Here is a 144,179-nt window from a genome sequence, read left to right on the forward strand (position 1 = left end):
CTTCATGTTGTACCGTTGATGAGAAGGAAGCGAAAAACGTGACCTCGTCATGTCGATCATCAGAAGACTCTGCAAAGTCATCTCCTGAAGTCATAGATGCGTGCATGGCCAAAAATCACATTCACCGATGATGACCTTCTACTCGGCGACATACCTCATAATCGCCCTTTATTAATGATTGGGTTTGCACGTGAGCAAAAGGTGAATAGAATCCTAACGATGGTGGATCTGGAGTTAACATCCTTTCTATTCACACAATGAAGGAGCTTGGAATCGCAATGGAGGATCTTTCCGCAAGTCGTTTGATGATCCAAGGATTCAACCAAGGGGGACAAAGAGCCATAGGAGCTGTCAAAGTAGACCTCACCATCGGCGAGCTGCAATCTAGCGCATGGTTGCATGTGATCGATGCAAGGACTTCGTATAACATCTTACTCGGTAGGCCTTGGGTACATGAGAACAAGGTGATCCCTTCTACCTACCACCGGTGTTTGAAGTATCATGAAGATGGAGTTGAAAAGAAGATTATGGCCGATGATAATCCCTTCACTGAAGCTGAAGCGCACTTCGCCGATGCCAAGTTCTACTTAAAGAAATGTGCCGCAAAAGTTGATGAAGTTGCGATAATCGATAATTCTGAGTTTATGAACAAAAATGCAAAGGTGGTTGCTTGTAAGGAGAAGGCGGCAGTTAAGGAAGATCAAAGGTCCTTCGATGTCAGTAAGTTTCCCAACACAAATGGCACTTCTTCGAGTAAGAAAGTGACTTCTGTTCTTCGTTATGTTCCAAAGGCCAAAAGGGACGAGGGAAACATGTTGGGAGGTCTAACCCTTCTTATCAAGCAGATTGACACAATAATGTCATCCATAAAATTACTTGAAATATTTGTGGCTAGCAGCTCGCCACAAAATGAAGAACTCCCTACGAAGCGTACAGGTGAAGGTTTCGATCCAAATGCTTACAAACTACTCGCAAAGGCTGGATACAATCCTAGCGAACCATCAAAATTGGGGAAGCTTCCGATGGAACCTGCGGCGAAGCAAAAAAGTGAAGGTTTGGGGTATAAACAACCCCCACTGGTTCGCATCTCCATAATAAGGGCAAGTAACTACTGCATCACTGCGGAAGAGAAACCTCTTGCTTCTAACAAAAAGCCATCTGTCTTTAACCGACTGGGAAAGTCGACCGCGAGAGTTTTTGTATTTGAGAGGTTAGGACCAATGAAGAATGGAATCAAGATTCGGAGAAACCACAAGCGTATGAAATCATCAGTTTTTCCTAAATCTCAAAATATCTCCAAAGACTTCCGAAGTCTGATCCCTTCTAGGATGAGGCGGCAAACGGATCTTGTGGTCTCATGTGGAGAAGTGCTAAAAGCAAAGTCGCATGTTGTGGTCTACACCAAGGAGCGGGATGAAGATGAAGAAAGTGTTGGCTCTTCATATCACGTTACTGTACAAGATGAAAGGGATACTTTATCTCCAATAAGGGTTGATGAAGAATTGGAGGATTTTTCTTGGTGTTATCATATATCTGTCGATGATGGCGAACCTCAAGAAGATGAAGACGCTAAGGATGCTCCGCTCGAATTTGAAGACGGGGTAAAAACGACAGTCGATGCATTGAAAGAAGCCAACCTTGGCACTGATGAAGATCCAAGGCCCACTTATGTAAATTCTTTACTTGCAGTCGATGAAGAGAGTGCTTATGTTGAATTACTTAAAGAGTATAAGGATGTATTTGCCTGGAGTTACAAAGAGATGCATGGCCTAGACCCTAAAGTTGCGGTCCATCATCTCGCTGTCAAGAATGGCACACGTCCTATCAAACAAGCACAACGACGTTTCAGGCCCGAATTGGTTCCCTTGATCGAAAATGAAGTTAACAAGCTTATTGAGGTTGGTTTCATTTGCGAAGTTAAGTTCCCCACATGGATTTCGAGCATTGTCCCTGTGAGAAAGAATAATGGAAAAATTCGAGTATGTGTTGACTTTAGGGATCTCAAAAATGCATGCCCTAAGGATGAATTTCCACTTCCCATTGCTGAGCTTATGATTGATGCCACTACTAGATACAAGGCGATGTCCTTCATGGACGGCTCATCTGGTTATAACCAGATCCACATGTCACCTAAGGATGAAGAGCTTACCGCATTCTGCACTCCTAAAGGTATTTATTGCAAAAAAGTAATGCCTTTTGGCTTAAAGAATGCTGGAGAAACATACCAAAGAGCTATGCAAAATATCTTCGACAACATGCTTCACAAAAATGTCGAATGTTATGTTGACGATCTGGTGGTAAAATCAAGAAAAAAGAGTGATCACTTGCAAGACCTGAGAATGGTGTTTGACCTACTACGAAGGCACCAACTTAAAATGAATCCTTTGAAGTGTGCATTTGGGGTTACATCCGGAAAATTCCTTGGCTTTGTCGTTCGACATCGGGGGATAGAAATTGATCAAGCCAAAGTAGATTCAATCGTGAAGATGGCCGAGCCAAGAAACATTCATGAGTTTAAAAGTCTGCAAGGGAAGTTGGCATATCTTAGGAGATTCATCTCAAATCTAGCAGGGAAGTGTCAACCGTTCAGTCGTCTCATGAAGAAAGGTGCTCCTTTCGAATGGGACCAAGTTTGTGCCAACGCCTTTGAGAGCATCAAAACTTACTTGACCAAACCTCCAGTTCTAGCGGCTCCTGTGCCTGGAAAGCCATTGATACTATACATATCGGCACAAGAAAGTTCAGTTGGAGCACTCTTAGCCCAAGAGAATAGCAAAGGGAAAGAAAATGCCCTTTACTACTTGAGTAGGATGATGACGCCAAATGAGTTGAAGTATTTGCCGATTGAAAAGTTGTGTCTGGCCTTAGTCTTCTCGATTCAGAAGATGAAACACTACTTTCAAGCCCATGTAGTTCGTCTTATTTCCAAATCAAACCCCATCAAATTTGTGATGTCGAAACCTGTCCTTAGTGACCGACTAGCAAGGTGGTATCTCCAATTTCAACAATTTGAGATTGTGTACGTTCCTCAAAAAGCTGTGAAAGGGCAAGCATTGGCGGATTTTCTAGCAGACCATCCAATACCCAATGACTGGGAATTAACTGATGAACTACCCGATGAGGATGCGATGGTCATTGAGATTCAACGGCCATGGAAGATGTATTTTGATGGTGCTGCACATCGCGAAGGAGCTGGCGCTGGTGTGATATTTGTCACTTCTCAGGGGGAGGTCTTACCGTATTCCTTCACTTTAACACAATGTTGCTCTAACAATGTTGCAGAATATCAGGCACTCATACTTGGGCTTGAAATGGCTGTTGATATGAAGCAGTTACAATTACAAGTCTTTGGAGATTCTGAATTGGTAATCAATCAATTGTTGGGTACCTACGAGGTCAAAAAGCCAGAATTGCGTCCCTATCATCACTATGCACAAAAATTAATTGGGTGGCTCGGCAACGTAACTCTCCAACACGTGCCAAGAAAGGAAAATAAGAAAGCTGATGCTTTGGCTACTTTGGCTTCAACATTGACTTTGCCTGACCAAGCGCAATTCACTATCTGCCAGAAATGGATAGTACCGCCGGAGGACGATGAGGATGAAGAAAGCAAACTCGAGCTTCTTGTGGCCGTTACTGAAGCTGAGAAAGTTGATTGGCGACAAACCATGATCGATTACTTGTGTTATAGCACTCTTCCAGAAGATCCAAAAAGAAAGACCGAAATTCGTCGTCGTGCCCCTCGCTTCCTTTACTACAAAGATACTTTGTACCGTAGATCGTTCGAGGGAGTTCTCTTGCGTTGTCTGGGGGAAGAAGAAGCGACTCAAGCTATGCAAGAAGCCCACTCTAGAGTTTGTGGATCACATCAATCTGGGCCAAAACTGCACTTTCATATAAAAAGGATGGGGTATTATTGGCCAACAATGGTGAAAGATTGTTTGGACTATGCGCGAAGTTGCAAAGCATGCCAATTTCATGCAAATTTTATACACCAACCTCCTGAGGTGTCACATCCAACTGTTGCATCTTGGCCATTTGACTCTTGGGGGCTAGACGTGGTTGGACCGCTACCGAAATCTTCTAGTGGCCACTTGTACATCTTAGCTGCAACGGATTACTTCTCAAAATGGGCTGAGGTTGTCGCCCTCAAAGAAGTAAAAAAGGAGAATGTGGCAAACTTCATTCTAGTAAACATCATCTATCGTTTTGGCATTCCTAGTTATATCATAACAGATAATGGCAAGCCGTTCTCCAACAAATTGATAACTAAGATTTGCGAGCTTTTTGGCTTCAAGCAACGAAACTCGTCTATGTATTATGCTGCTGCAAATGGACTAGCTGAAGCATTTAACTTGACCTTGTGCAACTTGTTAAAGAAGGTCGTCTCCAAGTCTAAAAGAGATTGGCATGATAGAATGGAAGAAGCTCTTTGGGCATACCGAACGACTCATCGCACACCAACTCAAGCAACTCCTTATTCTCTTGTTTACGGAGCTGAAGCGGTCCTTCCACTTGAACGCCAAATACCTTCATTGCGGCTCGCTATCCAAGAAGGGCTCACTGAAGAAGAAAATGCTCGTCTACACCTTGAAGAGTTAGAGGCCCTTGATGAGAAAAGGCTGGAAGCTCAGCAAAGCCTTGAATGTTATCAAGCTCGTCTTTCCCGTGCTTTCAATAAAAAGGTTCGCCTGAGGTCCTTCCAAGTTGGTGATCAAGTCCTGGCGGTAAGAAGACCTATTATCATATCTCATAAATCTGGAAGCAAGTTCACTTCAAAGTGGGATGGGCCATATGTTGTCCAAGAAGCCTATACAAGTGGTGCTTACAAGCTTATAGATGCAGATGGCTTGCGGATTGGTCCCATCAACGGGAAATTCTTGAAGATGTACTATCCTTGAAGCAAGATGATACTCCTGGCCCGCATGAGTTTAAACTGTGTACGGCCCAAAAAAAAAAAAAAGTCTGCTAGGTTGAAAACCTCGAAAGAGGCGGCCTAGGCAAAATTTAGGACAAACAAAAAATGTCCGCTAGGTTGAAAACCTCGAAAGGGGCGGCCTAGGAAAAAAAAATCTTGTTCGGAACTACGAAATGACTTGATACTCTTCACCGAGGTACGTAGGCGCTTAGAGTTTCATTCTAAGTTCAGTCGCACCAAAAAAAAATCCTTCTTTCTTGTTCGGAACTACGAAATGACTTGATCCTCTTCACCGAGGTACGTAGGCGCTTAGAGTTTCATTCTAAGTTTAGTCGCACCAAAAAAAATCCTTCTTTCTTGTTCGGAACTATGAAATGATTTGATCCTCTTTACCGAGCGAGGAGACAAACATAACTGGAAAGAATAAGACAATTCACAGCAAGTGAGAACATTTTATAGGTTCATGCTTGAAAGAATTTGATACATCAATGATTTGAAAGAAAGGATGGAAATATCTATACAACATCCCATACAAAGTATCTAAGCTATTCATGATGGCAGTTGAAGCCGAAGATGATTGCAGTTTGTTTTAAACGCTTCTGTCAAGTCGGCACCATTTCTTCAAGAATGATGCCACTAAAACATCTGATGGATGCTTCAAGTAGTCGCTCGCCAAAGCTAGAATGTCGCTCCTATGACGAGTTGAGATTTCTTTTACCACAAATGCGCAAAGCTGAAGGGTCGAACAAGATAGATTCTAAGCTGAGCTTGGAGAATTATCTGTACAGATGTATAAAGCAGTTGGCCGTCAATTTTATAAATATTGTATTTCAATGAGTCGTATTTCCAACAAAATTGGAATCTCGTCATTTTGGCACTCGTACCCCAAGTTATGAATTTTCTCCCACCGAAGCGCAAAGCTGAAAAAAAACAATAGAACAAGGCAACATCGGAGTTGAAATTTGGAGAACTATCTGTACAATTATAAAAGGAATTTGGCCGTGGTTTTTATATATATTGTATATCAATGAGTCCTCTTTCCATAGAAATTGGAATCTCGTCATTTCGGCACTCGTACCCCGAGTTATGAATTTTCTCCCACCGAAGCGCAAAGCTGAAAAATAGAACAAGGCAGCATCAGAGTTGAAATTTGGAGAATTATCTGTACCAATCTAAAAGAAATTTGGCCGTGATTTTTATATATATTGTATATCAATGAGTCCTCTTTCCATAGAAATTGGAATCTTGTGATTCCAACGCTCGTACTCCAAGTTATGAATTTTCTCCCACCGAAGCGCAAAGCTGAAAAGTCGAACGAAGGCTTATGATAGTATCGTTCCATGAATCTGAGAGATCACCAGTATCGGTGAAGTATAATTCCCTACCTTGTAGCAACACCAAATGATGGAGGTGGCGGGCATCATCTTGTTGAAATAACTTTCGGGCGTCAAAAAAAAAATTGAAGTATTTGGCCATCTTCTTGCCAAAAATCTTGCATAAAGGTATACTCCGATATGAGTGATTGACACAATGATGGGTCTTAAAATATCCTCCTAGCCAGCCATATACATAGTGTATGGGGAAAGTTATATTCCCCTGCTTCAAGTCTGGAGAAGTAGAGATCTCTCTCAAGCCACGATATATGCTCGCAAGGACTGGGACTGCCAAAGAGAATTTCTCTCCATGAGCCATCAAGCTCGCCACTTTAAGAACGCTAGCACGCACGTAGTCAATTTTCTTGTGGGGGAGAACAAACTTGCAGAGCCAACATGTTAGGAAAGCCAACAAATTTGTCTCATCTCTAAGTGAATCTTCCACTCCTAGCTCGACAAAGGGGGCATGCTCCTCATCGGTTCGTGGTAAGTAATTCATGTCAATATGCCCGGAAGGATTGTGATTCAATCTTGGCTTCGTTGCACGACCCTTTGATGCCCTTTGTGGAGGCTCTGCGTACCTTCTTGGTCCTCTAAATCAAAATTTCACCCAATCATGGATGGATACCTCGTGACGGCCACCTTCGGCAAGTTTGTAAAAGGCTGAAAACAAGTATAGACAGCTCTTGGGGAGCCATAGTTTCCCCTGATTGTCCATTTGCGTCAATTCTTTCGCCGAAGGAACAACTTCATCATAAAAAGATTCGTGAATTGGAAGTCCTGCAATTGTTCGTAAGTCCCAAAGTGAGATAGAAATCTCCCCGACGAAAGTGGAAAGCATATTGGTAGACGGACGCCAAAGCTCACAAAAAGCATGCGGTATGTTGTCATCATAATCATATGTAAACAAAGAAGCATAGATGGCATCGTAAACTTTGACACGCTCCAAGACTTCCTTATAGCGAGGAAGCACATCTTCCACACACTCCCAGTAGCCGGGTGTGTAGCAAACTTTGCCGAAACCAGAAGGCGGGACACTCCAGTTGTTGAAACATCCATTGGGATGAGAAGATTCGGTGGGCGCGACTTCTCAATGAATTGCGGACTTCAACAGAGGGATGTCCATAACAGTGGCCTTGGCTGAGAAGTTGCACATGACGTCTTTGGTCTCCTTTTTAGACCATTCAGCAAGATGAAGCGTAGAAAACTCTCCGTCAAGTGAGAAGGCACCGATCGATGGAGGTTGAACTTCCAAGGCAAGGACTTTGGCGTTCGAATTTCGTTTGTCGCTCACTATCTCTAGATGAGGACGTGGCGTATCGCGGTCACGAAAGTGCATCATCTTTGTTTAAAGTTAAAGCCGTACAGATGCGCCCAAGACCTGCAAAAGAAATAAAAAAAAAAGGGGACAGGTAAGTTTCGTAGAGCATGTCCAAAGCCAAGAAAGCAAAATCAGATTCTGTGGCTGATTAAAAAGATATACCTGAGCCAATATAGAAGCAATTTGATTGTGGTTTTCGTATATGACGTAGCTCTATGAGTCTTCTTTCCGACGCCGCAAACCGTTCGTGATTGTGATGTTCCTAAGTCAAGATATAAGATTTGTCATCAGGACGCGCAAGACTAATAAACTAGCGAACCAGAACTCAAAGTCTGATTCTCGATCAATATCTGAGCAAATATAGATGCAATTGGGTCGTGGTTTCCGCGTGTGGCGTATCTCTACGAGTCTAGTTTCCGAAAAATCAAGCGGATCATGATTTCGACGTTCCTACATTGAGATATGAATTTTCTACCGCAGACATGCAGAGCTGTGAAGAAAGTGACGAAAATACATATGGAAGAAGAAAATTACCTGATAGAGATGGGTCGAACCAGCTCGACGATGCTTCAAATTGACGCTCAAACACCAAGAGAAGGGGGTGTATTTATAGATGTCAAAATCTGGTTCCTACATAGATGTTACACCCCGTAAGAGTCTGTGCTATTTTAATTAAGACAAGAAAAAAATGAGTTAAGAAAGTTCAAGGAAAGTTAATCGAGTTAGTAAGAATATCGTTATATATATATGGTTGCCTTAAGTATCCCGAGGTGACATCGTAACCTAAAGGATTTGAAATCGCGTTATGAGCGTATATGAGGTAATGTGAGTGCCCTTTTAAAGTATTTGAGATTATTAGTAATGTTATAGAAGATGGATAAAAGATATGAATATATTTTTGCGATTGGAGTTTCGTCGAAGCTTCGTAAGTTTTCCAGTTACGTTTAAGGTTATTGTGATTCTCCGGACCCTTCGAGATGTGTATGGATTGTTATGTATGTGTATGACTATGTATATGCATGTATAAGAGGTTACACGAGGGTCGGAAGAGGATTAGAAGTTAAACGAATCTGAACGAAATGAATCCGAACAACTTCAGAAAAATCTCGGACCAGATTTTTAGCCCATATTGTTGGAGGCATATCTCCTAGTATATGAGGAGTTTTAAGGTGTTTTAAAAGCCTAATATTAAGTTCATCGAGTCTAGTTTCCAACTCAACAAACCGCTCGTCAAAAAGATATCTGGATAAGCAAATATGGACGATGCAAGTTGGGCTGGCGGGGCAGAAAATGGTGACCCGATCCAACATTCACATTCGGCCCATGAGGCCCATTAACGTCATAAATATAAGGAAAAATTATGTGAGGGCTGATCATTTTCAGATAATATCTTCCAAGAACATTATAGAGAGAGAAAGAAAACTTCAAGGCTAAGGAAGCCATTTTGATCAAAATCCGAGCTCCGAATCCCGAAGCTCATGAAGAGAAAAACGTTGTACGTTGCGTTGCCTTCAATTTGAGATAAATATTGGTCTTGGGGGATGAAATTTTCGTGGTGGATCTTCTGATAAGGTATTTATAAAATTCCTTTTATGTTATTAAAGTGTTTATTTAGAGTTTTAACGAATTAGAACGGAGAAAACAGCATTATAAACCCGTTTGTTGTTTTGTTGAAATTTATGGGTGAGGGGCTGTTTTAATTGAAATTGATGGACTGATTTGAATTAATATTTTGGTTGTGTTAATCATGGATTATGTGAGGAGAGTGAAGGAACTTAATGGTTATTAAGTTGTTGTAGGAAAACATACAACTTTGTTATGGTTTATGTAAAAATGGAGATGAAAGTATCAAGAGGAAAATTATGATTTTGATGGATGATGAATATGATAATGTTGATGTTGGTTTGACCTTGTAAAGTTTGTATGAAAATTTTCATTTTATGTAGAAAGAAGATCATTGATGTTAAAACCTATTTCGTTGTGAACTTTGACGTCGTTTGGTGTTGTTGGGTTGTTGTTGTTGAATGTTTTGAGCCGAGCTAAGTCTCGGGGGTGTTAGATTTATAGGGGAAATGCTGCCGAAATTTCGGTAGCCAAGTATAACCCCAAAGATTAGGATGTTAACTTTCATGAATAGTAACTGGTAAAAGTGACCATTTGCAGTTTTTGGACGAAACGGGAATTGAGATTTGATGAGCGTAAGGCGCAATCCAGGTATGTAAAGCCTATCTATCCTTCTTTTGGCATGTCCTAGTTACGCTAGGTTAAGATCGGACCCTCGGGGATAACTCTGCTCTTGGAAATCTAGGTTCAAGTTTAGGCACTATTCATTCAGCATAATTGAAACCTAATCTTTACATTTGGTTGAAAGAATGTTCGAACCTTCATAACTTTTGTTGTTGTGTCCGAATCCCTCCGAAACTTTTGTAGACGGCTTTATGGAGCCGAAAGTTTGTGATTTGTGTCCGCCGCCTCAATTTGACTCGAGGTGGACCCGCAAGCCCTGAGGCTTCCCTTATTTGGTTCGTTTGGCTCATTTTCGTCCGATATGAAAGGCAATCGTTTGTTTATGACTTAAGGGTCCGTTTGAAATTCCCTATGCTGTTATTGAACGTTTTGCACTTTAAATGATGTTAGATTTTCGGAGGATGACCTGTGAATCGTTTTTCAAAGGTTTTGCAGTTTGGAACTTCGTAACTTTTATACATTAATTTTGATTGACCTGACTTCTACTCCGAGCCTTCTGGCGTCGGTATATTCCTATATGTAACTATATGTCGAGCCCGGTAACTTACTTATAATATGCATATGGTTTCTGCACTACTCCATTCGTGCCATTCACTATGATTTCGTTCGTCGGTACCCGGGCCGGCTTTGTGATCGTGCGCGCTATACCATATTCAGAAGTTATGATGTGTTACAGTTTCCGAGGCCTCGCCATAGGGCCGGTTACCGTTTATGGAGTTATAATGTGATATGGCATTTGATATGTTCTGATGATGTGATATATGTGTGATATGATGTGTCTGGAGACTGTACAGAGATTTGAAAACTTCTAGAGTTATGATGTGTTGTGGCACCAGCGTCGGGGGTGACCACGTTCCTAAACCCTATACATGATTTGATTTGCATTTGTACATTTTCCTTCCGCACAGGTTTGCTTTGCTACCTTGACGTTTGTGTTTGTTCCATTCTGACTTCAGTTGTGTTGGTGATTTCTGTACCTTCTGCTTTACATACTCAGTACTTCTCCCGTACTGACCCCCGGTTCTTCGGGGGCTGCGTTTCATGCCCGCAGGTACAGAAGCTCGTTTGGGTGATCCTCTGGTTTAGGCTACTCATTCTGATGTGTTGGAGAGCTCCCCTTGATCCGGAGCCTAACTTTTGGTACATACCTTCAGTTGTGTGTGTATTCTGTACATTTGTGGCAGTGTGGGTACGGCGGGGCCCTGTCCCGTCATATGTTCGTATGTTCTGTTTTGTTTTAGAGGTCTGTAGTCATATTTGTGGGTCGTGGGTCCGGTGTGTTTGTATGTGGATCTGTTTTGCGTTCTTAAGCGGCCAGTATGCTACTATGGCCAGGACGGCCCATGAGTTTGTACGTGTGTTTGTGCATTTGGGCGATGTATATTCCGCCACCTTTCTGATTTTGATTTGACTGTTCTGCACGGGCGACCGCTTAAGATAAGTGTTCGATAAATGTTTGTGTGACGTCTGTTGTTAATTTTCAATTCGAACAATGTACGTTAAGTCTGAATGAGTCTGAATACGATGATCCGGTTGTGAGTCTGTTTGGGGTGCCTAAGTAGGGCATCAGTCGCGGCCCACGGGGTTGGGTCGTGACAATAGACTACACAAAGAAATCCTTGTTCCAGTTGGAATCTAATCATGGAAAGTTTAAGCTTATGGAAAGTTTAGGCTTTATATATGGAAAGTCTAGGCTTATGGAAAGTCAATGTTTCCCTAATAAATAATAAGGAAATACCATGCAAATTATGAAAAGTTTAGGCTTATTTATGGAAAGTCTAGGCTTATGGAAAGTAAATAACTTGGTGAAGGGGAATTACAACCGGATGCCACGCATATTTGAAGCATATTGTTTTCGAAATTACAATCGGCATCAAAAAGCTATGAAAACATTAGCCACTTTCTACTTTCAAAGTGTACTCCGCTGGTACAGCAAAATGTTAGTTTGATCTACGTGGACACAATTTAATAACTCTTGGCTTTCCTTGTTTCAAGCAAATTATTTTGATTCCTAAGGGTGGCAAGCTGGATGTCTTAGTGGATAAAGACTACAAAGATTGTAATACCAAGTGCCCAAATGTGGCCATGTATCTACCCAAGAAAACGAAGGGGTTATCGGTACTTCAAGCCTAGTCTCTCGAGTTCGACAAGTCGGACACTTCAACAAGCCTTGAAGCAGGGGGCATTTGTAGATGACGAAATTTTATCAAAAGTAAACTCACAAGAAATGCGAATTATATTAAATCCAAGATATATTCGTCCGAACAAATATTATGGGCTAATATAATTTGATTAATTGCTTAAGTCCAATTGGTATGGATTTAATTGAAAGACCAATTCAATTGGGCTAGTTTATCTTGTCGGACTTCACATGATAAGCCCACTTTGTTAGCCCAAGGTCCATGCCACGTGTCAAATGACGTGGCGCGCCAAGTCAAGTCAAGGACCAATAAAATCATGCCACGTGCATAAGTGACGCAGCATGTCAAGTCAATAGAAGAACCGATTAAATGTCGCCAAGTGTTCAAATGACATGGTTCAACCAATCATATACAAACCCTAGCTCTCCCCTGCAACTATAAATAGGGGTCTTCACAAAGCCAAAAGGGATGAAAAAAGAAAAGAAGAAGAAAAATAGACATAGAGAAGCTCTCAGCCGCAAGTCTTCCACATACTAAGAAGTCTTCGCTCCAAGTGGTGAGCCGCAAGTTTCCATACCTCTACGTTTGTGATTAAAGTTCGGCTCCGCATTCGTAGTGAAATATCAACAACAAGTGATTCGTCCATTCAAGAACAAGCAAAAGCCCTTGATTGACGGCCGTATCGTGAGGAGAAGAATCAGAGGATTACATCTTTTTATTTAAGATTTCATAAAGATTGTAACCCCCGCGCAAATTCTTGAAATCAAATATTATTCTTTGTCGCTATTTTTCTTGTCTTGATTATTATTTTCAGGAACGAAAGATTAGTCGTTACAGCAACTATGACCCTTTGTTAACTAATTGTGGTCGTAATGTAACAATTACTAATTAAAACCAATTTGTAATAATGACCCTCTAATTGATTATTTAATCTAATTAAGCCTCGAAATAATTTATTAATTTCAACCAATTATGCAAACACACAAAATTAGGGATTGGGGGGTAAGATGGTAAATTCCTTTAATTACTCTAATTCCATGGATTAAAGAGAACAAATCATTTGTTAATTATTCAAAAAATTGTTTTGCCTTTGACTAATCCCAACAAAATATTTCATAAATGTCATAAAATGCCAATTAATTCCTAAATAATTTATAATGTCATAAAAATCACTTTATCAATTTAAAGGAGCAAAATATTGGCCTAAACAATTTTATAAAAATTATTTAACCCTTTTTAAGATGCATGGTTTGTTTCATTTATTATCCAAGGTCTCTGAGTAATTAAAATAAATTGTGGGAGGTCAAAAATTAGGTGTCAACAAGATATAGCCGAGTTTATGGCCCAATGCCCTAATTAACAGCAAGTGAAGGTTGAACACCAGAAGCCTGGTGACTTGTTGTAGGATATAGAGATTCCGACAAACTGGGTTCACTAAAGAGATACAAAGGATATTCCCCACTCTCTCTCCAAAGAAGTAGCACACTCATTCATCAAACGACTATTTATAGTTTTTTTTTAAGCAAAATATTTATAGTACCTACTAGGTTATTACATAAATGACCAAAGAACCTTGATTGTGGCCTACATTCTTGACCTCTTATAGAAACCTTTTACCTTGATATCATTTTGTGTTAGACCAGGATATATCAATGAATTTCTTCATCTTCTCAGACTCTACAGTTATCAAGAAAGTGGGAAAATGAGACAACTATGTGAACATCAGCTCATGCCTAGTCATAATGCCATGTCTAAGCTACTCAAGCTACCTACATATCTCATCCCTCTTGATGGCTATGATAAACCTCTCAAGGAACAACTGCACAAATCATGCCCAAGTGATAGGGAGTGGAAGGCTCCATGGATAAGATCTCCATCAAAGTCTAGCAAGACAACTGAGATGAAAGACAGTAAACTCAACCCCGTGAGACACAATTAACCCTAAAATAGACGAAATCTCCTTATACCAATCCAAGAAGTCATGTAGATCATCAGATATATCACCTCTAAAGGAAGGAGGCTACAATTTTCGAAACTTGTTCATCTTCTCATGCTCATCATCACTCATGGTAGCACGACCAACTAACTCTGGTACCATAACAAGCTGTGGTGCAATACTAGAGTGTACTGCTGGAGTGTGAGTCTGCATTCCCCCAACTTCACTAGAGAATGTTTCTAAGTTTGATGTCACAATATCCCAATTTTCATCTATTAAATTCCATGTTCAAAGAGTGAATCTAAAGGCAAATTCATGATATAGATCCTAAAACTTGTAGATGAAATCCTTTCCAAACTCCCCCAAAATTGAACTCCCCAAGTCTCAAAATATTGAAAAATAAAATAAAATCGCGAAAGTGGACTATTTAGCAGAATTTTGCCCTTGTGCTACGGGTTGTACGACGCATGGTCAAAGCGCGAGGTAACCATTGCACGATGACTGTGTGACACATGCTCATCACCTGAGGCAGGCCTCACATGATGGTCGTGCGACACACACACCAAAAAACGTGTCACGACCCAACCCCGTGGGCCGTGACTAGTGCCCTAACTGGACACCCATACTCATTTACTTACCAAATCGACATATCAAAGACTTATTCATATTTAACATACGTTATTTTGCACAGATACTGAGAACAGACGTCATCTTAAGCGGTCACCTGTAACAGAAATATCATACAAAAGCCGGCAGGCTGGCGGAATGCACATCGCCCGAATATACATACATACACAAACATATGGGCCGTTTCGGCCATAATAGCAAACGGGACCGCTTAAGGCACAAGTCACAGACATAACCAAACAAACACGACCCATGACCCACATATATGTCTACAGGCCTCTACGAACCATAACAGAAACATATGACGGGACAGGGCCCCGCCGTACCCCGAATAGTCATATATATATATATATATATACAGAAATATGTACCATGAAAGATATGTACAAAAAATATGGGCTCCGGATCAAAGGAGTACTCCAAAATAGCGGAATATGGATCCTACACTGGCGGGTCACCAGAACGTACGTCTGTACCTGCGGGCATGAAACGCAACCCCCCGAAGAAAAAGGGGTCAGTACGAAATATGTACTGAGTATGTAAAGCATGAAATACAGTAATCCAAATCATAACTGAAATAAGGAGTATGGAAAATGGATACAGAGGTAGTATATCAAAACCTTTTCTGAAAACATAAATCATGCAAATAAAAATCATGCATAGGGCTCAGGAACGTGGTCGCCACTCCGACGCTGGCGCCACAACACATCATACTCCAGAAGGTTTCAAATCTCCGTACAATCCCCGAACATATCATATCATCATAACATATCACAACATCAGAACACATTGTATGCCATAACACATCATAACTCCGTATATAAGCGGTATCCGGCCCTATGGCGAGGGTCTCGGGAACCGTAACACATCATACTGCCGAATATAACATAGTGCGCACGAAGACAAAACCTGCCTGGGACCCGGTGAACGATGTAGTAGTAATATGCACGAGCGGAGTAGTGAGAAGACCATATGCATATAAGTAAATAGATTCCAAGACTCGATGAATAAATATATATATACCGATATCAGAAAGCTCAGAAACAAGTATCGAGTCAATCGGAATTAGTATACGAAAGGTACGAGCTTTTGAAGTACAGAACCTTTTAAAAAAAACATTTCATAAGCCATATTTGGAAATTCAAGTATCATTCATATTAGGTAACTTTCGAATAACATTATGGATCGAATCAAATGGAGGCTTTAGGACCATATTTACGTATCAAAATAGTCATCAAAGACTTTAGTCATCTCGATTTTCTTTCAAACAACATTCGGAACCATAACAACTAGAATCTTCGAACATCATAAATACGTATCAAGCCATATGGAATAGCTTATGGAAGTCAAAGATATTAGCCATCCTAGTGGCTCTAAGAATAGGATTTTCTTTAGAAACATACATATACGTTATTTGTTCATTTCATAAAGGTCATGCCAAAAGAAGGAAAGGTAGGCTTTACATACCTCGTTCGCCTCCTAAGCTAATCGCAACTCAAGTCCCGGGCTCCCCACGATCTACAATAACGCCATTAATTACCAAACATTAGCTACAAGTACTTAGAAATTCAATTCTAACTAGTACTTGTCTACAAAAATTTCGGCAACATCTCCCCTGTAAATTTAACATCCCCGAGAATTTAACTCGGCCAAATTTATCAACAACCATACCAACAATACCGACAACCATACTAATAACATCAAGAATCAATTTAAAGCGCATTCTAACATTAGTAACCTTCTTCTCTACGTAGCTTATCACATTTAATTCAACTACGTACATTCAAGCCAATATCAATGCTCACATATTCATTACTAATCCAAGATCATTCAAACACAATTCAAGAGAATTTCAAACAATCTACAAAATATTCAAACCGTTCCCCCAACAACATACTCCACCCGAAACTTTTACAAATGCAACGAAACTACAACGACGCATTTTCTTCTTTCAAATTCATAAACTACAACAACAATGCACACTTTAGCAACTCCATTTCCACAATTACTTAAAACCATATTAAAATCACATTAATTTTCCTACAACAACCCACAACAAATTTCAATGCCGACTTGAACCATTAAACCTTCATTTACATCATAAAGGCCACAACAACACAACTAACATGCTAAATAAAATTAACTCATCTTCCCTTCACTATCAACATCACACGGCCACACACACTCACACACACCAACACGGCCACACCCACAACACACTATTTTCATGCTTTTCATTCATTTCTACATACTATAACATACATAAACCTTCTATAATATATGAAAGAAGAGAAATTCTTACCTTTTCTTCAATTTCCCACTTGTCACCAAGAGTGGTTTTCTTGCTTAAATAATTATACCACGTTGAAGAGGGCCTTTGAATTAGTAGGAATACTAGAAGAATCAATTTTTTTGAATCAAGGTTGAAGGCTCCAAATTTTTTCTTTTCTTTCTCTCTTTGGCCGAACCCTTCTTTTTTTTGTGCTCTCAATTTTTGTCTTGAATGTTCTTGAAGAATAAGATGATAATGATATGGCCACTCTCTTTTATTACTTGGATTTAATTTTTTTCACATGGGCTTGGCCCATGCCCCTATGACCGGCCACACATTGGGCCTTTTTTTTTCCAAGCCCAATTACTTTTGGTTAATATTTTGTAATTCATGAAACTAATTTTTAAAATTTCAATTTTGCCCTTAGCCTTCCTCAATATTTCCGCATCAATATTTTTCATGAACAACATATATATTAAATAAAGTCAAAATATTGCCCTATCTCTTACTAGCCACAATTATTTCGATTTATCCAAATGTGCGACATACGGGATATAACAAAACGCCTCTGCAATTTTCCCATGAACCCTCTCGTGCATCGACCAAAACCATACCAATAAGTTCCAAAACACAATATCAACCTATCCAAAGCCTCAAAGCATGAAATGGGGAACAAATACTAAACACGACAGTTTGGATTGTATGACAGTGGTGGTGGATTTTGCTGATGGAGATTTGACGGTGGTTCTGGTAATGGTGGTGGTGAGTGAAAGTTAAAGAACATGGAAGATGAATGAGGAGGAAGGTAGAGTGTGGAAAGATAAAATGAGTTAAATTTGAGATTTGTATGAGAAGTGGTATGTGTAAAACTTAAAGATGTTGTGACATATTTTTATTTGACATGGATACTTGCATAATCACAATTGAGAGATATATAGCGTTACAAGGGTTCAAAAGAGTGATATTGAGCATTTTAGGTGCCCCGATGGAATTTAGTGAAGATGAATTTTATACATAAAATATTATATTATGTATCTTTTTATATTCTCACGCACACGCACACCCATAAAAAGATACATATATATATATATATATATATATATATATATATATATATATATATATATATATATATATATAATATGAATTTTTCAACGAAGTATTATCCCCGGTCACTTTAATTTGAAGTATTATCCCCGGTAACTTTAATTTGTACCTATTAAGATTTTTAATTTGTAATTATTGAAATTCAATTATTTGATTTGATATAATATAGGTGTGAATCAATTTTTATGGAAGTACTGGTAATCCTAACACTCCATAAAGACGTACTAGCCGTCGTTGTTAAGTGTATTTACACCACAAAAATGCAATATTCTAATCTTATCAACAACTTTTCTATACTCTATTTTTTTTCTTTATTTTTTATAAGTCTATCTCCATCCAAAAACACAGTAGAAGTGGGAAAAGAGGAAATAAAAAAAAGTAGTATTTGTTGATTGTCACTGATTCACCGGTGAGTCGAACCTCTTCCATTTTATTTATGTGGTTCAAAATTTCTGCTCAATCTTGGAAAACCGCAAAAAAGAAACACCACTTTTGAAATCATCATTATCGCATAAACTGCCATCAAACTGACCTTTGGTCTCAGCCAACAATCACCTTCACACAAAAATACTCGGAAATTTTCTACTCAGTAAGAAAGAAGAAAAAGAAGAGTGTGGCTCCAAAACTCTCTTCTTTTTATCTTCCAATCCTTCCCATTCTCCACACATTCTCTACCATTTACACACTTTCTATCTCTCTCTCTAAACCATTGACTTTTTCTCTCTCTACCTATACTCTGCATATACTGACCGTGCAGTCACCGATGGCTGTGAACTCGGTGGCAAACGTTCCGCAGTTACTGTACGCGAACGGGCAGTCACCGAAGATTGTTGCAGGGAGTAAAGACTCTGTTTTTGTTGATTTTGTTGGTTTGTACTCTAAATCCACCAAGCGGAATCGTCGAAGTATTGGGTATGCCCCAGCTAATAGGAGAAGCTTCCTAAAAACCAAGTGGAATGCTGTTCTTGACCTTGAACGTGTTCCCACTAATGCATCTCACCAATCCTCTGATATTGTGCCTAAGGTGTGTTTTCTCATTCTTATTCGATGGAGTAGGTGTTACCATATATGTGAAGAAACATACCGTAACATTTGCATGTCTGTTTGATCACCTAGCTGTTGAAAAATTGGCAAACTAGTTGGACTAAAAGTTGATTTTATGCTGAATTTAGGAAGACGGTGGTATGTTGGAAAACTTTTGCTTAACAAAAAGCCTTGACCTTTTATCAGTTTGAAGGGAGACTCCTCTTTTTTTTTTTTTTTAATTACTATAACTAGTATAGAGTGGGTCCAGTGTTAATCTCTATGTATTAAATTGAACATGGACAGAGTCCCTTCATATGAGATAGGAAGAGAATTCATATATGGAGCATCTTTTTGGAAAATTACGTCTTGGAATATGTGGTCTGCTCACTTTCCATGTGTTAAATTCTTAAGGTTTCTAGGTGGAAAAAGTTCATTGAGTTATTTGGTTGAATTATATAAAGGTGAAGTAGAATTGACAAAATTAGTTAGCATCTGCTTGCTTATCACCCCGAGGCTATTGTTTACTTACCATTTCATAAGTACATTGCAGCTCTTGACTTTGTAAATATTGGATATACAGATTTATTCCATGTGATATCTAAGGTGTTTGTTTTATTTGGTTGAATTATATAAAGGTGAAGTAGAATTGACAAAATTAGTTAGCATCTGCTTGCTTATCACCCCGAGGCTATTGTTTACTTACCATTTCATAAGTACATTGCAGCTCTTGACTTTGAAAATATTGGATATACAGATTTATTCCATGTGATATCTAAGGTGTTTGTTGAACAGTTGAAGTCTTGCTAATGGTTGAGAGGTAGTTGGTATTGATCAGCTTCATTGGGCTTTTCTTCACGGGTTGTTTCCCAAGTTGACAGTTGTTTATTGTTGAATTTGTTCTTGAAAATAGGATTGGTGCATACTCCTGTGTATTCTATGAATGAAAATGTGATGCTTTTCCGTGGTAAGAACTTTGCCTTCACTTTTAAGTTAAAAATTTAGAATACTTGAAATTAATTGACAGAGAAAAAGTTTGAATATTTATCAAAAAAAAAAAAAAAAAACGTTTGAATACTTAAATATGTGAATATATATATATATATATATATATATATATATTTTAATTCGTCTTTTTAATAAACATGAAAGAAATAGGATTCTGACGGGTATGATAGAGCTTGAACTTAGAAGGACACATAAAAAGCTTTTCGGTTTGACCTGCAGTATGGGGTGCTGCTTGATATGTTTCTCAGCTGGTATTTCATGTTTGAAGTTGAATCTATCATAAGCTATGAATTCTAAATCATAATAGTTTAGTGATGTTAAAAACTTTGCTTTTACACCAGAATTTAGTCAATTTATCTTTTCATCACCCTTTAGTACGCTTTTTCTCATTATGACATGCTCAATTTCTTAAGGTTTAATTTTCTGCTTCCTAGTGGTATTTTCTGTGATTTAGTAGACGTTTCCAAATCTTTATTCCACTTCTGATGGAATATTGACTTATTTTTTGGACAATAATATTGAATTTTTCTTAAACTTTCAAGCTACCAAAAGTTACAAGGAACCTCCATTTACCCAATTCCTTCACATTCTTAAAAAAATTAACAAAGTGATATGTGGATCCATATGATGTTGTCTGATAGGTCATATGGCCCATATGTTCTCCTTATTGAACACTGAAAAGCTATATTTCAATTTTTCTCTTAGTAGTTTTGCAAACTTAAATTTGGACATTCAAGTTGAATTGGAGAAACTCTTAAAGACAGAGGCATGTTTGATTCCTAACAACTAATCAGAGATCGAAGTGGACAGATGCTTTTATGTGGCATATTTAAGTTATGTGTGGATCAAGTTTTTGCCATAAAACTTTCTGAAATGCTCCTCTCCTGGGGCTTTACTATCTCTTTTCTCTTTGTGTCTTGTTCTCAGCTTCAATAAAACACAGATAGATATATTGCATTGTGATACCTTCCTTTCTGATCCCCCATGTTTTACTAGGCATCTTACCTTCTTTTTGACCCTTTTATCCAAACCAAATGACTATGAGAACTCAAAAGACTACTATCCTCTTGCAATATTTTTTCCACTATGTTTGCTTTGAAATACGGCTAATGAAATGAGTGATACAGTCGGGTGTCACTTTTACCTGTGAGACATATTGCCGAAATTCTTAAATGTGAATCAACAGAAGCCAGAATAACACTGCTGGTTTCTTGAGATGCTGCTGCTCATATGTGTGCACAATCTTCTTGTTAAGTAATAAATCTGATGCTTTTTTGGTAAAAGTTACTATCCAATAACATCTGGCAAAATTTCTTTATTCTCAATTATGCATAGTTAGTTATCCACCTGGAAACAATGAAAGCTTCTGTAAATGCCATATTTGGTTTTAGGGCTGAAATATCTGAAGTGTCAGATATGGGACTGTTGCCTTCTGCCACTGCGCAGCTATTACAGCTTTGTTCTCTTTTACCTGTAAGGATATTTCCAGTAATTATCCTTCTTTATCACCACTGAGTGTTGCAAGGATAAATCCTCTCAGGAATAGTACTTGTTTATGAGATTTTTACCTTCTATATCACTTGGCCCAAACCTATAACCAAAATAAGCCCATATTTTCAGATCCTATCTTATTTAGCCCATTTTGTATATAATTTGAATTATTTAGGGAAAATGCAATAATTCTTTAATTTGTGATTATGATTTTCATTTTTTGATGCTTAGAAACTGATTGAGAGTAATATTCATGTGTATCATACCGATTTAAATATTGTTGGGTGAATTAAATTGAAAAAATAAGAAACTCCATCGTCGAGGTTTTTAAAAGCTTGAAAACTCACAAATGGGTTTTGTGATTAATTGAAATTTTTCACAAATTGATGATTGAGGTTCGTTGGGATGTCAGTTTAAAGTTGTGGTTAAAATTTGAAGCTATCCGATGAAGATTCGAACTATTTGGTGATGTTTTTGACCTATTTCATATGGAGTTTCGTGGTTGAAGTTTGAGGGAGACAAAACTCAGTTTTTGTATAATATTGTATAATTTTGTATAGCAGTGTAAAAGTGTGTATAAACACCCTTTAAACATTACAACATACAACATCATACCCAGTTGAATCCCACAGTGTGGGGTCTGGGGAGGGTTAAATGTACGCAGACCTTACCCCCACCTTGGTAGGGAGGCTGTTTCCGAAAGACCCTCGGCTCAAAAGGTTGATACCCTTTAAACATTATTATACAATTTTATACAAGGTTGATACATTGTTTACAGTAAGTATATAATATTGTATACCGCATGTATAAACACTGTTGCAAAAAACAAGTTGGCTATGTGGGTGTAAATTGAAAATGTGGTTATGTTGGTGCAATATGTTGTGTTGGACTGAATATTTTTGAAAAATTCCCTAGTTTATTTACTTAAAGAGAATTATGCTTTTGTAAAATTAAGCCTCTTTTCAAGGTTTTTGAGCTTGGGGATGGTAGATTTTTGGAGTATTGTTTTTTTGGGTGTAATCTGGAGCATGATTCCAGCTTGTATTTTCTGTATTGTTGGATTGGAAGGAATCACAGGCGCTTTGATGGAATGGAATATTAACTTTCTGGTTTTCATCGATTCCCTAGCAGTCTAGGCGTATGTATCGGAGCTGATCCTTTTGTTGCAGTCCTCATCTTTTGTAACTCATGCTTTTCTTGATGCCACTAATGAAACTATTTACTTGATCAACAAAAATCTTTAAACATTTTTTCATAACCATGTTAAATTACTCCACGTGGTTAGCTTATCTTTTGTGGTTTTACTTTTTCAGGTTGCCGACTTGGATGATATATTATCCGAAAGAGGCGCATGTGGGGTTGGTTTTATTGCAAATTTGGACAATAAAGCGTCACATGGGATCGTCAAGGATGCTATTGTAGCTCTTGGCTGCATGGAACATCGTGGAGGTTGTGGAGCTGACAATGATTCCGGTGATGGTTCTGGACTGATGACTTCGATTCCTTGGGATCTTTTCAATGATTGGGCTGAGAAAGAAGGGATTGCAGTCTTTGACAAGCTTCATACCGGCGTCGGAATGATTTTTCTTCCTAAGGATTGTAATCAGATGAATGAAGCCAAGAAAGGTCAGTCTTTAAAATATAATTGAGGATCTGCTAACACATACTTCCCATTACAACATTGTGACCTATACTCATTACTTGGTTATTGAGAATTCTTGCTGTATCAATATAGAGTCTGTCTTTCGCTTTTTTTTATCCACGATTAGCTTTCTCAGTCTGTGTCTTTGCTTCCTTGTAGTGTGGAAAAGTTTGAACGCTCTATAAGTGACTTTAGAACCACACATCGTACTTCCTCATTTTAGATAATTAAGTTGGTTTTTGTTTTTCCCTCCCAAACAATCGTGTAAATTTTTTCCAAAAGAGGCTTACTTCCCATGTAGAAGAATTCAATGCAGCTAAAATAGTTATTGAAGGTAATGTCAATAACATCATATTCTACAGGGCAAATGGTCAAATTTTCTCCTGAACTTAAAAATAGTTTAACTTTGCCCTCCGTTAATAGTTGGGATCATCCGTGTCCTCGCCGCTACAAAATTGGGCTACATATGCCTTTATTTACTAATGGCGGAAGCTTTGAGAATATTATGTCTCTAATTAGCCTGGCTAGTGCAATATTTTGCCACGTATCCCCCAATTAAACCTAAACCCATTTAGCCCCTCTCTGCCTTTACAACCCTGCTTACCCAAACCCCTCTCCTTCTCTCCATTTCCCTCACTGCCCCATTCCTTCCCTTTCCTTCTCCTCCGCGGTACCAAAATCATTTACTCAGATTTCGATTTTGGTTATGAGCAGATTACCATATAGTCTCCCTTAAATCTTCCCGTTTACTTTCTTTCCCTTGATCTGACTCTGAACAAAGTAGAGCACATGGTACAAATACCCAAGTATATAACCAAGTAAAGAATGATTTTCCAAAAGCTTGGATGCAGTTTATATCTGTCATGACCCAAACCGGAGGGCTGCAACGGATATCCGGGCCTTACTTGCCAGGTACCATTATGACATACATTCGTAAACATACATGCGTACATAAGTGGGTCAGGAGGGCCGCCATGAGACAATCTGAACAAAGTATAAAGGATGCTCGACAAAGAACGACCCTACCCTGATATACATATGATAGACTGGCCTATAAGGCCGACATGGACATTCGCATTTCAAACTATAGACCGACAAACATCTATATACATGACATTTGTCTACAAGCCTCTAAGGAATACATAACATTATAACCCATAAATATGCATACGTATCCATACTGACTCACAAGGCAACTCCGGAACAAGTGGAGTGCGACAACACTGTCTACTGAGCTGGTATCCTACTAAGAGGGCTGTCAACCTGTATATCAAGACCTGCGGGCATGAGACGCAGCGTCTTCAGGCAAAGAGATGTCAGTACGAATAACGTACTGAGTATGTAAGGCATGAACATAACATGAAAGAGACATAAGAATAACATGAGACAAGGAGGAGTCAACCTGTGTATCTGAATGCCTCTGAGGGCCATGATATGCATAATTATTGTACATGTGCGTATATAACGCCTGGTCATACATATATATGGCGTATATAACGCCATCAAGCCTCAATGGGCATCCCATCGTATCATATCGGCCTCTGTGGGCACAATCATCATCATATACCAGCTGATCAGGCGGTGGTTCGTATATAACACCATAACCTTTCCCATAACCCATATAGATATCATATAGTATATGCGTATATAATTCCTCTGGTCATGGTATATATATATATATATATATACACACACACACACACACACACACACACACACACACACACACATAATGCATGAATGATAAGAAGACAATCTGAATTTATCGGAGTGACACACACGCATAATGCATGAATGATAAGAAGACAATCTGAATTTATCGAAGTGACGTAATATATATATATATATATATATATATATATATATATATATACACACACACACACACACACATAATGCATGAATGATAAGAAGACAATCTGAATCTATCGGTGTGACGTAAGGTCGTTGCACCTCCGATTAACATTATGGAACTAACATCATCCACATAACTTACTTCTAAGGATCAATAAGCCATTAGACAAGATCCATATTATCACATAGAGGTCAAGAAACATAAGCTTCTAACATTTCTAAGAATAGAGCCGTTATGGATATCGTTCGTTTACGTTTCGTTTCATTCTGGTCATGCGAAAAGAAGGAAGAGTAGCCTTAACATACCTTATTCCGCTGAGTCGTCAATACCTCACAAGTAATCCTCCAAACAATTTCAACTCAATCTACAATACAAGGAGATCCACAATTAATGCTTAAGTAAAAGCTAAGTCTGTAACTTAAGCTAGTAGCTGGTTTACGTAAATTTGGACAGCATCTTCCCTAAAACAAGGACCTTCTCCAAAATCATATGTCAACAACAACCACCATAGAAATCCAGCAAACATAAATGCATTAACAAGTTCAACAACAACAAGTCATTACCACTTCACGACGAGCGGCAAGCTCGGATTGGAACCCATATATCCCATATCAGTCTTTATCAACTTGTTACTTTAACTTAACAATGTCCTCAACATGATAACAAAGTCATTCACTAGCAAATCCAGCCTTAAATCATACATACATGTCAAGAAAACAGTTCTTGTATCCAACTATCCTCAATTAACAGCTTCATGCACTAGTTCATGTATAATCCATCCCTTTAGCTTAGCCAATATCTATATAACCTTAAGCACAAGTTAAAGACATTTGTTTCTTACATATCAATCTCTTCTCCTATTTCTATTTACTTTCACATGGTATCAAATTTTAGGGTAGAAATTTCTTTCTATGCATTAACGACAACATCTGGGAAAATGAGATATCTTCATATTTGTCAAACTTGCTGGGACGCTTTGTCTTTGGTGAGTGCTGCGCATAGAACAATACCACCACAAGAATCGGGACAATCGTGTAACCAAACCTTAAAAGTCATGTCTTTGTCGGAGCCACCACGTGATGCCGCACATGATACAATAACGGATATGGAAAAACAAGGAATTTTGACAAGAAAGTAAAGATAAATAGGATGACACAAAGAGAGACACTAATTGGCAACCAAAGTTCTATACTAACTAAGACCTCCGATTAGCATACAAACAAGCACCAATCCTCTTAGGATGACCTCAAGGGAATCTAAGTTCCCAAGCAAAGAGTCCTCTCAACACACAATCAATGGCTTCAATAAGCACTCAACTCTCCAAGAGTATAATTTCATCAATATTCAAAATAGTCTAACCCTAAGGAAATGTTTAAGACTACTACTTATACTAGGGAAATAAGGAAGACAAGGTAGCTATTACAATTATACCCTTAAAGTAAGAGCCTTGTTTGGTTGGTCTTCCTTGGGAATGAAACTTGAAAAGGCATGCATTTAAGGATTAGCCTCTTTGCATGCATAGCCATCAAAATCACTCACAACATTAAAGTCGAACTCAAGTATTGGCATAGGGCTACTCAAAGATGACAAATACTCATATCACGAAGATAACTATCCTTACTAGTATTTTCTTCAAAGAATGGATTAGATCTGAAGAGGTCACTTGAATTAAGCCATGCATGAATATCATTATTATATATAGGTGGAGAATCATGCAAAGACTCACAATTAAGATCAATAGAGGACTAGTAATCACTAGTTGGGTTTCTCAAATAATCAAGTAAGGTAATTTCCTCCTCAAGTAGAGATGCCTTCTCACTTGACACCTTAAGACTACTATCTTCAATACAAACATGCCTCTCATCATATACAAACAAATAGTAAAGAAAGGTGTCACACAAAACAACTTCATCTATGGTGTCCTCACATGTAGCCTCACTATTAGGTTCAAGAACAAGATCAAATATGCTACTAAGATTTGGAAAGCACAAGGAAGAAGTAGCAATATGGAAACAAGCATCACCTTCCTTTTTCAAGCACTTCTCCCCCACAAGTGTAGCTAATCCCCCAAGGGAATATCTCTATCGTAGGGAAGAGTGTCATTATTCGATATTAGATTTTCAAATACCTTGTAGGCCCCAAAAGTGGCTACGCTTTCAACATTACAATACATTCCACTAGGCACTTCACTTTCAATAGTCATGTTAACATCAAATAAGACATTATCTTTAAAGAGAGAGTAATCCAGGAACAATGAGGGGTCAAAGCATGTTATTTCATTCTCAAAAAGACAAATGTCATCTTTCAAAGCACTTTTATTTACATGACTATCCACATGCATTCCATAGTGGATTTCAAATACCTTGTAGCCCCCAAAAGTGGCGACGCTTTCAACATTACAATACATTCCACTAGGCACTTCACTTTCAATAGTCATGTTAACATCAAATAAGACATTATCTTTAAAGAGAGAGTAATCCAGGACCAATGAGGGGTCAAAGCATGTTATTTCATTCTAAAAAAGACAAATGTCATCTTTCAAAGCACTTTTATTTACATGACTATCCACATGCATTCCATAGTGGATTTTCAATACCTTGTAGCCCCCAAAAGTGGCTACGCTTTCAACGTTACAATACATTCCACTAGGCACTTCACTTTCAATAGTCATGTTAACATCAAATTAGAGTATAAGACATTATCTTTAAAGAGAGTAATCCAGGAACAATAAGGGGTCAAAGCATGTTATTTCATTCTCAAAAAGACAAATGTCATCTTTCAAAGCACTTTTATTTACATGACTATCCACATGACACACATCACCATCACAATCTTGAGTCTTATCCCATGACACTAAGCAAGATCGAGAGACTCATTTTGATTTGAAGTAAAACAAGGGTGGGGTATCACATTCACTCAAATGACAACTACATCAACATCATCACTAGTTGGAGGCTCATTAAGCACATGTGGATTATCATTACAAGCAAGTTGATCATCACAAATATCGACACTAGTTTGGGGGGTAGGTTGACTCTCATTAACTCTGTCCTTGACGCCCTTCCAACATACATGATGTCTCTGTTCCCAATTCCAGCAGGGATTATCAAGAGGCCGGATAGCATCAGAAGGAATTTCCTATGGCAGGGGAATAAAGAAAGGAAAGGATACCACTTGGTAAAATGGAAATCACTGTTAGTTGGAAAGAGATATGGGGGACTGGGAATCAAGAACCTGGAGATACATAGCAAGGCCCTTAGAATGAAATGGCTATGGAAGTACAACAATGAAAATCAATATTTATGGATGAATGTCATTAGAGCTAAGTATGAGAAGGAGAACAATTGGATGACAAAGACTGTTACTACACCATATGGTGTAAACTTGTGGAGGTCCATAAGAGTTTTATGAGATGAATTCAAGCTTGAAACTAAAATTAAAGTGTGCAATGGGGAGAAGACTGACTTTTGGAAAGATGATTGGCATGAAGCAGACAACATGGGAGTACTCTTTCCAGACATTCATAATCTAGTCCTACATCAGCAGAGGACTATAGCAGAACTTTGGACACCTCAAGGATGGAGTTTTATTTTTAGAAGACAACTAAATGATTGGGAAATTTCACGAGTGGTTGAATTTTTCAGCACAATAGAACAATTTAGTGGATTGGAAGTAGGTCAAGATGTGTTATGGTGGCAGAATAGTAGCAAGGGATCTTTCAAGGTGAGTTTAGCTTATAGAAGAATGAATCAGTTCAATCTATAGCTACACAATTGGCATCTTTCAAGGTGAGTTTAGCCTACAGAAGAATGAATCAGTCCAATCCATAGCTACACAATTGGCCTTGGAAACAAATCTGGAAAACAAAAATCCCACACAAAGTTGCTTGCTTTGTATGGTTGCTGGCTAAGGAGGCAATACTGACACAAGACAATTTGATGAGAAGGGGGATGCCTTTATGTTCCAGATGTTTCTTTTGTGGTGAAGGTGCAGCGACAGTTAACCATCTATTTCTACACTGCAAGATTACAGGACAACTTTGGAGACTATTCTTAAATCTCAAAGGCATTTCATGGACTATGCCTGGAAAGATTACAGAAGCACTTAAGAGTTGGGAGGAAGCAGGTTTGCAGGCAAAGAACAAAGGTAGATGGAGAATTGTCCCAACAAGTATTTGGTGGACTATTTGGAAGGAGAGGAATTCTAGATGTTTTGAGAATGTAGAGAATAGTATGCAAAAGATCAAGCTGAATTGTCTTTTGATCTTATGCTTTTGGTGTGAGACTGTTTCCATCATTGATGTTTTAGATTCAATATAGGAATAGGACTGTAGAGTAACGGAGTTCTTACGTAAATATGGTTTCAATACAACAACCCATGTACTGTTTTGCTCAGATGAAATATAGATACAGTTACCAGTTTTAAAAAAAATAAAAATAAATATCAACACTAGTTGGTAGCATGTCAATCTCACCCGATTTACTAACATGATTACCATATGACAATGTATTACTATTCAAAGCACAAGTGTCAACACTAGGTGGACACAAATCGATCTTCCAAGATGAATCAATTCGGTCATCAGAAGGATCAACTAGTGTATAAGCACTCTTATCACATAACAATGCACTATCACCTTTATCACAAGTGTCAACACTAGATGGACACAAATTGACCTCATAAGAAGAATCAATTCGGTCATCAAAAGGATCAACTAGTGTATGAGCACTTTTAACAATGACATTATCAACACATGGTAAAAAATCATTAAGCTCAATGCAAGGTAAACTATCTCTCAATGCAAGGTAAACTATCTCTCATACTCAAATTGACATTAAGATCATTCAAAGGGGTAAGAGTATTAGGACGAGTTATTTTACCTCGATGTACATTCAAAAGATCTTCTTTACCTTGAGCTTGAGAAGAAGTTCTCCTAAGACTTTCCTTAATATTGACCAAGCTCATGCTAGCCGCATCCACCTGGCTTAGTCAAGGAATCTATCATGCTCTTCACATCATCAAGTGTAAGTTTCTTGGTATACATTAGTGCTCCCGTCTATCGATTTCGTACCTACACATGAGTCCTTACAAAGAGAAGAAAAAGAGGTAAGAAGGTTAGGTTGTTCTTGTGGCAACTCCCTCACTTCACTCCACACATCCTCTCGTTTTTCCACTCTTGAGTTGCCACTTCGCACTCCCTTGCTCCTCTCCATCTTTTGTCTCTCAAAGGGTACGGTAATCTCCCTTTCTTGTGGAAAGGCCCAATTGGTTTCACAAGGAGCATTTTTCTTTCCGAGCTTCACTCTAAGCTTCAATATAGCTTCACGAGAGGTATCATCTTTCTTTCCTTTGGTTGACAAGGTTTCCATGGAAGGAGATTCTTGTATTGCATTCATTGTCTCTTGTTGAAGAGGTAGGTGGAAAGAGAGATCTTCCGTACTTGTCCACTACATACATGTGCCACTCTCTTTCATAGGCTAACCTATGACTTTCAAACCAATCAAGCCCCAAAAACAAGTCACAACCTTCCAAAGAATCACATCACACCAAACTTCCTCTTTATAGTCTCCACACGAGAATGGTACCTTCATCCCTTTATCAACCCAATTTCCCTTTTGATCATAATAGGGGTGTTGCCTCTTCGAGCAAGGTAAGCCCAACCAATTAGCCATACTAGAGGCAATGAAGTTATGGTGATAGGAAGCATCAATCACAAGACGAAATCCCATAATACCACTTACCCCCACTAACGTATGGCTACATCTCCTTTTTAGCCCTTTTTTTTTTTCCGGAAAACGGTAATTTGTATTCTTTAGCATTATGGAGATGCTAGGGACCTTCAAAAGAAAAACAAAGAGAAATACTTACAGAGATCCTAATAATTCTACCAACTGTTCTGTTTCCTCTATATCTTTTTCTTTACACCAAAAATAAAAAGATACAATACAATTCCACTTAATCTTCTGAATGGAATTGGACCTATCTTCAAAATTTCTACTATTCCTTTCTTTCCACACTTTCCACCATATGCAGTGTGGGATTATCCTCCACCATGCCTTCTGGCTCTTACTTCCCCCTCTTCTAATCCAACAACTTAGCAGATCTGTAGTATGTTCAGGCATGGTCCACTTTGTTTCTGTGAGACTAAGGAAGATGGCCCAAATCTGTGTTGTGAAGCTACAATGCAAAAATAAATGGTTGTTGGTCTCTTCTATAACACCAAGATACTATAGTCATTCCTTTTTTCTTTAGAACTTCATGTGTCAAGCAAGCCCTTCTAGCAACCAACCATGTAAAGCATTTTACTTTGGTTGATGCTAAGTTTCTCAATTGTCTCTGCTTTTCAAAGTAATCTCTCATTTAACCAGATTATAACCTTTAATCTCTTTGCAACCATGCCAAAGGAAATCCCTCCTTAGTTTGTCCAGTTTCTTCAAAACTTCGGAAGGTATTGGAAATAGTGACATTACATAAGTAGGAAGGGAATCTAACACTAAATTTATAAGGAGATGTCTACCCCCTAAAAACAAGTATTGAGCCTTCCATCTTGCCAATCTCCTTTCTCTTCTCCACAATGCCATCCCATATCTCAGTATCCTTGTGTTTATTACCTAATCCCATGCCCAAATAGACTGTAGGCATATTATCCACTTTACATCTCTTTGTTGTACCTTTTTATCCATCCAACTATTAAAGGATGCTAACATATTCATCACATCAACAAGTGTAGGTTCCCCGGTGGGAACTTGAGATTCATCTCCCGTTGCCATGGTACCTATTAAAGACACCCACCAAAACAAGCAAACACGTTAATGTTAGTGAAAATCAACTCACGAACTCTCAAGTATGCGCACCTTTGATTTGCCTCACAAATTGCTTCGGCCAATGATTGTGTTCTTGTTAATGCCGATTAGTCACAAGGGATTTAAGTTCTACTCTTGGTCGGAATACATTCTTGTTTAACTTAGAAGAACGGACGACTCAATTCAAACTAGCAGACTTGAATCAAGAAGTTATCGACGAAGTTAAACGAGAAAAGAACGAAAAGAATTGGTACGAAAAGAAATGGGACTCAAGAGCTAATTAACAGTCAAGTAAGAACACTTACTAGTTGTTAATTAGCTTAGAGAATCAAAGAAAGTAGATAAGAAGTAGACAAACCTTGGCCAAACACTTAGAAAAAAGTTGGAGAAGTTTTGGACACTTAGAAAAATTTTGGGGTAGTTTTTGGTCCAACACTTAGAAAATTGGGAGATGCTTGTAGCGTTTTATTAAAACGCACGTAACTTTTTGTACAGAGCTCCGATTGACGAACGGTTTGTTGCTTTGGAAAGTAGGTTATGCATCCCATAACTCCTGATATACACAAAGATATACCCTCATAAAGTTGGGCCAAAATCTGCCAACACTTGGAAATTTTTTTCCAAGTGTTAGATTTCACCTCTCTGAAACTGGGCCCCACGCACCTGCAAGCGTGCGTCAGATCGATGACGTCAGCGCTGACATGACACTTTTATTTTTTTAAACCATTTTTTTTTGGATCAAAACTACCAAGCAGATTGCCTGATAGTGCTTTATTAAAAAATCAAAGTTCTATACAAAAGCTAAAAATGCACAAAATAAAAGAAATAAAATACATGAATCCAAACTAAAGGAAATCTAAAATCTTGTCTATTGCAAATCCTTTGGCCTTGACTTGATACCATGTTCATCTCAAGCTCTCACCTGGTGCTATGGATCCACAGTCCATTGAATTAAAATTCAGGCTTCAAGATAGAATTCTTTCAGTAAATTCCTCATGTTCAATTGTTTCTGTGCTTGATCCAGATCTATGTAATGTTGACCTTTTCCTTCAAGAATGATTGTATAAAAAGATCCTTTGGATATGTGACAACAGAATGAGCATGTAATCACACTAATACCACTGTTGTAACCTGTCCAAAAGTCCTTCTATTCAATTTGCTGAATCTGTTCTAGGCCCGATTACTGCAGTTTTGAAATCTTGCAGAATCCTTACTCCATGTGTTAATCTCCTGGAATCTGATGATCTTTGGCTTGCCTGATTCTGATGTATGGCATCTGCGCTTTTTCAGTATTCAAAATCTGTCTTGCTTTCCTTGGAAATGATTGGTAACTATTGAATTGATGTTCACCTGCAAAATCAAAAAACAAAGTTAGTCAAAAAATTCGCCAATCCATTCCCTTCCCTCAGTACATGTTCCACTCTCACTTCCTTATCCCTCCTCAACTTTGTAATATCCTTTATGATCAAAGAGATACTCTTTGGTACTTCCCATTGTCCTGTCAAGATCATTTTAAGAGTCATTGAATCAGTCTCCAAGATTACAAGCAAAAGATCATTTGTCGCACAATATTTAATCCCCTCCTGTAAAGCCATTGCTTCAGCAACTAAGTTTGATCCATCTGATATTCTTCTAGCTGTAGAATGCACCAGATCTTCCTCAGAGTCCCTAATACAAAATGCCACTGAGCTTGGCCCAGGATTGCCTCTAGAAGCACCATCTGAGTTACACTTAAACCACCCTGGCATAGGGAAATTCCATCTCACTATCTTGCTCACTATGTGTGGTCTGTATGTGTCACTCATCTGCATAATCTGAGGAAGAGACTTTGGTACTTGCATTCTTGGATTTCTAACTCTGCACATCTGATGTATGGTCAAATTTATTTCATATATCACCTTATTGATTGTCATCTTCCCTCCATGCACCACAGTGTTTCTCCACTTCCATATTTGTGACATTGTGATCACTGGTATGGCTCTAATAATAGATTTGAACTTAGATGAAAAATCAGTATTCCACCAGACCTGTATCACTTGTTTCACCTGAAGCAAAGTTGTTGTGATTCCTACAGCAGCTTTAACATATCTCCAAACCTGTGAAGCTATTTTTCCTGTGACAAACAGATGATCTACAGTTTCACATTGTTTAGGATCACAACAATAGCATTTTCCTTCTGTATCAATCCCAATCCTTCTCACTATATCCCCTACTGGCAGTTTGCATTTCCACAATCTCCAGAAAAAAAATGAAATTTTGAAAGGCAAACCTGGTATCCACATGCTTTTGTATATAACAGACTTCACAGATTTCCTTCTTAAGAGCTCCCATGCACTTCCAACTGTAAATTTACCAGATGCTGTCATTATCCACCTTGGTTTATCCCATTCTTCTGTAGATTCATGAAAGTTTAATTCTTCCAGTATATGATGAACAATATTAGTAGGAAAAAGCTGTTGTAGTTTACTCATGTTCCACCCTTCCTGATTTCTCAATTCCTTCACATCTTGTACTGTTTCATCCACAACAAACTCATCAGGAACTAAGTAGTATAGAGCTCCAAGTTTTGTCCAATTGTCAAATCAGATGTTAGCAGTTCCACTTCTCGGCTCCCACTATATTTCATGCTTCATGTTGTCTCTAGCTTCTAACATTATCTTCCAGACCTGAGAACCTCCTTTCCAAGGCACATACTGAGGATAGTGCCTTTTACAATATTTGTTCCACATATAATTTGATCATAGAGTATTTGTAGTTCTGAGTTTAGCACATAATGCTTTAGAAACAACAAACAAGGATCTGAAGCCAACTCTACCTTCCTCCTTTGGCAAGCACAGATTCAACCATGAAGACCAATGTCTTCTTCTTCCTTCTTCACTATTATTCCAGAAAAATCTTGCAAACACCCTATGCAGGTCATATATAACACCCTTTGGAGGTCTGATAGCTGAGAGTAGGTGAATTGGCATACTCAATAAAGCACTGTTGATCAAAACAACTTTTCCTCCAAAAGATAAAAGTCTTCCTTTCCAAGCTGCCAGTTTGTCCTTCACTTTTTTGATCAAGTCATTATAATCAGCCTCTCTCTTTCTTGCATGTGTGATTGGGCAACCTAAGTATGTAAAAGGGAAAGATCCCCTAGTAAAACCTATAATAGCCTCCACCTGTTGTACCATCACATTTGCAACTTTACTACGCATGTAGAAAGAACTTTTTCCTTTGTTGAGAAGCAGCCCTGACATCTGTTCATACTCCTGTAATATTCCCATGATCAGCTGCAATGAAGTATCATCTGCAGATGAGAAGATAATGGTATCATCTGCATAGGCAAGATGATTCAACTTAGCACTCCATTTAGGCATTCCATAGCTTCTAAAGCCATTGTCCTCAAATAAAGAGTTCAATGCTCTAGTCAGCACTTCTGCAGATAATATAAACAAAGCAAGAGAAAGTGGATCTTCTTGCTTAACACCTCTTGTTGAGTGGAAAAAACCAGAAGCCTGTCCATTCAGTAGAACTGAGTACCAATTGTTTGCTATCAATCTCCATATTATATCTATAAATACTTCTGCAAATCCCATCTTCCTCAGAAATCTTGCCAAAAAATCCCAAGACAGTCTATCACAGGCCTTAGCCATATCCAGTTTAAGCACCACATTAGCTGGTTTTCCCCTAAGTCTTATATTTGATATCACCTCTTGAGTTAACAGTACATTCTTAGTGATACATCTTCCCTTTACAAAACCAGACTGATTAGCAGATATCAAAGAAGGCAAAACATTTTCAAGCTTATTCTGCACCACTCTAGAGATCACTTTGTTAATAAAATTACTCAGGCTTATGGGCCTCATATCTGCAAAGGTCTCAACATTATTCTTCTTTGAGATCAGAACCAGATTTTTATGAGTTATGGACTTTGGCGAAGTCTGTCCTTCAAAGAAGACTTTCACTACATTATACACATCAGCCCCCACAATATCCCAGCATACTTGATAAAATGCTCCTATCATACCATCTGGACCACCTGAGCTATCTCCTGACAGATCAAAAACTGCCTTCTTAACATCTTCTAGAGTTGGCATGCTAGTAAGTATCTGATTATTCTCATGAGTAACCATATTAGGAACATGTTGCAGCAATGAGAAATCTGAAGAGATATCCTCCTGTGTAAACTGATGATGATAAAATTGAGTTGCTTCCTCAGCTAGAGCATCTTCCCCCTCAATCCAACTTCCATCTTGCTTTTTCATCCTTTTGACCTGCAATCTCTTCCTCCCACCGTTTACCATATTGTGGAACAACCTTGTATCCTATCCCCTTAAGAAAAACAAGTAAAATGAGTTTCTGTCTCCAGAACTCCTCCTCATAATGCATATAATTCTTCAATTCTGCTTGTGCTAATTGGAGTACCATCCTGTTTGTTGGAGAGGGATCATCTTCAAAAAGTTGTTCTTTAACTCTCACAATATCTTCCCTTACTACCAGCTGCTTGAAAATATCCCCAAAAGTAGCTTTACTCCATTCTGATAGAACAGACTTAAATTATTTAAGCTTCAGTTTAAAAGTAATGATCTCATCTGCTTCAAAATCAGCATTCCACCCTTGATTCACCACCTCTAAAAAAGACTCATGTTCTATCCAAAACTTTAGAAATTTGAAAGCTTTCCTTACATGTTGAGATGAATCTCCACAAGTAAGTAGAAAAGTAGCATGAGCAGAACCAGTTCTAGATAGATGTTCAACTTTCATGTGACCAAACCAATCCTGTAGTTTTGAGTTAGTGAGCATTCTATCCAATCTTTTAAAAATACAGTCCCTACCAGTTCTACCATTCCACCATGTGAATAAACTCCCTTTAAAAGCAACTTCAAAGAGTTCACATGAATTCACACAGAATGCAAAATCTTCATACTCATCTGGATAAACTGGCAGACCCCCTATTTTCTCATCTTCATTCATAATGACATTGAAATCCCCTCCCACAAGCCAGGGCACTTCCATTTGATCAGCCAGGTTATACAAGTCATCCCAAAGATTAATTCTTTCCAATGCTTCACACTTTGCATAAATCATAGTAGTCATAAGAATCTTATTATCCTCCTGAAAAATTAGCTTAATTGTGATTTGTTGATCTGTATCCTGAATTACCTTTACATCTATGTTATCATTTATAAAGAACCAAATTTTACCATTGCAGTTGTGATGTGCATATCTCATGCCCAATCTCCTTCTAAATCTTTGAATGTGTCTAAAATGCTGAAATGGTTCCATCAATGCAATGATGGAGAATTTATGATGCCTATGTAACATTTGCACTCTATGAAAGGCTTGCTGTGAATTCACAGACCTGATATTCCAAAATAAAGTCTTCATAAAGATTTATTGACATTCTTCACAGCTCTATTTGGCAATATTCTTATAGGCTGAATATCCACTACACTTTGTTGTTTGCCCTTCTTACTCCCTAAACACCTGCTCTATGGCTTCCTCATCTACCACATCTTTAACACTGCTGCCTACTTCAATTTGCTCAGATAATGCCATATCTGTTAGATTATGGGACACTACATCATGCAGTTCCTTCAAAGGAGAAGGTTTCTTCAGGGATAGAATTTGTTGATCTTGACCTTTTTCCACCAGTTCCTCATGTTAATCATCAGGCTCCTCCCTTTCAGGTGGAAAGGTTCCCACTCCATCATGATTTATAGAAAAAGTCAACTGATCCTCCTGTCTGAGCACAATTGGAAGAGGAAATTCCTTCTGAATCTGCTCCTGATTAAATACTGTGATACTTAGCTCACTCCTGAACATCCTGAGCTAAATTGTCCACACAATCATTTACTTTTTGCTTCTCTCCATCTTCTATATGTTCTTGCCTATCTGCTACTTTGTCTCCTCCATCAGTAACTTGAGGATCATCTACATTGTTAATCTTTTCTTCAGGACCCTTATAAATAACTATCTCAGTGCCTGCACTTGCCTTCCCATTCTCATCCTCCAGTCCAATATGACCTTCTTCACTAGTTACATTCAAGCTTTCATCGGATTTATCAACATCATCTGCCTTCTTGGTTAAAACATCTGGTTTTTTGGATGTCCCTTCTGAATCAGTAGGAACCAAATCCTTTGTGTTGTCATTATCCACCCCCTTCTTCAACATTGTCATTAAATACTTCAAAATTATTTTGAAGTGTAACTCCTTCTGGTTGCTTGTCTTTCCCTACATGACCATCCTCCTTCCTCTTATTTCCCATGCTAGTAGCATTTGGATAAGTAACCACTTTCCCACTAGACAACACCTTTGGCAAATATTGCTGCACTGGATATCTCCATCTATTATACCTTCTATGCCTTACTGGATATTGAAATCCCTTAGATGTTGCTACTGCTTGTTTCTCAGTTGTCACTTCCTTACTCTTCTTCACATCGACCTCTCCTTCATTGACATCCTCTTTCTTTTCTACCTTCAACTCAGGATGTAACACTCTACACTCTTCCTTTGCATGGCCTTGTAACTTACATTCAGTACAATACTTAGGCAAATGATCATACTGAATCTTCACTTTCATAACATTCACTTCCTTGGTTTGGTCATCTTCAATCTCCATCATAACAAACTTAGGAAGATCTGAGAACAAAACCAGTTTTACCTTTACCCTAGCACAATTAGGCTTGGTTTTATTAATAGTAGCCATGTGTATTAACGAAGGTTTCCCAACTGTCGATGCTAAGTTAAACAAAGATTCCTCAACAAAGTAAGTAGGCAGTAAATAAGGAAAAAATATCCATGCCATTGCAATTGAGGTCTCTTCTTCAACCCTAAAATGGGAATCATATATGAGAGGTCTCATCTGATAAGACTTACCATCCTTAGACTTCAACCAAAAGACACTCTTAGAAGAGATGTTTATGAAATCTTCCATTGAAGAACATCTAATCAAAAGATGTCGATCTCTTAGGAATCTAACTTGACACTTTCCCTTAGCACCATATTGACTTGGAATAATATCTCTCAACTCATCCATTTCTGGCCAGCCATATGAGAACTTACCTACAATAGCATGCTTTAAATTCTTCATTTGCTCCATTCTTGAGATTTCTGATGTAGTCCAACGCACCACTGGGATACCATCAACTTATTGAACCTTCTTGATAGGTATAGGATCAACAATGGGGTCGATAGTAGGGGTACATTCATGCACAAGAGTCTACATGTAGTTTGTAGGGTTTGTTTCCTTAACTGAGAGAAGCGGGACAATTGGCTGAAAAGCGGGTATTTTTGTGTTGGTAACGGGAGGGTAGTGATCTAGGTTGGAAGTTGATGGAGGCTGGCCAGCCCCCGTTGACGGCTGACCAGTGGCCGGAGAGGCCATAGTTTGAAAATAGGTTTAGTTTAGGGTTTGCATGGGAATAAGAGGATAGAGAAGAGAGCTTTTAAACCAAAAAATTGGGCTGAATTTTATGATTTTTTTTTTTGTTTTGCATGGGCCACAAACACTTTTCAACCTTTTAACTTGAAGATTTTTGGATCAAACACCCTCTTTTGCCTTCTTCGTCAAGATGAAGGTACGAAGGTATGAAGATCCTTATGAACTTCAAGAACATTCAAAATCCCAAGTACCTTAATTCCAACTTGTTTTTGCCTCAAATTTCGGATCTCGGCTCTATTCAACTAGGATAACAAAGCCCAATACAAACTAACCTCAGTTTACCCCCAAAACAACGTCCCACTTTGAGTTCTTCAAAAGCTTGAAGGTCTTCAATGGTGAATTGCTCAAAACACCTTCAAATCACTTGAAACTTTGGATTTAGAGGTTTTCAATATCAAGGAAGAATCCAACCTCAAATCCACCATACAACTAAAGATTTTTGGGTTTTTTTTTTTTTTTTTTTTCTAGAACCAAGGATGAAGTTCTACCAAGCTCTGATACCAATTGATACAGTAACGGATATGGAAAAACGAGGAATTTGACAAGAAAGTAAAGATAAATAGGTGACACAAAGAGAGACACTAAATGGCAACCAAAGTTCTATAATAACTAAGACCTCCAATTAGCATACAAACAAGCACCAATCCTCTGATACCAATTGATACAATAACGAATATGGAAAAACAAGGAATTTGACAAGAAAGTAAAGATAAATAGGATGACACAAAGATAGTAATTGGCAACCAAAGTTCTATAATAGCTAAGACCTCCAATTAGCATACAAACAAGAACCAACCCTCTTAGGATGGCCTCAAGGGAATCTAAGTTCACAAGCAACGAATCCTCTCAACACACAATCAATGGCTTCAACAAGCACTCAACTCTCAAAGAGTATAATTTCATCAATATTCAAAATAGTCTAACCCTAAGAAAATGTTTAAGTCCACTACTTATACTAGGAAAATAAGGAAGACAAGCTAGCTATTACAATTATACCCTTAATGAAGTAAGAGCCTTGTTTGGTTGGTCTTTCTTGGAAATGAAACTTGAAAAGGCTTGCATTTAAGGATTAGCCTCTTTGCATGCATAGCCATGTTTATCACTCTTCTCTATTCCGTCCTCCCATGCTTTCTTCCACACTTGGGATCCTCGGTATGGTGCCAATGCATGCTCACGAGCGCCTATCTTCATGTTCAACCCTTGTGATGTATGGAGCTCCTTAACTTGATTCCACGTTGACGACCTTTCGGCAACTAGGATTGCATCAGCACACAACAACAACATACCCAGTGTAATGCCACTAGTGGGGTCTGAGCCATGTCTTGGTTAGAGCCACCATGTGACGCCACACACTAATCAGAGGAAAAAGCTTTTAGGGAACCTAGATGAGTTATCCCCTCTACCTTAGTGTTAGGTATTTTAACAAGGGATAAGTTGGTAATATGCATGATATGAAGTTCAGAAATGGTGATAACTCAAGAAATTATAAGCATGATAAGTGTTGTGTGTGATTCTAATACCACAAGGAGCAGTATGAAGACAACTTCATTTGAGTAAGTGTTCGATTGAAGCAGGGATATTGTGGAGTAGCCAATGAGCCACTCCACAGACTTTGTGTACCTATATTGTGAACAAAAATATCAACAGGATTAGCTTGCAGAGGATTTGGTCAAGGTCCTCTAAACTCTAGAGTAGAGTAGAAGAGGAGTAGAAGTGCTTGGACTCAAAAAAGTTCAAATGGACAGAATCATAGCAATGATGTTTTATATAAATTAATTCTTTCATGAACCACACTTTAAAAGTTAGCGGCGATGACAATCGACGGTAGTAGTAGTTGGCGGTGATGATTGTAAGGTGGTGGTGGAAAATAATGATGGTGGTTGTGTAGTGGTGGCCGGTGCGTTGGTGGCTAGGGGGGATAGATTTGTTGTGGTGGCTGGCGGTAGACGTGGTTAGTAGTGGCCGCGGCTAGTGGTCGGGGGTGGATGTGGTTGGTATTGTAAGTAGTTGGTTATGGCGACTTATCATGTAAGTGGTTGGTTGTGGTGCTGACTAATGGTTGAGGTGTTGGAAGTGGGGGCTAGTGGTTGTGGTAATCGGTGGTTGAGGTGGTTGGTCGTGGAAGTAATCGGTGGTGGTGGCTTATTGCGGAGGTCGGTGAGGGAAAGTTTTTGGTGGTAGAGGTGGTGTTAATGGTGACAGGTTGTAGAGATGGCTGGTGGTGGGGGAAGTTGGTGGTTGGCGGTGGTCATATATATAATTGTGAGAAAATATTATTATTGAATTGTGTATCTACATTATTACATTGAGCCCTATTTATAGACACTACATCCTAATCCTTTTCCATGTAGGATACTATAGACAAATCCTATTCCTATTCTAACACTTCCTCTCAAGCTGGTGCATACAGGTCATATGTACCGAGTTTGTTACAGATGTATCTAATACGAGGACGACTGAGTAACTTGGTCAAAATATCCGCAAGCTGATCACTCGACTTCACATATTTAGTAACAATATCTCCGGAGAGTATCTTTTCCCTGACAAAGTGACAGTCAATCTCAATGTGCTTAGTCTAATGAAATACCGGATTTGATGCGATATGAAGGGCCGCTTTGTTATCACACACATGTTCCATTTGACTGCTTTCTCCAAATTTTAGATCTCTGAGCAACTACTTAATCCAAACTAGCTCACAAGTTGCTAAAACCATTGCTTGATATTCTGATTCAGCACTAGATCGAGCAATGACACTTTGTTTCTTACTCTTCCAGGACACCAAATTACCTTCTATTAACACACAACATCTGTATATCTAACGATCTGCTTACGGCCTCGATCTTCGAAAAGCAGTCCTTTACTTGGAGCTAACTTAATATATCGTAGAATGCGGACAATGCATCCCAATGACTATCACAGGGAGAATCCATAAACTGACTTACAACACTTACAGGAAACGAAATGTCAGGTCTAGTCACTGTGAGATAATTCAACTTACCAACTAGCCGCCTATATCGTCCAGGATCACTGAGTGGCTCCCCCTGTCCTGGCAGGAGTTTAGCATTTGGATCCATAGGAGTGTCCATGGGTCTACATCCCATCATTCCTGTCTCCTCAAGAATGTTTAAGGCATACTTTTGTTGTAAAATAACAATACTCACGTGGATTGGGCAACCTCAATACCTAGAAAATACTTCAGTCTGCCAAGATCTTTGGTCTGGAAATGCTGAAAGAGATGTTGCTTTAAATTAGTGATACCATCCTGATCGTTGCCAGTTATAACGGTATCGTCAACATAAACCCCCAAATAAATACTCAAATCTGGAGCAGAATGTCGATAAAACACAAAATGATCTGCTTCACTGCGAGTCATGCCAAACTCCTGAATTACTGTGCTGAATTTACCAAACTAGGCTCGAGGAGACTGTTTCAGACCATAAAGTGACCGACGCAATCGACACACCAGATTAGACCTCACCTATGCAACAAAACCAGGTGGTTGCTCCATATAAACTTCCTCCTCAAGATCACAATGGAGAAAAGCATTCTTAATGTCCAATTGATAAAGAGGCCAATGGCGGACAACAGCCATGGATAGAAAAACACGGACATATGCTATTTTAGCCACGGGAGAGAAACTATCATTGTAATCAAGCCCAGATATCTGTGTATACCCCCTTCGCAACAAGGCGAGCCTTAAGCTGTGCATCAACTTGGCCGTCCGGACCAACTTTGACTGCATAAACCCAACGACAACCAACTGTAGATTTACCTGAAAAAAGAGGAACAAACTCCTAAGTACCACTCGTGTGTAAAGCAGACATCTCGTCAATCATAGCCTGTCGCCATTCGAGATGAGAAAGGGCTTCACCTGTAGACTTAGGAATGGGGACATAGGAATAGGAGACAGAGGACAATGATGATACAAAGGCATAATGGGATGATGATAGACGATGATAACTTAAAGGGGTATAATGTGGGTTAGTATTACGAGTAGACCATTTACCTTTCCGAAGTGCAATCGGCTGATCAAGAGGAGACAAGTCCGTAGTAGGTGCAGGGTCCGACACATGACATGAATCATTTGGACCTGAGTATATACTATGGAATCTGATTCTGAATAGAAGATGAGGGCATTCGATTAATTAAATCGCAAGACGTGAGGACTGCATCGCCCCAAAAACGCAGCGGAACATGGAATTCAATGAGAAGAGTGCGAGCAGTCTCAATGAGATGCCTATTCTTCCTTTCTGCTACCCCATTCTGCTGAGGGGTGTAGGGACAAGATGTTTGATGAATAATTCCTTTGTGAGTCATAAACTGCTGAACTGGGAGAATTTGTATTCTAAGGCATTATCACTACGAAAAGTACGAATAGAAACACTAAATTGATTTTGTATTTCAGCATAAAAACTCTTGAATATAGAGAATAACTCAAAACGATCTTTCATTAAGAATAGCCAAGTACATCTGGAAAAATCGTCAATTAAACTAACAAAATAACGAAATCCTAAAGGTGAATTGACTCTACTAGGACCCTAAATATGAGAATGAACTATTGAAAAAATACTCTGCACGGCTCTCAGCACTATGTGGAAAGGTAGTGTGAGTGTGTTTCCCAAGTTGACACGACTCACAATCTAATTTGGATAGATACTAGACAAACTAGGCACCATCTTTTGCAGCTTGAACAGACTCGGATGTCCCAATCGTTTATGGATTAAGTCCGGAGGATCTGTAACGGAGCATGCTGTGCAGGAATTAGGAGAGGTAAGTGTTGGATAGTAGAGGCCTTGTGATTCATATCCTTCACTAATCACCTGTCCCATACTACGGTCCTGCATAACAAAAGAATCGTCAAGAGATATTATGGCACAATTTAGGGCACGTGTCAGACGACTGACAGATGCAAGATTAAAAGGACAACCAGGGACATAAAGAACAGAGTTTAGAGTGACAGAAGATAGGGGATTAGCTTGTCCAACCCCTTTTGATTTTGTTTGGATCCCATTAGCTAAAGTAACCGGAGGAAGAGACTGTGAATAAATAATATTTCACAAAAGTGATTTGTTACTAGAAATATGATCAGAAGCGTGCCTGAGTCAACGACCCACGATGGAGGGATACTAGACTGTGAAACACAAGTGAAGGAACTACCAGCAACAAAAGTATTAGGCTGAGAATCCGTGGCTACTTGTGGAGATGTCTGCTTACTTGCTCGATACTGAAGGTACTCATTATATTCAACTTCAGATAAAAGCCCGGATTTCCTGTAGTGTTAGTCTGAGCAACATGAGCATTATTGGGTGGTTGACCATGCAGAGCATGACATACGTCACGGGTGTGTCCAAACTTATGACAATAACTGCACTGAACATCATTGGGTAGTGAACCATGTAGAGCACGACATACGTCGCGAGTGTGTCCAAACTTATGACAATAACTACAATTAGTTTGAGATTTTCCAAAACGACCTCCTCCTCATCGATTATCCATAGATTGAGATGTTCGATTCTCTATGGTTTGAGATGCGAGAATAAAGGAGTCAGCGGTTGGTGATGAAACCACTGTGTGATTAGGAGGCGCAGCAAGACGAAGCAAACGAGAAAATAGTTCATCAATTGTAGGAACCGGAGGACTAGCCAAAGTCTGATCATGCACCGAATCAAGGTCAGTAGGAAGTCCAATAAGTGTAAGAACTAGAAACAACATCTGTCTTTGCTCATGTTGTTTTTCAACGATCGTAGTGATTGGCATTAACTGCTCAAATTCCTCCATGACTGCCTGTACCTGTCCCAAGTAAGTAGACATATCTGATTCCTGTTTCTTTAAGTTGGTCATCCGAGATATCACTTCATAAAATCGAGATATGTTATTAGTGTATAAAGCGCGAGACTTTTCCCAAACTGAATAACAGGTCTGGAAGCAACGGAACAAGGGCATCAACTTGGGATCAATAGATCGCCACTGAAGGCTACATTATTGAACGTCAACCTTCTCCCACTGTGCTTTGGCCTTTCCATTTGTTTTACTAGCATTTTCTTTTTCGTCAACCACAATAGCCTTTTGCGTTTAGTGATCTTGAACACCTTGACCCTTGCACCACAACTTAACCGAGGAAGCCCAAGCTAAATAGTTTGAACTTCCCATTAACGGTTCGAAAGTAATCATAGGGCTTGAAGTTCCGATTCCCGTGTTTTTGAACCCAAAAAAGTCATGTCCGAGAGACATGGCTCAAAACTTCAAGAAAGACACACAAAACAGGGACAAAACATAGTTGATGGTGCTAAGTAAACAGAGATCCAGAAGTTGCCAGAAATCAACCGCCGGAAAACTAAAAGTGATCGGAAGTCAGAAATAACTGCTGGGGTAGGTGCGAAATGGTTGACACACCAGGCTGGGAAAATGTTTTTTGTCAAAAAGTGGCCGGAAAAATGCAGATCTGCCGGAAATAGTGCAGCAGTCGCCGGAACCTTAATTCTGGCGATCGGAATCTTCTGCAACTGATATAAAGCCATCGGAAGACCTGGGCGACCTCAACTGAAGAGAAACAGATTAGAAAATAGTGTTGTATCTCCGGAAAAATAGTGTGCCGGAAACACTGTTCACGCGTACTTTTCACGTCAGAAAAATTGTTCCAGTGATGATATTCTATTATGGCTCTGATACCATGTGAGATAGTATTATTATTGGATTGTGTATCTACATTATTACATTGAGCCCTATTTATAGACATTACATCCTAATTCTTTTCCATGTAGGATACTATATACAAATCCTATTCCTATTCCTATTCTAACAATAATGATGGTAATTTTTACTTTCACAGAAATCTTTAAGTTAACATTTTAATCATTTAAGACTATACAAGGTTTCAATGATCCTTATCTAAAATCAAGGTTCCGATGATTCGAACTTATTAAGAGCTGTTTTCAGCTTTTTTGAGTGTTTGGTTGGCCAGCTTATAAGCCATTTTATACTTAAAAAAAGCCCAAGAAAATAATTGGGCTTGTTTGGATTTCAGCAACTTATAAGCTAAGCCAAACGGGCTTTAAGAGCTAAGTGCAGTGAACGAAAGGAAAACAAATGCGCTTTATAATTTGAGTTCTGAATTATTCATCCAGACCTTCATTAAGTTAAAAAGAATAGAGGTACTCAATACGAGAAAAACGGATAAACTATGAAATTAAAAATCCCAACTCCTCTATGTTGAATGAAATTCCTATAAAATCTATTTTGAGCTTGTTTGTGAAAAAATTCTCTTTTGGCTTACACTGCTTCACTGCGTAAAAGAGAGCAAAGGTGATGGATGGAACTAGAACATGCAGTTTGGACTATTGATTCAATTCTTTTTCTGCAAACTAGTATTGAAACCTGCGCGATGTGCGGACAGTATTATGATCCAATTGTTTGAGTTGGTCGTTATATGAAATATGTTCCCCTTACAATCACTAAAAAAAGATTAAAGAATATAAGATGGTGAATTAAAATATTATATGAAGTTATTGAAAAAGTTCAAATTGCAATACTCATGCTTGTCAAGTTGTCAGCAACCTTATTCTCTTTATTGTATATTTGTTTAATTTCTGCTTCAAGTAACATTAACTTGTAATCGTCCATCAGTGCTAAGTTAAGTGTGCCGGTCTGCTTTTGTAGTTACTATAAATTTTGAAACTTTTGCTATGACTGTTGCAACGTTTGGACTTCTGTTTTCATTCTTAAATATGTTACTATGTCATCTTGTTTCTAAGTGCAATAATTTGAAAAAAAGGCAGCCCGGTGCACTAAGCTTCCGCTATGCGCGGGGTCCAGGGGAGGGCCGCCATATAGTTATTGCAACATTTATGTTTCTTATTTATCTTTGAGCCGAGGGTCTATCGGAAACCTCTCTACCTCACACAAGGTAGGGGTAAGGTCTTTGAACACCCACCCTCCCCAAACCCCACTTGTAGGATCACACTGGGTATGATGTTGTTGTTGTTGTATGTTCCTTATTTATCTTTATTACATTATCCACTATTTATTTAGTATTATTACATAATAGTGTACAATTCTTTTATTAGCTTGTCACTTGGTTTAATATCCTTGTCAGGTACTCTTCTTTTAATCTTTACTTTTCTTACCCTTGATTTTTCTTTTACAGTTTTATTCTATTATTCACATTCTTCATTATTTAAATTATGATTAATACTTATACTTCTGTATATGTTTTTTTACTTTATTTTATTTTTAAAATTTAGATATCAGCACGTTAACACTATCCCCATCTTTGTAAAAGTTTTTGTGAAATCATCCGCATGATTTGGATGTTTTATCCACTATTTTAATTTTAATGTAATTTAATACACGTAGATATAAATTGGGACGGAGGGAGTACTAATTATAGAAAAGTGTCAATCTTGTTGGGACTGACTAAAAAGGAAAGAGTCATACAAATTGGGACGGAGGGAGTAACTTTCAATACAAGAAGTGTCAACTTTCAATCTTTTTGGGACAGTAAATCATATATATATATATATATATATACACATACACTCAAAAATAATTACAAAACATATTGCAAGAGCATAACCAAAACAACCGTGAACGGTTAGGGTGCAAAACAATCAGTATCCTCAAACAATGAGAATCGATATCCACCCAAAAAATGCTTGTCAAAAAAAAAAAAAAAAAAACAAATCCACCCAAAAATAAAAGTACATAATGAACAACGTGAAAAAAATAGATGAACCATTCAAAAACTTTTTTTTTCCATGACAAAAACTTTATATTTCAAAACACATTTCATATTCTAATTCAACAGGTTCAGCAAGTACCAGAATTAAATTTGTCATAATATCTTATCGTTCTATATATTTTTTAAATTTATTTATTTTCTTATCTTTCAACAGCTCATTTGCAATTCAAACAATTTTTTTTAAAATTTTGTCAAAGATTTTTAAGTAAAAATTTATTTTTTTAGTCCAACTTCAAAGTTTTAAAATATTTCAATTTATCTTGGATTATTTATTTAATACTGAAGGCTATAAAATTCCAATTCAAAAACTTTATCGTTTATTAAAACTTTATCTTTCAATTTACACTAGATGTTATTACTATAAATGTTCTACATTTGTTATGGTTTTGTAGTAGCTCTTGGCTTAATCTCAAGAATAACTATATTCATTGTCCTAAAATTGCCAAGTGGCAATTTAGTAGCTTGCCACTAGGCGAAATTGCAAAGCAACCTTTCTTGCTTATATATATATATATATATATATATATATATATATATATATATATATATATATATATATAATGTGTGCTTATCAAAGTGGTAAGTACAGAGAAAAAGGAAATATGAGTTGTATAGATGCAGAAATTTTAGTTGTAATATATGGATTAAATAGTTTTAGACATACTTAGAAGTGATAAATACAGAAGCACTGTCATCAATAATAGAAAATAGACTTTTACAAAGTTTTATTAACCAAGAAACTATGAGCCTGTTTGGATGTGCTTATGCCCATAAGCTGCAAACAGCTTATAAGCTAAAAAAAATAAGTTGGGGTAGTTTAACTTATTTTTTTTGGCTTATAAGTTGCTTTAGATAAGCTAAGTCAAATGGGCCCAATTATTTTTTTGAGCTTATTTTAAGCACAAAATGACTTTAAGCTGGCCAGCCAAACACTCAAAAAAGCTGAAAACAGCTTATAAGCCAATCCAAACGGGCTCTATATCTGCAGTAATTTGGGAATTACAAGGCGTAAGAGACAACATAGAACAATTTACAAAAAGGATAAAGCAGCAAAAGAAAGTTTGTAAGATAAGAATTTCATTAGGATAATAAATAGAGTCAGACAAAATAGATCCATCAAAAAATCTAGAATATTTAGACTTACGAATACATCCAGAAAAGAAATACCGAATATTAAAAGATCATAGTATTATAAAGTGTAATTTCATTAACGGAGAACATATTTTACATAGTGAAGACAAACAATTTAATACACTAATAGACTTGATCATAAACCTTAGAAAAGTCCCAAGAAAATAATAAAGATATAGTTAGAATATTAGACGTAGTAGAATCCTCACAAGTTAAACAAAAGAAAACGTTAGAAAAATTAGAACATAATTTTGATTTCTTAAAATCACAAGGATTTCTTACTAACCAAGTTAATTACCTAGGAACAGTACATCGAGAAGCTTTAGAAACTAACACAGACGTTCTGTATATGTTGAAGAATGCAAGTATTACTTTCAATTACTTGTGTGTTTGAGGTATGTCAAGATTGCACAAGTTTTATCATTGATGGTTTTGTGGCTCTCCCAATTGTTGTCTGTTGTATATAAAGATTGCCCAAGTTATTGATAGTTTTGTCGCTCTCAAAATTGTATATTTTGCTGGTAGTTTCCTATTAGCTTTTCTGCACCCTTACTTCGTACTTGTTTTACATCTTATGAGATCCCCTCTTGAAGGAATATGGTTGTATTTTTTCTAATTTGCTTAATATATGTGTAGTTATTTCCAGTATCTTTAACAATGAGGGTCTTGAGGTGCTTGCATGGAGGTCGGTTCCAGTAGATTCTTCTGTAGTTGGATATTATGCAAAAGAAACTATGCCCAACATACAGCAGGTTTTTGTTCGAGTTGTTAAAGAGGAAAACGTTGATGACATCGAAAGAGAACTCTATATCTGTAGAAAACTCATCGAGAGGGCAGTGAACTCAGAAATTTGGGGAAATGAACTTTATTTCTGTTCATTGTCCAATCAAACCATAGTTTACAAGGGAATGCTTCGTTCTGAAGTCCTTGGGAGATTCTATTATGACTTACAAAGTGAGCTCTATACGTCTCCTTTGGCTATTTATCATCGTAGATACAGTACAAACACCAGTCCCAGGTGGCCTCTTGCTCAACCAATGAGGTTTCTGGGTCACAATGGAGAGATCAATACTATACAGGTAACTATAGGTGTCAGTAACATTTTCTTTGGTTGCTGACTGCTTGTAATATCTGATATTTTCACATCAACAACCATATGCAGGGAAACTTGAATTGGATGCAATCCAGAGAAGCCTCATTGAAGTCAACTGTTTGGCGTGGTCGTGAGGATGAAATCCGTCCTTTTGGCAACCCAAAGGCATCTGATTCCGCAAATTTAGATAGTGCTGCTGAAGTATGGATCACTGCATTTTTTTTTTGGGATCACTCTAGTTTTAGTCATTATTGAAGGCATAGTACTATTTTTTTCTCACAACTAGTAACTGTTTGACCTTTAATGTTCGCTAAGATGGTTTCCTTAGGAAGAAAATCTTACTGTTTTTCGGTTGCTGGCTATTTGTGTTGACTTCAAATTGCTTCTAGGTTAGTTTTGTCATAAAATCTCTTCCAGCATCTTATGCTACTTGATGGTTATAAAAAGAAACATCGTATGCTACTTATCATTTTTTCCTCGCAGATGTTATAACTTGTTTCATATAGACTTTTAAACGTGAGCTGTTTGTTGTTACTCCTTTTTCCTTGCTGCTTTGTTTTCTCTCTTCCATAGATATACTAATAGATTATTCACCATCTAACCCTTTTTTTGGATCAGTTACTCATAAGAAGTGGCCGAGCTCCCGAGGAAGCACTGATGATTCTTGTCCCAGAAGGATATCAAAATCATCCAACATTGACTATTAAATATCCGGAGGTATTCCATGTTGGCATTTAATCTGAATTAGATTCTCGTCAAGTTCTGTACTTCCAAATATTAGAAGGGCTCTTGTGGTGGTCAATCTTGTGTACTATGCTAACACTTCTGAAATTTGTACTGAGATAATTTGTCTTCGTTGCTTTGTCCAAATTTTACTTGTGTTGATGTTTGTACTGAGATAATCTTGCTTTAAACCATGTTTTTTACCTTCTGAATTGTAACTAATAGATGTAATGCATGAGATGATTATTAGAATGTTATGTTTAAAAATCACTTTTCCGTGACTGAATATTTGACCATTGTAGGTTCTTGATTTTTATAACTACTACAAGGGTCAGATGGAAGCTTGGGATGGGCCAGCCTTACTCTTATTCAGGTGATCTTCTGAATGCCAGTTCTATTTCAACTTGTTTTGTTTTCTAGATGCCGTGCTGTAATATTATCTCGTAGGATTTGTAAACTACTGAAATTTGTCAAAATCTTTATTGAAAACACAATTAAGTCTCAAGGGGTTGACCTAGTGGTTGAGGCATGGCTGTAACAACCTGGCGAGTATACATATATATATATATATATATATTTTTTTTTTTATTTTTTTTTTGAAACTGGTAATGTTGTATTCCTCAGCATTAAGGGTGTGCTGGCCCCCTCCAAAAAGTTTTCTAGTTACTAATTACAGGGAGCCTAACAAATCTACTAATTGAATTGCATCATTTACAAGGTCTTCTTTGCACCAAAAATAAAGGGTACTGATACACTTCCCTTTGATATTCTGAGTGGAAGTGAAACTATCCTCAAAACATCTATGCTTGGTGTGAGCCCATTTCCTCCAGCCTTGGTGGCAGGATTATCTTAACAATCTGTGCTTGTCGGGGTGGGGGGGGGGGGGGGGGGTAGATTGGATTTTGGACTGTAGATTAGTCGAGGTAACATGCAAATTGGTACACAACCAGCAAAAAAACAAAATTAATGTAAACTCTCTTATCCATTCCGTGTTTACTGTTGATCGTGCAAAAGCTAAGGTATGAGAAGTTTCTGCGTTTGTCTACTGTACATTTTCTTGATTGCCTATTCTCTCAAAATCTCCAACAGTTGGACTGTAGATTAGTCGAGGTACTTGCAATTAGCATGATTTTAAGAGACTTTATTTCCCTTTTCTCGTTATTATAGGAATAAAGTATTTCATTTTACTGTAATTGATTCTCTTTCCTTAATTAGTTAGGATTCACATGTATAAATATCCCTATTCATGGGATGTAAAGACATACTGAAATACAGGGAAGCCTTTTCTTCTTTCTCAAATTCTACAATAATACATGCGAAGTACATGATTCTGGCTATAACCATAAACCCAGATAGTAATCTGGCACAGTGGTACCTATGTATATGCTCGCCTCCTCTTAGACATAGTCATCCCTGAAATCACATATATTCTTTAACTAGCTAGCATACTGATCTTTCAGGAAAAACACTTCTTGAGGTCAAGTCTCTACATACCTCAAGTTTCCAAACTAGCTAAGTGCTCCAAAACTGCTTTACCACGTTCAGTCTTGCTCAAACTTCTGCGGTTTGTGCAAAAGAATAACCCTTGGGGTTAATTACACTCATTAGACCTATGTTACTCGGACTCTTCAAAAATGTCACCGGGTGCGCGTCGGATACTCCAAAAGTAGTGTATTTTTGGAGTATCCGACATGGGTGCGGCATCTAAAGTGAAGAGTCCGCGCAACTTAGCATTAGACCCATTTATTAAAGTTAGACTTTGGTCAAAGTTGAACATGCAAAGTCAACTTTCAATCCGTGGGGTCAAAACCCAGAACATATTATAGATTCTAGTTACCCATAAGATAAGGACAAATCTTATAATTAGTTTTTCATTCAGAGTCCAATTAGTCCTTCATATCCTCATTTTTCTTATTTGGGGGTTTGGGGTTCAAGTCTATGAATTGCCACTTCAATCTTTTGTTTTATATAAATCTCAACGAAACTGTGTAATCATCCCAAAAACTACAACAACAAACAACAACATACCCAATGTAATCCCACAAGTGGGATTTAGGGAGGGTAGAGTGTACGCAGACCTTACCCCTACCTTGGGAGGTGGAGAGGCTGTTTCTAAAAGACCCTCGGCTCAAAGAAAAGCAAACCAAAGCTGTCCGGAAAAGAAATAACGGAAGTAAAGAAGCCATGACAAGATATTATATAAAGCATGACAAAGTAGTCCGAAAAAAAAGAACAATAACATAACTACCACAAAATCATACGATAATCGAAGTACAAGAAGTAACAGATAATAGCAGAAATCAAAGGACAAGAAACTACAAGTACCTACTAGCCTTCTACCCTAATCCGTGTCCTCCATAACCGAATCTAAGGTCACATCCTCGGTAAGCTGAAACCTAAGTTGCTCAGACTGATGTTCGGGTATCCGATACGGGTACGGATCCGAGTGTTGGATTGGCAAACTCTAAATTTTACGATTCGAGGGTGCGAATCCAGGTATGGATACAGATGCTGGGATTCAGCTAAGAAAATTAAAAATTATAAAAATAAAGCTATAAAGATATTCTAAATTTTGAGAGATATTCTATGAGAACTTAAATGTATAGTGTAGAATTCAATCTTTCATTTTCCAAGATAGGCATTTTATTTCCCTATGTCTTAAATTGGTTTTATATTTTATTTTGAGAAATCAAAATCCAATTTTATCCCAAATTTGTCCGCGGACTCTGGTCAAAGTATCCGAAGTTGGTTGACCGAATTCGAGACGTATCCTGCACCCGCACTTGTCCCCTTCTCATATGGAGATGGGTACGGTATCAAAAATGAAGAGTCAGCGCAACTTAGGTTGAAACTGCGCCATATCCTGTCTAATCACCTCTCGCTAGTACTTCTTCGGTCAACCTCTCACACCTCCGCACCGGGGCATTCGTGCATCTCCTCTTCACATGTCCGAACCGCCTCAGCCTCGCTTCCCTCATCTTGTCCTCCACCTAGGCCACCATCTTGTCCTGAGTATCTTCATTTCTAATCCTATCTCTCCTCGTATGCCCACACATCCATCGCAACATCCTCATCTCTGATACCTTCATCTTCTGATTTATATTAATTACCTTAACTCAATTTTTAAACTTAGAACTGATCTGAAATTTCAAACCCCTAGGGAATCGGGTTTCTACCCAAATCATCCCTATAGTGGTATCAACTTATAAGCATGCTCCAGATATTAAAGACATGGACCTTAGACCTATCTCAACTCCAAAAGCTAGCTCATGAGGGGATGATTGCCTAAGACCATATAACAATTCATGTACCTATACCACAAACAATGTGAGACTAAACACTCACTCGCGTGCCCGGGATATGATAAAATAAAACCTTGATTGAACTGCTTTGTTAAGAATCGGTTACTTGAAAGGAAAACAAGAAAATAGTGCGAAAGAAAAAGTTACGAATATTAAAGATTAAAAAAAAAAGATACACTAAATTCGAGAAATAAATTGCCAGATCTTAAAAGTCATGACTAAGAACCCTAATAGATTGTAGTAAACCTAATTAGCGGATTACGACTAATCCTGATCAGTGTTTTAAAAGACGTGGGCGTAAGGCGAGACGTATTACATATGCCTTGACGAGGCGTAAGCACTAAAGCATGTGGCGGAATCCCCATGGGTATTTAACTTTTAGTATTTTATAAATTAATAAAATAATCATAATAAAAAAGATACATTAAAATTATAAAAAAATCAACAAAATAATAAAATTAGTAGGAAAATGTATCTATTATTAACATGCTAACATGTGCACGAACCATTAAAACAAATCTTGAAAAAGTGTGATCCAAAAATGCATTACACCAATAACATGACTATGATGAAACATAATTAGATTGTAAAAATGATACTCTATCCTAATAATTCAAAAATAATATAAAGTTATTGTGTTAAAACCTTAAACTATATAACAAATTAATACTTATTATAATACAAATAGACAGAATAGATTCTTCAAAACATTATCTAAACTAGAGTGATACCAAAAGAAATTCTAAAACTAAAAACTATCTTGAAAAAGATATATAGAAGAATGCTCTTCAAGAAAATTAAGCACAGCGAAGGAAAATGCAAGCATGGCAGCATAGTAAGAATTGGAGGACAAAACTCTTTGCTTTATAGTTTGCACTTTGCATACAAAGGTCTAAAATTATGAAATTAGGACAAATAATTAGAATAAACTTTTGACTTTTTAGATTTTTAGTTTGAGAATTTACTATGAGTTAACTTTTGGATATTTAACTTTTAAAAAAAGATTTATTAAGCAATTTTGGCTGAAATCTGGAAAAGTTCTTGGGGCTTTCGCCCCAAATAAACGCCCAGAATATTGGGGCTTACGCCCACGATACTTATGCTCCACCGGTATGCCTCAGTGCATTTTTGGTAAGCGGCTCGACCAGAAAATGCCTTTTAAAACACCAATCATGATTACTAGCAGATTCAGTTCAAGAACTTAGATGAAGTGATCTAGACCCCTAATTGAATAATTAAAGATTAATTTACTATAAGATTAAGGGCTCGTTTGGTATGATGGATAAGCCAAAATAGTCTTGGGATAAAAATTTAGTGCCGCCTTATTCCACGTTTGGTTGGAATAAAAACTCGGGATAACTAATCCCGGGATTATAGTGTTTTTTATCCCACATTGAGGGTGGAATAACAATCCCGGGATAACACTAATCCCGGGATAACTTGTTTTCTAACCAAACGAGCCCTAAGCACCTTCTTCAAGTGATCGAGTAAGAACTATAGATATCAAGCAAAGAATTTTCTTACCTCATAGAAGAATCGTTCTTGTAAAGTTGTAAAATAAATCCCAAGTGACTGACACACAAAGGTGTAAAGAAAAGAACTCTCAATAATATTAATAATAATGTTGTCTTTAAAAAACAAAAAGAATCCCCTATATATAGGGGCAGATTGTGCACCCCTATCCTAGACATCATGAGATTCGAATTCTACTTTTATGGAAATATTAAGTAGTAAACCCAACTAGAAAACTTTAAACTAGGCCATCATGTAAAATTACGTCACACTTCTTCCCAAAACTACCTAACAAATATAAGGAAACAAGTGACAAATCTGCATCAAAAACCCACGTGAACTTCAGCCCCTTTTGGGCTTTATATGGGTGTGATTTTCAGCCCCATGTTGGACGAGAATTTCAGCCCTTCTTGGGCTTTATGTGGGTCCCTCCTCTGGGCTCCATGTGGCCCTAATCTTCTTCCTCTTAGACTTGGACTTTGACCATGAAATACGTGTAGCATGTAGCTAACTCCTCGCCATAATTCTTGGGCTCTTCTTCCAAGATAAGTATTTTCTTGATTTTCCATTTAAGGTCAACGAGGGGGATATAGATATCCCTTCTGTACCCTCGAATAATCGATAAGGACATATTTATGAGCACGAGGAGCCAATTTGTCTTTTCCTGAAGTGAGGATATAGATAAGCAGGTACTCCAAAGGACACATGGTGGAAAAGAGAACAAGGTTGACTAAGGAAACAAAACAAATTATGGAATCTGATTTTGAATGATAGGTAAGGCATAAGGTTAATTAGATAACAAGATGTGAGCATGACATCCACTCAAAAGTGCAATGGAACATGAGCTTGTATGAGTAGGGTGCGAGCAGTCTCAATAATATGCCTTTTTTTTCTTTTTACGATCCCATTTTGTTGTGTAGTGTAAGGACAAGATGTCTGATGAAGAATTTCATGGGAAGACATAAATTGTTGTAGTTGAGAAGATGAATATTCACTTGCATTATCACTACGAAAAGTGTGAATAGAAACACCAAACTGATTTTGTATTTTCGCAATTTTTTTTTGAAATATAGAAAATAATTTAGATGATCTTTCATTACAAAAATCCAAGGACACCTTCAGTAGTCATCAATGAAACTAACACAGTGCTTATAACCCAAGATGGTGCTGACTCTATTGGGATGCCAAATATCAGAATGAACTAAATGAAAAATAGACTGCACAATTATTAAGACTATGGAAAAGTAGTTCGGGTGTGCTTTCGTAATTGACACGAGTCACAGTCCAACTTAGACTATTTTGACAATCTAGGTGCTTTTTTTTTAAGTTTGGGCTTTAAGCTAGGGTGTCCAATCGTCTATGAATTAAATCTGGAGAGTCAGAGGCTGAATAGATTGTAGTAGAGCTAGGAGAATTGAGATAAGAAAGTCCATAATGCATGGCCTTTGCCAATCATCATTTCCGTACTGAGATCCTGTATAACAAAGAAGTCACTAAAGAATGAGATGAAACAATTTAAGGCTCTAGTCAAGCGACTGATTGACAGAAGGCTAAAGGGACAACAAGGGACAAAAAGTTATTCAGAGTTAAGGAAAAAAAGATTGGCTTGATCGACTCCAGTTGCCATAGTCTAAAAAGCATTGGCTAAAGTAACAGTGTGAAGGGACCGAGAATAAATAATATTAGACAGCAAAACTTTTTCACCAGAAATGTGGTCGGAAGCGCCTGAGTCTATGTCCCAGGGACCAAGTGTGGTGGACTGTGAGATACAAGCAACACGATTACTAGTTTGAGTCACAAAAGCTATTGGTGGAGTGTCTGCTTACTGCTGATAGCGCGTGAGGGACCCAACATCAACAGATTTTCTTGAGTAGGGTCAGGGTTCTGATCTTATTGGTGGTAGTGTATGCATAGGGTGATACGATCCCGAGGAGAAAACATGAATCAAGATACTTCATCCGAGGCCGAGCCAAGGAACTCTGAGCCTTACAAGCCATGGTGATGCGAAGAGAGGCTTTGGAGACCTTTGAGGAGCTTCATACAAGAGCATATGACGTGTGGATGATTGCTTGGTCGCATGGAGTGAAGATGAGATGGAGGGAGACGATGGTGGCTAGCCATGCAAAGAGGCTATTCTTTAAAGTCAAGCCATCATCACTAAAGAAGACTACCAAACAAGGCCCTTACTTCATTAAGGGTATTTTTGTAATAGCTAGCCTAGTCTTCTTTAGCATAGTAGTAGAAATACTACTCTTAATATAAATACTACTCTTAGTCATTTCATTACTTAGTTTATGATGAATTGAGGATTGATGTTATTATCATAGTTTGTTTGGCTTGCTAGCCCTAGTTTTAGACTTAGTTGATGGAGTGTAGTTCCATTGTTGTTAACGAACCCTTGTCCTTGAAATTCATGTAGAGTTGTTCATTTGTGGATATCAATTGAATTTCTCTTGCCTTGATTTCAATTAGTATAGGTTCAAATTGTTAGAGTTAGAAATGAGGATTTGGAAACCTATTTCCAAGTTTGTCTTTCTATTCCATCTAATTTGGGTCTTGCTTTTATCTTCTCTTCTCATCCCCAATTTCTTCTATTTTTAATTCCGCGTTTCTACTTGTGTTTTTGATTCCCTAGAATTTCCCCTTTAGGAATCCTATCATAGGGGTAAGAGAATGAGGAACCTCAGAACAACATTGTAGTTTCCTTGAAAATAGGTTTTCTCCTCTCAAAAAATTATTCTAAAAAATAGCTCTGATACCATGTGAGAAAGAAGAGAGTTCGAGAGAAAACCCGGTGTGATTATTCCCTCAAGGTATTTGGGTTTAAATATCATGTCCTAAAAAGAAAAGAAAACCAGTACAAATCAATACCTAATTACAATGGGAGTAAATTAAGCTATCTACTATATTTGCATATATTCTAGAATATTCACAAGGATTCTGACAATCTCGAACGGCCTTGCCTTTCCTCAGAGCCTCCGAATGCTCTCAATCTATTCATAAGTGCACTTTATGGGATTAAACGAGTCTAACAGTATCCAATATTGCAATATAAAAAGAATCAAACTAAAAAGTCAGCCAAAAAGTTAAACTTGAGCCCCCCAGTCAAAATTCGAAAATGATTCCAGAATTGGGTTACCTATTCCCTAAGAGTTCTACTGTTTTGACTCAATCTAACGTCTAATTGACCTTCAAACCATTATTTTATAGCCTCTTAACTTAGAGTTAGAAATCCCACTTTTACACTTCAAAAACACGGATTAAACATCTAAATTACGCGGGTAATCAAGTAGATAATTAAATCAAAGTTTAAGAGGCTTATCCCAAGTCAAGTGATAAAATTCTCCTTGAAAATCGCCTAAAGCCGAGCTCCAAAATCCCCAAAGTTCTTGAAATGAGTTAAAAGTTCCGACATTGCAGATTTTTTACCACATAACGCTTTGCGACCACGACAGGGCTGTCCCCGATTCCGACTGCAATCAAGGACACCCTACCCGATCGCGAGGCTCTTCATGCTACCGTGAAGCCTGCTAACCATTCACTGGGCGATCACGACATCCATCCACGCGACCGCGAAGGACAACTACTGCACCTGAGAAAAAAATAAAATCTGGTTCAACACAAGTATGGGTTTTTCCCCCGAAACTCAACCGAACTCCTCGGGTCCCAATCCGAACTTACGAACAAGTCCAAAATCATCCTTTGAACCTATAGGAACATTCAAACCATGAATTTAAGTCCGTGTATTCACAATATTTACTCTAGTCAACTCTAAGGACTTTAGGCTTCTAGTTCAAGTGCTCCAAACGCTCTTGAGCCTCTCGGGACCCGTACCACCCATACTTGCAAGTTATAAATCGAACTTACAAATGAACCTTACCAAAAAATATTTTTGTTGTGGTTCATCATTTTAATTCTTGTGGAGTCACATACTTATGTTCCATAGACCATTTAATATTGTCAATGTAGTCCATACCATGCCTACAATATCACTTTGGACTTTTTAAAAAATTATGTCTGACGCATCTTCATCTTCTAGTCTTGTACATTGTAATCAAATATTAATATGTCTACTACTCCTTAATGAGAAGCCTCAAATAGGGTAAATGAGTTTTGGAACTCAAAAATACCAGTCGGGTCGTTACAAGAGGTGACACTAAGCAATTGGTATTTACTTTATCATAATTTATTTTCAATTTCTTGGTCCGTGTGTTTGTTATTCATGCTGGTGATTGTTAGTCTTGGATTACACATACATATTTTAATTATTTTCTGTAATGTGCGCCTTTTTTCATAAAAACCCAAGCTTATTTGTGCTTTGCGCTTAAAGCTCCGATGGACCTGAAGGTTTTTTGCGCTTTTTGCTGTTATAACACCGAGGTAGTGAGAACAACTGATTTCAATAATCCTTGTGGTTGCTTTAATAGGTGCAATTGCTGTAGTTGTCAGTAAAAAAATCTATTAAAACTTGGAATTCAAATAATATGGTAATGGAGTTAGCAGAGGTCCTATTTTCGAGTCTTATTGCCACCATCATAAAAAGACTCTTTCTGTGTTGGTCCATGATTCTGACCAACTATTCCTTTCAAGAGAGGGATGGCGAGGGTAAGTTAGAATTGGTGCTTACCATGGTGATGCGACTCATTCTCTAAGTACACAAGTAAGACAAATCAGACACGTGTTTTGACGTTCCGATAGATTGGAATGTCCCAGCAGTCTATGGAGTAGCTTCACAAGTTGGCAACCGGATAAGTTGTGGGTGCTCGGATAATTTAGCATCCATGTTAGTCACGCCTATTACCAAAACAAATTGTGTAATTTAGCATCCATGTTAGTCACACCTATTACCAAAACAAATTGCGTAATTTAGCATCCATGTTAGTCACACCTATTACCAATTCTTCATTCCGTATTGAGGTCCTGCATAACAACAGAGTTATTGAAGAAGGTTACCGAACAATTAATTGATTTACTAATGATATAAGATCGAAAAACAACAAGAAACGTAAAGAACTGTATTTAAAGTCAAACGACATCTGTTATGTCAATGACACCAAAGGGATATTAAATGAATGGAATTGGGATATGGATGGAATACAATGAAATAGAGCCACTTTGAGGTTCCCTCTGAAATGAGGCAAAGAGGATTATGGGGTAGCTTTACCTACTCCTGCTGCCATGGTTTGGGATCTATCAGCCAATGTGACAGTTAGAAGGGATCGGGGAAAAGAAACAATACAGAACATACATTTTTATGTGAATCTTTCTTTTATTGTTGGATATTTGTGTTAAACTTCCTTCACTCCAATCAAAATGTAATTTGGACTTGACAATTTTGGTCAAAAGAAGGTGAGACCTCTTTATCTGAGAATTGCATGGTCTCTTTAGATAAGAGAAACGGGATTGAGGAAAAGAAACAGTGCAAAAAAGACATTTCCGCTTGGTTCTTTCTTTCATTGTCCGATATTCTTCTAGAGCTTTCTTTTCGTCCAATCAAAATGTCATTTGGATTTGAGCGTTTTGGTCACAAGAAAGTGAGAGCCGATGGTTTGAGGAATAGAATGGTCTCTTAAAATAAAAATAAAAATGGGAGAGAGAATGAGAGATCGCGTGAAGACGAACGTCTTAAACCTGGTTCCTTTTATATTTTATAGTTATCAATATACAATTACATTTCTCAATGTGGCACAGTAATATACACTTTGCTATAACTACGGATGCTATCTAACCGCTATTTTCTTTAAGTCTCCCTTTCACAAAGAAAACTGGAGTTCATATCCTAATGTGAAGTCGAGAATGGAATGGTCTTTTAGTAGTACAAAAAGTCTTTCTGTTTTCCAACTCTTCTTGATCTTTCGTGTCAAACACTTTTATGTGGCTGAGATCTACCTGTTCTGAATAGATGTGATGGATCATCATTTCTTACCGATGTGAAATCTGAAGTTCCTCTTGTTACCCATGTGATCTTGCTCATTAGATATGAAATGATTAGTGATGTCACCATTTTTTTATTTTCTAAACATTTTCTTCTCAATTTTGATTTAGCTCTGTTCGTATAGATTCTGGAAAGCGAATGCTCTGTTTGGTGATGTATTGGTCTCCTTGAAAACATATGTTCATTAGATGTAAGAAACTGACTTATCCCCTAAAAAAGAAAAATAGATGCAAGTTAACTGTGATTGAGGCATAGTAATTTTTCTTGCATTAAGGAACTTTGTTATGTAGTTGTTGGATGTGCTTGTGGAATGAAGAAACTAAAACTGCTTTATATATAAATTATAATACGCCTAAGAAATTGTTATATTTTCCAACTGTTGTCTCAATTATTTACCGTTAGTGTCGTTCCTTCCATTTTCACAGTGATGGGAAAACAGTTGGTGCTTGTCTTGATCGTAATGGACTTCGTCCTGCTAGATATTGGCGGACCAATGACAACGTTGTATATGTTGCATCTGAGGTGTGTAAGTTTTGTTCATTTTTCAGAAGCGAAATTCTGATTTCGAATGTTGCAGAAGCCATAAACTATGTCTCGTCTCCGAATTATGTTTCCCTAACCCTTTCTAAAATAAATCAAGCTGAACAATCACACTTGTTCCCTATTTGTGTTCTTCAAATGTAATCAATTTCTTATTAATGGCATTGCATTTGATGATTCTGTCATCTGTACCTCTGGATATTAATTACAGTGACTAGTGGGTTTTTTCTTTTGGTTAGGTTGGTGTGATACCCATGGATGAATCAAAGGTAACAATGAAAGGACGTTTAGGTCCTGGTATGATGATAAGCGTTGATCTTTCAAGTGGTCAGGTTTGTTAGAGATTTAAAATTTTAATTGCATGGCATTTTAATGCACTTCAGTAGTTCAATTATGTATGGATAATCATGAAATTGCGTAAAACATATTATTGCTGCTACTACGACTACTACTACTACCAGTACTAGCTTTATTATTAATAATGTTTGTTCATATCCTTCATCAGCCTATCATTCCCTTCCAGGTCCAAAGGCTCTTATGTCCATATCTTGTTTCTTTTAATTTGGTTGTTGATTAACGTAGGTATTCGAGAATACAGAAGTCAAAAAGAGAGTTGCATTGTCCAATCCGTATGGAGAGTGGGTCAAAGAAAATTTACGATCTTTGAAGCCTGTGAACTTTCTTTCGACAACAGTAATGGATGGTGAAACAATACTAAGACGCCAGCAGTAAGACTTTGGAACTTCACTTTGCATATAAGGTTTTTTACTTTTGTAGTTCAGGTACTTCAGATGGAATCCTATTCTCTGCAGCAGATGATATCTGAGTTGTGATTGTGTCCTCTGCCCCTACTGCTAGCATCACATTTTTCCTTCCTATTATAATGTCAAGACTTAGGAAGATGTTAATGGTGATTATATTTATCATGGTTAATTTATTTGTTCTATTGCGTGTCTGGTGGAGTTTCTATCCGCTCGTTTGTAGTTACGCTCTCTTTAATTAGTAAGATCTCTTTTAGGTTTTGCTTCAATAACAATCAGTCATGTGAAAAGGACAACTATAATGCCAATGTTCTGACCATTAGCATATGCTTCTAAGGAGGTTTGGACTACATCACATGCATTTCAATTAAGCAGTGATTTTGCTGTGTGAACTGGCAATGATACAGCTTGAACTTGGTACTTTCGGCACGATGAAGATTATGGTCCTATTACCGCAAGGCTTTTTTCATGAAAAATATCATCAAATATTGATGCCATATTGTCCTGAAAGTTTTAAAAGATAAAGTCGTATTTCTACATAATAGGCATCAATTGACTTAACTAAGCTGCATTTTGTTCTTTCAGATTTCTTTTCTAATTCATTTAGTGTCTTCATGAAGAGCACTCCGTGCAAAAATTTGTTCTTTTGACCCATCTGACTTAAAACATGCTGCTCAAGGTCACGTGAGTTGTCATAAAAAGATTGTACCTCTTTTGAACAACCCACGTACCCTAGCCAGTTCAAATCTCCTCGGGCCCCTCTCCCTGTACTACGAGTGAATTCTCTTATCCCATGGACCAAAGGTTCATCTTCTGCTCCAGCTCCGATGGAGGTTCTGATCCGAGCTTCACACCAGATCTGGAATTCGTAGATGAAACTTCTTGAGATTTCGTATGATTTGAGTCCCACCGCGGAATAGGTTGTGTTGTTCTCCATTGCTGCTGTGTTGGTTGAGTAATTTTCCCTGAAAGCTGAGAAGGTCCGACCAAGGCTGCCGGAAAAGTAGTGACCAACAGACTAGGAAGGGATCTTAATGTGCCTGGGAGCATTTTCTCGCTCCTGTAAAAGTAATCTTCTAAGTAATAAAAAGCTTAGGAAGGAATACTTCCCTAGCCTATTATTTCTTTGGTCACCCCTTCCCATGTTTTTGGTTACAGTTATGCTATGAGAATAATAACTTCTCATTGCACATGTGAGATTTGATCCTATGTTTAGCACAAATTAATATTACTATGAATTGCTAATTGCGCCTGAATTATATGTAAGGTAATGAAGCTTGAGAAGACGATTCTCATTGCTAATTGCGCCTGAATTTGTCTGCTTAATTTTTTGATGCGTCTGGTGAAATAAAAAACTTGTTGTGGGTAGCATCCATCTCTTCCCTATGCTTGTTCTAAGTGCCAGTTCTCTTGACGAGTTAGTTATATCAATCATTATTAATTTTATGTTACCATTTCCTTTCTATAAAACAGGGCGTATGGCTATTCTAGTGAGGATGTTCAAATGGTTATTGAAAGTATGGCTGCACAAGGGAAGGAGCCTACATTTTGCATGGGAGACGATATTCCCTTGGCTGTATTATCTCAAAAGCCACATATGCTATATGATTATTTCAAGCAACGGTTTGCTCAGGTGGGAGTTGTTATCTGTAGTCCTGGATATTTCCATCAGGTGTCTTCAATGTCTTTAGACATGTCATAGTTTTGCTTCCGACATTTATTGCGTAGCTTCGTAGGATGTCAAACTTGTGTCTCTCGATTTCTGAATGAGTCTTTTTCTATTGCTTGTCTTTTTGAACTAGTCTTGTGATATGGAATTGGCTGAAAGATGTTTTCTGCTTACTTGATATTTGCTGAAAGGTAATTTATGGAGTCACCGATCTGATATGGTTTATGTGCATCTATGTCAGGTTACAAATCCAGCTATTGATCCTCTTAGAGAAGGATTAGTCATGTCCCTTGAAGTCAATCTTGGCAAGCGTAGAAATATACTAGAGGTTGGACCTGAAAATGCTTCTCAGGTTGGTCGTCTCTTCTACTTCCTTTCAACTTTTGATAGTCTGTAGTTTTAAAGATTTTTCTGATCTTTGTTTTGTAGATATATTGTGTATAATTTGTGGATTCTATTGCTATACTGGGCTTGTTGTTGTTGTTGTTGTTGTTGTTGTGGTTTTCTATTGTTTACAACTTTTGTTTTTGTCAGGTTATTTTGCCCAGTCCTGTACTTAATGAAGGAGAGCTCGAATCTCTGTTGAAAGATTCACACTTGAAACCTCATGTTTTGCCAACATTTTTTGATGTTGGGAAAGGAGTTGATGGGTCCTTGAAAAGGTCACTGTATAAACTATGTGAAGCAGCTGATGAAGCTGTCAGAAATGGTTCTCAATTGCTTGTTCTCTCCGATAGGTCTGATGAACTGGTAAGCTCTCATGACTATCTGTCTCTTAGTTTCATTGTTGGTGGCATTGCGTGCATAGATTATTGACAATTTGGCCAGGTGCTGTTTTCTCCAATTATATGCAAGTCTCAGTTTTTCAATTTTAAACTATTTTTCGTTTACCCCTGACTAACTATTTCAAGGTATATGCAAACTGTTTAGGTCATCATCTTTTTCTTTGATTCTTTTCTGTTTCTTTATATCTTTGAAGTCTGGTTCTTTTTGAATTTCCTCTCTGATGTGGTTCTTTCAAAAGTTCAACTTTCGTGCTATAGCAATCTGTCTTTCGGATCTGTTAATCTATTTTTCCCTCTTAATTCTTCCTTGACAGGAACTTTAATTCTCTAGTTGTAGTTAACAAGTATAATAAACTTAATTCCTTGCTACCTCCAGGAAGCTACTCGGCCTGCGATTCCGATACTTCTTGCTGTAGGTGCCGTTCACCAGCATCTAATTCAAAATGGCCTTAGAATGTCAGCTTCAATTGTTGCAGATACTGCCCAGTGCTTCAGTACTCATCAGTTTGCTTGCTTGATCGGATATGGTGCAAGGTTATTTCCAGGACATAGAACTCCTTTCTGCTTTTATTTACCCTCCTCTTTACAAGATCTCTATGTGATTTCAAGTGCATCAATCTGTATTCTTATGTCAGTTTGTGTAACATACTGATCAGAACAGATACTGACTTAACCTTATCCAAAAAGCGGAGAAACGTATCATTCAGTCTGTATGACATACCACTCTCTTTATCTGTGATCTGTCTCTTAACCTATTAGATAAGTTCAATTTAATTTACCACTGGTAAAGTTTTCCTTTGCCCTTAACGTATGTCATCTGGGGTCAGTTATGCTGTTGTTTAAACATTCAGGCAAAGACATACTTATGTTTTCTTTTTTCCATTCAGTGCTGTATGTCCGTACTTGGCATTTGAGACATGTCGACAATGGCGCTTGAGCACTAAAACTGTGAACTTGATGAGAAATGGGAAAATGCCTAGTGTTACCATTGAACAAGCTCAAAAGAACTTTTGCAAGGTATTCATTTTTTGGTGGAAGTACGCTTACTAAAATTCTGTTTCCTGGTTGGCATTTTTTAAAAAATGCACATCGGAGCTATATTTTTCTAAAGGAATTTAAGGGTTCAGAAGTGCCTTTTGTTTTTATCTACATAACCTTTGAAGATGCAACTGGCAGACGCTTGCAGTTCTAAAAAACAGATGTTAACTTGATCTTTTTCCCATCAATTGCAGGCAGTTAAATCTGGCCTTCTCAAAATTCTTTCAAAAATGGGGATATCCTTGCTCTCGAGGTATCTGCCAATATAGTTTGGGCCAGCAATTTTCCTATTGTAGCCTTTCTTTCTTTTCTTGGTTTTCTGTCTTCTTTATGGCAGTTTACTTTTCTACGTTTCCTCATATGCTTCTCTCACCAAAAATTATTTGGTTCAGTTATTGTGGTGCACAGATATTTGAAATCTATGGATTGGGAAAGGAGGTTGTAAATGTTGCATTTTGTGGAAGTAGATCGAGCATTGGTGGATTAACCCTTGATGAGGTAATAAAGAGATGAAGCATCTGATCTGTGGATGGTTTATTATCTTGCATCAGTTTTGGTTTATAGTGTCACAAGTCTTAACCTATGTTGGCAATTAGGTAAAGGGAAGAGAGCAGAGGGTGGGAATTTTTTCTCTTCCCTGGCTTGGTAATACTCTTCTTCAAATTCTACATTACATACTCTTTTTCTACGAGATTCTGGGCATCCCGACAATAAAAAAGAGGGGAAGTGAAGGGAAAAATAAAGTTTTTTCTTCTGGGACCGACTTATTTCCTTATCGTTTTCGTTCCTTTTCTCCCTCGTACTTTCCCCTTCCTTCCCCAGTTGCTGCATTAGCACACCTCACATCCTATTGTAGTAACCATCAAACCCAAATAGTAGCATGGAAACCACATTGATTGCATTGCTTCTATCAGAACATACTAAGACTATTAAAAGAAGTTTTGCATTTATACTCTTCACTCTAAAGTGTGGAGCTTTCCATTCACACAGTCTTTGTAGTACACGTTAATTCTTCTTTAAGGGTCTCTTTTTAATGATTGGAACACTATGAGTAAACTGTTAGATGAACGGTGAGATTCCTCGATTTCAAAGTGATATGTTCCACTAGCAAGCTGATCAATTAATCTTATTACAGTGCTAATGGAGTTGAATAGAATGTATTATACATACTATACATCATCTATCTCTGACCTTGAATCGCTTTTGGATGTACTGTTAGATAAATTTATCACCAGGTTTTCCCCTAGTAATGTTTTTTATTGATAATCAAATGAAAAGCAAACTTGTATCTGGTCTATAATATATTTGGTCGCGTCATTAATTGCTTTCTTGATTACATAGCATAAGATGTTGATCGCATTCATTGTGGGAAATCTGGCTACTTCAAGATAATAAAGGAATTGAAAGTATTGGAATTCAGAAGTATATTTAAAGTGTGTAACTTGTTAGCTCCAATTTCAGCGGGATATCTGTTTTGTGAGCTTATTGATATGTAAAATAGTTGGTTGGTTTCTGCAGTGGTCCAATCAGACTGCTGGAAAAACCTTTGATTTGATTTGGCAGAAATATCTAGGCTAGAATTAACATGGATGATTGTTTCACTTTTGTGCATAATTAATGACAACTTGACATGAACTTTTGGTTAAAAGTTTACCTTGATCTCTGAAGTTCTGCAACATGTTGGCTCTGATGACATGGCGGTATACTAACAATCTGTGCTTTTTGCAGCTAGCAAGAGAGACTTTATCATTCTGGGTGAAGGCTTTCTCTGAAGACACAGCAAAACGACTAGAGAATTATGGGTTCATACAATTCAGACAAGGAGGTATATTATTCTAGAGTCTGAAAACTAAAGGTTTTGGAAGTATATCTTTAATTATACAGTATCCAGATCTATGGAACCTAAGCAAATGTTGTAGAATTGTATTGACCTTTAATGGTGTTTAAAGTCTGCATACACTCTGCCTGTTTCTGGTGTCTTCAGAGAAAGCTTGTTCAAGACAAAAACATTGCATGTGTGCGCTGTGGTATATTTTCTTAACATGCTAGACCCCAAGCTTGTAGTAGAGATGTAGGTCATTAGGAAGCAATACCAAGCTTTACCAAATTGAGATACTCATGTCAACTCATAATTGTGGTCTGCTGAGTGAAACAAAGTTAAACATCCTTTGGGCATTCCATCTTTTGGGCATTCCATCTTTTGGGCAATCTATTATTTCTTTATCTGTCTGTTGTTTTTTTAACGTTCTAGACTCCAAAAGTTTGTATAGAGGGTAGCTGACCCAGACACCACCGCTATCCAAAAAAGAAAAAAAAAAGAAAAAAAGAGATTGTATAGAGGTAGATCAGAGTTAGCTCTTTACCTTGAGGAAGCTATACCAGGCTAATAAACAGCCTCGGCATTCTATTTCCTTATCTCTTTGTGTGCGAGGGAGGCGGAGGGATAAATGAGGACAGAGAGAGTGGGAGGGAAGAAGAGGAATTCTCATGAAAAAACTGATATTTTCATACTTGGATCATTATGAAGGGCTCTCAATTAAGACGCATTAGATAGAAACTGCTTGACTAGGAAATTCAGATAAGATACCTGACCGTATTCATTTAAGGGAAGAAATGATGCTGCCATTTCATTCCCCAATTGTTGAGTCTCCACCCCCACCCCACATTAAGTGTTTGTCTAATTAGGATATTTATGAAATTAGGGAGTGAACCATGCTCTCCATACTTAAATTTGTACTGCGCGTACAAAGAGATGTAGTTGGGTGCCAAGACAGCTTCCAAGTCGACTAGCCAAATTTAAGATTGTGAAGAATAAGAACTTGACCAAATTTTGAAGTGGGTCACATGTCCATTTCATGCTGGATTGCAATATTTGAGTAATTTTTATCCGATGTATAATTTATTAAATGTGTCTTATTTTTATTGCTATTAAGACTAAGTTACTCTTAAACAAACATTTGAAGGGATAAGAGAAGTAACCTAGATAGTGGTGATTAGCTTCTGTCACCTTCCCTTTTTGATGCAGAAGATGAAAGTCGCGGAAATGAAAATGCTGCGGTGGATGTGTGGGCACACTAGGAGAGATAGGATCAGGAATGAGGACATCAGGGACAAGGTGGGAGTGGCATCGGTGGAGGACAAGATGTGGGAAGCGAGGTTGAGATGGTTTGGGCATGTGAAAAGGAGAGGCATAGATGCCCCAGTGCGGAGGTGTGAGAGGTTGGCTTTGGACGGTTTTAGGAGAGGTAGAGGAAGGCCAAAGAAATATTGGGGAGAGGTGATTAGGCAGGACTTGGCGTTGTTTCAGATTACCGAGGACATGACCTTAGATAGGAGGTTGTGGAGGGCTCAGATTAGGGTAGAAGACTAGTAGGTAGTCTCGCTTTTCTGTCGCACTAGTAGGCGTAGCTTTGCTCTACTTTTTATTGCCCTATGTTTCCTGCTTTTATGTGTTGGGTCTTGTATCTCCATGCTGTTTTATCATGACTTCTTTGCCCTTGTTTTTTTTCATTTTCGCATAGCTTTGATTTGCCTGTCGGTATCTGACTTTTCTCCCCTTGTTTTCTTGTTTTCTTTTGAGCCGAGGGTCTTTCGGAAACAGCCTCCCTACTAAGGTGGGGGTAAGGTCAGCGTACATTTAACCCTCCCTAGACCCCACACTGTGGGATTCAACTGGGTATGTTGTTGTTGTTGTTACCTTCCCTTTTTGATGCCCTGACCAGAGAATAACTGGTGAATTGCCAGACTTCAGTGAGGACAGTTGTGATTCTGTTTCCTATGTGCATTTTATGGAGTCTATTTTGAGAGAAGGATCCCAGAAATAACAAGGTCGTGTCTACCTGCTGGCTAGTCCTATAGTTCCAAGTTCCTCCAAGAAACCAGCTTTCTAGAATCATATATCTTGTTAAACTTTTGTGTCTCCTTCATACTCCTCTTGAGCAAAAGCTCAACGATGGAGCAAAAATAAACTTGGTGTAATTACCTTAAATTGTTACAAGTGCCGCAGTCCCGTGCTTTCTTCGTGAAATGTGGATGTCATTCCTAGCTCTATTTTGTGAACCGAAAGATACTCTTTTAATCATCTTTTTTTGGGAAATGAAAAATAGTGGTATCTTTGTTTCAAGATGAAGTCTTGATGGCTATTAGCTTGTGTTTCTTTTGGTTTTCATTTCCTTGACTCTCTCTTCCCTTTAATTAAAAGGTGAATACCATGGAAACAACCCAGAGATGTCAAAACTGCTCCATAAAGCTGTCCGCCAAAAGAGTGAAAGTGCATATTCAGTTTATCAGCAGCATTTGGCTAATCGACCTGTAAACGTGAGTTGTTTTACTAGTTTCTGTTTCTTGTAATTGGATATCTTTGCAATTTCTTATCATCTGGAGATCTAATTTGGTCCTGTAGTTTACTACCGCTACTACTGAATTTATGTGTCTCCTGATGCTTATGCACAGCCAAATATCACTCCTGAAAAAGCAGATGCATAAGATGCATTAATAGTAATTGCTGACATAAACCTTCTAGTAATATCCTCTCTATTGTTCTATCTGTAAAGATGAAAGAAGGGTGAAATACACCAAAACAAATCATTGTTTTTTAAGATATCTATTTATTGCAGGTTCTCAGAGATCTTCTTGAATTCAAAAGTGATGGTTCACCTATACCAGTTGGAAGGGTTGAACCTGCTTCAGCAATTGTGCAGCGGTTTTGCACTGGAGGCATGTCACTTGGAGCTATTTCAAGGGAAACTCATGAAGCTATTGCAATTGCAATGAATAGATTGGGTGGAAAATCAAACTCAGGAGAAGGTGGTGAGGTAAGTTATACCAGTGTTGTGTTGAGCACTATCTAGATTTCTCTTACTTTGCCACTGGAATTATTTTCTTTATCACTTACTATTCTACACAAATGATGATATCAGTTTGAATTGTTAACTTCAAACAGGATCCAATTCGCTGGAAACCACTTACTGATGTCGTTGATGGATATTCTCCAACACTTCCACATCTTAAAGGTCTTCAAAATGGAGATACTGCCACAAGTGCAATTAAGCAGGTATGTGCACTATGAGTTTTGTCTGCATATCTTGTGATGTGATTGTTAGTTCTTTTTATGGGTAGGTTGTTTTCGTGTTGATTTGTGGAGAAGTCACTTGACTTCCTTACCACCTTTTCAGGTTGCTTCCGGACGCTTTGGTGTCACTCCTACATTTCTAGCTAATGCCGGCCAGTTGGAAATTAAAGTTGCTCAAGGTGCAAAACCAGGTGAAGGTGGCCAATTGCCTGGTAAAAAAGTTAGCGCTTACATTGCAAGGCTAAGGAATTCAAAACCGGGAGTTCCTCTTATATCTCCACCACCACACCATGATATTTATTCTATCGAGGATCTTGCTCAGTTGATTTATGACCTTCATCAGGTGAAAGACGTGCTTAAATGTTGTTCCTTTCAATTGTGATTTTCATTCGTGAGCAGTATCAACCCAGAAGCTACGTTATCTGAAAAGCTTAATATTCTGATTTTTCATTCATGAGCAGGTCAACCCAAAAGCTAAGGTATCTGTAAAGCTTGTGGCTGAAGCAGGTATTGGTACTGTGGCTTCTGGGGTAGCAAAGGGAAATGCTGATATCATACAGGTAACCTTTAATATTTGTGCCTTTTATATGCGTCCTTTGTGCTTTGACCTGATTGAAGCTGAAACCTAGAGAAAGAAGAGAAATTGGCCATGTTTCCTGAGAGAGAGAGAGACTGCGAGCTAGCTTAGCTATCTAACATTTTTCAGCTGGCTGTTATGGTGGGCCACTTGCAATTTCTTTTTCTTTTTTTTGTGAAGTAATAGCTTATTAATGTGGTGGAAGAATTCTCGGGATATAAGTAGCAAAACTAGAGAGTAGAGACCTATACAAAGATGTGTTTTTCTCAATAACTGCTGGTCATCTATACTAAGTGGGACCTCATGTTTGCACCATAAATTAACTAGAAATAAATGGCAGACCTTCATCTGCTAATAATCATTTTACACACCTTCAGAGGCTCTCCTGTTCCTTTCCCTCCAAAGTTAAATGACTTGAAACTTTGTAGGAGTTGAAATTTTAAAAGACCATTATTTTTTTAATTTTTTCCTGTGGGTAAATGCTTTTGTGTAGTGGATTTTCCCAAGTGGGTATCCCCTTATCAAAATGATACATATTGGTTTTTGGGATGTGACAGTTGGTTGACTCACATCCTTTTTATATGTCAAATTGAATTAAGCTGTCTGGCTTGGCAGTTGTTACATAAGAATTATATTATTCATTTGTATAGATTGGAGAGAGAGGTGGGAGTCATCTTTTAAATTCTTACTGTTAAGAAATTGGAAATCCTAAAACTAATTAGCCTTCTATGTCATTAGGTATGAAATGGAAACAAAGAATGTTCCAATATTAGGTTCACAATATAATAGAATTGGTACATCTCATTGTCAATCGATTCTGCAATTTGACACATCATTTGGAGATACTAGATGAGATATCTTTGAAATAGGATACTAGATGAAATATGCCAGGACATTTCATATCCGTTTAATTTGTATTTAAGCAACATAACTGGATTAACGGTTTCTCCAATGACAGTGATTTTTAGGTCCGGATAATTGCTTACTACACCAAAGTACAATAATTTCTATGGTCTTGGCAGGTCATACCTCATGGGTTCATATTTGTTCTAGTGTTTAACAGTTGCCTGTCTTTTGTGATGTATCTGGTGTAGAGCCCCTCCTTGTTTTGGAGTGGGAGGGTGGGGGAGGAGAAGGTGATACCTTTGTGTAAGTTTTGGTACCACAATTACTCAATTGTTTTCATCTGTAGAGGTACAAATTTATAGTAAAGAGAAAGAGAAAAACTAGGAAACTTATCCCTAATTCTAGGAGATTTGAGAATCGAAGGATGATTTTAGCTGATCTAATGTCCTAAAATAACTAAATAAGTGATTGACATTCTCAGTCTTGACTCAAAAAATGTACACTTTGAGCACAAAATCCTCTTCTCGGTAGATTTTCATGTGTCAGGCAAGCCTTTCTAGCCACCAACCAAGTGAAGCATGCTATGGGGCATCTGTCTTCCAGATTTTCCCCCAAGGCCAGCAGCATCATTGCTGTCCAACAAAATTTGGCAGCCTACTAACAAGAGTGTAACTATGAAGATACCCTTGCTATTGATCTTTCAAAAGTAGTTTGTCTTATCCTTGGGTCAAACCTTTAGAAAGTTCAAGTACTTCCAAGAATTGCGAGAAAGAAATGACGGATGCTTCAGGGACAAAAGAAACTCCATTCAGAAGATAAAATGAATTGTTTACTTCTGTTTTACTTTTGGTGTAAACAAAATGCTGTAAATGAAGCTGAAGGAGTGTTAAGAACTCATAGGGTCCCATTAAGATTAAGAAAGGACACACCTTATGATGAAAGATGAAGAATATCAAGAAATTCAAGAAAATCAAGAAACACAAGACTGAAATTCAAGAAAAAGAAAAGTCCAAGAAGCTCAAGTTTGAAGATTATTTCCCATTCTTGTTTCTTGAATCCTTTTCTAAATAGGTTTCTTGTTTCTTGATTTATATCATAGTAGGATTTAATTTCCTATCATTAGTAGGATCTTTATCCTAGTTCTAGTAGGATTCTAGTTTTCTTTGTTCTTTTCCTTATAAAGTAGGGATTTTACTTTCCTTGTTTTTAGCTATTTCCTTTCTAGAGTAGAATAGGGATTTGTAGTCATAAAAGAAGAGACCCTAGGCCTATATAAAGGGTTCTCATGACTTGTAAAGATACTATTCACGTTTTTGAGCTTAAACCCTAGTTTGCAATAGAGTTATTTTCTCTATTTGGTGTTCTTTATCCTTGTTTTGGTTCCAAGCAAGGTGGTGATAGTCTTTACCTTGTTTTCAGTTGCGTGTGGTGTTTCTTTATCACGTTAATTGATTTCAAGTGGTGACTTAGGAATTTTATTTGTTCTTGATCATTCAAGAACGCGTTTCTTGATTAAAATTTCATTCTATTTCATACCCAGAATCCTAATATCCTTTCCATCGTTGTACCCTCAATATTTATTTGTTTTAATCGATTCAAGAGCCAATTTTATAGTTCAAATCGTCATCTTTCTCCTCGTCTTGAAATCACATAATTTCGAGAAGTAATCGCTTCAAGAACAAGATCCTGGTCGATTGGTTCTTTGTTAACTCGAAGAATCACATCAGCTTAGGAGTCTCTGTAAATACTTTTGAACAACACCTTATTGGTGCTTATTTTCTTTATAGTACACCTACCTTTCTGAAGAAAGAAAACTAGTCTGTATTAAAGCTTAATGTTATTTGTATACTTACATTGGGTCTGATTTTTGACAGAGTCCTTTTGGTTTTGTTAGAGATGAATGACAGTATAGGGATAAGTTGTGAGACTTTGCGAGTCCCTATTGTTAGAGAATCCTAATTTCTCTTAAAAGATAAATTCTTGAGTAGTGAAACAAAACAGCCTGAAGTGGAGAATATTGAATATAGTTTATATAGCCGATCCCAACTAGCTTGGAGTGACGTAGTAGTAGTTGTAATTATATTTAGTATCTACAATGAACGGTTAAAAAAATATTTAGTATTAGAGTTTGTTTTTTGGTCTTTCTTGTGTTTTCACCTTATCTGATATATCTTGCAATGTAGTAGATGATTATTAACTAACTCAGTTTAATGATGTGATTTTCCTTATGCGTGATCGACTTCCTACAAAGATGTCTTTTATAATGAATCTTGGACAATATTTATTCATGATATAATCTATCCAAACTGTATAAATCTTCTCGTGTCAATCTTTCTAGGTTTCATCATTTGGGTCTTTGTCCTCCTAAAATGAAGTTTTTTTTTTTTTTTTCAAATTTAAATTTAATTATAATTTTATTTGCTGCATGGGTGTTAAGAACATGGACCTTGAGCCTAACTCAACCTCCCAAAGCTAGCTCATTAGGTGAGGATCATCCAAAACCATAATAACAATCCATTCCCTCGACCAATATGGACCTAAATACCCCTCCTCCTCGATCTTCTAGACTGGATATCTGGAGCATGGACAAAATGACATGGAGACCCAACATAACCAAGAATTGGAATGAGTTTGGCTCTGCTACCAACAACATACCCAGACCCAGTGTACTCTCACAGTTGGCGGTCTTCTTTAAGAGAACTTCAATCTAATACTCCTTATGGATCAACTCATGTTTCCACTCTATTTTCATTACGAGGATGTATCACGTCAGGATCCGTTGCTCAAATCGAATCACGCCAACGTTATGGGGTCTGGGGGAGGGTAGAGTGTACGCAGACCTTACCCCTACCTTGGGAGGTAGGAAGGTTGTTTCTGATAGACCCCCGGCCAGTGTTATCAAAAGCGAAAAGCGCAAAAAAAGCTCTAAGGTCAGCTGGGGCTTTAAGCGCGAAGCGCATATAAAGCGTGGGCTTTAATGAAAAAAAGCGCAATGGTGCAAAAATACAAATATATATATGTTTAGTCCAAGATTAATAGTAATAAGCATGAATAACAAATATATGGACAAAGAAATTGTAAAAATATTAAGATAAACTGAAATATCAATCATCTAGTGTCACCTCCTCAAGAGAGGCTCATTGGCAAGGAAAAGTATGTCTTAGAGCCTTGATAACGACACTGAAGCGCACATAAAGCGAGGCGAAGCGCTCAACATGTTTTGAGCCTCGCTTCAGGGCTTAAGCGCGCTTAAAGCGCGCCTTTGATAACATTGCCCCCGGCTCAAGAAAAGGTGCCAAGACAACAATAATAATGGCAACATATAATAAGATAAATGACGTTAAAGAAAGAAAGAGATAAACAAGCAAGTTGTATGAGAGATATAAAAAATAAGCGAGTGAACAAAGATAATAAAACTCCTAATGCGGAAAAGAAATCCTCGCGGCCCCCTACTAGTCCTCTACCCTGATACTCGACCTCCACACCCTCCTATCATCGGTCATGTCCTCGGTAAGCTGAAGTAGCGCCATATCCTACCGAATCACCTCTCCCCAGGCCTTCCCTGGCCTACCCCTCTCTCTCTTCGGGCCCAGCATTGCCAGCCTCTCACAACTCCTCACTGGTGCATCAACGCATCAACGCTGCACATGGCCGAACCATCTCAACCTCCCTTCCCGCATCTTATCCACTATTGGGGCCACACCCACCTTGTCCCGAATCACTTTATTCCGAATCCTATCTCTCTTGGTATGACCGCACATCCATCTCAGCATCCGCATCTCTGCTACCTTCCTTTTCTAGACATGAGCTTTCTTCACTGGCCAGCATTCCGTCCCGTACAACATAGTCGGTCTAATCACCACTTTGTAGAACTTTCCCTTAAGCATAGACGGCACCTTCTTATCGCACAACACTCCCGATGCGAGCATCCATTTCATCCATCCCGCCCCAATACGATGTCTGGCATCGTCATCAATCTCACCATTTCCTTGGATGATCGATCCCATGTACTTGAAACTTTCTTTCTTCGGGATGACCTGAGTATCCAGCTGCACTTCCTCGTCCTCGTCCTCGTCCTCTATCACATCACTGAACTTGCACTCTAAGTACTCTGTCTTAGTCCTGCTCAACTTGAAACCTTTCGACTCCAGGGTCTATCTCCAAACCTTCAGTCTCGCGTTAACACTACTCCGCGACTCGTCAATAATTACAATATCATCTGCAAACAACATGCACCACGGCACCTCTCCTTGAATGTGGCGCGTCAGTGCGTCCATCGCCAAAGCAAACAAAAACGGGCTAAGAGCGGACCCCTGATACGGACCCATCGTGACTGGGAAGTGTTCTGAGTCCCCTCAAACCGTCCTCACCCGAGTCTTGGCTCCATCATACATGTCCTTAATCGCTCGAATGTAAGCTACAGGAACACTTCTAGCTTCCAGACATCTCCACAGCACCTCCCTTGGGACTTTGTCGTAAGCCTTTTCCAGGTCAACAAACACCATGTGCAAGTCTTTCTTCTTATCCCTATACCGCTCCACCAACCTCCTCACAAGGTGAATGGCTTATGTAGTCGAACGCCCCGGCATGAATCCGAACTGGTTCTCCGAAATAGACACTATCTTCCTCATCCTCGCTTCCACCACTCTCTCCCAAACTTTCATCGTGTGACTCAACAGCTTGATACCCCTATAGTTGTTGTAGTTTTGGATATCCCCCTTGTTCTTGTACAACGGGACCATGGTGCTCCATCTCCACTCTTCAGGCATCTTCGACGTCCTAAAAGTAACATTCAACAACCGCGTAAGCCACTCCAAGCCTCCCCTGCCCACATTCTTCCAAAATTTATCGGGATTTCATCTGACCCGGTCGCTCTCCCCCTGCTCATCTTACGCATAACCCCCTCGACCTCTTCAACCTTGACCCGCTTGCAGTACCCAAAGTCGCGGCGGCTCTCAGAGAGCTCCAATTCGCCTAATACGATGTTCCGGTCCCCCTCTTCATTCAAGAGTTTATGAAAGTAGGTCTGCCATCTACGTCTAATATGGCCATCCTCCACCAACACTTCGCCTCCCTCGTCTTTAATACACTTCACTTGATCCAGGTCCCGAGCCTTCCTCTCCCTTGCTTTGGCTAGCTTGTACAACTTCTTGTCCCCGCCTTTTTCCCCCAGTTCTCCATTCAAGCGTCCAAACACAGCAGTATTAGCCGTCGTAACCGCTAACTTCGCCTCCTTCCTCGCCTCCATCTAAATAAATTGACCTTGAGTCTATCTCAACCTCAAATGCTAGCTTATGAGGTGAGAATTGCCCAAGACTATTAAGGAGACAACAATCTATTCCTTAATTCATTTTTGACACTTTACATGGAAACCTTGAGGCTTGATGTTGTTTGGAAAATCAAACGTAGTAAAGCAAGTCTTTTCGGCGATTGTATCATTTACAGATATCAGGGCATGATGGGGGAACTGGAGCAAGTCCAGTAAGTTCAATTAAGCATGCTGGTGGTCCCTGGGAGCTTGGACTTACAGAGACACATCAGGTTATTTACTGTAGAAATGAACCTTTTTCAGTGTCTATCTAATAATTTTCTCATTACATGGAAGTAAGTTGCCATTAATACTTTGTTCGTTCTAATTCTTTTCTTTTCCTATTTTAATTCTTTGAATGGCCGTGTGCAGACACTAATTGAAAATGGGTTGAGAGAAAGGGTTGTTCTTAGAGTTGATGGTGGATTTAAAAGTGGATTTGATGTCATGATGGCTGCAGCAATGGGTGCAGACGAGTATGGATTTGGTTCGGTAGCAATGATAGCCACGGGTTGTGTAATGGCCCGCATATGCCATACAAATAATTGTCCAGTTGGTGTTGCCAGTCAGGTAGCTATGTCCCATTTTCAATCATCTTCATCATGTTTATTGATAATATTTGAATTTCTGAACATTTTTGTTCTCAAAACTGATAGAGAGAGGAGTTACGAGCTCGGTTCCCAGGTGTTCCAGGAGACCTTGTTAACTACTTTTTGTATGTTGCTGAAGAGGTAAGCTTATGCTCACATATATAATGTAATTGAAGAAATTCTGTTTTCCGTTTGGTCTTTTGTATTTCCTTAGAAAAGACATAGCTGTCATTTCCTTGTTTGTTTCCTGGCTAACTTATGCAGTATCCCATTATGTGTAAAAATGTTACGGTTACAAGGATCATTTTACTATAGGTCCTTTCGGTGTAAGGGTCTACTCAAGGGTGAGACATTGAATTTTGACGTAAGCATAGTGCAGAAGGGATTCTGATGTTGTCTCTTGTGGGAGATATCATGTCGTTACATAATTTGCAATAAGTATTTATTTTACGTTGGTGTATAGAATTTAGCTTTTGAATTGAAATTGCTTGAGATTCTGATCCTTCCATATCTGAAGTTACTTTGGTTCTAGATCGCTTGCAATTCAGAAAAGGTTTCTTATGCAATATTGAGTGCTACATTGGAACTTACAGAGGAACAATACGCCTCCTTTTTATCTGATGTAACTCTTCACGGGGTTGCAGAAGTTCTCCTATATGTGTGTTGCAGAAGAAACAACTGAATGGACAGTAAAAGGGTTCTTTTCTTCTAAGTAAATACATCATTCAACTGCACTCATATATCAAGTTACTCCAGCTATGTATACTTACGTGTGTTCTCTTTACACCAAAATATAAATGAAAAAAATGACTGTTTTCATACTACATTACTCTCGCTATTTTAGAATGCACTCTCATTCTCTCATTACAGATGAGCCAAAAAGGGCGCAGTGCCATTGTTCTGAAGCTGTTTTTCTTTTGGTGCCATCTTCTGTAATGTCTAACTTGTTACTGCTTCTCCGCTGTCCGTTATAAAACTTCTACATTGTTGAATATCAAGAATGCCTGCCCAAAGCTCTGAAGCAGACCTGAAAGCAACAGGATATGGTCCGTATTCTTTTTGCATTCCTCGACAAGGAAAACCAACTTATATCCACCTCCTTTCAAGTTATTTCCCTTTAGCATATCCACCTCCTTTTCCTTAAGTACTGTTAAGATTGTATCTCACAGTACAGACCAAGAATGTTGATTTCTCTGGTGCTTTGGTATGCCAAACTTTCTCCCTTTTTGCAGTCAATATACAAGCTACACCAACTTAACACATCCACCTCCTTCTCCGTAAGTTATTTGCCGATAAAATTGTATCTCGCACTACACCGAAGTAAGGAATGCTATTTCCTCTGTTGCCATTGTATGTCCAATTTTCTCCCATACTTCGCTCTTAACCCTGTAGTTATTACTTTAACATGGTCTCACTGTAGGAGATTTCTGTGAGGGAAAAAAATAAGGAATAAAGAAATGAGTGAAATCTCAGCTTGATTCCCTCAAGCTACTAGGTCTTAAATAGTGAATATACAAGTGCTAAGATAGGAAGGAAAATGTTTTACCTGACGACATCTTTTTCGGCAGGGCTGACTGGGCTTTGGTTGTCGGAAGATGCCTGACATAGTAGTGGTGTTGGTTTAGAAGGAAATTGAAATAACTTCGGAGTCGCCGGACAATTGCACTACGATGATCTTTCTTTCTTTCTTCCGGAAGTCGCAAGTTGTGCATCGATTATTCTCTAACCTCGCTCATTGTGAAAACTCAGCTTGATTATTCTGTCAAGCTGCTGGGTCTTAAATAGTGAATATACAAGTGCTAAGATAGGAAGGAAAATATTTTACCTAATTACATAATCAATCTTATTAAATCTGACTTTTCCTAATTGATAGACAGTATCATTTACAATATTCCTACAACATTTTAACATTTTCACTACTCCGTGCCATCCGGCCGACCCTCACCCCTTATGAAGCAATTGTATAGTTTCTGTAAGAACTCCTCAATCTCCCAATCTCAGTTATAAATGGCCCTTTTGAAATAATATCTTGAATAATATCCTGACTATCTATCTTACGGTAGTCAGCCATTGTAACCTCCATGTTAAACTAAACCTAAATATGTGGATGTGCCTCCTGCAAAGTTGTTTCTCCACTCCAAAATCCTTCCAGGATAATAGTTTCTTTTTATTGTAGTGCTAACAGCTATCCGATGTGCCCTGTGAACCTATATCTTCCCTTCATGATCCTCTTTGGCACACTTACCCCATAAGAGTCATCGTCTCACCCGGAAAGATCTAATGTTGTCTAATTTCATATTAGGCTATTAAGTGTTCTTACAACAAGTGAATCTCCACACCCACTACTCAGTATTTCTGCATTGGTCTTGGTCACTACCCAGTGTAATCCCACAATAGTGGGGTCTGGGGAGGGTAAACTTTCCCACAGTATTTCTGCATTGAAATTAGATAATTTCCGGATCTATAGTTCCCCTTCATCTGTGGGAAATTTTATCTTCTTGTCAACCACATTCTACCAAAAATTTCTCTGCACCCTCATTTCCTTCGTACAAGAAGTCTCTCATATTTTCTCCAAATTTCCTGCATTGCCAAAGAATACAAAATAAAGACATATATGTGGATATGTCGTACTTGTAGACTTCAACGACGTAATTTCCCGTCCTTAGACTAATATTGTCTCTTCCCACTTGCTCAACCTTTTCTTCAGTTTCTCTTACAAGAGATCCATATCTTTGATATTCCTCTCGAGAAGCAACCCCTGATATGCTGCTGATACTGTAACCAACCTTACTGGCAACATGGTTTTACAAGATACAGTTTCAGATAGGGGTTTGGTTCAGGGAACACCAATAATCTGTTCACTGAAGATTCAAGCGGCAGGCATAGAAATCACAAATTACGCCTACAATGGACATTAGCTGTGAAATTTCTGTCTGGCCCGGACACTCATAGATTTGTCCAGTGATATGAGGATGGTCAATTGTGTTTGGATTGCAATTCTCAGATTTCTTATGCGGAACTGGAAGAAGTAATCTGTATTCAAAAGTCCCTTCACTTGAGCAAAAAATGCAAGCAAGGATTTGGTGATCTAAAAACCAGCTAACTAATTGTCATGTGCAATTTCATTTTACTGCAATTTTTCAAATTGAACTCATCAGCATGCCCTTCTTTTTTTGTGTCTGCTAATTTCTTTTTCCACTATCTTTGGCCAGGTGAGAGGCATGCTGGCTCAACTAGGCTATGAGAAACTGGATGACATAATTGGACGCACAGATATACTTAGATCTAGAGATATATCATTAATGAAAACTCGGCATCTTGATCTTAGTTACATCCTCTCTGTAAGTATTTTTAAAGACATTTGATCTATCAATCAATTGATAAGTTACTTGAAGTTGTTTGTGTATTACTTTCTTCCTATTTTATTTGACAAAAAGAATCAAGGCATTTCATTATGTTTTTAGAATGTTGGGTTGCCTGAGTGGAGCAGCACTATGATAAGGAACCAGGAAGTTCATAGTAATGGTCCTGTTCTGGATGATGTTTTGCTGGCTGACCCTAAGGTAAGATCACTTGAGAATTTTCGTTGCATGAATCAAAATATCCAATTAATCATGTTAAGAAAACGAACCTTGACCCTAAATCCCAAGAGCTAGCTCATAGGTGAGGATTGTCCAAGGTCATATAAGGAGATGACAACCCATACCCTCAACCAATATGGGACTCTTAACGGCCCCGCACACAAAGGGCTGCATATTTGGAACTTGAACAACATAACATAAAGAAAGCAGGCCAGTCTTTGGCACAGAAAGAGCAGTGTCTTCCATTTCCTTATTTGATAGAATTTTTTGGCAGAGCAGTGTCTTTCAATACATCAACAAAAGAATGTAGTTACAAGATTTTGGACAACAAATATAATTCATAATATATTGTTTGGTGCCTTTTTGAATTCAAATGAAAAATCCATTAAATTTCCATATTCTAGAAGAAATTATTTCGGAAACAGCCTCCCTACCGCCCAAGGTGGGGGTAAGGTCTGCGTACATTTAACCCTCCCCAGACCCCACACTGTGGGATTCAACTGGGTATGTTGTTGTTGTTGTTGTTGATTCTAGGAGAAATTATAAGGAACCAATGGCCAAACTTTTAATATGCAGATATCTGATGCGATTGAGAATGAAAAGGTGGTCAACAAGACAGTTGAAATATACAATATTGACCGTGCTGTATGTGGTCGTATTGCGGGTGCCGTGGCTAAGAAATATGGTGATACTGGTTTTGCTGGGCAGCTGAACATAACGTAAGATTATCTTTTATGATTTGTCTTCTGTATTTGTGATTATAATAATTAGAGTCCTAGATCAGCATGAACAAATGTTGTTTTTCTCCACTATGCAGGTTTACTGGGAGTGCTGGCCAATCATTTGCTTGTTTTCTGACACCTGGAATGAACATCAGACTTATTGGAGAAGCTAATGACTATGTAGGAAAGGTTTGTTGAGCAACCTATATCTTATCAATATGATCCACGTGGATTTGAAACTGTCTGTTATGTTTTTCCTTTCTGGGCATTGGTAATTGGTGGAGTGTAATTCTGGTTTCACATGCCACATGTGGTATCTTTGATGTTTGAACTGCAAAGTTATATTGCCAAGCTGTGTAATAAGCTCACTATATGAATCTTAAGAATATAATAATCCATCCGTACTAAAAGAAGTTACTGATTCAAATTTCAAAAGGGCATGGCTGGAGGAGAATTGGTTGTAACTCCCGTCGAAAATACTGGATTCTGTCCGGAGGATGCTACCATAGTAGGGAACACCTGCTTATATGGAGCAACAGGTGGTCAAGTATTTGTCCGAGGTAAAGCAGGGGAGCGTTTTGCTGTGAGGAATTCTCTTGCTGAAGCTGTTGTGGAAGGCACTGGGGACCACTGTTGTGAGTACATGACAGGAGGATGTGTCGTTGTGCTTGGAAAGTAAGTATTGTTTGTTGTTCACACTCGACTCATTATCGTAAGAGATGTGAAGGTACAATTTGGACAGTGCAGAATTCCTGACATGGATTTGAGCTATGTTTTCTTTCTTAAAACAGGGTTGGTAGAAATGTAGCTGCTGGTATGACCGGAGGTTTGGCATACATTCTTGATGAGGATGAAACACTTGTACCTAAGGTGCGATTTGAATCACCTTTATGAATATTTGCTCCTCTGTTCACAATATTGATGTATTATTCAAGTGCCTTTAGATTTGCTTTTGTTACAAAAGTTGTGAAAATCTTGATCATACATAGGTCATTTTAGAGACTCAAAATAATCATATTTGTAACAGCCCAGCCCACTAGTGATATTGTCTGCTTTGGGCCCAGGCCCGCATGGCTTTAAAACGCGTCACTGGGGTGTAAAGCCTTTACACCTGCTTACTTATATATCCAACATCTCTCCTGTGTTTTGCCATTGTGGGACTTTCCTCCTAAGCTGGGCGTCACAATCTTAAATTGCAGAATTTCCTATAAATTTATGCAAAAGAAAAGACCAAGACTACTGATGCTAAATTTATGATCACACGTGGTTGAGAATGGACAAAGGAAATCAATGTATTTGTAGAATTCTTATTTATCTATAATGATGGTGTCTGTGATTGGTAAAAGAATCACCTTGGGGGTTCAAGAGTTGAATAAACTTCAAAGAAATCGCAGAAGCTAAAAACAAATTTAAATAACAAGAAACAAAGATTGTAAAATTCAAGAACTTCAAGAAAGATCCTAGAAACCCTGAATTGAACCTAGTAACAACAATTAGTTGATTGAACTAATTACTTTTATCAGAGAAACAAATCAAAAACTTAGATTAAGTGATCTTGACTTCAAATTGAAGAAACTTGAGACAAGAATTAGCTTAAAGCTAATTAGCTTCTACAGATGACATAATTGAAACCAAAGATATCAATTACAGGATGTTCTTGTAAGTTTGCAAGGAGAACTCCCATGTTGCCAAACAAAAAGGTGTACAAGAAGAGAAACCTCTAAAATTGTATTAATAATGTCTAAGTTGTAGAAATAACAAAAGGAACCCCTATAAATAGTGTAAGGGGACGTGTAAAACCACTCCTAGAAGACTAGGAATTCAAATCATAAACTAACTCGGACAACAAGTCCAACATACTTAGGAAAAGGAAAAGAAATAAATCCTAACTAACTAGGAAAGCATTTAAATGTGTCAGGTTACATTCCATAAACCAACTAGGAAAGAATCAGGAAAGTATGACTAAGTCTCCTAAAATCATGTTGATTTGTGGCTGATTTTAGGCCCTTTCGCCTAACTTGATGCGAAGTTGGCCCCTTTGTGGGCTAATTTAGGGGCTTAATTTTGGCCCCTTTGTGGCCTTCCTTGGTTGGTGCTCCGCCTTCAATCTATCCTCTTTGACTTCAGTTTGGCCCATAAAATAGGTGATCTCTTGACTTCAGCTTACCACACCTCGATTATTTCATTGGGTATTTGTTATCTTCCACTAGCACATGTATCAGGTAACTCTACACATTAATATTTAGACAAATGGGAAGAGATCACCTAGTGTATTTTGATTTCATTGGGATTTACATTTTGGTCTCTCATGGTACTTGTTCCACTTCATTGATTGCTAGAATTCTTTTAGGAATTCAAACTCTGGAGTTGATCTATAAATTAGAAGTCTGCTTAGTCACCAAAGCTGCAGAAATTCTTGCCGACTAGTGTAAGATTTGAAAAGAATAACTAAATCTCTTGGTAGACCATGTGGAGACATTCTTGCCCTGTTGTGAAAGATCCGAAAAGTAACTGAAAGATCTCTTGCCAGACCATGTGGTGATTTCGTACCACCAATTTGAATTATAAGATCATATTTTACATGTTTTAGAATGCTGATTTTGACAACTATATCTTCAGGTTGTGAGAGATGACTTTCAGCTTTACCATGTATTACAAATTTGATTTGGTTTCTTGAAACTGCATTCTTCTCCGTACATTCTCTGACACTTTTACCATTTTTAAAGGTAAATAAGGAGATTGTTAAGATCCAGAGAGTGGTTGCTCCGGTGGGTCAAATGCAGCTAAAGAACCTAATCAAAGCCCATGTGGTAAGTAGATGTATATTTTTGTATGTACCTGCATGCGCGCGGACACACATGCTCAATTAATGATACAAGCTCATCAGGGCATAATTACATGTTTTAAGAATTTGTCATTTATGTACCCACAATCTGATCTTTAAAGCTCCCGTCAAACTTTTCAAGTATATGGTCATCTATAATTCAAAATATTTGTTTTTGCGTGTGTGTGGGTGTTGCTCTCATACTTTTATCTTTCTTTATCCTTTGATTAATTTAATTCATGGGCTTTTCGCCTTTAGTTCTTCCACTAGGCTTTAGCATCAGTAATACAGTTAATTGATGGTGTCTCTGTTTTGCATGAACGATATCCGTCCTATTTTTCTTGTGATCTTAGACAAATAGCCAACCGGATTCACTGTTTACTTTTCTTAGTACACAGAGTGGTTGAGGTAGTCTGTTCTAATATATGTGTATTCATTCTACCTAGGAAAAAACTGGCAGCACGAAAGGCTCTGTTATCCTCAAGGACTGGGACAAATATTTGCCACTCTTTTGGCAATTGGTTCCACCCAGTGAAGAAGACACCCCTGAGGCCTGTGCTGAATATGAGCAAGCGGCTGCTGGGCAGGTGGTCACTTTGCAGTCTGCAGAGATACCCTTAAAATAAATCTAAAGACCAGTCATATCCATACAGCCATGACCACGGTCTAATCAGGAGACAGTTTGTACAGGAAATTCATTTTAATTTTTAGGATCAGATCGTCAGCAAAAAAGAATAGTGAAGTCTGAGAAATCAAAACACTTGAAGAAGCAAGCAACTACCTTTGTCGAACAAGGGGCTAATCTTTTGTTGGTGCTTAGCTGCTGTACAGTGATGATGGAGAAACTGTAAATTCTTGATAAATTATGGCATAATAGTACCTTTTCCAATATTGCTTAGCCGAAGAACTAGGAAGTTCAGATACAATGCTTCATACTAGTTCTGGCCCCTAATTTTTTTCTGTACCAGGGGGCTTTCATTCTCATGCTTAATAAGTTGTAACTTGTATGATGACTCTTGACTCTAAATCAGGAGTGTAAATTAGAGTAGCCAAGTACGTTTGGAACATTTATGCAATGCCAAATGCTTCCTTTGCTTTAAACATGAAATAATTCGAACACTACTTGGAAATGGAATTTTAGTAGTGAGGGTGATACATCTTAATGATGAGAAAGTATTCCTTAGAGTTGCATTTAAATTTGATTTAGGAAACCTATCGTGTCTTTTCTTCCTGGTTTATTCAGCAGATACAAGCTAAAGCTTGAACTAAAATAAATTATATTTCTTTACGAAAAACAGTTTTCTGTAGGTATTAAAATAAACTTTGCGTGAATGGGCTGTTTAAATGCTTATTTTACGAAAGTAGAGATTCTAAGTAAGTTGTCTGATAAAGATAGTTTAAAAGAGTGGCTAATTACATAACCAGATACCTGAATTTGTTTGAGCTATTCATTTACGCATTAAAATTAGGCTCTTTTTTTTTTTTTTTTTTTTTTTGAACAAAATGTGCCTATTGAATGCATCTTAATGTCATGGCAGATTGTGTTGAATTTGGGTGTGTTTCGCTAGAAAAGAGTGTAGAGTTTTCATCGGAAAATGTCGGAACTTGTTTACGTAAAATTAATTTTCGGCCATTAACTACTCTTTAGCAATCTTGTTCTTCTTTAGGCTACTTTCTTCACCCATTTCAAGTTTTCTTGTCTTTTTCATCACAAGAATTTGTCATATAACAAAATATATTCTCATTTCCACATTTGGTGAAAAGTCACCATTAATTACTTCTAACTTCATTTATTAATACTAGTTTCTCGACACGTGAGTTGTATCCTAAGTTATTTAGTACACGATTTGCATGTGGCTTGTTTATCCTAGTCAAAATGATTGGGAATCATCTAAACTTGCAAAGATAAAGTTTAATCACACTTATTCTTTTATACGTATTTTGATTCTTTTTACTTTTGTAATATATATGAATATATGTACATATTATATGCGAACCACACACATAGAATAATATGTATATGTGTTGGATACAAAGCAATCGAAACGTTAGTATGGAACATGCACCAATAATATAGCTTATAAGTAGTATTAGGCCAGAACTAACATATCACATCTTTGTACCTAATAATTCTATGCATCCGTCACTAGAAGCAAAATAGTCATTAAAAGTGTCACGCCCCAAATCTGGAGAGGCGTGGTCAGCACCCGGTGCCGCACTCGGCCCGAGCAAACCACTCTGAGTCTATAACTCTGGAGGGGTAACCCTCAACTTAGGCCGACAGGGCCTACCTGCACACAGACACTACTAACGAGCTGCCAAGGCCACACTCTGAGAATATATGTAAATTGGCTATCTCATATGAACCCACACACCCAAACACACACACATATATATATATATATATATATAACAAAGCAAGCCGACAAGGCTGCCATGGTCGTACAAGACCAACAATATCAAAATAGATTTACACAAAGCTGGAAAGGCTATCACACTGACACACTATATACAAGACTCATCTACAAGCCTCTAAAGAAAATATAATTGTATCATGGTCGGGATAAGGGGCCTACCCATCAAGTCTGTAAGCACAAAAGAAGAACTCCAAAAGACCTGGCAACTCCGAACAAGGGAGCTTACCGAACAGCTGATATCAGATCTTGTCTGCTGGGAGGTCGATCAGTCTATCTAACTGTACCTGCAGGCATGAATGCAGTGCCCCCGGCAAAAAGGGACGTCAGTATGAAACAATGTATCGAGTATGTAAGGCAATAGATAACTGAAACTGAAACTGAACTGACATACATGATATACTGAATGTAAACTGAGAGTCAATAATAATTTGAAACATATCTAGCTGTCTTTGTCTCCTATCATGTATGCAATACTGAAAATAAACTGTCTGGCCTCATGTGGGGTCCAATGTGTAAGTGTATAGCCCCGAAGGCAACGTGAGTGACCCGGAGATCGTGCATAGCCCCGACGGTAAATTGTATCTCTATATAGTCTGTATAGCCCCAAAGGCAATTGTATCTCTGTATAGCCTCGAAGGCAAATGTATGCAATGATGCTACAAATGATATGCATGATGCACTCTCTGTTTCTCAACAAGAGATGATATACTCTAACTGAATATAGACTCTCGACGAGGGATGATTTCAACACAAGTAAGATGGAATAACAAAGATATAGAAACTCTACGACGAATTACTCTTCTTGTATACACTTGTTCTACTCTTATTGATTATGGGTTCATGCCAAAAAAAGAAAGGATAGCCATTACATACCTCAAGTCATCAATACAATCCAACAACGAACTCGTCGTAACACTTATGTCAATCCTATAACAAAGGAATACATATGTGAACTTAAATGACACTAGTATATCGCGTATATCAAACGATAAATCGATTCTAAAATGAAATGGGCAGCATTTCCTTTACTTTCTTTTAACTACCACACAATCAGCAACCAACAACAACCATGGCTTTATTTAATTCCTTTCCAAACACAATCCATCAATATACATGAGTATACACCATAACAGTCCGATATACACTTCATATACGATATTCTTATACTCTTTTTTACTTCATATTCATGTAACACAACCACAACAACATCAACAAGCATCCATATACAACGAAACTCCTTCATCAACACATCAATAAAGTCTAACAAACCAGAATGTTTTAACCATGACTTTCAACCTATACTTCACAAGTTCTTCATCAATAACCAAAATATGATCCAAATGACCTCAAATGCATGGAGAAGAGTATGATATCACCTTGAACAACAAGAACAACAACACATATACATACTTATAACTATATTTCCATCCCTTCAACACAATCAGATCATCCTCAAATACACTACATGAACCTTTATTTCTACACTAAGAAGAACTCAAGGTGAAATCTCCCCCAAGTTGAAGATGAACTGATTTAAAAGGATTGTTGAATTCTTACCTTAGTTCTTTGAAGAAGGAGAATAGGATGAACTGTAGAGAAGCCTTCCCGAAACTTTAATAAACAGAACCTCCAAACCAAGATGAAAATTAGCAAGATAATTAACTTAAAGAGGGCTGGCCGTATGGTTTATTTAGTGAAGAGCTTTTAAATGATCAAGAGGGTCCTTGTATAGTGTACGTACAGCAACTCCCAAATGGTTTTCTTCACCTTGAAGAATTGATATGTATCAATTTGTAATTGCCAATGTGCCATGGACGGTGGAAGAGGCATTTTTTGTCTTTACTTGCCAATTGATAACTTACAAGGTATACATTTTTTGTCCTATATCTATACTAATTATAGGAATTATATAATGTTAACCATATGCATTATGCCTATTTACATGCTGGTATATGTCATATTAACGCCATAACCAATCCTCATTAACTTTCTAAATTACTTAGCTTCTAATCTCTTCCAACCTGTACTTACACTTGTTAAACATGGTATAAATACTTATAACCTCAGGGATAATCTTGCTCTTCAAGCTTATGTCGATTTACTTACGACACAACTCGACGTACAAAAGTACGGGATGTAACAGTAAGAAAGTTAAAGCACCTCCATACACAATAAAGATATAAGTAAAGAAGTTACAACGCCAGCCGAATTGCTTTGATAAATTCAAATAATAAAGTTAGACACCAATATAAAAGCTAGTGATAAGAGTACCAAAGAAGTACAAATATGAATTTTTTGTCGAGTGAAGTACATCCTATCTCACTAAATGATGAAAGATTAAGAATATCAAGAAATTCAAGAAAATCAAGAAACACAATACTGAAATTCAAGAAAAAGAAAAGTCCAAGAAGCTCAAGTTTGAAGATTATTTCCCATTCTTGTTTCTTGAATCCTTTTCTAAATAGGTTTCTTGTTTCTTGATTTATATTATAGTAGGATTTAATTTCCTATCATTAGTAGGATCTTTATCCTAGTTCTAGTAGGATTCTAGTTTTTTTTATTCTTTTCCTTGTAGAATAGGGATTTTATTTTCCTTGTTTTTAGTTATTTCCTTTCTAGAGTAGAATATGGATTTGTAGTCATAAAAGAAGAGAATCTAGGCCTATATAAAGGGTTCTCATGACTTGTAAATATACTATTCACGTTTTTTAGCATAAACCCTAGTTTGCAATAGAGTTATTTTCTCTATTTGGTCTTCTTTATCCTTGTTTTTGGTTCCAAGCAAGGTGGTGATAGTCTTTATCTTGTTTTCAATAGCGTGTGGTGTTTCTTTATCACGTAAGTTGATTTCAAGTGGTGACTTAGGAACTTTATTTGTTCTTAATCATTCAAGAACGCGTTTCTTGATTAAAATTCGTTCTAGTTCATATCCAGAACCCTAATTTTCTTTCCATCATTCCGCCTTTAATACTTACTTGATTTAAACGATTCAATAGTTATTTTTATAGTTCAAAACGTCATCTTTCTCCTCGTCTTGAAAACACATAATTCCGAGAACTATAGACCGATTTACGTCCGTTTCTTGAATTCTGCCCATCAATCGCTTCAAGAATAAGATCCTGGTCGATTGGTTCTTTGTTAACTCGAAGAATCACATCAATTTGGTATCAGAGCACAGTTGAGTAATTTCATGGATTATATGCAAGAAAGAAGAGGACGTTGGGTTCAAGAAGATGAAAAGAAAAAGGAATCTCTTTTCCGCACTAGATGTACCTCACATGGTAAGGTATGTTCGGTGATCATTGATAATGAGAGTCATATTAATGTTGTTTCTGAAGAGATGGTTTCTAAACTTGGCTTGTCAACCAAGCATCATCCATATCCTTACAGCATAGAATTTGAGAATGGTGATGGCGTAGAGGTAACTCGTCAATGCCTAGTTTCTTTTTCTATTGGCAAAATATATAACGATCTTGTTTGGTGTGATGTAACAAAGATGGATGCTTGCCACTTATTACTTGGAAGACCATGGGTGTATGAAAGGTGTGCTAACTATGATGAATATCGTAATACCTATTCTTTTACAACGGATGGACGGAAAATTAAGTTGGTTCCCTTGACTCCAGAAGATGTTGCTAAAAACTCCAAGTATGTTGATGATTCTTTTGTGACCAAATTACAAATCATTGGTCCCATAAATATGGAACAGAAAACGGAGGAGAAGAATGAATTGGATCCACAAGTTGAGGATTTACCTCCAAAGTTTGATGAGGATCCATTGGAGCATCCAACTATTTGTGAGATTGAGTTTCCACAAAGGGATTTCAAAAAGAATACAGATTTTGTTTCTTACTCCACACCAACCAAAGTAACGGATTGCATAGTCTATGAAGATTTGGAAGAGAAAGAGAATAAGTTGCTGAAAAAGGAGTTTATGAATGAGAGTTTAATTTATTATCTAATTCGAACAAGATTTATTCCTCAAAAGGTTGAATCTTTGCAAGAAAGTGTAGATTTAATATCTCTCAATTTCATTGAGGTTAATGGCTATAATCATGTCAAATATGAGAGCATCAAAATCATCAAGGAGCTCATAAGAAGACATGATTTATTCTCTAACCCTGATCCAAAGGTTCATGAATTTGATTTATTTAAAGGTTTTTGTGGCACTAACTCAGATTTTGCATGCAAATACCACATCGACACGGAAGTGTTCAAGATTTATGAAGATCAAAAGGAAATAAGTTATGATCATGGTTTACACATTGAAGATCAGTTTAAGATGATATGTTTGAGAAATCATGGTATAAAGTTACCACTAAGAAAGTGGGATTTAGTTCGGCCATATGCAAAGTTTTCTTTGAACATGATGAAGCTCTATGAAAAGTTAGAAAAATGCAACTTAGAGCCTGGTAAGTATGGGTTGTTCCCAATTTTTTTTTTGGCTAATCTTTCACCGTTTATGGAGCCTTTAGACTCGAGGACGAGTCTTTCTCAACAAGGGGAGAATGATGAAAGATGAAGAATATCAAGAAATTCAAGAAAATCAAGAAACACAATACTGAAATTCAAGAAAAAGAAAAGTCCAAGAAGCTCAAGTTTGAAGATTATTTCTCATTCTTGTTTCTTGAATCCTTTTCTAAATAGGTTTCTTGTTTCTTGATTTATATTATAGTAGGATTTAATTTCCTATCATTAGTAGGATCTTTATCCTAGTTCTAGTAGGATTCTAGTTTTTTTTATTCTTTTCCTTGTAGAATAGGGATTTTATTTTCCTTGTTTTTAGTTATTTCCTTTCTAGAGTAGAATATGGATTTGTAGTCATAAAAGAAGAGAATCTAGGCCTATATAAAAGGTTCTCATGACTTGTAAATATACTATTCACGTTTTTTAGCATAAACCCTAGTTTGCAATAGAGTTATTTTCTCTATTTGGTCTTCTTTATCCTTGTTTTTGGTTCCAAGCAAGGTGGTGATAGTCTTTATCTTGTTTTCAATAGCGTGTGGTGTTTCTTTATCACGTAAGTTGATTTCAAGTGGTGACTTAGGAACTTTATTTGTTCTTAATCATTCAAGAACGCGTTTCTTGATTAAAATTCGTTCTAGTTCATATCCAGAACCCTAATTTTCTTTCCATCATTCCGCCTTTAATACTTACTTGATTTAAACGATTCAATAGTTATTTTTATAGTTCAAAACGTCATCTTTCTCCTCGTCTTGAAAACACATAATTCCGAGAACTATAGACCGATTTACGTCCGTTTCTTGAATTCTGCCCATCAATCGCTTCAAGAATAAGATCCTGGTCGATTGGTTCTTTGTTAACTCGAAGAATCACATCAATTTGGTATCAGAGCACAGTTGAGTAATTTCATGGATTATATGCAAGAAAGAAGAGGACGTTGGGTTCAAGAAGATGAAAAGAAAAAGGAATCTCTTTTCCGCACTAGATGTACCTCACATGGTAAGGTATGTTCGGTGATCATTGATAATGAGAGTCATATTAATGTTGTTTCTGAAGAGATGGTTTCTAAACTTGGCTTGTCAACCAAGCATCATCCATATCCTTACAGCATAGAATTTGAGAATGGTGATGGCGTAGAGGTAACTCGTCAATGCCTAGTTTCTTTTTCTATTGGCAAAATATATAACGATCTTGTTTGGTGTGATGTAACAAAGATGGATGCTTGCCACTTATTACTTGGAAGACCATGGGTGTATGAAAGGTGTGCTAACTATGATGAATATCGTAATACCTATTCTTTTACAACGGATGGACGGAAAATTAAGTTGGTTCCCTTGACTCCAGAAGATGTTGCTAAAAACTCCAAGTATGTTGATGATTCTTTTGTGACCAAATTACAAATCATTGGTCCCATAAATATGGAACAGAAAACGGAGGAGAAGAATGAATTGGATCCACAAGTTGAGGATTTACCTCCAAAGTTTGATGAGGATCCATTGGAGCATCCAACTATTTGTGAGATTGAGTTTCCACAAAGGGATTTCAAAAAGAATACAGATTTTGTTTCTTACTCCACACCAACCAAAGTAACGGATTGCATAGTCTATGAAGATTTGGAAGAGAAAGAGAATAAGTTGCTGAAAAAGGAGTTTATGAATGAGAGTTTAATTTATTATCTAATTCGAACAAGATTTATTCCTCAAAAGGTTGAATCTTTGCAAGAAAGTGTAGATTTAATATCTCTCAATTTCATTGAGGTTAATGGCTATAATCATGTCAAATATGAGAGCATCAAAATCATCAAGGAGCTCATAAGAAGACATGATTTATTCTCTAACCCTGATCCAAAGGTTCATGAATTTGATTTATTTAAAGGTTTTTGTGGCACTAACTCAGATTTTGCATGCAAATACCACATCGACACGGAAGTGTTCAAGATTTATGAAGATCAAAAGGAAATAAGTTATGATCATGGTTTACACATTGAAGATCAGTTTAAGATGATATGTTTGAGAAATCATGGTATAAAGTTACCACTAAGAAAGTGGGATTTAGTTCGGCCATATGCAAAGTTTTCTTTGAACATGATGAAGCTCTATGAAAAGTTAGAAAAATGCAACTTAGAGCCTGGTAAGTATGGGTTGTTCCCAATTTTTTTTTTGGCTAATCTTTCACCGTTTATGGAGCCTTTAGACTCGAGGACGAGTCTTTCTCAACAAGGGGAGAATGATGAAAGATGAAGAATATCAAGAAATTCAAGAAAATCAAGAAACACAATACTGAAATTCAAGAAAAAGAAAAGTCCAAGAAGCTCAAGTTTGAAGATTATTTCTCATTCTTGTTTCTTGAATCCTTTTCTAAATAGGTTTCTTGTTTCTTGATTTATATTATAGTAGGATTTAATTTCCTATCATTAGTAGGATCTTTATCCTAGTTCTAGTAGGATTCTAGTTTTTTTTATTCTTTTCCTTGTAGAATAGGGATTTTATTTTCCTTGTTTTTAGTTATTTCCTTTCTAGAGTAGAATATGGATTTGTAGTCATAAAAGAAGAGAATCTAGGCCTATATAAAAGGTTCTCATGACTTGTAAATATACTATTCACGTTTTTTAGCATAAACCCTAGTTTGCAATAGAGTTATTTTCTCTATTTGGTCTTCTTTATCCTTGTTTTTGGTTCCAAGCAAGGTGGTGATAGTCTTTATCTTGTTTTCAATAGCGTGTGGTGTTTCTTTATCACGTAAGTTGATTTCAAGTGGTGACTTAGGAACTTTATTTGTTCTTAATCATTCAAGAACGCGTTTCTTGATTAAAATTCGTTCTAGTTCATATCCAGAACCCTAATTTTCTTTCCATCATTCCGCCTTTAATACTTACTTGATTTAAACGATTCAATAGTTATTTTTATAGTTCAAAACGTCATCTTTCTCCTCGTCTTGAAAACACATAATTCCGAGAACTATAGACCGATTTACGTCCGTTTCTTGAATTCTGCCCATCAATCGCTTCAAGAATAAGATCCTGGTCGATTGGTTCTTTGTTAACTCGAAGAATCACATCAATTTGGTATCAGAGCACAGTTGAGTAATTTCATGGATTATATGCAAGAAAGAAGAGGACGTTGGGTTCAAGAAGATGAAAAGAAAAAGGAATCTCTTTTCCGCACTAGATGTACCTCACATGGTAAGGTATGTTCGGTGATCATTGATAATGAGAGTCATATTAATGTTGTTTCTGAAGAGATGGTTTCTAAACTTGGCTTGTCAACCAAGCATCATCCATATCCTTACAGCATAGAATTTGAGAATGGTGATGGCGTAGAGGTAACTCGTCAATGCCTAGTTTCTTTTTCTATTGGCAAAATATATAACGATCTTGTTTGGTGTGATGTAACAAAGATGGATGCTTGCCACTTATTACTTGGAAGACCATGGGTGTATGAAAGGTGTGCTAACTATGATGAATATCGTAATACCTATTCTTTTACAACGGATGGACGGAAAATTAAGTTGGTTCCCTTGACTCCAGAAGATGTTGCTAAAAACTCCAAGTATGTTGATGATTCTTTTGTGACCAAATTACAAATCATTGGTCCCATAAATATGGAACAGAAAACGGAGGAGAAGAATGAATTGGATCCACAAGTTGAGGATTTACCTCCAAAGTTTGATGAGGATCCATTGGAGCATCCAACTATTTGTGAGATTGAGTTTCCACAAAGGGATTTCAAAAAGAATACAGATTTTGTTTCTTACTCCACACCAACCAAAGTAACGGATTGCATAGTCTATGAAGATTTGGAAGAGAAAGAGAATAAGTTGCTGAAAAAGGAGTTTATGAATGAGAGTTTAATTTATTATCTAATTCGAACAAGATTTATTCCTCAAAAGGTTGAATCTTTGCAAGAAAGTGTAGATTTAATATCTCTCAATTTCATTGAGGTTAATGGCTATAATCATGTCAAATATGAGAGCATCAAAATCATCAAGGAGCTCATAAGAAGACATGATTTATTCTCTAACCCTGATCCAAAGGTTCATGAATTTGATTTATTTAAAGGTTTTTGTGGCACTAACTCAGATTTTGCATGCAAATACCACATCGACACGGAAGTGTTCAAGATTTATGAAGATCAAAAGGAAATAAGTTATGATCATGGTTTACACATTGAAGATCAGTTTAAGATGATATGTTTGAGAAATCATGGTATAAAGTTACCACTAAGAAAGTGGGATTTAGTTCGGCCATATGCAAAGTTTTCTTTGAACATGATGAAGCTCTATGAAAAGTTAGAAAAATGCAACTTAGAGCCTGGTAAGTATGGGTTGTTCCCAATTTTTTTTTTTGGCTAATCTTTCACCGTTTATGGAGCCTTTAGACTCGAGGACGAGTCTTTCTCAACAAGGGGAGAATGATGAAAGATGAAGAATATCAAGAAATTCAAGAAAATCAAGAAACACAATACTGAAATTCAAGAAAAAGAAAAGTCCAAGAAGCTCAAGTTTGAAGATTATTTCCCATTCTTGTTTCTTGAATCCTTTTCTAAATAGGTTTCTTGTTTCTTGATTTATATTTTAGTAGGATTTAATTTCCTATCATTAGTAGGATCTTTATCCTAGTTCTAGTAGGATTCTAGTTTTTTTTATTCTTTTCCTTGTAGAATAGGGATTTTATTTTCCTTGTTTTTAGTTATTTCCTTTCTAGAGTAGAATATGGATTTGTAGTCATAAAAGAAGAGAATCTAGGCCTATATAAAGGGTTCTCATGACTTGTAAATATACTATTCACGTTTTTTAGCATAAACCCTAGTTTGCAATAGAGTTATTTTCTCTATTTGGTCTTCTTTATCCTTGTTTTTGGTTCCAAGCAAGGTGGTGATAGTCTTTATCTTGTTTTCAATAGCGTGTGGTGTTTCTTTATCACGTAAGTTGATTTCAAGTGGTGACTTAGGAACTTTATTTGTTCTTAATCATTCAAGAACGCGTTTCTTGATTAAAATTCGTTCTAGTTCATATCCAGAACCCTAATTTTCTTTCCATCATTCCGCCTTTAATACTTACTTGATTTAAACGATTCAATAGTTATTTTTATAGTTCAAAACGTCATCTTTCTCCTCGTCTTGAAAACACATAATTCCGAGAACTATAGACCGATTTACGTCCGTTTCTTGAATTCTGCCCATCAATCGCTTCAAGAATAAGATCCTGGTCGATTGGTTCTTTGTTAACTCGAAGAATCACATCACTAAATAATAGTGTAGCAATTTCTTTTATCATTCCGCAATGTAATTTCTACAGGTCCTTTCATTATCTGAACAAATTAAATTTACCTTACGAATTTTCTCTGTGAAACTTTTACAGAATATGCTGCCTGCCTCCTACCGTCTTATGTTAACACATTACTGTGCTAACTCATGCAAGAAATAATTAATAGGCTTGTAATTGATTTCTTTAACTTGCAACTCTCCTTTTCCTTTTGTTAATCAATGTAATTGGTATGGCTTTTACAGGGTAACAACTTAATTGTGTACGTTTCCATTACATTGCATATGTTTCCCTTACATTTTATTTATTTCACCTTCATGCTCTTCTTCGTAAAACAAGATCAACTTTTTTTATATATATTCAAGCAGCACCTTACGCTAAGCAGAAAGAGAAAGTGAAAAGGAAATCCACCAAAAAATGGGAATGGGTACATTATACACTACGGGAAAATAGTCATACAAAATAGAGCGTCACTAACCCTCAAATAAGAACGTGATCTGGAGAAGTCTAGTTTGGTCCCCAGAAAAGCTACACAATACAACAATAATTTCTTTTGTGTTGATGTGTTCTTATCTTATTTATAAATCGGAAAAGGGCCAAAAATACCCCTAACGTATGGGAAATGACTTACAAATACCCTCTATCCACCTATTGGTCCAAAAATACCCATTCATCCACCTATTGGTCCAAAAATATTCCCAACCTATTCTTTTTGCACAAGAATACTCCTCAAACTAACACTCTAATTTTGATGGTATTTTTTCAATTATAAAATGCCATGTGGCTTGTTGATTGACCACATATATTATTTAATTTACAAAATTATACCCCACGCATTTAATCTAACCCATTTTTAATTTGAACTCACTTCAAATTGCAGATATATATATATTGTGGCCTGCTGGCAAGCATATCTGATGAGCAGCCATGGATATTGCTCCTAATCGAGCCGCCATTGATGTACTCAAAGTTACTGTAAGAAGCTAGAGTTCTCCCAAAAAGGAAACCACCTAATGACTGTAAAATAATTAATTCGTAGCCATAGCAGAGATTAAGACACAATTACAAACATAATCTTGAGATTGAATCAAGAAAGCGTACCGTTCATCTCTATTGATTCAGCAGCTGATACAAGCCGAGTTGCCTCAAAGACATTTCGAGGACCGTCCCGTGGAGTCAAAGTTTGGATAATAGCATGGAGAGGACGGATGGGAGATGGAAGAGCATTAAGTGGCCACCGAGCAGGGAAGACTATGTTTACGAGAGGCCACATTCGGAAATTCAAGATTTCCATCTCCACAAGACAAGCCAAACAAGGCCCTTGCCTCATTAATGGCATTTATGTAATAATAGGGTCTTCTATTATTTAGTTAGTATAAATAGTTAGTCTTTCATTTCATTTAGGGACTTTGGACATTTGGATGAATTATGAAAATAGATGAGTGAGTTTGAGAGTTGTCTCTAGAAAGAGAAACTTGTGAGAGAGGTCATGGATGGCTCTTGTTGAACCTTTGATTGTGAGAGGATTGGTTGCTTGGGAATTCAATTCCCTTGAGGTCATCCTAAGAGGTTGGTGCTTGTTAATGTTGATTAATTGAGGTCTTTAGGTTTGATACACCTTTAGGTTACTTTTAATTCCATTTTCTTGTGTCAATCTATCTATCATTTACTTTCCTTGTCATTTTATTGCTTCTGCGTATCCGTTATTGTATCAATTGGTGTCAGAGCTTAGTTTAGATTTGTTCCACCAAATCTAAATCTTGGGTTTTGATTCAAAAAAAAAATCCGAAATTAAAAAAAAAAAAAGCGAATTTTTCTTGTTGATTTGTTGAATCTAGTGTTAGATTAGAGTTTCTTAGTGTTTCTAGAGTCTAAATCTTCAATTTCGAATCCATTTGGAGTTAGGGTTTGCGTTCCACCATTGTTGAGCTTCAAAGCTTCAAGAACTTGAAAGTGGGTCTTGTTGAAGAAGGTGAAGTTAAAGGTTGAAACCTATTGGGCTTGGTTCTCTACATTAAAGAGAACTTAAATCCGAAATTTGAGCCAATTTGGAGTTGATTTGAGGGTGGTTGAATTTTTGAAGTGTTCTTGTGTTCTTGAAGACCTTCAAATCTTCATAAGGAAGAAGACTCTCCAAAGGGCCATTTGATCCAAAAGTTGTCAAATAAAGTTGTGAAAAAAGTGTTAGAGGGCCAAAAATAAAAAAATCAGAAATACTTAGTTCATCAAAAGTGTTTGTGATTTTTGCAAAAAAAAAAAAAGGAATCGAATTGGCCCATATGCGACACTACATGCGAGTCGCATGTTGAACCTGCGAGTCGCAGGTTGTGTCGCACTTGATGACAGAGAGTTGGGATTTTGGTGGCAGCATGTGCGACTCGCATATTCCATCGCATGTTGAACATGCGAGTCGCATCTCGTGTCGCATCCTGTGACAGAGCGTTGACACCTTGGTTGCATCATCTGTGAAACGCACATCGCACTCGCATGTTGTACATGCGAGTCGCATGTGATGCACAGGCGTAGCATCTTGTGCTTTTCAGGTTTTTCCAACTTTAATTCTCTTTGATTCCATTTCTCAAAAACAAAAATTTCTTGATCCTTAGTTGATGGTATTGTGTCCCTAATCCTTTGGTAGGGAACAAAAAAAAAAACAAAAAAAAAAAAGTATAGAAATTTAAAAAATTTCATTAGTTCAAATTGATACCTTGGATCAATTGGGGCTTCCCGATCGTGTTTTCAAATTATCACCTACCCGGGTCCGAAATTTTAGTTATTTTCTCTTGCATGAGTTATGGATGCTTGAGCATGTTGTAATATAGTAAAATAAATGAAACTCATGAAACCTTGTATGTTGGGGTGTAGCCGTGAGTATGGGTGGTTAGTGTAGGAAGAATGAATCAAATTTATTTAGTAGTTTGATTGTTGTGTTGTGGATTTCATGTTGAAAAAAAATGAAGGTTTGATGGCTTGAAGTGAATTTGAAATCGTTGTGCATTATTGAAGAATTTAGTATGACATTAGTGTGATTCCTTATATTTGCATGAATAACATTGCTAAATGTGTTGGTTGTTGTTGTAATGTAAAGAAAAGGATGAAAAACTCATGAAAAATATGCATATGTGTGTATGGCCGAATGGAATAGTGTATGTGTAGAAAAATGGATTGAATTTATTTAATGGTTTGGAGGATCGAAAGTCGGGTTGTTGTGGTTGAATTTGAAGGAAGGAAATATGTCGTTGTGGTTTCATTGAAGTTGAAGGCTTCGGGCAAAGTAGTATGTTAATTGAGTTGTTGGAATATCATGTGAATTGAATTGAGTTGAAATGAATATAAATGGCTTGTTGTTATCGTTGGCAAGATTGTTGTTATTGTTGATGAATTGTGAATCTAAAATAAGAGAAATGTGTTGTTAATTGTTGGAGTTGGAAAGTCTTGAAGGAAGTAGTATGTTAATTGAAATTGTTATTATGATTGTTGGCATTGTTGTTGATAGTTTGGCCGGGTTGAATTCCCGGATTGTTGCTGATTAAATTGGCTAAGTTGGAGTCTTGGAGACGGTGTATTTACAGGGGAAATGCTGCCGAAATTTCGGCAGACAAAGTGTTACTTTAAAGAATCCACTTCTAAAGGCTCTAATCAAGTTTTGGTAAACATGACCAATTTGTAGATTTTGGCGGATTTGGAACGTGAATTTGGAGTCGCATAAGAAGCAGAAAAGGTATGTAAGGCTTCACCCTTCTTTCTATGGCATGTCTTAGACGGAATATGTTGAATGTGAGCCTCGGGAATAACTCTGCCCTCCGGAATCCGCACCTAAAGTATCCCTTTTTTCAATCAGTAGAATTGAACTAAAAAGTGTGCAAGATGTTGGAAAAATTTCCTAAACCTCTAGAACTCGCGTAAATAGGACTCGACCCGACTATCCTAAAACCCTTACAAGTAACGCCATGACATGTCACATATGTAAATTTGGTACGCCGCCTCATTTGACCCGAGGTGGGCCCATTGTCTCCGGATTTTCCCTATTGCTCTATTTGACCTGTTTTGAAGCAGAACCCAAAGAAAACTTTTGATCCTTATTCCGTCCACAGAATGACAAGTACTGTAACTATGCTAACGAGGATACTTCTATGATGACAATGATGAGGTCAAGATTGAGAATGTTCTATGATGATTATGATAAAAATGATTTTCCAAAAATGACTTCTGAAATGTTCATAAAAGGCTCTGAACTTCAAACGCTCATAACTTCCGTATATTAATTCCGATTGACCCAAAATATGTTCTTAGTCCTCATATGTTCCCCCATAACATCCTTGTTCTCAAAGGCCAGAAGTTATAAATGTTTTCCAAAATATACATTTTTCTCCAAAATCTAAATTTTACAGTCTTGAAAGTCTTTATAACTAAAACAATGACTACGATACTATGACGAATAATGATGCCAGACATGATAAGGTGTCTATGACGAATATGTCAAGGATATGTTCTTACCATGACTACGACGATATAAAATGTTGAGCTATTTTTGGATAATGACTATCTTGAAGGTTTCAAAGTATATGAAATAAAATGTTATGATCCTGTTTCATGTTTCCCCGTGATGATACTCTTCATTGATAGTCTCGCCTTATAATTGTTCCTTCAAGGCGAGACATGATGACCAAGATGATTCCATAATACAATCGGAGGTTACCGACCTTACGTCACTCCGATAGACACATGACTTTCACTTGGGCTCTCATGCATGCTTTATACTTATGTATGATCTATTTATGACACCGTGCCGTCCAACGGGCGGCCGGGCAGATATATACACCACTATAGTGGGCAGCTTATACCCCGGACGCGGGAGGCCTGGACGCGGGCTCACACACCGTTCCTACATGGACGGGCAGTCTATACACCGTTCCCATTGGGACGGGCAGCATTACACCGCACCTATATGGTCGGGCAGTTTACTTACAGATATTTACTTGTTTTTTGTTTTTTAAAAAAGGTTAGCATGCATGGTATCCGCCCTAAGGGGCACTCAGATGTACAGATCATTCCTTTACCCCATGATATGCTCAGATAGAGTTACACCGTACCTATATGGTCGGGCAGCATTACACCGTACCGATATAGTCGGGCAGCATCACACCGAACCCACACGGTCGGGCAGTTTACTTGAGAATTCTATATGTTATTTCTAGAGGTAAAGTTAGCTTACATGATATCTGCCTTAAGAGGCGAACAGAGGTACAAGTTATGTTCTTACTACATACTATTCTCTATGTCTTCTACCATGATCTTATGTTACTATTCATGCCTTACATACTCAGTACAATGCTCGTACTGACCCCTCTTCTTCGGGGGCTGCGTTTAATGCCACGCAGGTACACCGGATGAGCAGAAGCGATCATAAAAGATGTTCCAGCAGGGTTGGTAGGCTCCACTCGTCCTGGAGTGCTGCCGAGTCAGAGTATCTGAGCCATGATGTTTGTTTGATGTTAGAGACTTTGCAGATAGAGTCATGGGTATTGGGTTGTCAGTCTGTAAGCGGCTCCAGCAGCCGATATGTTATTATGTTTCATGTCACGAGTCTTACATGATGTCAGAGTTTACTTATGAAAAAAAACATTTGGAGAGCTTACTATGTATTTCTTCCTTTACTGATTCAAGAGTTTTTATACGTAACAAGAGTCAACGGGTTCGCTCGGCTCCAGATATGGGGTCGGGTGCCCATCACACCCTAGTAATGTCTGGGTGTGACAAAGTGGTATAAGAGCAGGTCGGTCTAAGGGGTTGTCTGCAAAGTCGTGTCCAGTAGAGTCCTGTTTATGGGTGTGAAGCCGGCCACATTTATAAACAGGAGGCTGCGGGGCATCTAGGAAATATTGACCTTCTTTCTGTCTCAGATCGTGCGATAGAGCCAAGTTGTAGGAAATAAGATTCCGTATACTAACCGTAAATTCTCGCAGACGCTCAGTGGTGACGAAAGAAGACAAGTGACAAGACGGCAAGTTACAATGGTAAGCCTGGATAATTGTTCTGGTACTTGGAACGGGATGTTCTGGATGGCCGGAATATGTCACATAACCGTATGTTCAGTAGGGTATTGTTGATACTGGTAGTGTACAGACCCTGAATAATAGGAATGATAAAGGAGATTCTGCCAGAATGAATACGCCCAACGGGAAGAAGCGTGGAGGGGTAATACGGTAAATAGGCCATAAGTAAGATACGTTGTTTTAGAAAAGTTATGGATTTGGCAGGACGACGGAGATGTGAATACTACCATCGGGAATCTGGGAGCCCGAGACAGGAGGTAGTCATACACACAGGCGGAAGGTGAATATTGGAAGTCAAGAAGGGTAAAACAGTAATTGTTAAAGGAAGGGCGTTACGGAAATGTCTCGGGATCTGTAGGACCTCGACTTCCACCTGATGATGTAATAAAAGCCATGTGAGGAAGCGGATGTAATGATATCGACATTAAGGCACCGAATTTCAGTAAAGTTTTTGGGTTAAGCGTGCTCAGGTGGGAGCAATTCCATGATGGGTGACCCCCTGGGAAGTTTATAAGGAATTTTACATATTCTGACATAAAAGACAAATGGAAAGCTAGGATAGCCTAAGTGAAACTACGATATATGGGATGACGGGAGACCACAAGAAGACGGGTGAAACAAGGCAGACTAGCTCGGTAAAGAGACAGAAGGTGCATCACAGCTTTGGAATTAGGATAGGCTTGGATAGCGTTTGGGAGCATTTTGGTGGGTCAGATGATAGTGATTATATATGTATGTATATATAAACGAAGGTATGAAATGTCCCATAAATGAGGGTGTCGGGGGACATGTGAGTCCCAGCAACCGAAGCCACGATGTAAAAAAGCATCAATTAAGTAAGGGTACCGAAGTTCGAGTGACGGCAAGGATAAAGAGTGCAAGTGTTGCGAAGTAAGCTGGTATTATTGTACTATAGGTTAAGATTGGAAGTTCTAGTATAACGACCTTAGGAAAAGAAAGAGAGTGAGTAGACGGAAGACAAAGAGAACAAAGTGTCGGAAGGAGGCGAACGGGTATGGAAATACGAACAAAAAGATGACATGGGCAGGAAGTAAAAGGAAACTCAGGATAAGAAATTTGCGATACGTCCGGTATAGAGCTGGGAGGAGTCATACAGGAATAAGAAATGTATATAAGTTCAACATAAGCAGAATAAGGGAGAAAATGACAGGGTCCAAAGGCCATTGTGCGCAGCAACGGCTATTACAATGATAATATCAAATGATAGGTAATGTGAGAATTCTTGAAAGAACGGAAGAACGTAGTGTCTATGAATGAACCAAAAGAATCCATCGGATACCAGAAAGTAGTTCATGGACTTTTAGTCATATGGAATATGAGGATACGTACTATGAAATCATATGGACTACCGATGTGAAACGGTGTGCGGCCATATTTGCGACGAATTTGCACTAAGGCACGAGGGAAAGGACAACCACAGGAAGGGGCCCTCCCCCGGAATATTATAAAATCCCTTAAGGTCAGTTGAACATTCGAGGACGAATGTTCTAAAGGGGGGGAGGATGTTATATCCCGCATTTTGAACGTTCTGATGGTTCGAAGTAATCGTGGGAAGTTAAGGAAGTGGATAATTTTCAAGGTTATTCTAAACGAAGGTTGGTTGTGCATATTATGGAATAGCTGAGAAAGACTAAAAAAAAAAAAAAAAAAAGGGGGAAATTTGCAAATGGCATCATGGTAATTTTGCGGAAAGGCTAAGGGTAAAATGGGAATTTATGATGTCCTAGAAAAATTCATGGAATGGCCATGTTGGCCGAAAATATAGCATGTGTAGGTGTATGCTCACATTTTGTTTTTATGAGGGCTATTAAGTCTTCTTTGCTCTTTCAAGAAATTTCTAGAAAAATGAAATAAAGATGATAATAGTAATAATAATAAGTCATCTTTGCCATGGAAAGTTAGGAAAATTCTAGAAAATAAAAGAAAGGAGAAAAAGAAAAGAAAAATCTAGAGAGGGGGCATGGGCCCCTCACATGCATGCAAAATATATATAAGAGAAGGGTGGTCATATTTTATCAAGGAGAGAAAGATAGCAAGAAAGAAAGAAAAAAAAAGAGAGAGAAAGGAGGAGGGTTCGGCCATGGCTAGAAAAATCTAGCCATGGAAAATTGATAAGGAAAAATTATTTCCTCCTAATATTCTAGCTCATTTGGAGGCTCTCTACAACATGGAAGGGTTGTTGGAACAAGAGCATCATTTATTTGCACAAATTCATAACCATAAGTCAAGTGGAAAGTTGAAGGACAAGTGAAGAAGGTAAGGTTCAACTTCCTTTCTTGCATGAGTTATGGATGCTTGAGCATGTTGTAATATAGTAAAATAAATGAAACTTATGAAACCTTGTATGTTGGGGTGTAGCCGTGAGTATGGGTGGTTAGTGTAGGAAGAATGAATCAAATTTATTTAGTAGTTTGATTGTTGTGTTGTGGATTTCATGTTGAAAAAAAATGAAGGTTTAATGGCTTGAAGTGAATTTGAAATCGTTGTGCATTATTGAAGAATTTAGTATGACATTAGTGTGATTCCTTATATTTGCATGAATAACATTGCTAAATGTGTTGGTTGTTGTTGTAATGTAAAGAAAAGGATGAAAAACTCATGAAAAATATGCATATGTGTGTATGGCCGAATGGAATAGTGTATGTGTAGAAAAATGGATTGAATTTATTTAATGGTTTGGAGGATCGAAAGTCGGGTTGTTGTGGTTGAATTTGAAGGAAGGAAATATGTCGTTGTGGTTTCATTGAAGTTGAAGGCTTCGGGCAAAGTAGTATGTTAATTGAGTTGTTGGAATATCATGTGAATTGAATTGAGTTGAAATGAATATAAATGGCTTGTTGTTATCGTTGGCAAGATTGTTGTTATTGTTGATGAATTGTGAATCTAAAATAAGAGAAATGTGTTGTTAATTGTTGGAGTTGGAAAGTCTTGAAGGAAGTAGTATGTTAATTGAAATTGTTATTATGATTGTTGGCATTGTTGTTGATAGTTTGGCCGGGTTGAATTCCCGGATTGTTGCTGATTAAATTGGCTAAGTTGGAGTCTTGGAGACGGTGTATTTACAGGGGAAATGCTGCCGAAATTTCGGCAGACAAAGTGTTACTTTAAAGAATCCACTTCTAAAGGCTCTAATCAAGTTTTGGTAAACATGACCAATTTGTAGATTTTGGCGGATTTGGAACGTGAATTTGGAGTCGCATAAGAAGCAGAAAAGGTATGTAAGGCTTCACCCTTCCTTCTATGGCATGTCTTAGACGGAATATGTTGAATGTGAGCCTCGGGAATAACTCTGCCCTCCGGAATCCGCACCTAAAGTTTCCCCTTTTTCAATCAGTAGAATTGAACTAAAAAGTGTGCAAGATGTTGGAAAAATTTCCTAAACCTCTAGAACTCGCGTAAATAGGACCCGACCCGACTATCCTAAAACCCTTACAAGTAACGCCATGACATGTCACATATGTAAATTTGGTACGCCGCCTCATTTGACCCGAGGTGGGCCCATTGTCTCCGGATTTTCCCTATTGCTCCATTTGACCTGTTTTGAAGCAGAACCCAAAGAAAACTTTTGATCCTTATTCCGTCCACAGAATGACAAGTACTGTAACTATGCTAACGAGGATACTTCTATGATGACAATGATGAGGTCAAGATTGAGAATGTTCTATGATGATTATGATAAGAATGATTTTCCAAAAATGACTTCTGAAATGTTCATAAAAGGCTCTGAACTTCAAACGCTCATAACTTCCGTATATTAATTCCGATTGACCCGAAATATGTTCTGAGTCCTCATATGTTCCCCCATAACGTCCTTGTTCTCAAAGGCCAGAAGTTATAAATGTTTTCCAAAATATACCTTTTTCTCCAAAATCTAAGTTTTACAGTCTTGAAAGTCTTTATAACTAAAACAATGACTACGATACTATGACGAATAATGATGCCAGACATGATAAGGTGTCTATGACGAATATGTCAAGGATATGTTCTTACCATGACTACGACGATATAAAATGTTGAGCTATTTTTGGATAATGACTATCTTGAAGGTTTCAAAGTATATGAAATAAAATGTTATGATCCTGTTTCATGTTTCCCCGTGATGATACTATTCATTGATAGTCTCGCCTTATAATTGTTCCTTCAAGGCGAGACATGACGACCAAGATGATTCCATAATACAATCGGAAGTTACCGACCTTACGTCACTCCGATAGACACATGACTTTTACTTGGGCTCTCATGCATGCTTTATACTTATGTATGATCTATTTATGACACCGTGCCGTCCAACGGGCGGCCGGGCAGATATATACACCACTATAGTGGGCAGCTTATACCCCGGACGCGGGAGGCCTGGACGCGGGCTCACACACCGTTCCTACATGGACGGGCAGTCTATACACCGTTCCCATTGGGACGGGCAGCATTACACCGCACCTATATGGTCGGGCAGTTTACTTACAGATATTTACTTGTTTGTTTTTTTTTAAAAAAAAGGTTAGCATGCATGGTATCCGCCCTAAGGGGCACTCAGATGTACAAATCATTCCTTTACCCCATGATATGCTCAGATAGAGTTACACCGTACCTATATGGTCGGGCAGCATTACACCGTACCGATATAGTCGGGCAGCATCACACCGAACCCACACGGTCGGGCAGTTTACTTGAGAATTCTATATGTTATTTCTAGAGGTAAAGTTAGCTTACATGATCTCTGCCTTAAGAGGCGAACAGAGGTACAAGTTATGTTCTTACTACATACTATTCTCTATGTCTTCTACCATGATCTTATGTTACTATTCATGCCTTACATACTCAGTACAATGTTAGTACTGACCCCTCTTCTTCGGGGGCTGCGTTTCATGCCACGCTGGTACACCGGATGAGCAGAAGCGATCATAAAAGATGTTCCAGCAGGGTTGGTAGGCTCCACTCGTCCTGGAGTGCTGCCGAGTCAGAGTATCTGAGCCATGATGTTTGTTTGATGTTAGAGACTTTGCAGATAGAGTCATGGGTATTGGGTTGTCAGTCTGTAAGCGGCTCCAGCAGCCGATATGTTATTATGTTTCATGTCACGAGTCTTACATGATGTCAGAGTTTACTTATGAAAAAAAAAAAATTGGAGAGCTTACTATGTATTTCTTCCTTTACTGATTCAAGAGTTTTTATACGTAACAAGAGTCAGCGGGTTCGCTCGGCTCCAGATATGGGGTCGGGTGCCCATCACACCCTAGTAAAGTCTGGGTGTGACACTACTTTATACGGACCAACATACGGTCCGTATAATTTTTACTGACCATATGTTGGACCGTATGTTTGGTCCAGTGAGCTATATTGTGCTGGGCCAAATCAACGGTTGGACATACGGTCCGTGGATATTATACAGCCAGTATGTCTGGCCGTATGTTTGCCCAGTTTTTCGAGACTTGTTCTCGTCGACTCGTTTGATCTCCGATCCTTATGGAACCTTCTTAGTACTTGCTTAACACCTCAATACCAATCTTATGGACGTTATAACAGGTCTCTAACCATCATTATGCCATCACCTTGGAAATCCTCCGTACATGTACAGTGAATGGGTGAGCGAAGGACATAACATATGTGATGTTTTGACGAGCAAGGAATGATATAAATGGCCCTAATTAAGATTCTCAAGACATCCGAGATGAGGAACGAAAGTTAGTAAGAAAATGCAAACCATATGTTGTGTATCAGATGAAAATAATGTTATTCAGGCTACTTTACACTACCAAATAGCTTGGCGAGTTCAGAATCATGCTATGGATATCTCTCTTCCAGGTGGAGAAAATGCGTTGCTCTTAAAAGTGGATGCCACCAACGGAACTACCATGTGCACCCAAATCCCAAAACAGCTTTCTAGAGAAGAACTTATCAAAGTCCTTCCAGATACATGGGTCACAAATTATGAAAAGCTGAGAGAACCTGTTGAACCTCTCCAATCTTCTGAACCCACTTTTTCCAAAAAACCCGATAAAACAGTCGCCATAAGCTTTGACCGCTCTCACCTTAAAAAACCCAACAAAACAACCTTCTCTTTCCAGATGTGCCAACCCACTCATAACCAAGCACACCAAGATGACCCTGAAACATTCGCTTACCATTTCCCCGGTATCATGAGCGAACATGACTGGATAAAGCAGTTCGATAATGAAGATCATGAAGTATGGTGGTTCAAATGTCCTTTCACGGGACACTGCCCATGGGATATCCAATGTGACTGTCAAGAATGTCTTGACGATGAAATTGAATGGGATGAACACCATACAAGAAGAGCCAAATCAAAGAAAAATGGGGGAAACTCTGAAAGAAAGTTTCGAACAAGGTATGAAGAAGGAGACTCATCTGTCGGTTCACTGAGCCGTCCAGGAAAATATGAATTCCTTATTTCGTACAAACCCCAAAATTGGCCATCTCTCCCTAACCAAAATTTACATCACAAACCTTCAAACCCAAGTATCCCAAAGCCAGAAATATTCATGATGAACCCCTCCAGCTCCAGTCACACCACTGAATTTCCTCCGCAACAACCTTTTGAAAAGGATGGTGCAAGCCATGCCCCAAAAATTCCAAGGCAAAATGTTGTGCTGCCCACGGGAGAAAAGCCACCAACAAGTGAAGTGGAAGCGACAATCAATTGGTAATCCGAAAATGCCATTTGCCAAAACAAAGTGTTAACCAATATTAGCACTTCCATCAGAAATGTTGCTCACACACAGAATAAGATGATGAGCAGGGTGGAGACAATTGAGAAGAAGGTGGAACAAGCATCTTCTCAGCATGCTGGACTGATCAAAGCCCTGGAGTTGCGAATGACAAACATGCAGTATGAGATTTGTCCACCAGGCACTTCCCTTTTCCATTTCTTTAACCAACAACAAAAGGAAATGGCTGACCTAAAAGAACAAATACAGCTACTGAGATATGGTCACCTTGAACCGCAAAAAACACAAAGCTGCCCATCAAAACCCATCTTTTTCCCTATGTCCTCACAAACATACTTACCACCAAAGCTTGACTATTCTTTCACTGTGCTCCCATCCACAAAGCGAAACCCTATACCTTTTGCCCAAAAACAAAACAATGAACCTGAGTTTGACATTGCAAAAATGGTTTGGGAAAGGAAAGACTCTATGGCGGCCCAAAAGCAGTCCAAACGAAAGAAAGAACTCGGGGAAAGTTCAAAAGAACCCGAGCTGGAAAATTTGATGATCTCGGCCCAAAATATTCCTAACATCTACGTGACCCGACCCACAAAGGATGTAGAGGAGGATGATACCCTAGGATCCAGTGACCAAGATTCATATGATACTGATCCTACGGAAGCAAGCGTTGAGACAATCGAAGATTCACCAGTTGACTCTTCAGAAGAAAATAACCCGCCAATATTCATGAATCAACCCAGAGAACCAGAAATCTCTGAAGTAGATGATGATCGGGAAAGGATGACAGATGAGCCAATTCCAGAAAGAAGGTCAGAACCAACAACAGCAAAATTTGTTGGGACTGGATTCCATACTTTCAGTCTGGATGATATCAAAGTATCAAGATGGCCCCAAAGGATCCAAGATTTCTTCACTTGGATGGTGACAAAGAATCTTGTCGAACGGGAAAAGTATATGATCCTGTCAGAATTCACTTCAAGGTTCTCTGGAATTCTCCGAGACTGGTGGAATTCACTTGGGACACAAGACAAAAATATGTTTCTCACATCCCAAGACTTTGCTTATAACATCAAAATACTCCAAGAGGTATTTTGTGGAGATACCGGCCAAAGGCAAGAAAAACTAAGGAGACAGTTCTTTGAAATGAAATGCGTAGCATTTGACAGAGATGCCATCGATATCCATTTTCAGAAGATGGCTAAAATGTTCTTTGAGTTAGGCGGAGAAGCTAGTCTCAAGCAAGCCTTTGTTTCATCACTTCCGAAGATGTTAGCAAGCCGGACCATGACGATCGTTGAGGAGAAGTTTCAATCAATAACGATCCCACCGATCGGCTACATCAGGCAAGCCATATTTCTAGGGTTGGATGATATCTGCACAAAGAGATCTGTTTTGAAGCAAATCATACGAAACAATCCAGCCCTTGATAAAGCTTGCGGAAAGTCTGACCTAATTACTGGGTCAAGCTGTTTGTACCATGTCCCCAGACGGAAGGGAAGGTTCAAGCGATTCAAATGGCCAAGGCCTTCATGAGAAGGATCCCAGTTCAGGAGGCGCACGAAATATTTCAGGAGGAAAAGTCCAGGCAAGTCCCGAAAAAATGATAGATGCTTCATCTGCAACAAGATTGGGCATTATGCAAAAAATTGTCCCCAATCCAGAAGATCGATCAAGCTTCTTACTGAAATAGAGGACTACACTGGTATCCATCTAGATGAAGATGGCGATCTTGAATCTGTACTCTCATTAGAGGACGAACCCACAGAGAAGACCCTCTTTTCCATAGATGTGTACGAAGAATATGGCGATGAATATTACCAGATTTCAGAACCAGAGGGAAAGGCTCAAGAAGATATCAATAGCATCATGGTGATCCCGCAGGTCCAGCTTAAAGTTTATCCATCCAAATGGGATAAACCAATCCAGGTTATTGCCTTCATGGACACTGGAGCGGCATGTTCATTGATGAACCCAACCGTCCTTCCTGAGGATCAATGGATTCCACATTTCAAAGATTTCAACACTGTTGGGACTGGAGTCCTAACCACCACAGTCATCACAAAGCATCCAATCACAATTGAATTCTTCCCAGGGTTGAAGTTTTGAACAAAGCTGATTGGATCAGATGTACCAGGAAAAGATCTCATTGTCGGATTTTGTATACCCGATCACCACTTTCAATGGAAGGTCATACCCTTTGGGTTGAAAACGGCACCCTCATTGTTCCAAAAGGCCATGATAAAATTATTTCAACCCATCCTCCATACATCACTAGTCTACATTGATGACATCTTACTCTTTAGTGACACTATGAAAGAACACCTCACGTTGCTGCAACAATTCCATGACCTAGTGGAGAAAAATGGAATCATGCTCTCACAGAAAAAGATGATTCTTGCTAGGAAGGAAATTGATTTTGTGGGGATGCATTTTGTTCATGGAGCATACAGCCCAGGGCCACATATTTGTCAAGAACTGCTCAAATTCCCAGACACCAATTTTACAACGAAGCAGCTCCAACAGTTTTTAGGTGTGATTAATTATGTTAGAGATTTTATCCTTAATGTCTCTACATACATTGCTCCACTTACAAAAATGCTCAAAAAGAATGCCCAAGGTTGGGGAAAGGAACAGGATGAAGCAGTTCAGAAGATAAAAGAAATCTCAAAAGAGGTTAAAGCCCTCCATATTCCATCAGACGGGAAAAAGATATTGCAGACAGATGCCAACAACGAACATTGGAGTGCGGTACTTTTTGAAGTTGAAGATGGCCAACAAAAAATATGCGGATATGCCAGTGGAAAGTTCAAAGATGCTGAACAACATTACCATTCCACATTCAAAGAAATTCTTGCCGTAAAAAATAGGATTAAAAAGTTTAATTTCTTTTTAATTCACACAGAGTTTCTTATCGAGATGGATATGAAAGCTTTCCCGAAGATGATCCACATAAATCCAAAGATTATCCCAAATCCGCAGATTCTCAGATGGGCACAATGGTTCTCCCCTTACAAATTCCAAGTAAAGCACCTCAAAGGGAAAGATAATATTCTAGCGGATTTCTTATCCGGGCCAGATGGGTTTTCAAAGAGATTTCAAGCCAAGCTGCAGAAGAGGCTAACTAGCAACATTTTCATGCTTACAAGCTCATTAGGAGCTAGTCCATCCAGAATAGCAGATCATCCGCCAGAATTCTTCAGCAAGTTTGTGGACCCGTTTGATCCATCCATCCTCACAGAAAGAAGGACTTTCTATGAGCTCCTAGTTTTCAGAAAATATGGAGGATCCATCCTTAAGCCATTCGGAGTCAATACAGAATACCCATTTTGTCACGTATTCATAGCCATGCACAATGATTTTCCACAGGAGCTATTATGGTTTTTCTGGTATTTGTGTCACCAGTATTATATTTTCATGGAATTCAAGTGCGACATGTTCCGATGTTTTGACAAAATTGAACCTGCTCTCAGAAAGTTTCTGCAATGGTTCAAACCATGAAGATATTGGGTTCAATGTTTCCAAAACTCCTATGCAGCAAAAGTGTTCATGTTACATCAACCGATAAAAATTATTGATGGGACAGGGCCCCGTCATACCCATATGCATACACATCTCAAAAGGGGCATACCAAAATTGACTGTAGCTCTGGATCGAATGGAGCTTCTGACCACTGCTAACTCTAGAGGTCCTACTGAGCTGGACCACCTGTTTGTCTCCCTGTACCTGCGGGCATGAACGCAGCCCCCCCGAGCAACGGGGATTCAGTACGGATAATGTACTGAGCATGTAAAGCATAAGAGCAACATTATATATATATATATATACATACATATGGGAATCATGAATAAGATCTGAACTCATAAGCTGGAATGACTGTGTTACACCTCGGAAATTTTTCCGTACTTGTGTGATGAGTAGAACAATGAAGGACTTGAGTGTATGGTGTTTTACTAAGTCGGGAATGGCTAATTTTGCATTTTTGGAAATAATAAAGTTGCAGAAAAATTTTCTGCCAGTGGTCGTATATGGCACTATACGGCCCCGTAAAGTGATTTACGGACCGTATAGTGCAATCGTATTCCATCATTCCAAAAATCTCAACTTTCTGCCCAGCGTTGATATGGTTAAATACGACCCAGTTTACGGCCCGTAAACTGGTTTACGGACCGTAAACCAGGTCGTAAAGTGCCATAATCCTCAGCCAAACTTTCTGTTTCTTGGAATGCTTAAATACGTCCACAGTGGACGGCGGTAAATCAGAATACGGTCCGTAAACTGCAATTTACGACCACTGTTCACCCGACGAGAATTCATTAAAGATAAAATTTTGAGATTATTAAAAAGGGGCTTGGACTACAATTCAGTTCATTATTCATCAACACAACTCAAGAACACTCTAGAACTCTCCAAATACTTCCTCCATAAGAATCCAAGAGAATCAAGGGAAAGCTAAAGATCAACAACACAAAACCTATGAAATCAAGTGCAAGAACACATCAAGGGATCATCTAAGTCAAGTAATTCCCAAGAAGGTGAAACTAGGGTTTTGTCCAAAGTGAAGTATTGCAACTCAAGACTTGTTCAACCAACATCCAAGGTAAGTTCCATGATATATTCATGTTGTTCAAGGCATTGAAAGGCTTAGACACTTGAAATGTAGAAGAACATAGAAATGGGTCATTATTAAGTGAATAGTGACATGAATGAATGATAGTGGAATTGAACTACGAATATTGGAGTGTTGTGAGTACAAATACGTTATAAATGATGTTTATATCATAAAACAAGCGTTAAACGCATGAAAATGCAAGGACGAGTCATAAGGCTAATTATGAGGGAAATTGGAGGAAAATGGTGGATTTTGCTAAATGTACGTAAACGACGATTGTTGATTTCGATATTGTGAGTAATGCTATGAATGTTGGGAGTTAATATAAAACATGGGAAAAATAGTATAAACAAGAGAAGGGCTGTCCGACATCTCCTAGAATTAGCGATGCGTTCTTGTAGTTAGTATGCTAATGTTGATATGAATTCTTTATGAAGGTAACGACGCGATATTGAAGGAGAACGAGTGAGCGATATCTTAGCTAAACGACCAAGGTATGTGAGGCTAGTCCCTTCTTTCTGATGGCATGAATCTTGTAGCACGAAATTCCTATTCTCTTCATGAGTTCCTATAGTCCGAAAGGCTAAGAGTCTAACTCCTTAATGTCTATATAAGATGAGGAATACGATATGATGATGCTAGTATAATGATGATGTTAATTATCGCTTACACTCACCTTATGTACTAGTTCCTTCAAGGTGAGGCAGAGTATCAATAGTTGTTCCATAATGTAATCGGGGGATCACGACCTTACGTCACCCCGATAGAGTAAAGTTGATCTTGAGCCTTATGCATGTATTACAATGAGATAAGTATTTTATGATGAGTATATTATTATTATGAGCATTTTATGATAAGCATGACATGAGCATTTCACACCGTGCCTAGTTGGCCGGGCAGTCACCGCCAAGGCGGGCAGCTATACGGATACACCATGACCCTTTGGCATGGGCAGACACCACTAGTGGGCGGCATGAGATGGTACCCCGGACGCGGGAGGCCTGGACGCGGGCTAATATTATTGATTATCACACCGTTCCGACATGGACGGGCAGCTTGCATATGATGCATATATGTTATGAGGATGAGTATGAGTAAGATGGCACGCATGATTTCCTTTATGATTATCAGACAGATCCAGATATTTCATGTTGATGTTATCACTATATTGTTGATGTTTTCTTTCATTGTTTATGCTTCTCATACTCAGTACAACATTCGTACTGACGTCCTTTCTTCGGACGCTGTGTGTGAGCCCACAGGAAGACAGAGAGGAGAGCTTGGCCCAGATCCTCAGTAGCAGTCAGCTGGTTGAAAGCACTCCATTGTCCGGAGGTGCTTAGGATTATCCTTTTGGTATATATGTATATTTTGGGCACGACGGAGTCTTGTTCCGTCCATGTATATACAGTATGTTAGTAGAGGCTCGTAGATACGCAGTGTGGGTTAGATGGTCTCACAAGACGTTTTCATATGCGTGTATATTATTTTGATGGCCGAAAGGCAATTGTATATAAAGTATTTATGTTTGTTTAATTATGATTTTCCTACAACTGGTATGCAAATTGGTAAAAGAATATTAAATGAGCAAGATAAGTAGTAGAGTGAGCGGTGCTCGGTAACTAGCTCCGGGTACCCGTCGCGGCCCCTAGCTGGGTCGTGACAGAAGTGGTATCAGAGCAGTTCGTCCTAGGAAGTGTCTATGAGCTGTGTCTAGTAGAGTCTTGTTTATGGTGTGTTGCACGCCACGGTAATAAACAAGAGGCTACAGGGCATTTAGGAAAATGACCATCCTTCTTCTCATGAAATCGTGCGATAGAGCCATGCTTAGGATTATGTTATTCCTAAAAGTGCGTTATGGTTTCAGAAAATGCCGCCAAAAGGAAAAGCTACAGCTGCCCAGAAGGGCAAAGCTACGACAAAGAGGCAGGCGGAAAGAGAGCCTCCGACAAATGTAGAGGAAAGCGAATCGCAAAGTGAGGCCGCGCCCAATGTAGAAGAGCAGGGAGCCTCAGCTCCGATTCCTCCACCAGGTGCTTCGGGTCAACAAGTGTCCAGGCCATCCATTTATTGACACAATTGGTTGCCGCTCAGGCACAACGACAGGATGCGGGTCCAAGGGATCGTTCAGCTAGTACGAGAGCCCGTGACTTTATGGCCTTAAATCCTCCGAAATTCTTTGGGTCAAAGCCAGATGAAGATCCGCAAAGCTTTATTGATGAGATGTTGAGGACTTTAGAGATTATCCATGCTTCCGAGACCGAATCCGTGGAGTTGGCTTCTTATAGACTCCGCGATGTGGCGGTGTTATGGTATAAGAATTGGGTGATAACAAGAGGAGAAAATGTTCCACCTCCCGTGTGGCAGGAGTTTGTAGATGCCTTTATTCGTCACTACTTGCCACCCGAAGTCCGCCGAGCTAGAGCGGACAAGTTCCTGAATTTAAAGCAAAGGGGTATGAGTGCCCGAGAGTATAGCATGCAATTCAACTCATTGGCTCGATATGCTCCGACTATGGTGGTGCCTCCTAGATTCTCAGACGGAAGGTTCGATCGCTCTTTCCAGTCAGGGCAGGGTCAGAGTTCGAGGGCCCCAAGTTCTCAGTATCAGGGAGATTTTAGTCAGAGGAGACCTCCAATACCGCGGTGTAGCCAGTGTGGCAAATTACATTCCGGACGGTGTCGTCAGGGTTCGGATGCTTGTTATGCTTGCGGGCAAGTTGGTCACATGATGAGAGATTGCCCCTCAGCGAGAGATAGAGCTGGGACTCAGCCTACAGGTTCAGCAGTGGGTTCTTCTTCAGCACGCCCGACAGCACAGACTCCTCAGACTACAGCAGGTAGAGGCAGAGGTAGAGGGGGAGCATCTACTTCAGGTGCTGTTCAGCCCCGTGTGTATGCTTTAGCTGGGCGACAGGATCTCGAGTCTTCCCCAGATGTTGTCACAGGTACCCTGACTATATTTTCCCGTGACGTATATGCTCTGATTGATCCAGGTTCTACCTTCTCATATATTACTCCGTATATCGCTGATTGTGTTGGGGTGAGACCCGAGCCAATTAAACCTTTCGAAGTATTCACTCCGGTTGGTGATCCTGTAATAGCGAGGCAAGTATATAAGAACTGTGTAGTCATTATACGTGATCGTCAGACAAAGGCTGATTTGATTGAACTTGAGATGATAGATTTTGACGTAATTATGGGTATGGACTAGTTGGCGTCATGCTATGCTAATGTTTGTTGCCAGACAAAGGTAGTTCGATTCAAATTTCTGGGAGAGCCCATACTCGAGTGGAAGGGCAATACAGTTTCCCCAAAGGGTAGGTTTATTTCCTACCTTAAGGCGAGAAAGATGATAGCCAAGGGTTTTATTTGTCATCTAGTTCGGGTTCATGACACGGAAGCGAAAGTGCCAACTTTCCAGTCTGTCCCGGTAGTGAATGAATTCCCAGATGTGTTTCCCGATGAGTTACCAGGCCTTCCTCCAGAAAGGGAAATCGATTTTGCTATTGATGTAGTACCCAACACCGAGCCTATTTCTATTCCTCCCTATCGAATGGCTCCAGCAGAGTTGAAAGAGCTAAAGGCACAGTTGAAAGACTTACTCGAGAAGGGTTTTATTAGACCCAGTTCATCACCGTGGGGAGCACCGGTCTTGTTCGTGCGAAAGAAAGATGGGTCGCTACGAATGTGTATCGATTATAGACAGTTGAACAAGGTGACTGTGAAGAACAGATATCCCCTTCCCAGAATCGATGACTTGTTCGATCAATTACAAGGTGCTAAGTGGTTTTCTAAGATAGACCTAAGATCGGGTTATCATCAAGTGAGGATCAGAGAAGAAGACATTCCCAAGACAGCCTTCAGAACGAGGTACGACCATTACGAGTTCCGAGTGATGTCGTTTGGGTTGACAAACGCCCCGGCGGTGTTCATGAATTTAATGAATAATGTGTTCAGGCCGTTCTTGGATCTTTTTGTGATAGTGTTTATCGACGATATCCTGGTATATTCTCGCACAGAGTCAGAACATGCAGATCATCTAAGAATTGTTCTTGGCGTTCTTCGAGATCGGGAATTGTATGCAAAGTTTTCGAAGTGCGAGTTTTGGCTAAAATCCGTGGCATTTCTAGGTCATGTTATTTCAGATGATGGTATCCGAGTCGACACTCAGAAAATAGAAGCTGTGAGGACTTGGCCAAGGCCTACGACACCTACGGAAGTTCATAGTTTTCTTGGGTTAGCAGGATATTACAGGAGATTTGTAGAGGGCTTCTCATCTATTTCAGCCCCATTGACGAAGTTAACTCAGAAGTTGGCTAAATTCCAGTGGAATGATGCCTGTGAGCGTAGTTTCCAAGAGTTGAAAAATAGGTTGACCTCAGCGCCAGTGCTAACACTTCCAGAAGGGTTCGATGGCTATGTCGTATATTGTGATGCCTCCGGTGTGGGAATAGGATGCGTATTGATGCAGCATGGGAGAGTCATTGCATATGCCTCGAGACAGTTGCGAAGGCATGAACAGAATTATCCGACTCATGATCTCGAATTGGCCGCGGTTATCCATGCCTTAAAAATATGGAGGCACTACTTGTATGGTGTACGTGTTGACATCTATACGGATCACAAAAGCCTCCAAACAGAAGGAGTTGAACCTGCGGCAAAGGCGATGGTTAGAATTACTAAAGGATTACGATGTGAACATTCTATATCATCCAGGGAAGGAGAATGTAGTGGCAGATGCACTTAGCCACCGATCGATGGGTAGTTTATGGGGAGTTCCTTCGGAAAAGCAGGAAATGGTTCGTGAGCTCCATCAACTAGCAAGTCTCGGCGTACGTGCGACTGATTCAGGAGATGCAAGTATTAGCATCAATGACCCCACAGTTTCATCATTGAATCTAGAAGTGAAGGAACGACAATATGAGGATTCCCAGCTAAGCCATTATCGAGATCTAGGTCACGAAAAAGAAAAGTCTCCATTCGAAGTTTCCATAGAAGGGGTCCTTAGATATCGAGGCAGGTTATGTGTACCGGATGTGGCAAACTTACGCCAACGAATTTTAGAGGAAGCACATTATTCCCGGTATTCTATTCATCCAGGTGCAACCAAGATGTACCACGACCTTAAGTTGCTATATTGGTGGGATGGCATGAAGCGAGACATAGCAGGGTTTGTAGCCCAATGTCCAAATTATCAGCAAGTGAAAGCCGAACATCAAAAGTCAGGAGGTTTATTGCAAGCAATGGAAATTCCTACGTGGAAATGGGAAGAAATTAATATGGATTTTGTGGTAGGATTACCCCGTACGCGAGGGAAGTATGATTCTATATGGGCGATCGTGGACAGGCTCACAAAAGCAGCTCATTTTCTCCCCGTCAGGACTACGTATTCAGCGGAAGACTATGCTAAATTGTATCTCAAGGAGATTGTACGACTTCATGGTATTCCTTTGGCCATTATCACGGATAGAGGGGCGCAGTTCACAACCAAGTTCTGGAAGTCCTTTCAAGAAGGTCTAGGTACTCGAGTTAAGCTCAGCACGGCGTTCCACCCATAGATCGACGGGCAAGCCGAGCGCACTATTCAGACCTTAGAAGATATGCTACGAGCATGTGTGTTGGACTTCGGTGGTAGTTGGGACGAGCATTTGCCTCTTATTGAATTTGCCTATAATAACAACTATCATTCCAGTATCCAAATGGCTCCGTATGAAGCCTTATATGGAAGAAAATGCAGATCTCCAATTGGATGGTTTGAAACCGGAGAAGTACAATTGATAGGCCCCGACTTGGTCCAACTAGCAGTTGAAAAGGTTAAAGTGATTCGAGACCGACTGTTAACAGCTCAAAGTCGCCAAAAGTCTTATGCGGACAACCGCCGACGGGATTTAGAATTTCAAGCTAATGATTGGGTATTCCTGAAAGTTTCACCAATGAAGGGAGTAATGAGGTTCGGCAAAAAGGGGAAATTGAGTCCAAGATACATTGGACCTTATCGAATCATCCGCAAGGTGGGAAGAGTAGCCTATGAGTTGGACTTGCCTTCAGAGCTCGAATCTGTACACCCAGTATTCCATGTTTCGATGCTCCGCAAGTGTATTGGAGACCCCACGAGGATTGTTCCGATTGATGATGTACAAGTGACAGAGAAGTTGACATACGAAGAAATGCCCATTGCTATTTTGGATAGACAAGTGCGAAGGCTTCGGAATAAAAAGGTTGCTTCAGTCAAAGTTCTGTGACGGAACGATAATCGGGAAGAAATGACTTGGGAAGCGGAGGAGAAGATGAAATCTATGTACCCCCATTTGTTCCAATCCCCAGAAGAGATTCAAGATGAGACGTCGACGATATGAGGTATGAATGTTTTAATTTTATGTTTTTGGTCGTGTGTGGCCATAAATGTGTTGATATTGTGATATAGCCCTGTGAGGCGATGATATTATGGGTCGTTGTGGTAAATTGGTAATGCCAAATTACAAAGGAAACTCTGGCAAAAAAAATTTTCTAGAATCCTCGAGTGTCGAACATTCGAGGACGAATGTTCCAAAAGGGGGGAAGAATGTTACACCTCGGAAATTTTTCCGTACTTGTGTGATGAGTAGAACAATGAAGGACTTGAGTGTATGGTGTTTTACTAAGTCGGGAATGGCTAATTTTGCATTTTTGGAAATAATAAAGTTGCAGAAAAATTTTCTGCCAGTGGTCGTATATGGCACTATACGGCCCGTAAAGTGATTTACGGACCATATAGTGCAATCGTATTCCATCATTCCAAAAATCTCAACTTTCTGCCCAGCGTTGATATGGTTAAATACGACCCAGTTTACGACCCGTAAACTGGTTTACGGACCGTAAACCAGGTCGTAAAGTGCCATAATCCTCAGCCAAACTTTCTGTTTCTTGGAATGCTTAAATACGTCCACAGTGGGCGGGCCGTAAATCAGAATACGGTCCGTAAACTGCAATTTACGACCACTGTTCACCCGACGAGAATTCATTAAAGATAAAATTTTGAGATTATTAAAAAGGGGCTTGGACTACAATTCAGTTCATTATTCATCAACACAACTCAAGAACACTCTAGAACTCTCCAAATACTTCCTCCATAAGAATCCAAGAGAATCAAGGGAAAGCTAAAGATCAACAACACAAAACCTATGAAATCAAGTGCAAGAACACATCAAGGGATCATCTAAGTCAAGTAATTCCCAAGAAGGTGAAACTAGGGTTTTGTCCAAAGTGAAGTATTGCAACTCAAGACTTGTTCAACCAACATCCAAGGTAAGTTCCATGATATATTCATGTTGTTCAAGGCATTGAAAGGCTTAGACACTTGAAATGTAGAAGAACATAGAAATGGGTCATTATTAAGTGAATAGTGACATGAATGAATGATAGTGGAATTGAACTACGAATATTGGAGTGTTGTGAGTACAAATACGTTATAAATGATGTTTATATCATAAAACAAGCGTTAAACGCATGAAAATGCAAGGACGAGTCATAAGGCTAATTATGAGGGAAATTGGAGAAAAATGGTGGATTTTGCTAAATGTACGTAAACGACGATTGTTGATTTCGATATTGTGAGTAATGCTATGAATGTTGGGAGTTAATATAAAACATGGGAAAAATAGTATAAACAAGAGAAGCGCTGTCCGACTTCTCCTAGAATTAGCGACGCGTTCTTGTAGTTAGTATGCTAATGTTGATATGAATTCTTTATGAAGGTAACGACGCGATATTGAAGGAGAACGAGTGAGCGATATCTTAGCTAAACGACCAAGGTATGTGAGGCTAGTTCCTTCTTTCTGATGGCATGAATCTTGTAGCACGAAATTCCTATTCTCTTCATGAGTTCCTATAGTCCGAAAGGCTAAGAGTCTAACTCCTTAATGTCTATATAAGATGAGGAATACGATATGATGATGCTAGTATAATGATGATGTTAATTATCGCTTACACTCACCTTATGTACTAGTTCCTTCAAGGTGAGGCAGAGTATCAATAGTTGTTCCATAATGTAATCGGGGGATCACGACCTTACGTCACCCCGATAGAGTAAAGTTGATCTTGAGCCTTATGCATGTATTACAATGAGATAAGTATTTTATGATGAGTATATTATTATTATGAGCATTTTATGATAAGCATGACATGAGCATTTCACACCGTGCCTAGTTGGCCGGGCAGTCACCGCCAAGGCGGGCAGCTATACGGATACACCATGACCCTTTGGCATGGGCAGACACCACTAGTGGGCGGCATGAGATGGTACCCCGGACGCGGGAGGCCTGGACGCGGGCTAATATTATTGATTATCACACCGTTCCGACATGGACGGGCAGCTTGCATATGATGCATATATGTTATGAGGATGAGTATGAGTAAGATGGCACACATGATTTCCTTTATGATTATCAGACAGATCCAGATATTTCATGTTGATGTTATCACTATATTGTTGATGTTTTCTTTCATTGTTTATTGATACAAGCCGAGTTGCCTCAAAGACATTTCGAGGACCGTCCCGTGGAGTCAAAGTTTGGATAATAGCATGGAGAGGACGGATGCGAGATGGAAGAGCATTAAGTGGCCACTGAGCAGGGAAGGCTATGTTTACGAGAGGCCACATTCGGAAATTCAAGATTTCCATCTCCACAAGACAAGCCAAACAAGGCCCTTGCCTCATTAATGGCATTTATGTAATAATAGGGTCTTCTATTATTTAGTTAGGGACTTTTGACATTTGGAAGAAAAGATGAGTGATTTTGAGAGTTGTCTCTAGAGAGAGAAACTTATGAGAGAGGCCATGGATGGCCCTTGTTGAATCTTTGATTGTGAGAGGATTGGTTGCTTGGGAATTCAATTCCCTTGAGGTCATCCTAAGAGGTTGGTGCTTGTTTATGTTAATTAATTGAGGTCTTTAGGTTTGATACACCTTTAGGTTGCTTTTAATTTCATTTTCTTGTGTCAATCTATCCATCATTTTTACCTTCCTTGTTAATTTATTGCTTCCGCGTATCCGTTATTGTATCAATTGGTATCAGAGCTTAGTTTAGATTTGTTCCACCAAATCTAAATCTTGGGTTTTGATTCAAAAAAAAAAAATCCGAAATTCAAAAAAAAAAAAAAAAAAAAAATCGAATTTTCTTGTTGATTTTGTTGAATCTGGTGTTAGATTAGAGTTTCTTAGTGTTTCTAGAGTCTAAATCTTCAATTTCGAATCCATTGGGAGTTAGGGTTTGTGTTTCACCATTGTTGAGCTTCAAAGCTTCAAGAACTTGAAAGTGGGTCTTGTTGAAGAAGGTGAAGTTGAAGGTTGAAACCTATTGGGCTTTGTTCTCTACATTGAAGAGAACTTAAATCCGAAATTTGAGTCAATTTGGAGTTGATTTGAGGGTAGTTGAAATTTTGAAGTGTTCTTGAACACCTTCAAATCTTTATAAGAAAGAAGACTCTCCAAAGGGCCATTTGATCCAAAAGTTATCAAATAAAACGTGTTTGTGAGTCCAACAACACAAACAAATCAGAAATACTTAGTCTAAATTTCTGATTTTTGCAAAAAAAAAAAAAAAAAAAAAAATTAAGTCCCAACGTTGGCCCAAATGCGACATCTGCGAGTCGCATGTATCACCTGCGAGTCGCAGGTGAAGTCGCGCCTGGTGACAGAGAGTTGAACGTTTTGGGGTGCCTCATCTGCGAGCCGCGGAACACCATCGCGGGTTGCACCTGCGAGTCGCAGGTGGTGTCGCACCTTGTGACAGAGAATTGACATTTTGGCTGCATCATCCGCGAGCCGCGGATCACTATCGCAGGTTGAACCGCGAGTCGCAGGTGCTGCACAGGCGTCGCGGGTTGCACATTTCAGGTTTTTTCGACTTTAATTCTCTTTGATTCCATTTCTCAAAAACAAAAATTTCTTGATCCTTAGTTGATGGTATTGTGTCCCTAATCCTTTGGTAGGGAACAAAAAAAAAAAAAAAAAAAAAAAATTCCGTTATTTCAAAAAAAAAAAAATTAATTCAAATTGATACCTTAGATCAATTGGGGGCTCCCGGTCGTGTTTTCAAGTTATCACCTACCCGGGTCCGAAATTTTAGTTATTTTCTCGATTTTTGCACTCCATTTTCTTGTGTCTCTCAACTAGTAGCCATTTAGTAGTTGTTCCTGCTTGTGTTTGCTAGTTCTTATGTACGCATTTCTTTCGTGCCAATTCTTTCGTGCTTTTCTTCATTTTACTTCGTTGTCAATTTCTTGGCTCAAGTGCGTTTGTTTTTGTTGAGTCGTCCTCATTCTTCTTGAGTCTACAAGAATCCAATCGAGAATCAACATCGGCCAATCCATTTGAGTGGTAAAAGGCAAGAGTGTGCGAGAGTTCATTTGAGTGGTGCTAGCCAAGCACAAACGAGTGTAAACACGAGTGTGGTGAGGTTTCTTTACTACTAACGTGTTTGCTAAGTGTTCTTTGCAGGTACTTCTCCATGGATTCCGATTCATGTGGTGGCGATTATGATTGTTATGACGATGATAGTTGTAGTTATGAAGGGGAGGACTATGGGAGCTATCAAGAGTGTGGCGATGAGGAATATGAGGGCTATATGGGAAATGGTGATTATGAGGAAGTTCGAGGAGAGAATTACCATTTTGAAGGAGAATATGAAGAGAGTGGTACTCATGTGTCTCATGAAGAAGATGGGGATAAAGAAGAAACTTGTTATGCTTCACATGATGAAGGTGAAGGTTCTTGTGCTATACATCACGATGATGAAGACGACTCGAGGTATAACTCTCCTTCACACGTATCTTATGGGTCTTATGGGGAAAATCCTTATACAAATAAGAATTGTGGAGGGTATGTCTATGAAGGTAGTGGAAGTGCTAATGTTGATTACGGAAGGACTTCTAGTGGGCATGCGTATGCTTTTTCTTGTAGTACTTCCTATCCGAAGCAAAGAGGCATGAGTGGGAATGTGAGTACTAGTTGGAGTCGTCCTATGCAAAAGAAGGTGGTTCCAAAGAGGAGATTCATGGAGACCAAGGTGAACCTTTGTGGTAGAGAGGGAATCCTTGTGCTTGATGATGATTGTTACACCAATTTCATCACCCCTCGTGCGGTTGAAGAGTTAAGGCTACCTTGTGTGAATAGGCGAAATCCTTATTATGACGAGGGAGGGTATTGGGTTGATAAGAGAGTGATGGTATCCATTTCACTTGGCGAGTACCAAGAGGAGGTTTGGTGTGATGTTCTTCCAATGGATAATTGTCATGTATGTTTAGGAGTCCCTTGGTTCCAAAAGTATGAAATCCCACATGAACAAGATTGGCATCGATTTGTAGTGGACAAGAAAGGGAAATTTCTCTTTCCATGCATACTTTCTAGGAAGAGTCCAAGTTCGAAAGTGCGAGATACCCATGTGAAATGGCCTACCTTGGCTAAGGAAGCTAGTGGAGAAGAATATGAGAAATGGGAGTCCATAATAGATGAAATCTTCGCTAGCTACAACTACTCACAAGAAATGCAGATGGACTTAGCCGTTCAAACTTTTGACTCAAAGCTTGTCAAATATTGGGAGTATGTGAAATGTTGTGGGAGACAAGTGGGGAGTCCCATCAAGACTTGGGAGGACATTAAAAGGATATTGAGAAGCCAATATCCCAAGTCACATGTGAGAAGAAATGAATCTTTGAGGGGTACCTCTTTCGAGAGAACCCCATTCTTGAAGGCAAGGACGGCGACCACAACCATTCTTTCCATTGGTCAAAGGAGCTTGCATGAACACCAAGGTAAGATAACTTATCCTTATACTCCTACATCTTTGTGTGATTTTAATGTCAAGACCAGCATGAAAGTTAGTTTACCTTGCGTTAAGCCTAATGCTTCTTTGCCTTGTATTAATAATGCCATTGTTGAAAGTGTCCCCACACTAGTTGATCCTATTGATGACCGAATTGTTCCTTCTTGTAAGGTCGATTTGTGTCCACCTAGTGTTGACACTGGTGCTTTGAATGATAGTGCATTATCGAATGAAGGTGCTCAAACACTAGTTGATCCTTTAGATGACAAAATTGATTCTTCTTGCAAGATCGATTTGTGTCCACCTAGTGTTGACACTTGTGAATTGATTGGTAGTACAATGTCATGTGGTCATCATGTTAGTAATCCTTGCGAGTTTGACATACTACGAACTAGTGTTGATCAACTTGCTTCTAATGATAATTCACTACTTGAGGATCCTTGTGATGTGTTTAATGTACCTCTAGTTAGTGATAATGTTGATATAGTTGGTCAATTGAAAGAATGTGACATCTCACCCTTATTTGTTTCATGTCAAAATGGGTCTCTTGATCGTACTCTAGTGTCATTTGATAAGACTCCAAGTTGTAGTGGTGATGTGTGTCATGTAGATAGTCATGTGAGCAAAAATACATTGAAAGATAACATTGGTCCTTTTGAGAGTGAAATGACATGCTTTGACTCCTCATTGTTCATTGATTACTCTCTTGTAAAGGATAATGTTTTATTTGAGGATGACATGACTAGTGAGAGTGATGAACCTAGTGGGATGTTTGGTAATGTTGAACGTTTAGTTTCCTTTGGAGGCTATAATGTGATATGTAGCCCACTATGGGATGAAGACACGCTTTCCTATGATGGAGATCTTCCTTTGAGGAATTGTGATCCATTTGTGGAGAAGGAGAGTGTTACAAAGAAAGGTAATTCTTGTCTAGAAATTGCGAATTCTTCCTTTCATGTTCAACTTCATAGTAACCCCTTGGATAATCTTGTCCTTGAACCGTATGGTGAGGTTACATTGGGGAGTGATATTGATGAGGAAGTCATTTTACGTGATACCTTTCTTTATTACTTGCTTGCATATGATGACAGTCTTGAGCAAATAGGGTGTGTATCTTATGTGGGAGAAGGCTCTTATGATCTAGTCGATTGTGTTCTTGACCACACTAGATGGATGTTCGTTCCCTTTGATCCGGGTGACACCTTGTGTGATTTGAGAGCACTATCTTGGGGGAGTCTTTGTTTGAAAAAGGAAGGTGATTCTTGTTGCCTTGCCCGTGATATGTGGGTATCTTTTCCTTTTGACCCCGGTGAAATCTTCACTTTGTGTGAATGGTATCTTTTTGCAATTGAGGATTATTTGTGTTTTATGCCAACTTGGTTTCTTGAAATCATTGGTTCTCTGAGAATATCCTCATTTCCTGATCTTTGGGATAGCCAAGTTCTTAGTACTCTACTTAAGAGCTTATTTTGCTTGAAAATGGTTGATACTTGGCTATATCAAAAATTTGTGCTTACTTGGCATGGTGGTAGGTTGGTCCACCTTAACACTAACCCTCATCCTTTGAGGACTTGGTTTTTGTTTGTCTCCTTTATGGTTTTGCAAGGTATAGATTCGAAGACGAATCCTTTTCAAGAAGGGGAGAATGATACAAGCCGAGTTGCCTCAAAGACATTTCGAGGACCGTCCCGTGGAGTCAAAGTTTGGATAATAGCATGGAGAGGACGGATGCGAGATGGAAGAGCATTAAGTGGCCACTGAGCAGGGAAGGCTATGTTTACGAGAGGCCACATTCGGAAATTCAAGATTTCCATCTCCACAAGACAAGCCAAACAAGGCCCTTGCCTCATTAATGGCATTTATGTAATAATAGGGTCTTCTATTATTTAGTTAGTATAAATAGTTAGTCTTTCATTTCATTTAGGGACTTTTGACATTTGGAAGAAAAGATGAGTGATTTTGAGAGTTGTCTCTAGAGAGAGAAACTTATGAGAGAGGCCATGGATGGCCCTTGTTGAATCTTTGATTGTGAGAGGATTGGTTGCTTGGGAATTCAATTCCCTTGAGGTCATCCTAAGAGGTTGGTGCTTGTTTATGTTAATTAATTGAGGTCTTTAGGTTTGATACACCTTTAGGTTGCTTTTAATTTCATTTTCTTGTGTCAATCTATCTATCATTTACCTTCCTTGTTAATTTATTGCTTCCGCGTATCCGTTATTGTATCATTTATGCTTCTCATACTCAGTACAACATTCGTACTGACGTCCTTTCTTCGGACGCTGTGTGTGAGCCCACAGGTAGACAAAGAGGAGAGCTTGGCCCAGATCCTCAGTAGCAGTCAGCTGGTTGAAAGCACTCCATTGTCCGGAGGTGCTTAGGATTATCCTTTTGGTATATATGTATATTTTGGGCACGACGGAGTCTTGTTCCATCCATGTATATACAGTATGTTAGTAGAGGCTCGTAGATACGCAGTGTGGGTTAGATAGTCTCACAAGACGTTTTCATATGCGTGTATATTATTTTGATGGCCGAAAGGCAATTGTATATAAAGTATTTATGTTTGTTTAATTATGATTTTCCTACAACTGGTATGCAAATTGGTAAAAGAATATTAAATGAGCAAGATAAGTAGTAGAGTGAGCGGTGCTCAGTAACTAGCTCCGGGTACCCGTCGCGGCCCCTAGCTGGGTCGTGACAGACTGACTGCATGTACTTGTATGAACTAGTATCTGCATGAATCTGTATATCTAACTATGCCTCTATGGGCGCATAGTACGCATGCTCATGCCTATCAATGAAGGTCATGCATCTATATATAGATGCGTATATAACGCCTGATATATGCGCGTATATGTCACGTCCCAAAATACCCCTTAGACGTGACTGGCACCCAACACACACCACCAGCCAGGCGAACCAAAATTTTCATAGCTTAACCATAAATTCACAGCATTTAATAACTTAAATAAGTACCCAAATAATATGATAATTAATTACGGATAACTAGTGTCTCAGAATATTGATCAATTACTCCTGCCCAAATCTCACACTAGACCATGGAGCATCTAAGAGAATTACAAAACACTCGGGTTTAAAAACCCCAAAAGAAAAGACATTAATAAATAGATGATAACGACACTTTTGGCAGCCTCCACGAACAAAGCGGCGGCTCACCTCAACTAATAGATCAACTCCAGCAAACTCGTCAACTACTAGCTTTGTCGTCACCTATAGTATCTGCATGGACATGCAGGTAAGGAGTGAGCTATATGTAAATATAACCCAGTAAGATCCTCGACCCGCTACTTTAAATACCCCTGGAACAAGTGTTAGAAAATACAAACACACAACAAGCGCAAAAATATTATGCACATGAATATATCATTATATAATAGCAACAACCAAGGTCCAAACCACTGTTAATCAAATATATTATATATCTCAACACAATTTACACTACGAACCGTCACAAGTGGCAGTTAAAGAATTAGTCAACACTATGAATCCACGGCAACATACACAATGTGCCAAATATGTCAGGAAGCATACACAATGCTAAGGGAAGCATACACAATGCCCCAATATCATCAAGCATACACAATGCTAAGGGAAGCATACAAAATGCCCCAATATAATCAAGAAGCATACACAATGCTAAGGGAAGCATACACAATGCCCCAATATCATGGCTCACAGTTATATCACATCACAAAATAATTTATAAAGAGAGTTTTGGATTATTTGAAAATAAAGTATATGCGGTTGGCCTTAAGGACCACCGATTCTGCCAAGCACACGCTCGCCCCAACACATGGACCAGGCAGACAAAATATATTTTTAAAATGGATTTTGAAAAGCAAGTACTCAAAGCTTAACGTCTCACTTACCTCAAATTCACAATTCAAGCACACTTCCCAATAAATCAAAACTGCGTTCTCGAGTCTCCAGATTGCCTCAAACTACACAAAAACGGATTTAGAATGGCTAAAACCCTTAGGGTAAACCACTTCTATATTTTTAGAGGCTTAAACGGTTAAAGTCAAATTTTAAAGGAAGAAAACGCCCTCTGGTCAATGTGTTCAAAACCCAACAAGACATATGTTTTAGGGAAGCTTTCGACAAGACGATTCCAACAATATATAGAAGTCTAAAATTTGATGTTGTTTGCCCCTTCAAATCAATAATTTAGGTTGAAGAACCCAGGGCTAAACTTTCTCAATTCCTCAAAATTTCCCCATGTTTTCACCATAAAAATTCATCCATAATTACATAATAAACTTAAATAAAAGATCAGAGGCATTACCTTGATGATTTGGGTTGAAAATCCTTATTTTTCTCCCCTCTTTTTCTTCCCTTCTTTTCTTTTCTTGCACTGCGTTTCCCTTTTTGCGTTCTATCTCTGTTTTCTTATTTTTGTTCCTCACGTTTAGACTATCAGACTTTAAACTCCTTTAGTTTTTTTCCCCCTTGTTGGGCTTGGCTCATTTCTTTCTTTTCCTTTTCTATTCAATAATACTTAATTCCCTTTTGATAAATTATAAATTAACCCCCCATTAAAATTGGGGTTGTTCCCACTTAAAATAACGTTCGTCCTCGAACGTGTCCAACACCCTTTTGGAAGTGTCAGGTTATGAATATTCACTACGCATGTCCTGCTTGTACTTTCAAGTAGTCTTTTCTTGTAGATAGTTCTACTATAATACTTTGACCGCAAAATACTTATTTGTCCATAGCTAACAAAGTCATATGTTCAAATATAGAATAACAACTTTAAAAAAAAAAACGATTCTCATTTACTGGCACTATTTCAATCTCAATAACATGGATCAGACCATTAATGTACTCTCAGAACGTATTCACATAATATAACATGCACCTCTTGTAGCATAACAAGTCTCTTAGCTACGACCACAACCTGTTTCCCAAAATCTTATCAGCAATATGCTTGCACCCAACTTATCCTTCTTTCAGTATATCACATAATACCATTAGTGTCAAAAGAAACTTCCATAAACACACGATCACTAAATGAAAAAGCCTTTAACTGCTTTGAGTTGTATTTAAAGTGTTTTGCTTCAAATTGGCCTTATCCAAGGCATATCACACTAATTTTTTTTTTTTTGTACATTAGCTTTACTTTCTCGAGTTCAAACTAATCAACTAGAGGACGACATCGATATTCTCATAAAGGCTCAAAAGACATGATTTGTACACTATACTTCCACTTAAGCAACCTTCCTCGAGCTCAATTGTCACACTTGTCTATTAGCAATAGATATTGAACCTTTCTTGTAAGTCAGATTTTCATCTGGCTCCACTTTTTTTTTTCCGGACTGAATAGTGGCAATCATTATGAATATATCATCTAAGTATGGACACGTGAAACACAAGATCTGAACAACAGACAATCACAAAGCTAAAGCAAGTCCATATGCCACCAACCTGATTCGATCCAAGAGCCAACAAGAATCAACATTTACCTAGGACTTTGCTTACCCTTCCAATTAAATCCCATGACTCATTTCATGTTGAAAACTTTCAAAAGACTCCCTTCATAAGCTCCAAATCACAATCTCGTTTATCACTATAAGACTTTCGTCTACTCCATGCTATCCAAAATCGTTCCCGCATTCAATGCAATTTTCTTCAAGGCTTGCTAATCTAAGTCTAGACCTAACAACTCTGACTTATAGTGTTCAACCAACCTGATAGAGTAAGACTCCAACATCCACATAAAATCTAAAATGACAAGATCTGCATGCTGAATTAGTAAACTATTATCATACACGAGCTCGGTCAAAAGCAACTGATCATATTATCAGGTAATATCCATCTGACTAGTGTTAAGACTGGGCACCCAAGGATGGCACAATCCAAGTGCCACAACCACAATCCTATGGCGAAACATATCTACCAATCTTACATACAGTAGAGCTGAAACACCTCCAAGCACTCCTACATAATGCTCTCACGTACAACAATGTTAGAAATACATCCTTATGCTTCTGCATATCTCTCACATGTACAGTGGTGTTGGAACACATCCATACACTCCTACATAACACTTTCACATGTAGCGATGCTGGAACACATCCACATGCTCCTACATAAACGTTCCATGAACTGTTACTCTTGTCACACATGACAATATTGACATCTCATGCCGTTGCACTATTTCTGACACATAACACCATATAAGTTAGTATGATATATTAAAAAAATAGTTCAGCTTAAATCAGGTACACAATCTCGCTAAGTCAATCAATATCACCCAAGCTACGATCACGATTTTCTGAATGAACATATAGACCAGCTACAAAGTCTACATTGATCTATTTTTACTTTCTATCGGAGACAACCATGCATCGGAAATTTCGAGCCTCTAACACTTGTATTTAATATATTAACGATTTAAACACAAGAACAACATTTATGTACCCCAAATAACTTTTGTCAATTTTAACTCTCTTCCTGCAGCCCCAATGCATATTTGTGAATCTAAAAAGTAATAAATATAATAAACGTTGTATCTTTTCGAGTAAAAATCTCCTTAAGTCAACCACCATAGGTGTACACACATTCAACTCTTTAATTAGAATGTTCCCTTCCTTTTTTCCACTATCAAGTAGCCTCGTCTTTAGAGATTATCAATAATCCCCAATAAGGTCAAGACTCTCGTATCGATCAATTGTGTATGTTCAAACAAAAACAACTGTAGCATAACACATGATAGAGCCTTAGTGTGTGTATTAAACTCAACCTTCCATCCTTTTACTAGACACCACAAGGCTCATAACGCCATGATGTAAAAATTAAACTTCACACTTTTAACCTCAGTTGTTTAATCAATATTATCCCGGCATCTTTTTCAACCACAGCATATGCTTCTATCGACTGAGAAGATATTCGTATATGTCATTAATGAACATAACAAATAGAGAGCTAAGGAACGTTTTTTAATACCCCAATCCTCTAGTGCATGACAATCACTAATGCATTCTCTATCCAAAAGATATCACCAGAAATATACACTGACCAAAATAAGTCTTGGTACATGTCTTCAGATTATCCAACCCTTTCTCCTACTACTCAGCATATCCTGATCACAAGTCTATCTTAGAATAGCATATAACACCCTGTAACTGAAGCCACATATCATGTAATTTAGGAAAAGACAAAAAGATACTTGCCCATCATATGATAAAAATTAAGTCATTTTTCTCTTAGTGATAAAAATCTGCATAGATTCAATGTTCTCCCCAACAGACAGAAATTAAGCACCTCCGGGCTCTATACTTGATATAGTGACCTCCCAATCACGAAATCTTGTAACTTATAATTTATTTCCTTTGACTTTGCAGTCATTCTATAATTAAAATAAAAATATACCAGATTAATGACAGCATATCAATACCAAGTTTTAGTCGACCTCCCCATTATATGGTATAATTAGTAGGTTCGCTGAAAGAATAGTCAAAAACTTATTACCAACTCATATTCAAAAACTTATTAACTACTCACACTAACCCACTAGTTAGTTATTCAACTCAGGTACCTCGAGTTAAAGTTAAATACGACCTATATTATCGACGAGGTTGCTTTGTCTGTGGACATACCAATTGAATCCTTTAAACTCATTACAAACCCAATATTAAGCTCTATCGAAATGGAAAATGGAACGGTCTTTTTATGGCAATCAAGCTTAAGGAAAGACGAAGTTATTCAATCTGAATCAAAGATAACCTCAAGGTCAATAACGCCATGTTTTTTTTTCCCAGCACATAAACGTATCATGACTCTGAACTGTGTCCACACATGTTCGATAGACCGGCCAATAATAGTAGACTCCACTGCGAAATCACAAAGGGTACATCTAAGTATCAACTTTTCTCTTTATCCTCATCTATACTATCATCTCATTAACGTGTTTCTCATCTTCCTCAAGCTTGTGCTTTATCGAAAACAACGTATATTAACAAAACTGTGTGAACTGGTTATATGTGGCAATCATGTCATTTCTTATTTACTCCAACTTCTTTTATGGTTCATTTATTTTCTTAGTGCGTGATAGTCTTTAATATTCCACGTTTTTCCCTTCAACAACTAATCAAGCCACTATAGACTGAGTTTCATGCTAAACATCTTACTATCTTGTTTCAATAATTCTTATACTTAAGTCTTATTCTCGCTCACAATCTGGAATTCACCCAGGGACCTACTCCACGAACAAGTTGTGCATCTCATAGGGCCATTATCATGCTCATACTTAATACACTTAAGATATGTAATATTACGCCACAGTCACACTTATGACATCACCATCACGACGTTACTAATAATAGTGAATCGCTTTAAGAGGCATTAATCTTAGAGCCATTTAAGCACTTTCCTCAAAATATCTTTCACCATAAAGCCCAACAACTTAGGCATGGGTATGCAATTACACTTTTTACTTTCCCGCTACCCTCTTTCTCTTTACCGATAAGACTCATAATATAAAGTTATACCAACAACCCCAGATTTGGATGGTCGCTCTTACACAATTTTTTTTTATATCATTTGACCACTTTTTTTTTTGATGACTAGGGAACCTGCAGACGCTACCCTTTCATTCAACGATTTCTTAACTTTCAAAATTTTCACTAACTCCTAAACATTCAAAAAAGTATTTGGCAGAATTTTCTTTGTAAATAAAACTATCCCAAAGTGTACACCGGTCCAATCTCAACTACAATCAACGCACACAACATTCCATGTACTTAGTATCACTCTCAGTTGCACATATGACGTTAAAAAAAAACTTTCGAATCAACCATGACATCTAGCAGAGGAGGATATGCATGTCCTAGCCGTCTGCGGAATAAGTATTACAACAATTAGACTAGATTCAACTCAACGCACGAATAAGGAATGAAAGAAGGGAAAACTTCCTAGATGTCCAGTAGCCTCAAGGTCATAAGTATGGGCGCCTATATACCGATGAACAAGACTCTACTAAACACTGCTCCATGACCCCGGACTTAAAGACTAAGCTCTGATACCAACTTTGTCACGTCCCAAAATACCCCTTAGACGTGACAGGCACCCAACACGCACCACCAGCCAGGCGAACCAAAATTTTCATATCTTAACCATAAATTCACAGCATTTAATAACTTAAATAAGTACCCAAATAATATGATAATTAATTACGGATAACTAGTGTCTCAGAATATTAATCAATTACTCCTGCCCAAATCTCACACTAGACCATGGAGCATCTAAGAGAATTACAAAACACTCGGGTTTAAAAACCCCAAAAGAAAAGACATTAATAAATAGATGATAACGACACTTTTAGCAGCCTCCACGAACAAAGCGGCGGCTCACCTCAACTAATAGATCAACTCCAGCAAACTTGTCAACTACTAGCTTTGTCGTCACCTATAGTATCTGCATGGACATGCAGGTAAGGAGTGAGCTATATGTAAATATAACCCAGTAAGATCCTCGACCCGCTACTTTAAATACCCCTGGAACAAGTGTTAGAAAATACAAACACACAACAAGCGCAAAATTATTATGCACATGAATATGTCATTATATAATAGCAACAACCAAGGTCCAAACCACTGTTTATCAAATATATTATATATCTCAACACAATTTACACTACGAACCGTCACAAGTGGCAGTTAAAGAATTAGTCAACACTATGAATCCACGGCAACATACACAATGTGCCAAATATGTCAGGAAGCATACACAATGCTAAGGGAAGCATACACAATGCTCCAATATCATCAGAAAGCATACACAATGCTAAGGGAAGCATACACAATGCCCCAATATCATCAAGCATACACAATGCTAAGGGAAGCATACTGTCACACCCCGACCTTACTAGGGTGTGATGGGCACCCGACCCCATATCTGGAGCCGAGCGAACCCGCTGACTCTTGTTACATACTTAACTTTCTTAGACTCTTATATCAATAAAAATGGAAAACATAGTAAAACTTTCAAGAGATTTTTTTTCCATCGTACTCAAGTCAAACAGAATCTGCAATCACATGGACTTTATGATACAACATATTATCGACACTCTATACCCACGACTCTGTCTGCAAAGTCTCTAACATCAAACAAACATCATGGCTCAGACACTCTGACTCGGCAGCACTCCAGAACAAGTGGAGCCTGCCAACTCCGCTGGAACATCTTTTATGATAGCTGTGGCTCATCTGGTGTACCTGCGCGGCATGAACGCAGCCCCCGAAGAAGAGGGGTCAGTACGAGTAATGTACTGAGTATGTAAGGCATGAATAGTGACATAATAAAGGAATATACAGTATGATTAATAACGGAATAGACATATGGAGATTATCTTGGACAGAAGTAACCTGTACATATGAATGCCTTTCAGGCAGATGCCATGCATGCTTAGTCCCTTTTTCAGAAAAATAGTACTTCTTACTTATATGTACATAAAACAGAACATTTCAGAAAACGGTATCCTTTATTCACATTTACAGACGCCGAGTACATCGGTTCTCCCACCGCCCTCCCCAACAGTGTCCCAACATATTATATATAAATATATATATCACATATACAGACGCCGTATCCGGCTCTCCCATATCCCGCGTCCGGGCATCCCGCGTCCGGGCATCCCGCGTCCGGGACGAAATCCAGCTGAATCAGGTGGTGATATAACAGTGGCCCTTTCCCTTTTCCCCGTATACATATACATATACATATTCACATTCATATACATATGTCATACCATTGGCATGCATGAGAGCTCAAAGAAAGTCATGTGTCCATCGGAGTGACGGAAGGTCGGTAGCCTCCGATTACATTATGGAACAACCATAGTCGCTTTGTCTCACCTTGGAGGAACGAGTATTATGAGGCGAGACTACCAATGAAAAGTGTCATTATGAGGAAAACATCAAATAGGGTCATAGGGTACAGTTTCATAGACATAGGACCTTTTAGAGTAGTCATTACCTGTAATAGAGTTGAGATATCAAGAATTAGTTTAACGTTTCCATATTTTCCTTTTCATAGCAGAACATTTTGCCAACACATCTACCGTAGGCATTTTCTCATCTTGGACTACATCGTTATCATTATAAGATCATATTCATCGTCTTAGTCATGGAATCATCTTTGTCATACTTATCATAGGCATATTCCCTTTCTTAACATCATCATTATCATTGTCATCATAGAAGTATCCTCATTAGCATAGTTACAGTACTTGTCACTCGGTGAACGGGATAAGGATCAAAAGTTTTCTTTGGATTCTGCTTCAAAATAGATCAAACGGAACAATAAGGAAAATCCGGGGACCATGGGCCCACCTCGGGTCAAATGAGGCGGCGTACCAAATTTACATATGTTACATGTCATGGCGTTACTTGTGAGGGTTTTAGGGTAGTCGGGTCCTATTTATGCGAGTTCTGGAGGTTTAGGAAATTCTTCCAACATTTTGCACACTTTTTAGTTCAATTCTACTGATTGAAAAAGAGAAAACTTTAGGCGCGGATTCCGGAGGGTAGAGTTATTCCCGAGGCTCATATCCAACATATTCCGTCTAAGACATGCCATAGAAAGAAGGGTGAAGCCTTACATACCTTTTCCGCTCCTTTTGCTTCTCCAAACTCAAGCTCCAAATTCACCAAAATCTACAAATTGGTCACATTTACCAAACCTTAATTAGAGCATTTAGAAGTGGGATTTTAAAGTAACATTTGTCTGCCGAAATTTCGGCAGCATTTCCCCTGTAAATACATCGTCCCCAAGAATCTATCTTGGCCAATTTCAATCAACAACAATCCGGGAATTCAACCCGGCCAAACTATCAACACAATGCCAACAATCATACCAACAATTTCAATAATTTTACTCAAAACACTTTCTAACATTAATAACTCGTTTCACATAATTCAACGGCGTTTTGTTTAGATTCCAACCAACTACCACAACATAATCTACAACCTTCCAAATTAAATGAAACATCAATAACACATTTCTTACCTTTAACTTCAAGAACCACATCAACAATCTACACGTCGACGACTTCATTTCAAACTACCAAACCATCATTTTCATCATAGAATCCACATTAACAACAACTAGAATATCAAATAAAATCAATTTACCATAGCTACCAAAACAGCCCCTTAGTCGGCCACAACTACATCATGCATATTTCCATGGATTTTCATTTTTTTTTCATGCATTACAACAACAACCAACCTACTACATAAATTTAGTTCATTATACTTACAACACATACAAGGCCACACACACACCATGCTCGGCTACAATTTCAACATCCATATTTTCTTATGAATTCTATTCTTTCCCACATACTACAACATACCAAACCATTCATAACACAATCAAGGAGATGAATTCTTACCTTTCCTTCACAACTTCTCAACTTAGCTAAGGTTGGAGTTTTGCACCAAAGAATAATTCTCTTGCTTCAACAATTATACCATGTTGGAGAGCATCTTTGAATTAGTAGAAATACTATGAGAAATAAATTTTTGGGGCAAGATTTTTGGTCTTCTCTTTCTCCTCCTTCTTGGCCGAATTGGCCCCTCCTCTTTCTTCTTCTTCTATATTTTTTTTTTCCTTTCTCTACAACTTCTTGATTTAAAAAGATGACCTCTCCTATCTATATATATACTTGGCTTCTTCAAGCATGTGAGAAGCACATGCTCTCTTTATTCATTTTTTTTTCTTCTTCTAGAGCTTTCATCCCTTTTCTTGAATTCTCTTAAATAAAAGATGACTTATTTGTTTCATTTTAGCCACCACTTCTTTATATATATACACTTAGGCCCCTTAAGTAAGAATGTGGACACTTGGCCATCCTTTCTTTCTCTAGAGAATTCCCCCTTTTTTTTTTGAATTTTTCTTAGAATAAAAGATGACCTAATATCTTACCATGTACACTTTGGTCCCTCAAGAACTTTCTTGAATGCCTTGTGAAATTCCCATTTTGCCCCTCGACTTTCCTCAATATTACCATTTACCATTTTGAAATTTCTCCTTTTTGCCCTTAACCTTTCTCAATATTTCCGTCCAATAATATTCATAAATGATATTCATAACTAACTTGTGCACAAATTTTTTTTTTGAAAATGGTCTCGCCTTTAACTTTTCACGACGACTTTGAAATATCCAAACGTGCAAAATACGGGCTATAACACATACACAATGCCCCAATATCATGGCTCACAGTTATATCACATCACAAAATAATTTATAAAGAGAATTTTGGATTATTTGAAAATAAAGTATATGCGGTTGGTCTTAAGGACCACCGATTCTGCCAAGCACACGCTCGCCCCAACACATGGACCAGGCAGACAAAACATATTTTTAAAATGGGTTTTGAAAAGGAAGTACTCAAAGCTTAAAGTCTCACTTACCTCAAATTCACAATTCAAGCACACTTCCCAATAAATCAAAACTGCGTTCTCGAGTCTCCAGATTGCCTCAAACTACACAAAAAAGGATTTAGAATGGTCAAAACCCTTAGGGTAAACCACTTCTATATTTTTAGAGGCTTAAACGGTTAAAGTCAAATTTTAAAGGACGAAAACGCCCTCTGGTCAATGTGTTCAAAACCCGACAAGACATATGTTTTAGGGAAGCTTTCGACAAGACGATTCCAACAATATATAGAAGTCTAAAATTTGATGTTGTTTGCCCCTTCAAATCAATAATTTAGGTTGAAGAACCCAGGGCTAAACTTTCTCAATTCCTCAAAATTTCCCCATGTTTTCATCATAAAAATTCAGCCATAATTACATAATAAACTTAAATAAAAGATCAGAGGCATTACCTTGATGATTTGGGTTGAAAATCCTTATTTTCTCCCCTCTTTTTCTTCCCTTCTTTTCTTTTCTTGCACTGCGTTTCTCTTTTTGCGTTCTATCTCTGTTTTCTTATTTTTGTTCCTCACGTTTAGACTATCAGACTTTAAACTCCTTTTGTTTTTTTCCCCCCTTGTTGGGCTTGGCCCATTTCTTTCTTTTCCTTTTTTTTTTTCAATAATACTTAATTCCCTTTTGATAAATTATAAATTAACCCCCCATTAAAATTGGGGTTGTTACAGTATATAACGCCTGTTTCTTTTCTCATATAGTATCGGCCTCTCTGCGGCCATCATCATATACATTGCTGCGATACTTGCAGCCTGATTCTCATATCATCATATTAGTACACCAGCTGATCAGGTGGTAATGCGTATATAACGCCTGCTCCTTTCCATACCCCATATACATTTAATACTTGCGTATATAACGCCTTCTGGTCACGGGTCAACACACATATATATAAATGAATGTAATGCATGAATAACTGTATACATAAAAGTGGACCCATGAACAGAAGGAATAATCGTAAAGGGTGATAGCAACCAAGGAAGCTTAATTTTCGTTGAAGACTAAAAAAATATCAAGATGCTTTAATGGGCTTCATTTGGTAATGAAAACATGTCTTGTAATGGAGGAATAGCTCCATCCGAAAGTATATCTTTTGGGAAAGTCTTAATACTAATTGGAGGCCCAAATTGAAGACCAAGATGAGTTGGATTATGGCCTAAAACATGCCCAAAGAAGGAAAAAGTTCAGCAGCCCATTGATGTGATTCTTCGAGTTAACAAAGAACCAATCGACCAGGATCTTGTTCTTGAAGCGATTTGATGGGCAGATTCAAGAAACGGGCGTATCTCAAGTTATAGGCGTTGGATTAAAGTGATTCAAAAGCTATGTGAAAGATGACAATTTGAACTATAAAAATAACTATTGAATCGTTTAAATCAAGTAAGTATTGAGGCCGGCACGATGGAAAGAAAATTAAGGTTTTGGGTATGAACTAGAACGAATTTTAATCAAGAACCGCGTTCTTGAATGATCAAAACAAATAAAGTTCCTAAGTCACCACTTGAAATCAATTAACGTGATAAAGAAACACCACACGCTATTGAAAACAAGATAAAGACTATCACCACCTTGCTTGGAACCAAAAACAAGGATAAAGAACACCAAATAGAGAAAATAACTCTATTGCAAAATTTAGGTTTCTGCTCAAAACGTGAATAGTATATTTACAAGTAATGAGAACCCTTTATATAGGCCTAGGGTCTCTTCTTTTATGACTACAAATCCCTATTCTACTCTAGAAAGGAAATAGCTAAAAACAAGGAAAGTAAAATCCCTATTCTATAAGGAAAAGAATAAAGAAAACAAGAATCCTACTAGAACTAGAATAAAGATCCTACTAATGATAGGAAATTAAATCCTACTATAATATAAATCAAGAAACAAGAAACCTATTTAGAAAAGGATTTATGAAACAAGAATGGGAAATGATCTTCAAATTTGAGCTTCTTGGACTTTTCTTTTTCTTGAATTTCAGTCTTGTGTTTCTTGATTTTCTTGGATTTCTTGATCTTCTTGATCTTTCATCATTCTCCCCTCGTTGAGAAAGACTCGTCCTCGAGTCTAAAGGCTCCATAAACGATGAAAGATTAGCAACAAAAAAAAATTGGGTACAACCCATACTCACCAGGCTCTAAGTTGCATTTTTCTAGCTTGTCATAGAGCTTCATCATGTTGAAAGAAAGCTTTACATATGGCCGAACTAAATCCCACTTTCTTAGTATTAACTTTTTTCCATAATTTCTCAAACCTATCATCTTAAACCGATCTTCATGAATCTTGAATACTTCCGTGTCGATGTGGTATTTGCATGCAAAATCTGAGTTAGTGCCACAAAAACCTTTAAATAAATCAAATTCATGAACCTTTGGATCAGGGTTAGAGAATAAATCATGTCTTCTTATGAGCTCCTTGATGATTTTGATGCTCTCATATTTGACATGATTATAGCCATTAACCTCAATGAAATTGAGAGATATTAAATCTACACTTTCTTGCAAAGATTCAACCTTTTGAGGAATAAATCTTGTTCGAATTAGATAATAAATTAAACTCTCATTCATAAACTCCTTTTTCAGCAACTTATTCTCTTCCTCTTCCAAATCTTCATAGACTATTGGTCCTATGCAATCCGTTACTTTGGTTGGTGTGGAGTAAGAAACAAAATCTGTATTCTTTTTGAAATCCCTTTGTGGAAACTCAATCTCACAAATAGCTGGATGCTCCAATGGATCCTCATCAAACTTTGGAGGTAAATCCTCAACTTGTGGATTCTTCTCCTCCGTTTTCTGTTCCATATTTATGGGACCAATGATTTGTAATTTGGTCACAAAAGAATCATCAACATACTTGGAGTTTTTAGCAACATCTTCTGGAGTCAAGGGAACCAACTTAATTTTCCGTCCATCCTTTGTAAAAGAATAGGTATTACGATATTCATCATAGTTAGCACACCTTTCATACACCCATTGATACAATAACGGATACGCGAAAGCAATAAATTAACAAGGAAAGTAAAGTATAGATAGATTGACACAAGAAAATGGAATTAAAAGCAACCTAAAGGTATATCAAACCTAAAGACCTCAATTAATTAACATAAACAAGCACCAACCTCTTAGGATGACCAATAGGGATTTGATACCCTAATAACCAATCCTCTCACAAGATTCACAATCTCTAGCTTAGCAAGCTCTCAACACTCAAAAGAGTTCACAATTTCAAGATATCAATATTCAACATAGACTAAGTCTTCCAAATGAAATAGACTACTACTTATACTAAGGTTCAAAAGAAGACAACTACACTATTACACTTTTACCCTTAATGAAGTAAGGGCCTTGTTTGGGTGTCTTCTTTTGGGAACAAAACTTGAATTTGCAAATCTTCAAGTAATAGTCACATTGAAAGTATGACCATCTTCCAACCTCTTCTCCAAACCATCCTCCCATGCTATCATGAACACTTGCA

The 144,179-nt window shown here is 38.2% G+C and overlaps 1 protein-coding gene and 2 long non-coding RNA genes across 3 annotated transcripts; 1 reads left to right on the top strand and 2 right to left on the bottom strand.

Annotated features, from left to right (window-relative positions):
• The first annotated feature begins 18,335 nt into the window (after positions 1–18,335).
• LOC132636141 (ferredoxin-dependent glutamate synthase, chloroplastic-like) lies at positions 18,336–87,050 on the top strand. The gene is made up of 33 exons (XM_060352850.1): positions 18,336–18,966; positions 22,778–23,090; positions 49,699–50,141; positions 50,225–50,356; positions 50,774–50,872; positions 51,181–51,251; positions 62,053–62,149; positions 62,407–62,499; positions 62,750–62,895; positions 64,402–64,561; positions 64,839–64,949; positions 65,132–65,347; positions 65,759–65,916; positions 66,270–66,399; positions 66,615–66,673; positions 66,813–66,918; positions 68,149–68,245; positions 70,622–70,737; positions 71,037–71,234; positions 71,363–71,473; positions 71,595–71,834; positions 71,953–72,051; positions 78,360–78,455; positions 78,595–78,792; positions 78,879–78,953; positions 82,025–82,153; positions 82,277–82,375; positions 82,970–83,112; positions 83,211–83,304; positions 83,552–83,790; positions 83,907–83,985; positions 85,842–85,925; positions 86,386–87,050. The coding sequence occupies exons 1-33, from the start codon at positions 18,706–18,708 to the stop codon at positions 86,563–86,565; spliced, it is 4,872 nt and encodes a 1,623-aa protein (XP_060208833.1). The 5' UTR covers positions 18,336–18,705; the 3' UTR covers positions 86,566–87,050.
• A 128-nt stretch (positions 87,051–87,178) lies between these two features.
• LOC132636150 (uncharacterized) lies at positions 87,179–90,171 on the bottom strand. The gene is made up of 3 exons (XR_009581060.1): positions 89,914–90,171; positions 89,230–89,283; positions 87,179–88,640 (listed from the first exon to the last, which is right to left on the bottom strand). It is a non-coding gene; the product is annotated as an uncharacterized LOC132636150 (long non-coding RNA).
• Positions 90,172–130,228: 40,057 nt separating this feature from the next.
• LOC132640750 (uncharacterized) lies at positions 130,229–131,668 on the bottom strand. The gene is made up of 3 exons (XR_009582369.1): positions 131,564–131,668; positions 131,148–131,219; positions 130,229–130,497 (listed from the first exon to the last, which is right to left on the bottom strand). It is a non-coding gene; the product is annotated as an uncharacterized LOC132640750 (long non-coding RNA).
• Positions 131,669–144,179: the final 12,511 nt, after the last annotated feature.

This window comes from Lycium barbarum, chromosome 1 (genome assembly GCF_019175385.1).
Source record: "Lycium barbarum isolate Lr01 chromosome 1, ASM1917538v2, whole genome shotgun sequence".
NCBI classification, from domain to species: Eukaryota; Viridiplantae; Streptophyta; class Magnoliopsida; order Solanales; family Solanaceae; genus Lycium; species Lycium barbarum.

Excerpts from the sequence above, each read along its gene's own strand:
- LOC132636141 (XM_060352850.1), top strand. The coding sequence starts at position 18,706 with ATGGCTGTGAACTCGGTGGCAAACGTTCCGCAGTTACTGTACGCGAAC. Across the intron at positions 65,348-65,758 it reads CCGATAGGTCTGATGAACTG|GAAGCTACTCGGCCTGCGAT; the intron begins GTAAGCTCTCAT and ends TGCTACCTCCAG. Across the intron at positions 83,305-83,551 it reads CTAATGACTATGTAGGAAAG|GGCATGGCTGGAGGAGAATT; the intron begins GTTTGTTGAGCA and ends AAATTTCAAAAG.